This window comes from Girardinichthys multiradiatus, chromosome 15 (assembly GCF_021462225.1).
Source record: "Girardinichthys multiradiatus isolate DD_20200921_A chromosome 15, DD_fGirMul_XY1, whole genome shotgun sequence".
Taxonomy (NCBI): Eukaryota; Metazoa; Chordata; class Actinopteri; order Cyprinodontiformes; family Goodeidae; genus Girardinichthys; species Girardinichthys multiradiatus.
In genome coordinates, this window is record NC_061808.1 from 18038208 (window position 1) to 18180963 (window position 142756).

The window sequence follows — 142756 nt, forward strand, 5'->3', positions numbered from 1 at the left end:
CTCTAAATGGTGCGCTTATAAATTATTTTCGTAACATATTGCAGTGCTGAAGCCTCTCTCTCTCTCTCTCTCTCTCTCTCTCTCTCTCTCTCTCTCTCTCTCTCTCTCTCTCTCTCTCTCATCAGCGCACTGCAGCGCATCCCGTCACTCTGATCAAGTCTCTGCTCTGACTACTTCAACCAACACCTGGATGGACAGCGTGGATGCGATTCTCTCCCCCCCCCCCGCTCCTTTTACGCACCGTCTTAGCGCGTCTTTGTGCCGCAGGACGGGATGTGCTGGATGTATTTTCTCCCGAGATTGTGAAGCACGGAGCAGATCAGCACTCCGAAGCCATGTGGACAGCGGATACGTCCTCTGGAGCGAAAGGCAGACTTTAGACAGAGAGCGTTGCTGCGCTTTCCTGGAAAATAACGCCTTCTAGGAAACCGACAGAGACGAGATGGTAGAGAAGTAAGTAGTCTGCGTTGACATCAAGGTGATTAGAAATTGTCTGCATGAATTATGTCATGTTTGTACCTTTTATTTCGATTGTCTGAGTAGATGTATTGTAAAAGTGCAACATTGTTCCACAGAAACTATGTTAGGATGTTTTCTGTCCATCTGAATCGTGACAACCGTGCTTACCTTAATTATATAGCTTCTTGAATATAATGCTTGCAAAGCCTTAAGAGATATGAAGTGAGTACTGCTTTCTAAAAGCAGTTTTCTTTAAAAACTGGTCAGCACGACTTCTTGGTGGGTGTTATGTAATCACCTAAGGGTAGCAAAGGAGAAACGGAATTGTGACAAATATTGTTAAATATTTAATGAATTATTTTTCTGATGTAACTTCACCCTCCAAACCAACAATAAAAAAAAATACAACCATGCAGAGAAAGTATTCTATTTGCAAAGCCTAAATATAATAATCTAGTGTCACACAATTACATGCTAAAAGATTAGTCTCTGTGTTTGATTCTTATACAAGGTTACAGAAAAGTGTGGCTTTGAGGCTGCTGAGTGATGCAAATCACTGGGGGGTGAAGAAGAGGTGCAGCTCCAGTAATTTCTAATGGTACAACCTAAATAACATGCACCTCATAAATTGTTCAGCAAGATGAAAGAAACAGTCGACTGGCCATAGAAATCTGTACAGGGGGATTCAAAACCTTTGTCCAACACAGCACTTCAAGAATGATATCGACTAAATACCAGGAGCATGGTGCCAGGATAGGAGGAATGGTTCCAGTAAAAGGATGATAGAATAGTTTGGACATTATTCAGTCCATCATTCAAAATGAAAAGAGTATGGGACAACAGCCAAACCTGCCAGGATAGAACCAGCCCCCTAACCTGCCAGGTTAGGGAGCAAAAACATTAATTAGAGAACCAGTCGAAGTCGATGTTAACTCTGGAGGAGCTGCAGAGATTCACAGTTTACATGGGAGAATCTGTTGATAGGACAACTATTAGTAGTGCACTGAACAAATCTGGCCCTAATGGGAGAGTGGCCAGAAGAAAGCAACTCTGGAAATAGACACCGAAGAAGGTCCCTTTGGAATTTGCCATAAACAATAATGAGAAAAGCAAAAAATATGCAAGACGGAGTCATTATCAGATGAGACCAAAATTCAACTTTTTAGTCTACTCTATGTCTGGCCAAAAATAATGTTGGAAATCCTACTAAACACATTATCCCCACTGTTAAACATGCTGGTGGTAGCATCATACTGGTTCTTTTCTTTACCAAAGCATAGCAAGTTTATTTGTGCAGCACTGCTCATACACTGTACATCATTCAAAGTGCTTTATGGGAAATTAAAGAAGATAAGAAGTTAGAGATAAGAGAATCACATTTAAATCATGAAATACATTAAAAGAACAAAACATGCGACCATCACATAGAAAAAAAGAAACTTTAAATTGCTAATTTAAAACAAATACAAAGCTAAGGAATAACAGAAATGAGCAGAGATCGAAACCATTTAGTGCTTTTTTAGACCAGCTGCCAGATTTTTAATTCTATCCTTTTAAAAACTGGGAGCCAGTGCAGTGACTTAAGGACCAGTGTAATGTGATCCAATTTCCTGGTTAGTGGGGACTCTGGCAGCAGCATTGTGTGTGAGTGTCTGCTGCCTGATTGATTTTACAGAGACTTTTATAAAAACCATTATAATAATCAAACTTAAAATAAAAGCATGCACCATCTTTTAGATCATAGCTTACTGATTTAGGAATAGACGTTATATGATTTCTTAATTGTGGCCGAGTGCTAGTCTGTACTGTACCACAGAAAAATAAAGTTGTATGGCAGGAGCATAGATATTTAAGCAATTCTGTAGTACTCCAAGATCTGAGCTAGAGGGACTATGTAGATGTTTAATAAATGTAGCCCGATAATTGAGCCTTGAGGAACTCCACTTATGATTTGTTTGCTGTGATTTATAATTACCAAATGAGATATTGTCATCCTGGTCTGCCAAGTAAGACTTGAACCAGTTTAGCACAGTACAATCCCAGGTACAGAGATGCTGATCAGGTAGAACTGGGAAGATGGAAGGAGCTAAAGATAATCCTGGGAGAAATTATTTTAGAAGCTGGCAAACAGGAGGAACTGGGGTGGAGACTGAACATCCAGCAGGATACGAATCCGACAACCCAACCAGAGCAGCCATGAAATGGTTTAGCAAGCGTGTAAGAAATCTTCATCCAATCTGACTAAGCTTCAATCAAACCTGCAGCTGTAATCGGTGGTTCTACAAAGTAAAGGCTAATGAAAACTAAAATAATTTATAGATTTTTATTTGTAAAACATTTCAAAACCAGGAATCATTTCGCTTCTGCTTCACAGTCATGTGCTACTTTGTTTTGTTTTAAAATACATGTGTTAAAAATAAACGTTGGGGTTTGAAAACTTCAGCAAGCTGCTCTACGCCTTGTTTCTTTGGATCATTTTGTAGTCTATATACAGGTCCTTCTCAAAATATTAGTATATTGTGATAAAGTTCATTACTTTCCATAATGTCATGATGAAAATTTAACATTCATATATTTTAGATTCATTGCACACTAATTGAAATATTTTAGGTCTTTTATTGTCTTAATACGGATTATTTTGGCATACAGCTCATGAAAACAAAAAAATTCCTATCTCAGAAAATTAGCTTATTTCATCCGACCAATAAAAGAAAAGTGTTTTTAATACAAAAAACGTCAACCTTCAAATAATCATGTACAGTTATGCACTCAATACTTGGTCGGGAATCCTTTTGCAGAAATGACTGCTTCAATGCGGCGTGGCATGGAGGCAATCAGCCTGTGGCACTGCTGAGGTCTTATGGAGGCCCAGGATGCTTCGATAGCGGCCTTTAGCTCATCCAGAGTGTTGGGTCTTGAGTCTTTCAACGTTCTCTTCACAATATCCCACAGATTCTCTATGGGGTTCAGGTCAGGAGACTTGGCAGGCCAATTGAGCACAGTGATACCATGGTCAGTAAACCATTTACCAGTGGTTTTGGCACTGTGAGCAGGTGCCAGGTTGTGCTGAAAAATGAAATCTTCATCTCCATAAAGCTTTTCAGCAGATGGAAGCATGAAGTGCTCCAAAATCTCCTGATAGCTAGCTGCATTGACCCTGCCCTTGATAAAACACAGTGGACCAACACCAGCAGCTGACACGGCACCCCAGACCATCACTGACTGTGGGTACTTGACACTGGACTTCTGGCATTTTGGCATTTCCTTCTCCCCAGTCTTCCTCCAGACTCTGGCACCTTGATTTCCGAATGACATGCAGAATTTGCTTTCATCCAAAAAAAGTACTTTGGACCACTGAGCAACAGTCCAGTGCTGCTTCTCTGTAGCCCAGATCAGGCGCTTCTGCCGCTGTTTCTGGTTCAAAAGTGGCTTGACCTGGGGAATGCGGCACATTTCCTGCACACGCCTGTGCACGGTGGCTCTGGATGTTTCTACTCCAGACTCAGTCCACTGCTTCCGCAGGTCCCCTAAGGTCTGGAATCGGCTCTTCTCCACAATCTTCCTCAGGGTCCGGTCACCTCTTCTCGTTGTGCAGCGTTTTCTGCCACACTTTTTCCTTCCCACAGACTTCCCACTGAGGTGCCTTGATACAGCACTCTGGGAACAGCCTATTTGTTCAGAAATTTCTTTCTGTGTCTTACCCTCTTGCTTGAGGGTGTCAATAGTGGCCTTCTGGACAGCAGTCAGGTCGGCAGTCTTACCCATGATTGGGGTTTTGAGTGATGAACCAGGCTGGGAGTTTTCAAGGCCTCAGGAATCTTTTGCAGGTGTTTAGAGTTAACTCGTTGATTTAGATGATTAGGTTCATAGCTCATTTAGAGACCCTTTTAATGATATGCTAATTTTGTGAGATAGAAATTTTGGGTTTTCATGAGCTGTATGCCAAAATCATCCGTATTAAGACAATAAAAGACCTGAAATATTTCAGTTAGTGTGCAATGAATCTAAAATATATGAATGTTAAATTTTCATCATGACATTATGGAAAATAATGAACTTTATCACAATATGCTAATATTTTGAGAAGGACCTGTATGCTAGTCCCTTGTATTAGTTCCATGAAGTTTTGCTTTTGTCATTATGTTAAAGGCTTGACTCAGTTTCTTGAAACTCTTGGAGAAACAAAAACTGAACCTGAAAAATATGTGGAATTTGGGTGGATTATTGAGACAGAAGCTTGAATAATAACTAACAACCATTGTTGGATAATTGCTCCAGCTGGACGCACTGGTAAAACTCTTACTTTTGCAGTTATTAGTGAAACTTTCAGACAGGTGCAGCTTGTGTTGTTAGGGAAATAATTAGTGTATAGCTGTGTAAGGCTGAGAGTTTGCAGTTCATGTCAGTTAAATAAAAGCTGGTAGATGCTAAGCAGCTTCACACATACTCCATGTGCATTTTCCTTAAAAATGAAAAAAATACTCTCTTCATTGCCTCTGTTAAATCTCAATGGATAGGCATAAACAACAGAATTCAAATTTTATCCAAAAAACATTGCCTTATGTTTCTTGCATGGATGTACTAGCTGGCTGTGAGGCACATAAACTTATCCTTAAAAAGCATTTTTTTCTGCAGCCCTGAGAAGTAAGTTGGAGAACTATTTGATACTTCATTTAGAGTGACAAAGTCTTAAACAAGTGTGTTAACTGGAAAGTGTAGTCTAAACCAGTAAGTCCAGTTAAATCCAAATGTAAATGTGTCATGAATTTGATGTTCATAGTGAAAAGCTGCCGTTAGTTAATTTTTGCTGCTGCTGTGATGTTTAAATAAGTGCTTAAGACTTCTGTCCATGTGGTGATATTATGTTAAAACTTACTTGTCATAATAAAGCTCCTTTAAAAACAACTAGGTTGACCAGACAGCTTTACAAGGTAAGAACAAGGAAGAAATTGCATAAGTGAATAAAGGAAGTACAATAAAATGAGAACATCTTCTCTGTGGCGCTGTAATATACAAGCTTTAAATAAATGTCCTGCAGTGGCTATAATGTGATCATTTACTAACACATTGCTGATTAGTGTTAAGTTAAATGTGTTAAGTAAGAGAGAAAACAGAGCAGCACATATTTTTTTATTTAAGTTCTTTTTAACAGAAATGTTCTAAATTTCTTTAGCTCTTCCAGTGTAAAAACTTATAGATAACAATCATCTCCATCCTTCCAGTGGCCGCACCTGACCTCCTTGACCCAAAAGCTGCCGCCCACAACTCGAAGCCTCGCCTGTCGTTCTCTGCAAAACCAGTGGTGCTCACCACTCTTGAGGATGAGTGCGACACCCGGACCACAGTCATGAGGTGGAAAACTGTTTCGGCCATCTTCTTCCTGGTGGTGCTGTATCTAATCATCGGAGCGACAGTGTTCCGGGCCCTGGAGCAGCCTCACGAAAGCTCTCAGAAACTGGCCATTCTGGCCGAAAAACTGGAGTTCTTGGCCATGCACAGCTGCGTAAACTCGACGGAGCTGGAGGATCTTGTCAAGGCAGGTGTAATATTTTTTTTTTTTCTGCTGACTTTTAATGACTGACAAATTGTACTTCTTTTAAGATGTGTACTGTTTTCATATGCACCTTAGATTTGTTCTCATGCTTTATGTGTTTTCTTTGGTAAACTGCTACAAAAAAAAACAAAAGACTTGTTGAAATACTGGCTATATGAAGTGATATTAGAGCACATACAGTACAGGTTCTATTTTGCCACCAAAACAACAATTATCACAGCGCGAGGCCTGTCTTGAAAGGAATCCCCTTGTACACAAAACAAACCTTAAAGAAGATGGTGCTTCTCAATGTTTGATGCAACAAATGTTTTTCAGTTCAAATAATTTTCTGATTTAAGACTGGATCAATGAACATACATGCATTATTTGTATTGTACAGTGGTGTCTGCTTTGATTTTGGGAGAAATGCTGTGGCTTTGCTTTTAAGCTGTGGGTAATGAAAACATACAAATTCAGATGCATTCAAAATGTCTTAGTTCAAGTAAACTGGCAGCTCTATACATAATATTCCTCTAAATTATGTAACTATAATGGGAAAAAGAAAATCTATATTTCTACAATCATCACAGTCATGGCAATTTAGTAAAAATGTGACTTTACATCCTCTACTTGAAATGTATTTTTTTTTAACATGCCTCAACTCCCAATGTGAATACCAAATAAATAATTTAAGTCTGGATTTAAAACATGCTGGTTTGGTGGCAACGACGGGGTGTGATTACATGTGCAGCTCTTTGTGCTCTAAGAGCCTCAGATCATTTTTCTAAACTATTTTAATAAAGAGCACACAAAAAAGTCCACACATTCAAACCCATTACAGCTGTTTACAGTCTCATTGAATGGAAGGGGGGGTCACTCTTTTAGAAATTGATGGCTGCAAACTACAGGCCAGCTTTTATTAAAGCCAATGAATGAGATTAGCATCGGGGATGTGCAGATCACAACTTTCTGTCCCAGATACCAACCTGAGTCATTTAGGATTATTTGTCAATACCAAGACACTTCTATCTGCCCAACAGACTGCTAACATAAGTACATAAATAAGTACATAAATGTTATTAAAGTCAATGACATGTATATGATTAGCACCTCAATAGGTATACATAAGTCTGAAGTGCTACACAACAAAGTTAAGCTAGTGCATGAAGCAGCTCGGGTTTATCATTCACTGTTTTAAAATTTTTTTTTCTTGATGTTCATATTAAATGATGCAGACTCTTTGTCAATTCTCTATTTTCTCGATTGCTTATATGCTCTGGACTACAAGATCCGCTAAGCAGCTGGGTGTTATTATATACAAGGACTTCCTCTCCAATGTATTGTGAGGCTAAGCAGTGACGATGGGAAGTCACATGAGCTAACTTACATAGGGAGCGTTTTCAGCCAGCTCAAGTAGTGCTGTCAGCTATGCTGTGTCGAAAGGGAAGGACTTGCCATGGCTCCTCCAGCTCCAAAAGGTGAAAAACTTTTTCTCCGCTACAGGGAAGGGTTGATCATCCAGAATCATAAATTAATTTACCCTTCTCGTTGTTCTTTGAAAACATTTGTAATCTCTTTAGAGTTTAGTCTGAGGTGTTTTGCTTCATCTGACTCACTTTCATAGTTAGCTGGGTGAACTAGTACTCTGCTGTATTGCCTTTTCACCACCAGAACTCCTGGGTTTAAAAGTGGCAAATCAACCGCCTTTAATTTCTGTTTTGCTTTAAAGGCAAGGAGTTGTGGGCATATAATTGGTCGATTAATTTGTTGTTTGTGTTAACAAGCAATTGAACAGGTGTACCTGGCCTGTGAGTTTACACCATAAGGTGATGGAGATTGAGAGTCGAGTGCAATACCCTGATTGGGACCTTGGTTCATATCATGACATCCCCAATTACTGTGCTCTTTACATAAACTGAAGGGCTTCCTCTAAGTTGCCGGGGCCTATTGGTTTAAATTTAGATAAAAAAATGTATTTATCTTTAAAGCATTGTGTTTTAACAAATAAATCGTTCAAGTCTCCTTTCTTTTTTAATAAAAGTTCATTTTCTTCCTCAAACTTGCTAAACAAAATTTCATATTGGGCAATAACCTTAAATATTAGGTTTGAAGTTTTTTGTTTATGAATTATTGAACTTGCCATTGAACTTATCAGAGTTGATAAAAAGTGAGTCATCTTGGGGAATCCCGCTGCCATATTGCATTTGTGGATGGTGAATACATCCCTCATGATAAAGAGCTGCAAAGTAGGGGGAGGTTTTAGTGCATCTTCCCTTGAGATGCTGCTGCTGATTGTTTTTGTTACTTTATATTGTGACTACATTTCCATGCAACATACAGAATGACAACAATATTCAATATACTAAAACAATGAGTGAAATATCTTGTTCTAAGATTTGCATAGATAGTTATAAATGAGTGCTTATAACTAAATAAACTATGACATTACATGTATATCAAATCATATAACTCTTGATATTGTTAATTGATGTACCTTGTAACTTTTGTCCAGTTTTGACATCATCCGAAAAACATTTACATGATCTCAACCTTGATTCCTTATTGCAAAGCCAAACATGCTTTATGATACAAAAAGATGCTGCTCTAACACCTTCTCTTCTTTTAAAGGGAAGATCTTCATGCATGAAACATTTTTGTTTACCTTCATCTAAAAGAAAATATTAAAAGCAAGCATCATATCAAACAGTCCTCATTTCAACCTCAGTAATGTATGCCTTAAAGATCCTTTACTCTTATAAAATACTCAGACTGACTTTAAAAAAATTGCGATTTTATTCTAACCTTTGTCATAGTAAAGATTTGTTTCCTTACCAGCATCCTGTGACGGCTGTTGGATAAGTTCAACCCAGAATATTAAGGCTGACTTCTGCTGACATGAGCTTATTACTGAACATTGTGTGATTTATTTTGCCAAAGAGAACTGTTTAAATTAGTCTGTTTTTAATGAAGAAGAGTTGGTACCATGTTACATTTTAGTTGTAGTTTTAGTTTGTATTTTAATGTACGGATGATGCTTTCTGTTCTGTGATGATTAATAAACCCAAACACGCCTTCGATAAAGACCTGCTGACAGGGAGAATGGTGCACATGTGCACATGAAACCTGCTGGTTCCTTAATTTCATGCTGCTGTTGTGTCATTTTCACCTGAACAGGAGAATATTGCTAAATCCAACAGATCTGTAAAACTCACATTACAGCCTGAATAACAAGAATTATGCTGAGGCAGAGTTTTCCAGATTTTTTCCTCCAAAGATTCAATTTAGCTTTTGTCCTGTTCAAGATTTCTGTATTGTTGAGTTTGAAAAAGGCAGATAAAAAGAGTTCCTAGTTAAATAAATGAGAAAATTTACAGTAATTAGTAGATTTATTCCTGTTGTTGAAACAAAAAATGTCTTTTTAGGCTCCACTGAGTGGCAGTTTCAGTTTCGTTCAGTGTTTTAATGGATGTTGTAATAGTCAGGTGTTTTCAGGAGCAGGGAGTTGAATATTATTTTAAGGGATCAACATGTCTATCAAAGCATGAGTAAATAAGATTTCTAAGCCCGTGCCAAGAGTTCACGAGGCTGGAAAATGTAAGAGTTTCCCTTCTAAAGAGTTTGGACTCCCTTAACATAGAGTAAAGGTTAATATTTATGAATCCACCACCAGGGGAACATTGAATAGCAGTAATGAGTATGTCCGGGGAGACAGATACTGCATAAGACAAAAAAATATAGCTGCATCTAGTAAACAAGTCCACAATTTAAAACTTTGGATTAGCTTCAGTTTCTCAGAGATCCAGACTAAAATCTACAGAAAACTATAATTACCGTCACAACATGATGTTACTCCTATTCATGTTTCAGGTTATCATGACAAACTCTTCTAAAACAAGTTAAATGTTAGTAAATGGAGCCATTTGTCTATTTGCATGTGAGTCAATCTGGTCTCATCTGCTTTATTTCTGCATGTTTCTCTTCTGTTATCTTTGCTCACATTTTTTCCATATTAAAATGGCTGAATTCCAAAAAAAAAAAGTTGCTTCTTATTTGTTGTTTTGTGTTTTCAAATGAAAAACAACCAAATAAATAAAAAAGTCTCAAATTGTTACTGAAAAGCAGCTCACTAATACAATTTAATTGCAGCCACCTTAAATATCCCTGCAGCGCTTAGGCTGAGCTTTACTGAAATCTAATACCGAGGTACGTTGTGATGTTGCTAAACCTTCACTGAGATGAATTTAGGTCATTGTCTCTGCTGCAATTCTGACAATCTAATACAATTATCTAAGAAAGTGTCAAATTGAGTAAAGATAGGACCTAAATGCAGGCTGGAGGAGGCAGGTGAGGTGCAAAATAATACTTCTAATGAAAGAATAAACTCCAAGACTGCAGAGCAGAAAAGAAAAATCGGAATCTTTTGATAAGACCCCCAAAGAATCAAAACATAGATAACCATCGCTCTGTATTCTTTCTTCTGTCTTTCATGTGGGCAACGTTTCAACTAAATGCCTTCGTCAGCACATTTTAATACAGATTACTAGTTATCTATTTTTTGATGTTCTTCTAAACCGAGAAAAGTTTCTCTAAACACACTGGTGTCTGCATGTCCACCATCACCTTCAGCTTTAAGGTGAAATGCTATACTTCCCTAAATCATTCTTTTTAATCTGGTAAACGGTCAATGCTTATATCTTTGCAAGAGCAGTGAAAAGGAATCATGCACATAACATAAAATGTGTGTCACTAATAACTGTGAGCTGGTGGGAAGGGACCCTAACAAAAAGGACTATCTGTGAAGAACTAATGAAAGCATGAAGCATATCAGTTGGGGAGAGTGATTACTAAACAGGAACTAGATGTGATCACTGATCGGCTGCACTGTGAGAAGAGGACAAGACAACATGATAAGAATACTAATAGGAAACAGAAACAAAGGAATCAAAACAACTGTAAAAAAAAACACCAAACAGCACACAAATCAAGCACAAAGCTCCTCATGACTCTTTACCAAGAGAACATTAAAAATGGCAGAATGTATCAAAATGTTTCAGTTTTGGCTCTTTTACTCTTTACAGAAATCTGGACTTACTTTGTGGCTGGGATCTCACATAATACATGCCGAACCTGGTGCTCAAGCACAACTGGACATAAGCCTTCATTTGTGATGGTTCGTCCAGAAACCATTTATGTTTGTGGTTAAGTGTTGTGTGAAAGGCAGGCATTTTATCAAGAACTTATCCATATTTTTGATGTGACAGTATTTGGACTTCTCTCTGTGTGAATATTCTGGACTCTGTCCTAAATGTCTCCCTGTGTAAAACAGCTATTCCCATCAAAAAGAACAGTATTTCAAATTTGGTCTATTTTATTCTTTATTATTTTCCAAATTGGTATCCACTTATCAGGGCTAATTGTGTTGTTTTTTAATTAGTTTTTCAGATTGCTTAATAGACACATGAAAACACTGTCCTGTACTACAGCTTACATATTCTAGTGTGCTGCTGCCTTCCTTAGCCAGGTCACCCTTGTGAAAGAGGTCTTGATCTAAATGGGTCTTTTATCTGGTTAAATAAAGGTTTAATAACAAAAAATAGGGCTCAGAACAAACATCCAAACCACCCTAGTGAATTATAAGCTCTGCATATTAGCTGAGGAAACTAATTTTCTGTTAGAGGCATCTTTTCTTTTGATACTGTCAGACTAATTGTGAAACAGTTTACACACTTTCATCCAAAGATTACTCTGTCCTTTTGGTGTTTCACAAGATCAACAACAGCATCCGTCAGCTCTGCCTATCATCTATTAGTGAGCAGGGCAGTAGGCGAGTTAAGCAACCTTTCAAGCAACTGCTTTTCCTCTGATGATTTATTGATGCACGGTTTCAACCCAGGTGCCATTTATTCACTTTTTACCTTACACAGACACACAACATTTTCAAAAGCAAGTCAGCAGAGGATGGAGAAATGTTCCCTCAAAGGGAGTAATTAAAATTAATTAAGATTTTTCAAAAAGCTTTGACAATTCAACCAGTGTGATGTCCACATCATTTTGCCTTATTATGTGAAGTTTATGTGCAAATGGCAGAGCAGGGAAGAAATGATGCGCTAACTTGGGTGAGAAACAAAGGGGTTGACTGAGCCATGCCTCACTGATGGTGATTATTATTTGCTGAAGGATGTCTTTGGAGGAACAATGGATGTGAGGTTTTATCTTTTAACCTCATCTGTTTTTAGGATTAGACCAGCTGAAAAATTCATAGTACATATTTTACATTCTCTTATTCAAAAGGATGAATAAAATATGGAGATAACAAAATGAGCATTGAAGCTTACTTCCTTTGCATTCATAGCATAAAACAGCTCTTATCATGATGCAGTCAGTTTCTTTCTGGTCAGTTCAGGTTGTTTGACCAAACTTAGGGTTTAAAGGTATACCTGAGGCCATGGTTCTTAAAGAAAGCATGGCTCCTTCTACGTTGGGCATCAGTCTCTACCTGAATCAGAGGAGTTTGAGTATCTTCGCGTTTTGTTCTTGAGTGATGGAAGCTCCATTATCAGGGGTAGCTGAAGCACCATCACCTTAAAAGGTGTCAATTGAGGTTGTTCTGGTCAGACCCACAACTCACTGTGCAGACTATACATATGTACAGAATGTATTACATAGAACTTCTCTGGGAAGAAAGGTATTTTGATTTCCCTCCTGGACTAGTTACTTTTGTCCAATCTCAGATAAGGGGAAGACTTGTAATACATGGATAAAACTACAGAGGGGAACTGACTCATTGATGAATTGCATCTAAACTGCAGCGAAGGCAATCATCTGCCACTTTATTAGGTTCACCTGTTCAATTGCTTGTGAACACAAATAATGAATCAGCCAATCACATAGCAGCAACTCAATGACCCCAGAATGGGAAGGAAAGGGATTTGAATCTGGTTGTTGGTGCCAGACTGATTTCAGGAACTGCTAATCTACTGGGATTTTCTTGCACAACTTCTCTGTAGTTTACAAATGATGGTCTGAAATCACAACAACACATTGAGCACACCAGGTGCCACTCCTGTTAGCTAAGAACAGAAAACTGAGGCTACAATTTAAAATTTCAGTAACAGATAGGAAAATGTTGCCTGGTCCGGTGAGTCTCTATCCAAGTTGCAACATTCAGGTGGTAAGATCAGGATTTGCTGTAAACAACATGAAAGCATGGATCCATCCTGCCTTTTGTCAATAGCTGAGGCTGTTGCTGTAATAGTGTAGGAAATATTTAACCTACACTTTGGCCCACTAAGTACCAACTGAGCGTCGTTCAAATGCTGGAGTACTCTTGAGTACTGTTACCAACTGTGTCAATCAATTTAGGTGCACACTTTACCATTCTTCTAAAGGCTATTTCCAGCAAATAACGCACCATAGAATAAAGCTCAAATCATATCAAAGTGGTTTCTTGAACATGATAGTGAGTTCATCGTATTCAAACAGCCTTCATAATCAGCAGGTCTCAATCCAACAGAGCACCTTTGAGATATGCTGGTGCGGGAGATTTCCATCATAGAAGTGAAACTGACAAACCTGCTGCAGCTTTGTGATGCAATGATGTCAACAAGGAAGAAAATCTTTGAGGAATGTTTCAGAAAGTCTGAAGCACAGTTCTGAAGCCAAACGGGGGCCAACCCAGTGTAATAATGTAACTGGTGAGCGCAACATTGCACCACTAGTTTTTTTTTTTATCTAGATATCATCCCTCTGACTTATTATTTCTTGAACTGCATAATCACTTTCTTTAATTTGCAACCTTTGATTCATTAATTCCACCTTTGATACTCTCACCTTCACTGCCTTATGCAAGGGCAGCTTCCCTTAAAGAAAGCTCAGTGTAACTAATGATGGTGAATAATATAAACTCTGTGACATTTTAGTGACCCTTAACAATGTGTGTGAACATCATTAATTGAACATTACGGCTCTATTCCAGGAGGTTCATTCATATTAAATTCAATTAATGGAGATTATTCCATGTGCTGCTCTCTGCTGATCAAAGTCACAAAATTATTAAACTGCATCACTGGAGAATTTGATATTTTACCAGCCTTGACCTTAAAAAAAACCCCAGAAATAGACAGGAGATAAATGTTTTAAAATGTTCTCCCAATTTATTAGCATTGGAGCCAAAGCTTTGCCTGCAGCTCTCTTGATGTCTTAAAGGTTTTCTTTTTTTTTGTGTCTGAGTTATTCTGTAAAGATCATTAGACCCACCAAGGTCAACCTTTTGTCTTACCCGCAGTACACTCCACTGTTTCAACCCAAACTCATGGGCATTTGTAAATAACAAAAGGTGAGATCAGGTTCATCCAGCTCTTGAAGCAATTCATTTCTACGTAGGCGTTTTACGCATGTCGGTATACTTTACTGTAAAAATAAGAGTTTTTATATAGTGGAAGAATAACTTTTTTCTGTGATATGGATGCCCTTAAGTTGCAACATATATTCCTTTACATGCAGTTGGACATAAAATATCCAAGGTGGCATGCAGTTAAGAAGAAATTCTTCCAGTTGCTAGTTGAGGATACCCAAAACATATTGAAATATGATTAAATCAGCAAAGTTGTTCTAAAACAGGGGTTCCCAAACATTTCAGCCTGTAACCCCCTAAATAACAGTGCCAGAAAAATAATCCTAACCCTAATATAGATTGTATCATTTCGCTCTATGCAGACCGAAATAATTAATATCTTTTTAAACACATTTATTTTTTTAAGTGACATTTAATTATTATATTTTCATCATTTAAAAGCTGTATTTAATTTTTTAATGGGACATTATTTAATTGTGCATTTTATGATATAATTGTATATTTAATTATACAATAATTTATTAAATAAATAAATGGTACATTTAATTATTTAATGGTAAATTTAATGGTAAACTTATTTACTAAATGGGACATTCACATTTATTTCATGATATTTTCATCTAATTTTGTTCTTTTTGGTCTTGATACACCTCAGGGATCATATTATAATTCTGAAAACCCCTACATGGTGTCTCGCGACCCCCTGGGGGGTCCTGACCCCCGCTTTGGGAACCCCTGCACTAAAATATTGTACAAAGAAAAAGGAGAACATTAAAGCTAGAAATGTACTGGGAAATCTGGAAACTCAAATATCCAAACTTTTTTTTATCAGTAAAGGCACCATACATAATGCTACTGGGTCACACTGACAATTACATTGAATGGGGTGGATGCTGTTACTGTGTAAAGAAGATCGAAAGCAGAAAAGGGGATCGCAGCTTTAGACTCGGTCTGGAGTGGTCGCAAAAACAATGGCCCAAGACTCAAACTCAGACTTGTTAAGAGACTTGGCTTAGTTTTGTGGTCCAAGACACAAGTCTTTTAAATAATCTTCATCTCACGTGATGAGCAGTAAAAGTAAGCGAGTATGTAAGCTACAGACTGCAGCCCTAACAGCTGGTGTGTCTCATCAGCATGTTTAGGTGCATTTGATTACTAGACAGGGACTTTTGCTGAGTTGTAATTGTTTGTAAAAATCTATTAATATTGTTTTAAAACAAAAGAATCTAATCTTACATCTGCCTTTCTATTGCTGTTAAATTGACAGTGTGTCATAAGCTTCCTGTGGTTGGGGTTTTGAGTTTTGAGTACTGTTACTTTATCTGCACTGCCATGTTCTTCATTTGCTTTATTTCAGTTCATTCAAGTTCATTAGAGTAATTCTGGTGTTTAGGTGTTTGTTCCTTCTTGGATTCCTATGTTACATGTTTTAGTTTGCATGTTCTTATAGATCTGTTTTCTCCCCGTAATTTTTGGTAGTCTCATTGTTTAGTTGTGTCTGTTCACTTCGGTGTTTTCTGTTACCTCCCTGCACTCCCTGCTCATTTGTGTTAATTAGTCACTCTCCCTCAGTTGCCTTCAGTCTCCATTCCACCAGCTGTTTCTCATTCTCTTCTGGCACTCTTGGTTCATTGGTCCATTCTCCACTCTTCTCCAGCATTTATACTCTCAGATTGTCATTGTTCCCTACTGGTTCCTCCTGTTCACTACCCTGATGTCTACCTGCTCTGTGCTTTTATTCCAAGCCCGCTTATTGCAAGTTTGCCTTTGAAGATTCTACTCACCATGTCCCAGCAATGCTCTTGTCTGCTCATTAGTCCAGTAAAAACCCCACTTAATATGACAGTGTTATGACAAAGACATGTTCTGTTATCAAAATAAAATCGCTTTGTTTTTATTCAGAAAATCATAATTTTATCTCATTCATTCACTGCATTGTGCCTTGCTTATTGTGTTTGTAGCAAACCTTGGAACATGTTTACTGTAATGACTTTTACAACAAGTGTTTTTCGAATTATATTTAAAATGCCCCATGTCAGATTGAGGATAGAAAACTGTCTAAATCCTGTAATGCTACCTATACTGAAGGTGTCACTATTTCATCTACATCATTGCAAAGATAAAATAAAAAGCAGAAAAATTCAACGTAGACACGTGTTATAGTAGTATTGTTTATCTTTGAACACAAATCCATGATTTAGATTTTTTTAATGGGGTAAATACTTGTTTATTAATTTTAAAAATAAAATAAAGCAGTGTGTAACTCTTTTGTATATTATATCAAATGTTAAAAGATTGTTAAATGACAAAAATATTTGTTAAATGTGTTAAATTAGAGCCAAGGGTGAACATCTAAATTCTTAACCTAAATTTATTGACAAACTAGATTACTTGTTTATTAGTTATTTGAGACCTGACCTGGACTTGCCTCCCAAGGACTTTAGTCATGACTTGAACTTTGGAAAAATGATTAATGAAGATCTCTGATCAAATGAAAGTATTTTCAGGAAAGGGGGAGTTTAAAATGAAGTCAGATGAAACATAAGAGTTTAAAGAACTTAAAAAATCATTTAAAAGTAAACTGATTTTTCAAGGGCTTGTCTGTGGTTTATTCAGACTATGAGAGAGCAAGAGAGATCAAAACTTTCAGCAGAAATCAAAAGGCTAAATGGGGTTCAGCAAGGCTGTTTTGTTTATTTATTTGAGCTTTTAGCAACTGTTCTGGAAATAATTTGGATTTGGAAATGCAGCCTTTTAAGAATCTGATTGAAGGAACTACATTGTTCTGGAAGTACAGATAGTTGGCATGATAATCAGACTAATCTGCTAAAACCTTTGTTAAAGGTTAACTTTGTGACAATTTTATATCAGGTTTTTTTAAAAAAAGCTGAAGTTTGTTTTAGGGACCAAACTAGTCATAATGAATAAATGTCCACTGATAATGTGAAGTTGCAGAATTGCTAAAACATGCTTCATGTGGCAGAGAATGAATGTGTGCAAAAACTAATTCTTAGGTTATGTGTTCTCCATCTTACCTTGTTTACCACCCATGCATTTAGCAGCCTGGGTGCAGAAAGTCACCAATGCACACTGCTTAAAAATGTTCAGTCTTTCACTGAACCACAAAAAGACAAATCATGAATTTTAGTGTGAGGGAGCTCTTTGCATTTTTAATGTTCAGATTGGAGGCTACATGTTGACTAAATGCTTCTTAGAAGGTAAATCTTTACAAGTTGGTGTGAAAGTTGGCTTGGAAAATGTTCAAATGTAAAGAGGAATTCATCTAAACAGAGAACTGTTGTTGTCATATTGAGTTTTACTCCCAGCAGCTTCGACAGTTTCTTTGTGAAGAACACAGCAACTTGAATTGCAGTTATTTTCAAAAGGTGACAGATGCTACTCATCTTTTCTCAACTCTTAATTGGCTTCGATGAATGTTTACCTCAGCTGTCATTGATTTCCCAGGAGAGCCGATGCAGACCACTAATTTTCTATTTAGCTTCTCAGTTTCTGAACCCATATTGTGTTAAACTCCCAACGAGAGACACCATCTTAATGCTGAAGGTTTTCTTCTTTCTTCTGCAGCAAGTGGTTTCAGCAGTTCGAGCAGGAGTGAATCCATCAGGAAATTTATCCAATCAGACGAGCCTGTGGGACCTCAGTTCTTCCTTTTTCTTTGCTGGGACTGTTATCACCACAATCGGTAGGAAGAATGGTTTCTAACTAAAGAGAAAATAACATCTGTTGTTTTCAGAGTCCTGAAAACTAAAAACACACATCTTCCCTTTACAGAGCAGAAGCATGACAGAATAACGGTGCAATTTCAAGGACCATTTTGGCATGAAATTGCACTTGCACACACAAATTACAGTTGCATCAGCTCCTGTCCAAGACTGCACAATGACTGCACTCCAGCAAAAATTGCAAAAACAAAAATCCAAAAAACTCTTTCTGTTACAAGATTGCTCTTCAATTTGCTCTTTCACACCAAACTGAATGGAACCTGTTTAACATCAGTAAGATAAAAAAAAAAAGAATGGATTCAACATTAATGTATAATGAATTGACAAACTACAAGGATAGCAAACTTTTATCTCAATCCAGACCACAGCAATCATCCATTTGTCCAACAGAGGAGGAATTTTCACAGAATAATTTTTATGTTAGCCAGGTTTAAAATGTTATCAGATTTTTTGCAAAATACCTAATACCTGGCTTTTTCATAGGAAGAGAAGTTAAATGCAGGACTCGGATTATAATTATAGAACATTACCCTTTATCTGAATGCCACAGGCTGAAAATCCACCATGCTTCTCTTCTTTTTTTACAACTCTTGTCCCTCCTTTGTGTCATCTGCAGCTGTAAGAGCTTAGTAATCAGGAAAGAAATGCAACAGATCACTCAAGCACCCCCTTTACAGACTCTTGCACATACACACACACATTCTGACAGCTCATCTGGCTTTTCCAATTGGACCTTGACAGATCGCCGTGTCTGTTCAGTGGGTTGTTGGGCTCCATTTCACATATCCAGCACCCTGTCAAAGCTCAGCCTCTAATGAGGAAATTAAATGCACTAAAGTTTGCCTATCAGCTTGGAAAAAAAAACAGTGTGCTTGTTTTTCACATGAGTGACCATAATGTGCAGGCAGAGCATGATCTTGATGAGCATATTTGTGTTAAACTATACGTCACTCATACCCTTCACCTGAAGTATTTCCAGTTTGCCAGTGTTTGGTGCAATGGAGACATCTTTTTTTTCTGTTCAGAAACCAGTTACAACAGGCATACACACATTCGAAGATTATCACCACATCTGTTTGGCTGGTGATTGCAGTTTATTCAGTGTCCCTTACACTCTAAAAGTGTGACTGTGGTAAATTAAAGTTTACAAAACAAATGCTAGTAGCCTATGAATTAATTTTAATTATTTATCAATTGTATTTTACATAACTTTATATACAGGTCCTTCTCAAAATATTAGCATATTGTGATAAAGTTCATTATTTTCCATAATGTAATTATGAAAATTTAACATTCATATATTTTAGATTCATTGCACACTAACTGAAATATTTCAGGTCTTTTATTGTCCTAATATGGATGATTTTGGCATACAGCTCATGAAAACCCAAAATTCCTATCTCACAAAATTAGCATATCATTAAAAGGGTCTCTAAACGAGCTATGAACCTAATCATCTGAATCAATGAGTTAACTCTAAACACCTGCAAAAGATTGCTGAGGCCTTTAAAACTCCCAGCCTGGTTCATCACTCAAAACCCCAATCATGGGTAAGACTGCAGACCTGACTGCTGTCCAGAAGGCCACTATTGACACCCTCAAGCAAGAGGGTAAGACACAGAAAGAAATTTCTGAACGAATAGGCTGTTCCCAGAGTGCTGTATCAAGGCACCTCAGTGGGAAGTCTGTGGGAAAGAAAAAGTGTGGCAGAAAACGCTGCACAACGAGAAGAGGTGACCGGACCCTGAGGAAGATTGTGGAGAAGGGCCGATTCCAGACCTTGGGGGACCTGCGGAAGCAGTGGACTGAGTCTGGAGTAGAAACATCCAGAGCCACCGTGCACAGGCGTGTGCAGGAAATGGGCTACAGGTGCCGCATTCCCCAGGTCAAGCCACTTTTGAACCAGAAACAGCGGCAGAAGCGCCTGACCTGGGCTACAGAGAAGCAGCACTGGACTGTTGCTCAGTGGTCCAAAGTACTTTTTTCGGATGAAAGCAAATTCTGCATGTCCTGCGGAAATCAAGGTGCCAGAGTCTGGAGGAAGACTGGGGAGAAGGAAATGCCAAAATGCCAGAAGTCCAGTGTCAAGTACCCACAGTCGGTGATGGTCTGGGGTGCCGTGTCAGCTGCTGGTGTTGGTCCACTGTGTTTTATCAAGGGCAGGGTCAATGCAGCTAGCTATCAGGAGATTTTGGAGCACTTCATGCTTCCATCTGCTGAAAAGCTTTATGGAGATGAAGATTTCATTTTTCAGCACGACCTGGCACCTGCTCACAGTGCCAAAACCACTGGTAAATGGTTTACTGACCATGGTATCACTGTGCTCAATTGGCCTGCCAACTCTCCTGACCTGAACCCCATAGAGAATCTGTGGGATATTGTGAAGAGAACGTTGAGAGACTCAAGACCCAACACTCTGGATGAGCTAAAGGCCGCTATCGAAGCATCCTGGGCCTCCATAAGAACTCAGCAGTGCCACAGGCTGATTGCCTCCATGCCACGCCGCATTGAAGCAGTCATTTCTGCAAAAGGATTCCCGACCAAGTATTGAGTGCATAACTGTACATGATTATTTGAAGGTTGTCATTTTTTGTATTAAAAACACTTTTCTTTTATTGGTCGGATGAAATATGCTAATTTTGTGAGATAGGAATTTTGGATATGCCAAAATCATCCGTATTAAGACAATAAAAGACTTGAAATATTTCAATTAGTGTGCAATGAATCTAAAATATATGAATGTTAAATTTTCATCATTACATTATGGAAAATAAAGAACTTTATCACAATATGCTAATATTTTGAGAAGGACCTGTAAATAGTATCAGCTGAAATTTACTAAGTAGAATTTAATTATATTTTATGAGTAAGGTCAACAGTATCAACAAAAAAAAAATCTAAAAAGTAAATTCTAACTAATGGGAACTCTTTGGATTTAATCGCTGCGCAATTCCGCCCCAGAAATTGCGCCTCACAAACGTAGAAGTCTGCTACTGCCAGTTGACTGCGAAGCTGAATTTGGCTGCCATTCATTCAAGGTAAGAGGCTTAAATAATAACACTTTATATATCTGTTACTCAGCAGTTGGATATTATTTTGCTTTATCCAGTTTATCAAAATTTAGAGCCTCCACCCCCTCTCCCAATTTAACAAGCTAGCTAACAACTGAGCACAACGGCACAGCAAACACGTTTTCAACCCCCATTTATTGTGTGTTAACGTGTTTTTAGACTTTTGCTTGTAAGTCGTGGTGACAGAATATTACACTGACGCCATTAATGTGAGATGAGGTTAACAGGCATATAAAGGCTTACTGTGCTCAGCGCGGGTGAGATATCCTTGTTTGGCGTACCAATTTCCTACATTTCCCACACTTTCTGCCAGTGGGGGGAAGAAGGGGAATAGATGGTTGCAAGTTTAATGAGCGTCTTGTGCCATTTTTACTCCATATGACACCCCTCCGCACACCTACCCGGTGCATCGTCAGCAGGGCGCAGATAGTGGGTGACGTTGAACGTTTTTGCGGCTGCCTGCTCTGAGCACCTCGGTATAGGCGCTGCATATAAAACCCCGTCGAGCAGTATATTGTGACACCATGTACGTGGTCGTAAAATTGACTGTGTCCAAATGTTATGGCTGCACCCTTCGAAAATAAGAAGACCAGAAAAGAATGGGCTGTGAATTTGGACGGTTTAGCCTTCCCGCCCTTTGCCTCAGAATAACTTCTGTCACCTAGCAACCAGTGAAGTACAGGGCTGTGAACTGGAACAAATGTATGGAGGACCGATCCTGACAAAATTAAAAATAAAAGCAGAAATATATATATATTGTTTTTCCTTTTCCTTACACATGCGTTTTCATCAAGAAATGTAAATGTTTTGTTTTTCCTTTTCCTTACACATGTGTTTTCATCAAGAAATGTAAATGTTTTGTTTTTCCTTTTCCTTACACATGCGTTTTCATCAAGAAATGTAAATGTTTTGTTTTTCCTTTTCCTTACACATGTGTTTTCATCAAGAAATGTAAATGTTTTCTTTTTCCTTTTCCTTACACATGCGTTTTCATCAAGAAATGTAAATGTTTTGTTTTTCCTTTTCCTTACACATGCGTTTTCATCAAGAAATGTAAATGTTTTCTTTTTCCTTTTCCTTACACGTGTTTTCATCAAGAAATGTAAATGTTTTGTTTTTCCTTTTCCTTACACATGTGTTTTCATCAAGAAATGTAAATGTTTTCTTTTTCCTTTTCCTTACACATGTGTTTTCATCAAGAAATGTAAATGTTTTGTTTTTCCTTTTCCTTACACATGCGTTTTCATCAAGAAATGTAAATGTTTTCTTTTTCCTTTTCCTTACACATGCGTTTTCATCAAGAAATGTAAATGTTTTCTTTTTCCTTTTCCTTACACATGCATTTTTTCTTTTGACATTTCCTCGTCTCTCTTTTTCCAAGAATGTTGTTATTGTACCTCCAAGCCACTGTGGCTGAGTTTTTAGCTCCAGTAAAAAGGTGGTCATTCTCACCCCTGAGCTTAATAAACTGACCCGTCTGCTCCTTTGTACCTAAACAAAAACAACAACAAAAAACCCATCTTGCTTAATATCAGTGTAAAACAAGTCTTTTTTATTTTATTTTACATTTGTCTTAATTTGCAGGACATATTAAAATATTTCTATGCAAATGCCTAAAACAAGCTCTTTCAAACTTTTCACTTCTTTACTGAGATTTGCTTGCATTTGAAAGTGTATTTCTCTTCAGCTGTACCTGGAATCACGAATTATAATGCTAGCTGAGTTATAAATATACTTTTAAAAGCATATATAGCATATTTCTTCATCAAAAATGAATATTTAAAAGCTTATTTATTCTCAATCACACTCTTCAGTGATACGGTAGGATTACATAAAATTGTCCATTTATTCAGGTTAACTTTAATATCACCTGTAATGTCAAATCGACTTCCATGAACAAATGACACAATACATTAAAATAATACTAACATAAACTGTTAGAAATCACTTGTGTTTAACGTTGTGTTCACTGTGATGACTGGCAGCAGGAGCTCAGTGCCGATAGTCCGGCCAGATCTCTACCGGGCTAGCTTGCCTCACCGCCGGTAGGGCTGGCGAAGCAAACCGGGAGTTACTACGGTGGGAGCGGAAAACTCCGAAAACGTCGGAGCACGTTTGAAATTAAGCGATGTCTTGATAAATCAAGCAGATTTTTCACGTCTACACAATTATATTCCCGCACTAAAAACATTGTAAAAGTTAATTTGTGTCACAGAAAGTGTAATTTTTCACAGTTTACTCACAGCTTTTGCCAGTGTGGTCCACCATGGCTGCCCCTGTTTGACCAAACCGCTTCAACCCGCAATGAATCATGGGAAAAGATGGCCCGCGAAGGATACTCACAAGTCATCCTTCAAATCGGGCAAAAGATGGACACATTTGTCGGCAGATTCTGACAGACCTTACGCGCCGCGCTGTGACGTAATCAGCCTAAAAGTACGCACTTGGAAGGATCCAGCCCCTGAATTGGGACACACCCTCGGCCTGCACATGGATCCTCCTCTTTCCTGTATATTGACCAATAGGAGAGGAGCTGGAGAGAAGAAGGCAGCCCTCCTCATTTGCATAATGAAGCAGAAATGCATACGGTAAAGGAAAAAGAGACGAGGAAATGTCAAAGAAAAAAGGCATGTGTAAGGAAAAGGAAAAACAAAACATTTACATTTCTTGATGAAAACGCATGTGTAAGGAAAAGGAAAAACAAAACATTTGCATTTCTTGATGAAAACGCATGTGTAAGGAAAAGGAAAAACAAAATATAAATATTTCTGCTTTTATTTTTAATTTTGTCAGTATCGGTCCTCCATACAATGGAGCAGGATGGTTAATTCTGCTGTCTCCACCGTGAATAACGTTTATTTTCTCCTTTACATATTCCTGATGGCTTATGATCTTGTTTTGTTTAAAATGTTTATTATCTTTGTATTCTCATTAAATAATCGGCTATTTAAAAACATCAAAATACAATAACTTTCTGGTCAAGTTACTTTCACAGAAAGTGTAATATATCCAATTTTATTTATTTATTTGTATGGTCTATGCATATTTTAGTAAGGATTCATTTAGCAAAGAAAATTCTGTTTACAATCAGTAAATAATGAATAATGTGTAAAGTAAGTTACAGATGAAAGGAAGGGGGTAGGGTCAAATATGTTTTTACCTCTGCCTACCTCCTTTTAAAACATGGTTATGTAAATGTGTATCATGGTGTATGAATGTGAATATGTTTGAAATAAACAAAATACAATTTTATATACATAAGAGTACAGATAGGTGATGGCTGTGGGACAGTTTATCACACCTGACATAAGTAAAAAGACATTTGAATCTCTTTACAGATCTTGAGGAACAAAAGACAAATGTTATTCAAATAGTTCAGGACCTCACTGTATGTACAAAAGTAAGTGTACACTTTTATTTCTTGTTCAGTTGATATTCAATTTTCCTCTTTGCTGGGTTTGTATTTGAATATTATATATAATAGTTTACAAGTTCATAATCTGTCTTTTAGATCAAGGGTGAGTTTCACAGAATCACAATGGTGCACCTGGAATCAAAGTTCATGTCCAATCTGGACGAATACTCCCCTAGGCTTCTGAACCTTTTCCACGGGTGCCATGGGATTAAGGTTGCAGATTGTCCTACTGAAGGTATCCCAAATTTGGCCATATTATGTTTTTTATTTATATTTGCATTAGATCTGCAAGAGGAAATATTAGCCTGTAACTAATGATAAAATTTGCTAAATAAGTGCATATCTTTTTAATTACAGTAGTTTGTATTCAGTTACATTCAAAATTACTTTATTTAATTCAAAGGGGAATTAAATGTTATTGTTACTCATATTATAGTGATTTCTTCAGTGAGTTGTTGTAGATGCTGATGGCTATAGACAGGAAGGTGTCAAGATGTGGTTTTGGATCAGACCAAAGTGCAGACAAGAGCTCGGCAGGATCATCTTTGTAATTCAAAGATTTATTTTACAAGGTCAAAAACGTAGCAAAATCACTGCAGGTTTCCCAAGGCAAGACGTGGCAAAAAACAAAGCATAATCATGGACGAGAACGAGGTGTGACAAACACAAGGAACCAGCAACAAACAATGACACAAAACCAACTAATATACTGAGGGATAACAAAGGGCAGGTAATCAGAGAAAACAAGGAACAGGTGTGACAAGGAGGCAGGGAAGCAGAAGGAACAGGTGAAACAAATACAAAGGCTGAGGATGGCCAAAGTAACTAATAAACAATAAACAGAAACACAGACCAGGCAAACCTATAGACAAAGATAAATAATTAAATGGGGAATAAGAAAACTAGAATAATCATGACTAAAGTAAACAGAAACTAGAGGGAACATAGGAACAACAATAACAACATGAGAACAAACAAAGAACCCATAAAAAAAACCTGAATACAAAAGATAAACAAACCTAACCACACTGACTGAACTAACTGGAAAGGAAACAGAAAATAAACTAGTAACCAAGAAGAGTGCAAAGGAACAAATAATAAAACACAATTAACCACAAAGATACTAAAGAGAAATAAAACTAGAGAATCCAGGGAAGACCAAGAACAATAATAATTGCAATAATAATAAAAATAATAAACCATACCAAGTAATAAAACAACCATAAAATAACTTAATGAGGGAGGAGAACAACAAAACACCAGGAGGCAGTAGAGGGAGCAAAACAAACTAATAAACTTAATAGAAACATCTAGACAAAATAAACCATCACAAGAAACCATAAAAAGTCCAAAATGTCATTCTGTGACAGAATGATGTCCTGCAGTGACTGTCTCACAGCTGATCTGGAGAACCCTCTGATTGAAGACACTGTCGTTGTACAACAACAGTTATTTGCCGCTTTTATGTAAATCTGTCCAATTTGTAGGGTTAGAAAGACCAGCACAGAGCTGCAGGAGTCGGGAAGATGATCCCGCAGCAATGTTTCAGTGAAACACATAATGCATTCACAATATTTTGGCTTCATTCTTGCTACGGCATGGAATTTTTCCAACTTGTTTTCCAAAAATTACCCATTGCCCATGATTGATGGAAGAGGTGGCTTTTGAATTTCATCCTTTTCTTGTTTCTCCTTGCTCTTGGTCTGCATCCCCAGCACTTTCTTTTTCACTTATCTGGAATTGGGGGATGTAGTTGAAATTTTATGTTAGCTATTGAGGTGTTAATCTTTAGCTCCTGGTTGCAAAAACCAACAGGTTGCTATGGTTATGCATCATAACAAATGTCCCAAAATAAAGACATCAACAAAAATCTTCCAGCTGCACAGCATCCAACACCAGAGGAGAAAAACATTTAAAAAAAAATACTGATCCACAATAAGAGAAATTTTATTTCTGTTAGAAGATATCAGAATATAAGTAACAGAGCTAATCCCAACATGCAGCCAGCTTTTGCAGCACAATTCTAGAATCAGTATATACCTAATGGTCACCAGATTAGATGTTGTTCATCATACATTATCAAAAAAATCTGATGTAATTAGCTCATGCTTTGGCAATATAATGTACATTTTACATTACTCTTCTCTTAGCAGTTTAATTTCTGTATAAATGTAAGCATCTGACACTTCTAATATGTTAGCCTTCATTTGAAGCCTCCGTATTTAGAAAAAGTTAAACATACTGTTTTTTCACTGAAATATCACTGAAACTTTAAAGGTACAATCAATAGCACACCTTATCATAAACATAGAGACAGATAAGCAGCTATTTTGTCCAAAGGTGACAGAACTCACCTACAAGCCAATCCTATGTTCAGTGATAAACATAACATTTAAAATGTTTTGGTTTTATGGAAGTTTTCTTTTTTTTTTTTTTTTCCAGGACCAGTCACTGTTTTTGGAGTAATTGTTGGTCCTCTGAAACCTCAGTTAAGAGAGGAAGTGTTTCATAAGACACTAAGGCACCACATCATTGACAGTGGTTTCCTCAAATCTAAGTCTCTTGTTAAAAAGTGCATCATGACCATTGGAAATATTCATTTGTTATTTTAGGCTCCTAGCAATGCTTCCATTGACTTAACCAGAGAAACTGTCATCAGGTGTCTGATGTTGTATCTTGGCGAATCTGCCGATCAGCTCTTTAGAGAGTATGATGTAAGTTAAAATTCATATCTCGTAATTTTTCTGGATCATCTCCTTTAGCTGTACAGTCTAAAATACATAATGTTCTTTTTTTAGGATGAAGATGAAGACAGTGTGGCACAGGACCTTGCTCTACAAGTGATGAAGGTCTACAGCAGTATATCCGTATTGTGATAGATGGAACAAAGGTCCTGACTGATCTGGGCTGGTTTCCAAGGGCTTGTGCCATGCTCGTGGGTTTGACTTATGCATTGAATTTTGCATACCCCAAAGAGCTCAGGTACACTTTTGAGGCCTTTCAGAAACTTTTCCTCGAGCTAAACTGGTCAAAGCTTTCCCCAAAAGTGAACAGCCTCAAGAGCAAGCTACTGGCTAAAGAAAAGGACCCCTAAATACACTGGAGGCCCTCCATATATTGTGCTGCAACTAAGCCTTCAAGTCTTGCTCAGAAATTTTTTTATCCACACTGATTTGAAATGATGTGATGTTATACATTGGACAGTGAGAGTTGTGTTTTGAAAACACAGAGGTTCTTCAGGATTAGACTATTAGCACTTTCCTGGTTAGGATATATGGATACTAGTGACACAACAAAGTCCACTTTCACAGAGGCCAAACCAGACACTCCTCTTGTTTTTTGTGATTCTTCTGGTTGTTTTTCATCAACTTGCATTTCTAATATAAGATGGACAATATTTTTGCTGAATTTTCATTTCTGTTTTGTGCAGCTGGTGGTTGTGAGCGCTGGTCTAATTCAATCTATGCAATTTGCCTGCCTCAAATAGTAAGAACCTTCATTTGCCTCTAGACGTATTTTAGTACTCTGTTTGCAGGCTTCAAAGTACCTGCCGTTATGTAAAGACAATTTTAAAATATACTTCGGTTTTATCTGATGAACTATTTTGATGTTTCATAGATTGTAGGTGTTTAATCTCAAATGTCTGTGACATGAGTTTCACTGCTGCAGTTAATGTTCAGGTGTGTTCAGAAAAACCCAAATTTTTTGTACTTATTTAGGGGCTTGCTGTTGTGATTCTGTTGTGTACAGCAGGAATATATGTTGCATGTTTTAATAGATTAATCTTAAATTTGCACTAATGATTTATTTGAGCACCACTTTGGTTGGTGAACAACCAAACCAAATGAAATTCTTTTCTTACAGGATTCCTCGTTAGTTCTTTGAATTTTTGGCATTTACACAAAAATGTTTTTGAAAAAGGAAAGCGTGTATGTAAACAATGTTGTACAAATAAATGCTTGTCGTTTTTCTACATTTGTTAACTGACCTTTAATTCAAGCAAACAATTATATTATTGGATTCAACATAGAGAAATTATTGCAACAAAGTGACAATAACATATATTTTAAGCCATGTGGTACCAGTTGAAAGCTGTTTTGAACAATTTACTTATGTAAAAATAACAACTGCAGTTAAAATGTGTTGAATTGACATTGTTCAAAGTTATGAGTTGATGTAACTTATTTGATTTATTGAATCCAAATCATTCTTACCCAGATATTGGAAAAAATAGCATCAATTTCACTCACAAAATTAGTCAGTATAATTCAGATAATTGGTAAAGAAAAATCTATTTCATCCATATAATCAGTTAATCTAAATTAATTTTATCTAAAAAAAAAAAAAAAAGTATCAATTACTTTTTTGCACTTATTTGGTATATCTGAATTATTTTTTTTTCAAATGCATAATAAATATGAATCAGTTTTCAAAAAAACATTATTTGGATTTACTCAACATTTATAACATTATTAGTAAATCCAAAGTATTTTAATCAGTGATTTCATTATTTTGTATTTAAGAGTTTTATTTAGATTTACTTAATTAAATCAATTGTTTTACTTAAAGTTGAGGCTCTTCAATCCTACTTGATTATATTATTTGTTACTTTGTTGCCACAATTTGTTTGAGTAGACAATGGTCAAACTTTTCTGAGTGTAGACTCCGTCAGAGATCATTACGAAGTTGCACATTTTCACATAAAAATTGCATTGCAATAAACAGTCTCTGTGCTCTTTACAAAGGCCACAGTGCCTTGCAAAGTATCCATGCCCCTTTTTCATATTGTCACATTAGTAGCACATATCTAGATGTATTTTATTTGGATTGCATGTGATAGTTCAATACAAAGTACTATATAACAGTCAAGTCAAAGTAAAGTAGTGCATGTTTTTCAACATCCATCCATCCATGCATTTTCTGTACCCGCATCTTCCGAACAGCGGTCTAAGTGAAATAGGCAGGGTACACCCTAGACAGGTCACCAGTCCATCGCAGGGCAACACAGAAACACACAGGACAAAACAACCACACACATTCATTCATATCTAAGGACAATTTAAAGAGACAATTTAACCTAACAGTCATGTTTTTGGACTGTGTTAGGAAGCTGGAGAACCCGGAGATAACCCACGCATGCAAATAAATTACAAATACAAATCTGAAAAGCGTAGCAAGCACATGTATTCAGCCTCCTTTACTCTGACACCCCTAAATAAAGAAGTGTAATGCAGGCTTAGTTAGAAAACAATATCCTAAGCTATGAACATCTAATGAAGAACTATTCAATCCATTATCTAGAAATGGAAAGAGCATGGTACAACTGCAACGCCACAAAGGCATGGCCATCCACCTAAACTGGCAAGGGGAGCATTAATCAGAGAAGCTGCCTAAACTCTGGAGAAACAATAGGGATCCAGAGCTGCGAGAATCTGTTGACTGAACAACTGTTAGTTGTGCACTTCAGAAATGTGGTTTTTACAGAAGAGTGGTAAGAAGAGAGCCAATAGTAAAAAAAAAAAAAAATCCTGTTTGCAGTTTACCACAAACCATGTAGAAGACATAGCATACATACTGAAGGTGTTCTGATCAATTGAGACCAAAACAGAACTTTGTGGCATACTTGCAGATTGCTATGTGCAGCCCTCAACACACCTCTCCTATGGCGAAACATAGTGGTGGCAGTATCATGCTATGTGGGTGCTTTTATATTAAATTTTATATTTTATATTAAATTTTGTGGTTATAAAGTGACCAAATGTGAAAAATTTCAAGTGGTGTTAATATTTTTGCAAGTCACTTTATAGCCAAAAAGTAATGTCTGCACAGTTGCTTTTCTATCTCTTAACTGCGAAGAACTATGAGTTTCTGTCTGATGGATTAGTCATTTGTGGAAACTGTTTTTTTTTTTAGAAACTGTGGGTACTAAGATTTTATTTAAACATTCTGAGGTGTTTCTAATGCAGTGGAATGGAAATTAAACCGCAGATCCAGAGAACAAAGTTCCTTGGCTTTAACTCAGAGAACATAGATCTGTTTTGTTTGCTATTTTTGGAAACATACACCTAAGGCAAAATTGCAGAAATGAAGTAAGGTCTGGTAGCAGAAAGAAAAAGCTTTGATTTTTCTGCAGAAACCTCATTCCCAGGTGGTGTTATGTGTACTTTATCTTTGCAGCCCGTTAGTTTAAACAGCACATAATTGCTGTGCTGTTTGTGGGTAATCATAATTATTTCTGATTGTTCCGTTGACTTTCATGCTGTTATGTAAATAAATCAGACAGAGGAACTGTCTCTGAAGCCACTGTGTCATTTTATGTCAGTGCCCAGACAGAGGAAGCCAAGACAAGTTATTTTTGTTTTGTTTGTTTTGATCCGCTTGAGATTTTTTAACATTTGTTAAAATCTGGGGATTTATTTGTCTTTGCAGATAATTTCCTTGAATTACCCTAACTATTGACAATTCCCTTTCTCTTCCATCCCTGCTTTAAATCCATACAATGAAATATGAATGAGGCATCAGTTGCTGCTCCTGTGATTATCCTCCTTTCTCCTGGAGCTGAATTGGTGATTGATCTTACTGTGTTGGATCCCCTGGGATCCCATCGTTAGATCTATCCAGCTTACAATCCATTTACTTTCCACTCTTTCTGGATCAATACATACCCTCAAAGGAATCCATTTTTGTCTAATTTGTAGAAAAAGGATCATCAGTTTTTACCCGTTTGTCTCCTTTTGATTGCAAAAACAAACAAACATTTTTTTTTCCGTGGTATCAAGAGATTTTTTTTCTCAAAAAGTCTAATTTAGCTAAAACTCCTGATGTGAAACATTATTTGGTGTCTCATCAGTGAAAACGAGTGGGAAACAAAAAAAACTGCATATTCTTCATTAAGTTATTAAAATATCTCATCAGAGTCAGCATGACAGTTACGTTGCATGTATTTACAATATTTACTAAATATTACTGAAGATATTAGGTTAAATGCTGCCCCATTGTTCCTCCAGTATCTCTTTGTGAGTTTAAACAAAAGCACTGGTCTTATACGTCTACTATTTTTTCTCTAACCAGAAATAGTACAAACTCTGGTTTATACATTACTACATGGTGACATGAATGAACGATGCAAACTGCAGCCTTTTTGCAGAGAAAATCTTATTTATTATTGATGGAGGGCATGTAGTAGGTGTGAAACTCAATGAAGAACTCAGATGGACGCCTTTCCTTTCATAGCAAATGATCAAGGCATAGCAAAGTGACTGAAAAAATCCAAATTTTCAGGCAAACAAAGCACAGTGAAACTGACTGATGAGCAGATTTGACCAATTTTACACATGACTGTCCCTGATCTGTTGACTGGTCAAAAACCAGAAATCCAATGTTTTTTCCTGTCAGTAAACGCACCATGCCGAGGTCACGCTGACAACAACACTGTTCAGTTTGGATGTTATTACTGAATGAAGACATTTAGTGAGCTGTTTTTTAGTATAACTGGGATTTTTAAAATGAATCAGGGGAAGTACCATGTAAAGAAACATTTGTTATTTTCCATGAAGCCATGTCAGTTTATTGAGGCTGCTGCAACAGAGATATAAACAGATGACAGGAAGTAACACGTATCACAGCAAATTTGCTCTGTTTTCTCCTTTTGACAAGTCCCGTTCTATCTCTGATTAAAAAAACTAAATTCTTGTTTAGGAAATGTTAGCTATTTTTGAAATTTTGATTGAAATAAAAAAATATACATGTAGTAATTACCATAAGTCATAACTGTGCTAAACTTAAACAGTTTAAGATTATCTACATTGTTTATTTAATATTAAAATGTTAAAATAATTAATTATGAAACACTTCTTAAGGCTCTATTAGAGTTACTTTAAATGAATGAATTGTACACCTCACAATAGTTGAGATGTTTTTCTCTCTAATTTGAAGTTGACCGCTGTTATTTATTTGAATGGATTTTGTGGGGAAAATAATGCAATATGGTTCATTTCTTAATTTTGAGATGTGTAAAAAAGAGAAAAGAAAGAGCTCACTTGTAAAGGCTGTAATTCTGTCATTCATTGTGGTTGAGTTTTATTTGTGCAGATTCTGCTGTCCAATAAAGTGGAGGATTTGACTATATTTGTAGATTTTTCAGTTACTATGCACATTTTGTACTTGGCATCTCAATTCAGTTTACCAGAAAGTTGGGAACCATTTACTGTTTTTAAAGTTAAATCAGACTTTTACAGTCTTTTCCCAGTTCATGCAATCCAGGCTCCTTTTCTGAACTTGTGTTTAGTTTGATACTAAGATTGGAGAAGATTCAATTATGAATTGATTAGTACAAATTCAGGAAAAAAAATGTAACAACGTTTGGAATTAGATGGTCTCCTGTTTATCATTCTGTCATACCTGCTTGTGTTTTTGTTATATTACCTGGTGTAGTCCTTTGTTCTCTTTATTTTATTTTGCTTTTTTAAATTACCTCTGTTGTTTGATTTTATCATTTGATTTGTTTTTCTGTGTCTGTATCTGTGTTGATTTGCTTTGTGATTGTATTGTAATTGTATGTACAGCGCTTTGAGTGTCTCGTTGCTGAAAAGCGCTATATAAATAAACTTACCTTACGTTTGTTTTCTGTCTCCCTACACCCCAAACCCACACCTGTTCTGTGTTTTCCCCGGATTGTCTGGTCACGTTTGTCATTGGTTCCCCCTGCTGTTCAGTTATGTATTTAAGCCCGTTTGTTTCCGTTGTTCCCCGCTGGTTCCTTATGCCATGTGTATGTGCGATCTCGTGTGTTGGCTACCCTGTCTGTGTCCTGCCATGGATAATAAAGACTCATCTTACCTGAAAACCTCGAGCTTCAGGAGTTCTTCCCTGCATTTTGGTCCATCAAAAACCCACTTTATGACACATTCTCCTACACACCTAAAGGTAATAGAAATTAATGTGGCATCCCCTCTCCCCTGGAATTATTCATAAAATTAGTGAGATGTGATTGACAATTTTTCTCACATTAGGTGTCACTATGGTCCGGTCTAAGACTGGAAAGCCATTACAAGGCTCCCTGCAGCTTACATGCATTAATAAAAGAAAGTATTTAGTTCATTAAGCAGAGACTGAATAATGAAACTGACAGTGCACGCTGTCTGATGTCTGGAGTCACGTTTATCAGAGGAAAATCTCTGAAACTACTTTTTAACACGTAATTGTCAAGCTCTACTTGATAATAGATTTGGAGATGAGAAGCAATGAGCAGATCTGTATTTTTGTCTGATATCAAAGCACCAAAAGTCAGCAGCAAGTTCACTTTCTCCTTTCATATTCCATTCATTTTCTTTCATTTCTGAATAATAAATCAGAGTGAGTCAGAGGCCCTTACATGCCTCCATCTCCCACCACTGGAATTTCATCAAGCTGATTTTTCTGCATCTGTCTGACCTCCTAATGCTCCTCGTTCAGGTTTTATGGATCAGTATTCATGTCTACCAAGTTTAGTTTCATTAAGCAGTAACAGAGCTTTCATAATTATTTGTTTTGCATTACTTTTAGATTCTGTAACTGTCTGATCGAATTGACTTAAAAAATCATACACCACTCATTTAGAATGAGTTCCCTGTGCAAACAACTCATGCATGTACAGCCTTTTGAGCTGCTGCAAAGGGGAAGCAACTAGAGATACATTACATTTCCTTCTGCACATTATTTATCTCATTACAATATAGAAATAAATTTACAAAGTTCTTGAATTTGAGCAAAATAAATTTCTTCTGAAGGAAAAAGAGTCTTGCTGCAAAGATATTAATGGCAGACGAACAAAATTCATGTTCATGAACTCTTGTATAATCTTTGGAGATTTTTAGTGTTGATTTTCCATTCTGAACAGCACATCCTGGCAATAAGAGGTGCACACTGAAAAGGCAGCAATAAACTGTGAAAATATCATGAGGTTTTCTTTTCTGACTGGAATTTAAAATGTTTTCGTTAATTTTCCGCCCGTGTCTCTGTTCCATCAGGATTTGGAAACATCTCTCCCCACACAGAAGGAGGGCGGATCTTCTGCATCCTCTATGCTCTGCTGGGCATTCCCCTGTTTGGATTCCTGTTGGCTGGCGTCGGGGACCAGTTGGGAACTATTTTTGGCAAGGGCATCGCCAAAGTCGAAAAGATGATTGTGGTGAGCAACACTGGGGATGTTTGAGGATGATCAGTATAATAGAAGTAGCGTTTTGAGGACAGCAACAGAATCAAACTAGCTATTGGTTGTCTGAGAGGATAAGAAGAGCAAAGGGTTTGAGATGAAGCTTGATTTATTCAAGTGTATGCTATTCCCTGCTGTCCTCGCCTACTCTTCAACAAAAAAAACTAAACCGGCCATATGAGCAGCAGGTGGAGAGGAAACCACTTCCCGGTGTGAATCTTTTATAACCCTCAGCATGCATTTTACTTAAGCACTGAACTCATCCCTGTAAATTCCTGTGGTTTTACTGTAAATGTGTTTTTATTTAAGAAAATAGGATGCTCCTATATTCAACAAGACCAGACCACCATGAGAGAGGCAACAATGTCTGATAAGAGCAACTCTCTGATTGCAGATATGTCACGACTCTTATCCCTAAACTGGTGCTTACTCTTGCAGTGAAAATCAAAGTTTTCATTTTGGTGTTATCACTAAAAACTGGGCCATGGCCAATTAATCTCAGACACTGCTGCAGAGCCATTTAACCAGAGACTGAAGGCAGACTGTACTCCCTCCAATTAAAGCCTAAGCATTTTACTCAATGTAAGGGGCTTTTTTAATAAGTCAACCTGTAATAAATTTGGTTTTGCTGAATATGAACAGTAGATTTTTTATTTATTTATTTTTTGCACCAATACCCAAAGAGACGATTTAAGCTTTCTGTTTGGGAACCAGTGGCAGTGACAATTTTTTTTTCAACACAAAGATACTCGACAGCAGCAGGTCAATTATGTTACTGATTCATTGCACGCTTTGTCACTCCCTGTGGAGAAGGGAAGGTTGGAGGGTCATTCAGACAATAGAAACAGATGGATTACTGTAGTCACTGCTGTAGGGAGGAATGTTTAACAGCAACTCAGCTTTATCAGTCCCCTTAGGAGAAAGCAATGCTTTGTGTTCAGCTAATTTTGGCATTGCACATCATCTTTAAACTTTACTGCATTCCATATTATTGTACAGTGCACCAAAGAAGCGATCAGAAACTCAGTGATCTGAGGTCTGCCTGCTCTGTATGCTTCCCCTTAGACATACTGTTCTAAGGGCTTACATAATTGAGGAAGAAATGGGCATGAAGCTGTCAGCATGAAACCAGCTGAGAGAAGTCACCTCAAGTGGAAAAGCAGCCCAGACCTCAGTTGCACGCAGAATAATTTTCAAGTCACCGCAGGTTTGACAGTAAAGAGACTCTAGAGTGCACATTAAATTTGAGCTTTGGCCCATCATACTTACTGTTGCAATAATGAATTCATTTAGAAATCTACTACTATGAAGGCACCTGAAAAAAACCAACAAGGACCATTGTTTTTCAGTAGATGACAGGCATGAGGAGTCATGTGGTACCTCATCCTGGTTTGGGTGAGTGCTCTATGTTATCACATGAACTCTGCAGTATGAGATTTATACTGCAGTGAAACATAATCTATAATTCTAGAAAGAGGTAAACTAGGTGACAAAAGTAATAGTGAGGAAAAAACAATGCTATTTGATGATTTTAATAAGAGCAAAATAAAGCACCATTTTGTATTTCCTACTGGAACTGCATGGTGACAGATTATGTGAAAACAAATACAGACACTTCCAACTCTCTTCAGATGTAACTTAATAAACCAAGTAAATGCAGTCAACACGTGACTGAAGTACAAATACAGCTGGATAACACTGTGAATAAATCTAAAGAAGGTATTATAAAACAGCATTTCAAGCTTTGGACATCTTAACAAGCACTGCTTAATATATACTCCAAACAAAGGACAAAATAGAGCATAAATGCAAACCTTCCACCTAAACTGACAGGCCAGGCAAGGAGAGCATTAATCATCAAAGCCACCAAGGGTCCCTGTGGAGGAGCTGCAGATGTCCACCGCTCAGATAGGGAAATATTTTGTCAGGTCAGCTATTACTTGTGCATACATTAGGGCTTTATGGAAAAGTGGCAAGAAGACAAATCATAAGAAGTCTCATTTTTAGTTTGCCACAATCCAAGTGGGGGACACAACAAAGATGTTGAAGAAGGAGGACTGAACAGGAGGAAATAAATTAGTAATTTCTGACCTACATGTAAAACTCAGTGACTGAAAACTAACACCGCACATCATTCTGAACACACCATCCACACGGTGAAACATGGTGGTGGCAGCATTGTCCTTTAGCGATGCTTGTCTTCAGCAGGGTCAGAGAAGCCGGTAAGAGGTGATGAAAAGATGAATGGAGATAAATACAGGGCAGTCCTTGAAGAAAATGTCTTAGAGGCTGCAAATGACTTTAATTAAAAGTTCACCTTCTAGTTATGGCTCAATCAAAGTCTAGACTAAAATCAAATTGGGAACCTTTTTCCGTTTCCAGAGGCTCTCCATCAAGTTCGGTTGTAAGGAAAAATACTAATGCTTGTCACAATTTTCAGATTTATTTTCATAAAACATGCTTTTTATCCCACTTCACAATTTCACACTACTTTGTCTTGGTATTTCACACCCAGTTTCAATTAAATACATCTCACTATGTAGTTGTAACGTGACACAACGTGAAAGGTTTCTGCTCTTGTAAAGTTTCCGAACTATCAGTCACCTTGTTGTTCTCACTGAGTTGTTTGAGTGTGAAACTACAAAATCCTATCCCTTTTCTTATTATTTTTTTTTAGAAGTGGAATGTCAGCCAGACAAAGATCCGTGTCATCTCCACCCTGCTGTTCATCTTGTTTGGGTGCCTAATCTTTGTGGCCCTACCAGCTGTCATATTCAAGCATATCGAAGGCTGGAGCACACTCGAGTCCATCTACTTTGTCGTCATCACCCTCACCACCATTGGCTTCGGAGACTTTGTTGCCGGAGAAAAGGGTCATCTGACAGAGGGTACGTGATATAGTTTAATTTGCAGCATATCTTTAATTTGACTGTCTGACACCCTACATTATTATGAGTGTATTTATAGAAAAGTCAGACAGCTTGACTCAGTAGATGGGTTAAGCAGCAATGAATCTACCACCAGCCAGATTTTGCAAACCTTATTATACTTCATCACTAACAGGTTTTCCTAACAAATCTTTGCTATGTTTTCAGCACCCCCATATGTAAAATAAACTCCTTGTGAACATGGTACTCAGTTTATAATAGCACTAAAATTGGTTTTCAGAATTCAATGGAGTGAATATGAACTTGTTAGCATTCAGAAAGCAGAGCCTTCAGATCTTTCTGAAAATTTTATTTTGGTACATTGAGAACCAGCAGCTTTTCTTTTTTCCATTTACACCACCAAAAGGAAGGGGAAGGTGCTGGAACACCTGGTGGATCATGTGAAATCATATGTCCTGTGTCACATATTGGCTCAAAAAGGTTTGGGCTTTGCTGGCAGCCTGCTCAGTGTTCTTTATTGACAGTACTGCCAACCTAAAATACTAAAATTAGCTTTTCTAATTTTATTTTAAAGGTATTGATATTGCCCTCATTATAAAAATGATGTATTAATTGTGTACAAGTATACAGTACACGGGGTTCAGTAAGAAACACTGGCATCACTGTTCTAAAAGAGATGTACTGAGAAAACGTCTGGTGACCATAATCGTCCACTGTTTAGCCTAGGCGTTCCTGATCAGTGACCAGCTGGTTGGTGACTTAACAAGACCATATTTTTAAGTGTAGTGAAAGTGTCATACTAAGTGCTAACAGGTTGCAACAGGACTCTTCAGTGGAGAGAGGCTCAAAGTTAGCGTTCATAAAATGCCGGAGGCCTGACATTACCTCTGCTCATAATATAAATAATTCATGGGTGATTATTGTAGAAAGACCAGAAATAACATGTTCAATACTGTTTATATAACTTTCAATTGCTCTTAAAGAGGAATCTGCTTCAGCTAAAAATGGTATTGGCAGATAAAGATGTTTTTTTTAAAACTGTGAGCGTAAATCTATGGGGGTAAGAACGCTGTCAAAAACATTGTGTATGTAAAGATGGAAACATGTGCATATTAGTCAATAGTTGTGCATAGGTAAAACCCAAAAGAGGTATTGTATATTTTCTCTATAAGAATATAAAATAAAATGTTACAGCTTCAAGAAATTACAAAGGCAAAGTTCAAGTTTACAGTTGTGGTTTATTCTTTATGAATACAATATGCTATAACAGTTTGTGAATACGATTTCTTGTCTATGAAAATACGAATTTACATCAGTGACTTGGCGTCACGTGATCTCAGGCGGTTTAGTGGAGCACAGAGTTAGTCACACTCCTCACCGCCAGTAAACGTAGTGCCGGGATTGGATGACGGAAAAAGGTAATGGGAGATAATTCAGTTTAAAAAGATTATTAGGAACAGAGGGGAGATATGGGGGAAATCAAGAGCATTATAAATAAAGCATTGTTCTTATTTTTATGAAATACAAAACTAAAACATAGAGTATAGTGGGTGGAGTTATACAATAATGTACAGTAGGTGGCGGTATGCACCTCTGAATTTGTTGCGTACCACCAGCAGAAAAGAAGAAGAAGAAGCAGCACTAGCGCCAAGATGACGGAGTTCATGTGATAACATAGACCACTCACCCAGAGTAGTTAGGGTAAAAGTGTTATTCTCTTTTAAAGATTGGATTTCTTCATCCATGGCTTTAATCCATTGCTTTAAGTTAACTGATTCCGCAGCTTCTTTAAATGTGTGTGGAACAACACATTCAGCTCTGTAACAGTAATCTATGGTAGTGTATATCTCATCACTCACTGTTACATGTTACAAAGTCTTTTAGATGACTAGGTTTTCTTCTCTCCCTGGTATGATACCTTCCGCTGTCAGATTCATCACTGGTTACACTTGATTCTTTGTGATTGGGCCCATCAGATGTGGCACTCTGAGTTTTTGTCCTTCACTACTGGCTCTTGAACCTCTTCATTTTTCATGGCTATTTCCTTTGTGGCTCTGTCAGCCATATGTTGTCTTACTCTGTCATAATAATTATTTGGTTCTACCTCATCGGTTTGTGTTTGCCTTTCCATATTTGTTTTGCTCACAAATTTAGCAAGTCTGTGCTTCTGAACCTTATCAGTGTCGGGATGATAGACCAAGTAGGCAGGCCTGTTCTTATCATAGCCCACAAAAAGTCATTGATCACATTTTGAATCAAACTTTCCCTTATTCTGTTTGTATGTGTAACATACAGATCCAAATTTCTGCATTTCTGATAAATCTGGCATTTTATCTGTTAGCATTTGGTAAGGTGTCTTCCCTGTTCTTTTACTGAAGCATCGGTTTCGTACTATGGCTGCCGTTTGAACAGTGTAGTTTAGGTAGCTGACTTTCAATCAGCATGCATCTACCCATCTCAAAGAGAGTACGCCAGCCCCTTTCAGCAGTGCCATTTTGGTGAGGCGAGTAATGGTGCTGACGTTTCATGCTTGATACCCTTTTCTCTTAACATGGTTTGAAAATTTCTACATGTAAACTCTGTGCCATTGTCTGACCGGATACACTTTACCTCCCCATAAGGGGCAACATCAGCAAGAAATTTTTCTGTTGCCCGCAATGTATCATTTTGTGTCTTTAGAAAATACACAAATACTCCATTTGAATAATCATCAGTGAATGACTGCACATATTTGTTCCAATCAATAGACTCTGTAGCTATTGGACCTGCTAAGTCTGTGTGCACCATCTGCAAGGGAGCCTTCGCTCTTGTATCAGGGTTTCTATTTCGGGTTTGTGTAAACGTTCCCTGAATACAACACCTCGCACTTTTGCTCTGGTGTATCTGTTTTACCTTTAATCTGCATACCATTAACCACACTCTGCAAACTTAGAACATCTTCTCTCTTGAATAAAATCTCAACAGAAAAAAAAAAAAACAAATGTGACGACACAACATGTGTCCCTGACCTTTTTAACTTACGCCACACAGCGGTGAAAATTAGGTACTACTCCTCACTTGGTAATAATACACTTCATACACCTTAGCATTAACATGAGTACACGAACTGAAACTCCTAACACGCCCACTTGTACTCAGGTTGCACAAATTTGAACAGAGGTTACACTATAAACCACAATACAGAAGTGGAACTCTTTAACTCCTTTTAAACACCAAACAAAACGTCTGCAAACTTTCTCAGTTTTAGCTTAGAAGCAGGTTTGGTCATGATATCAGCAACCATTTCATCAGTAGTGCAATACAGCAGACAGACTTTCCCTTCATTTACAATAGACCTTACAAAATGATATTTTATATCCACGTGTTTGCACCTCTGTCTGCTCAAAGGGTTTTTGGCCAAAGCGATTGTTCCCTGGTTATCTTCATACACTACCGTCTATGTGTATTTGTCAACATCAATTCCTTCCAATAACTGTTTTAAATATATGCATTCTTGCATTGTAGAGGCTAGAGCCATTGAATCTCCTAACAGTTCCTAATATTCCTTTTAGACTGAATTATCTCCCATTGCCTTTTTCTGTCATCCAATCCCGGCACTACGTTTACTGGCCGTGAGGAGTGTGACAGCGCATGCGCAACACGAATCGACTAACTCTGTGCTCCACTAACCTGCCTGAGATCATGTGACGTCAAGTCGCTGATGTAAATTCGTATTCTCATAGAAAAGAAATTGTATTCACAAACTATTATAGCATATTGTATTTATAAAGAATAAACCACAACTGTAAACATGAACTTTGTGTTTGTAATTTCTTGAACCTGTAACATTTAATTTTGTATTCTTACAGAGAAAATATACAATACCTCTTTTGAATTTTACTTATGCACAACTATTGACTAATATGCACACATTTCCGCCTTTACATACACATTGTTTTTGACAGCGTTCTTACCCCATATAAATCTATCAAAAAGTATTTTCTGGCACATCTCTTCTTTCTTCACTTCTTATACTATATGATTTCATCTCTAGCTATACCATCTGCAACATATTTTTTGGGGCACATCAAAAAAGTGTGTGGCATAAGCTTTACCACTAAGCACAAATTCCATAGATAGGAACTACTGTGACAGAATCTTTACAAATGCAATGCAAATGTCACAGCAATGATCCTATAATAACATTACTTAATCTCCTGCTACTCTATGCAGACACTGTCTGCCCTAATAAAGATTGACTCACCTCAGCATGCCAAATGCTTGAAGTGGCTGAAAGGGCAGCAGAACTAGCCCAAGATGGTTGGGCAAACATTTGGGGGAAGAAAACAAGACATTGACATCACTGCGAAAAAAGGACTTACTCTGTTCATTGTGCTACAACTGTGTTGTAACACAATGTAAACTTTACACCCCTCATCACAGTATACATATAGGAAACACATCACAAATTACTTACACCGTATTTTCAAATATTCTGTGTTTAATATTTTTAAAAGAGGCTTCTATATATTAAGATAGAAAAAAGTGGGATTTTGACACCTTCAAAGGCATTCTCACTTTAAACATTTAGTCTTGCTGTGCAAGTCATTCATCTGACAGGTTGAAGGTTTTGATGACATTTTGAGAATAAATTTGAATATTAATTTCTAGCTGCAAGATCCTATTTATATATTCAATCAGATAAAAACCTTACAACAACTTGATCTGAGGCAATGATTGGTGGATGAAAACATGAATTAATTCAACTGTACCACACATGTATGTGGTCTCCTAATATTAAACCTAAAGATGGTGACGTTCATATTTTAATGAGTTTTTAGAAATCAGAGCTTAAAACTTTTTTAAAAGATCTGAATGAACTGATTCAGCTCATTCTGAATTGCAGTCTAAGTCAGCCTTTTGTACGTCATGAGCCCTATAATTAAACGTCTCCAGCAGTTTATGTCTATTAAATTGAGCTTTTATTTTTAAATATATATGACTTAGACATGTTCACAAATGTATTTATGACCTTATGCTTTTTCATTTTAGCATAGTAAGACAGCTATGGAAAAATCAGACATCTTTTCTGGTAATCAAACATATGTTCCGTCTCTTTTCTTCCTTTTTTCTGTTAAGTTTAAGCTTTTGATTGCTTTCAGCACCAAAGCCCCAAGTAAAACAGTTTTTTAAAATCTTCAGATGAACCAATGCAGATTGTGTGCCTCATTTGATTAGTTTGTTCCCTAGCGCAGTTTGTTTCTTGGGAGATCAACACATCAAGTAAAGGTTCTCAGTCATTGTCATAAATTTGAGGTTGTAACATTTAGATGCAATGCCATGGATAAAACATGTACCCCCTTACTGATGCTGTCTGTTTTTGCTTGGTGGTCACACTAAAATGTTTCAGATCATCAAACAAATTTGAAAATCAAACAAAGATAACCTGAGTAAACAAAAGTTCTCTGAAAAACTGTTTTAATTGAGCCACATCATAGGCTTTTCAACCATAAACTGCCTGCTTATGGTCACTCCACAGCTTCTTAAGTCCAGAGTTTGACTACACATCTCCAAAACCATCATTTTGTTTTCTCTTTTATCGGCCATTCAGGGGTGGAGTTGCTGTGAGATTTGGATCATTGTCCCGAAGCTCTTGACCATCACATTACCAAAAATAACCCTAACCCTACCAAAAAATGCTGTATTTGGTTTTTTTGGTGGCAGGACAAACACTTTGTAAAAAGTTCCACTTTTGTCAGCAGGGTTTTTCTGCCAAAGAACTCTCCCATGATGCCATTGTTGCCAGGTCCAATTGTAATTAATTCATTTTGGCCATGGACTTGGCCTGCAGTGTTTTAGATGATGTTCTGGGTTCTTTTGTGACCTCCTCGATGAGTTTTCGATGTGCTCTTGGAGTGATTTTGGTTGGCTGGCCACTCCCTGTAAGGTTCACCACTGTTTTATATTTTCTCCATCTGGGGATCATGCTTCTCACACTGGTTTACTGGAATCCCAAACCTTTAGAAATGGCTTTATAACTCTTTCCAAACTGATAGACATCGAGGACGTTTATCCATCTGTTCTTAAGTTTCTCTAGATTGAAGCATAATTTGTTGCTTTTCAAGATCTTTAAGCCTCTCTCAGGTTCTGTTTGTATGAGGATGTATTGATTAAGGCTTGCAAAAATTGTTTGTCACCATCAATTCATGATTTTACTAGGATCGCAAATTTGTTTTCTCATGGAATCAGGTTAGTTGGGACAGCATTCTTCCCTTAATAAACGAATTGGTCATTTTTTATAAATTTGATTTTGTTTTCACTCAGATAATTAGTAGCTGATACAAAAATTTGCTGGACAAGCTGAAACATTTAAATTTGGCAAAAACTCCAAAACTGAATGGATGGTTAATACGTTTTCAAAGTACTGTACAGTTAGATGCAGGTTTAGTAAGATTCACAAAATTGAGATAAATTTAAAATTAGAGAGAGAAGATTATAGAGATTTAACTACAAATGGTGACTAACGCAGTAACTGAATCTGGCAAGACTAAAACAGGAGCCAAAACTGGAGCGAATAAAAGACGGACACTAGGCGTGTCTTCATTAATGTGCTTCGTGTGTGTAGCAGGCAGTTAGTTCAACTTGACCTGCTTGGCAGATAACAAGGCAGAGGCAGATGGGAAAAATCACAAACACTTAGCTGCTAGATTAAACTTCCCTGGGCAGGCCTAATGATTATCGATTACATTACAGCACCTGCATCAGCCTGCAGCAGTTACAGTAAACTAATTAGTCATGGCTCCTGTTAGTTAAACATGCTCTGTAATGGGTACCCACACAAGATTGTATTTTTGTGATTTGAATACAGATGCATATGCAAGTATAGACCTTTACTGTTGCTGGTTGGAGCTCAGTCTAAGAAGCCAGCAGATGGTCATTCTAGACTTACCCTGAATGGACAGATTTGTTTGTATAGTTAAAAAATGTAATCTTCCTTAAAGGATGTATGAGTGGTCAATTTCGATTCTGAAAACAACCTTATAGATGGTCTGAGTAATTATTATTTTTAATATTTGTGACATTTGGTCAGTTTTCAAAATTAACCATGTTATTGGAAAAATGTCCACCATATTGTCAGCCACACTGACTTTTTTTGTTATGTGATGTCAAAATTGGATTTCCAAAAAGAGACAAAAGTTGCTGATATTCTGCTTCAATTGTAACAGTTTGTCCATGTTAGTCCACCATTCCCTTATATGTCCTAATGAAGTTACTTTACTAATAACTGAGTTAAGAGAGTGAATGAAAGCTACATACCCACAGAAGATTACTACTCTATAGGACTGACAAACCAAGTCTAATTAGGTTATAAAAGTTAAAAATACACCCACAATTTATTTACCTTGAGTCCTGCTTTGCTTTGTGTTCTGCTTTTCCTCTGAGAATAATAATTCATAAGCAAATCGAAGCGGGTTTTCCATTATAACCCATTTGTTGTGTTGATTGCCTTACAGGTGGTTCAGAGAGTCTTGAGTACCTCGACTACTACAAGCCAGTGGTGTGGTTCTGGATCCTGGTAGGCTTGGCGTACTTTGCAGCAGTGCTCAGCATGATCGGAGACTGGTTCAGGGTCATCTCAAAGAAAACTAAGGAGGAGGTATGTGCTGTCGTACCTCAAATATGGAAAAAAAATATATCTGAAGTTCCAAATCTTGGATTTCCTGTAGAAAAAGTTAAAATTAAAGGGTTTATTGCTAAATAAAGTCCTTTTTCCTTCATTTGACTCAGACTCTGAGAAAAAACTATGCTGGTTCAGTTGATTATCATGGGTAAACATGGAGGGCAAATGTTTGGAGAGCGGCAACGGAGAGGGGCCAAAAGGAGCCAGTGGTCCTGGCCCCCGTTATGGCCTCTGTACTGAAGACATTATACTAAATCGGTTTCTTATGATGATATGGGCTGGAACAGAAACCTTAACTGATTGGTCCCTTGGACCAAAAAAAAGTTTTTACCTTTACAATTTTGTGTGTGTGTGTCTATCTATCTATCTATCTATAGACATGGGTTGGACAATGAAACTGAAACACCTGGTTTTAGACCACAATAATTTATTAGTATGGTGTAGGACCTCCTTTTGCGGCCAATACAGCGTCAATTCGTCTTGGGAATGACATATACAAGTCCTGCACAGTGGTCAGAGGGATGTTAAGCCATTCTTCTTGCAGGATAGTAGCCAGGTCAGTACGTGATACTGGTGGAGGAAAACGTTTCCTGACTCGCTCCTCCAAAACACCCCAAAGTGGCTCAATAATATTTAGATCTGGTGACTGTGCAGGCCATGGGAGATGTTCAACTTCACTTTCATGTTCATCAAACCAATCTTTCACCAGTCTTGCTGTGTGTATTGGTGCATTGTCATCCTGATACACGGCATCGCCTTCAGGATACAATGTTTGAACCATTGGATGCACATGGTCATCAAGAATGGTTCGGTAGTCCTTGGCAGTGACGCGCCCATCTAGCAGAGGTATTGGGCCGAGGGAATGCCATGATATGGCAGCCCAAACCATCACTGATCCACCACCATGCTTCACTCTGGGCATGCAACAGTCTGGGTGGTACGCTTCTTTGGGGCTTCTCCACACCATAACTCTCCCGGATGTGGGGAAAACAGTAAAGGTGGACTCAACAGAGAACAATACATGTTTCACATTGTCCACAGCCCAAGATTTGCGCTCCTTGCACCATTGTAACCGACGTTTGGCATTGGCATGAGTGACCAAAGGTTTGGCTATAGCAGCCCGGCCGTGTATATTGACCCTGTGGAGCTCCCGACGGACAGTTCTGGTGGAAACAGGAGAGTTGAGGTGCACATTTAATTCTGCCGGGATTTGGGCAGCCGTGGTTTTATGTTTTTTGGACACAATCCGGGTTAGCACCCGAACATCCCTTTCAGACAGCTTCCTCTTGCATCCACAGTTAATCCTGTTGGATGTGGTTCGTCCTTCTTGGTGGTTTGCCTCCACATTACCCTGGATACCATGGCTCTTGATACATCACAAAGACTTGCTGTCTTGGTCATAGATGCGCCAGCAAGACGTGCACCAACACTTTCTCCTCTTTTGAACTCTGGTATGTCACCCATAATGTTGTGTGCATTTCAATATTTTGAGCAAAACTGTGCTCTTACCCTGCTAATTGAACCTTCACATTCTGCTCTTACTGGTGCAATGTGCAATCAATGAAGACTGGCTACCAGGCTGGTCCAGTTTAGTCACAAAACCTCCCACACTAAAATGACAGGTGTTTCAGTTTCATTGTCCAACCCCTGTATATATCTACATACAGTACAGACCACCTTCTCATTCAAAGAGTTGTCTTTATTTTCATGACTATGAATATTGTAGCTTCACACTGAAGGCATCAAAACTATGAATTAACACATGTGGAATTATATACTGAACAAAAAAGTGTGAAACAACTGAAAATATGTCTTATATTCTAGGTTCTTCAAAGTAGCCACCTTTTGCTTTGATTACTGCTCCACACACTCTTGGCATTCTGTTGATGAGCTTCAAGAGGTAGTCACCTGAAATGGTTTTCCAACAGTCTTGAAGGAGTTCCCAGAGATGCTTAGCACTTGTTGGCCCTTTTGCCTTCACTCTGCAGTCCAGCTCACCCCAAACCATCTCGATTGGGTTCAGGTCCAGTGACTGTGGAGGCCAGGTCATCTGGTGCAGCACCCCATCACTCTCCATCTTGGTCAAATAGCCCTTACACAGCCTGGAGGTGTGTTTAGGGTCATTGTCCTGTTGAAAAATAAACGATGGTCCAACTAAACGCAAACCGGATGGAATAGCATGCCACTGCAAGATGCTGTGGTAGCCATGCTGGTTCAGTATGCCTTCTATTATGAATAAATCCCCAACAGTGTCACCAGCAAAGCACCCCCACACCATCACACCTCCTCCTCCATGCTTCACGGTGGGAACCAGGCATGTAGAGTCCATCCATTCACCTCTTCTGCGCCGCACAAAGACACGGTGGTTGGAACCAAAGATCTCAAACTTGGACTCATCAGACCAAAGCACAGATTTCCACTGGTCTAATGTCCATTCCTTGTGCTCTTTAGCCCAAACAAGTCTCTTCTGCTTGTTGCCTGTCCTCAGCAGTGGTTTCCTAGCAGCTATTTTAGCATGAAGGCCTGATTCACACAGTCTCCTGTGAACAGTTGTTCTAGAGATGTGTCTGCTGCTAGAACTCTGTGTGGCATTGACCTGTTCTCTAATCTGAGCTGCTGTTAACCTGCGATTTCTGAGGCTGGTGACTCGGATGAACTTATTGTCCGCAGCAGAGGTGACTCTTGGTCTTCCTTTCCTGGGGCGGTCCTCATGTGAGCCAGTTTCTTTGTAGCGCTTGATGGTTTTTGCGACTGCACTTGGGGACACTTTCAAAGTTTTCCCAATTGTTCGGACTGACTGACCTTCATTTCTTAAAGTACAGGTCCTTCTCAAAATATTAGCATATTGTGATAAAGTTCATTATTTTCCATAATGTAATGATGAAAATTTAACATTCATATATTTTAGATTCATTGCACACTAACTGAAATATTTCAGGTCTTTTATTGTCTTAATACGGATGATTTTGGCATACAGCTCATGAAAACCCAAAATTCCTATCTCACAAAATTAGCATATTTCATCCGACCAATAAAAGAAAAGTGTTTTTAATACAAAAAACGTCAACCTTCAAATAATCATGTACAGTTATGCACTCAATACTTGGTCGGGAATCCTTTGGCAGAAATGACTGCTTCAATGCGGCGTGGCATGGAGGCAATCAGCCTGTGGCACTGCTGAGGTCTTATGGAGGCCCAGGATGCTTCGATAGCGGCCTTTAGCTCATCCAGAGTGTTGGGTCTTGAGTCTCTCAACGTTCTCTTCACAATATCCCACAGATTCTCTATGGGGTTCAGGTCAGGAGAGTTGGCAGGCCAATTGAGCACAGTGATACCATGGTCAGTAAACCATTTACCAGTGGTTTTGGCACTGTGAGCAGGTGCCAGGTCGTGCTGAAAAATGAAATCTTCATCTCCATAAAGCTTTTCAGCAGATGGAAGCATGAAGTGCTCCAAAATCTCCTGATAGCTAGCTGCATTGACCCTGCCCTTGATAAAACACAGTGGACCAACACCAGCAGCTGACACGGCACCCCAGACCATCACTGACTGTGGGTACTTGACACTGGACTTCTGGCATTTTGGCATTTCCTTCTCCCCAGTCTTCCTCCAGACTCTGGCACCTTGATTTCTGAATGACATGCAGAATTTGCTTTCATCCGAAAAAAGTACTTTGGACCACTGAGCAACAGTCCAGTGCTGCTTCTCTGTAGCCCAGGTCAGGCGCTTCTGCCGCTGTTTCTGGTTCAAAAGTGGCTTGACCTGGGGAATGTGGCACCTGTAGCCCATTTCCTGCACACGCCTGTGCACGGTGGCTCTGGATGTTTCTACTCCAGACTCAGTCCACTGCTTCCGCAGGTCCCCCAAGGTCTGGAATCGGCCCTTCTCCACAATCTTCCTCAGGGTCCGGTCATCTCTTCTCGTTGTGCAGCGTTTTCTGCCACACTTTTTCCTTCCCACAGACTTCCCACTGAGGTGCCTTGATACAGCACTCTGGGAACAGCCTATTCGTTCAGAAATTTCTTTCTGTGTCTTACCCTCTTGCTTGAGGGTGTCAATAGTGGCCTTCTGGACAGCAGTCAGGTCGGCAGTCTTACCCATGATTGGGGTTTTGAGTGATGAACCAGGCTGGGAGTTTTAAAGGCCTCAGGAATCTTTTGAGGTGTTTAGAGTTAACTCGTTGATTCAGATGATTAGGTTCATAGCTCATTTAGAGACCCTTTTAATGATATGCTAATTTTGTGAAATAGGAATTTTGGGTTTTCATGAGCTGTATGCCAAAATCATCCGTATTAAGACAATAAAAGACCTGAAATATTTCAGTTAGTGTGCAATGAATCTAAAATATATGAATGTTAAATTTTCATCATAACATTATGGAAAATAATGAACTTTATCACAATATGCTAATATTTTGAGAAGGACCTGTAATGATGGGCACTCGTTTTTCTTTACTTAGCTGCTTTTTTCTTGCCATAATACAAATTCTAACAGTCTATTTAGTAGGACTATCAGCTGTGTACTGTATCCACCTCCTGCACAACACAACTGATGGTCCCAACCCCATTTATAAGGCTTGAAATCCCACTTATTAAACCTGACAGTGCACACCTGTGAAGCGAAAACCATTTCAGGTGACTACCTCTTGAAGCTCATCAACAGAATGCCAAGAGTGTGCAGAGCAGTAATCAAAGCAAAAGGTGGCTACTTTGAAGAACCTAGAATATAAGACATACAGGTCCTTCTCAAAAAATTTGCATATTGTGATAAAGTTCATTATTTTCCATAATGTCATGATGAAAATTTAACATTCATATATTTTAGATTCATTGCACACTAACTGAAATATTTCAGGTCTTTTATTGTCTTAATACGGATGATTTTGGCATACAGCTCATGAAAATCCAAAATTCCTATCTCACAAAATTAGCATATCATTAAAAGGGTCTCTAAATGAGCTATGAACCTAATCATCTGAATCAACGAGTTAACTCTAAACACCTGCAAAAGATTCCTGAGGCCTTTAAAACTCCCAGCCTGGTTCATCACTCAAAACCCCAATCATGGGTAAGACTGCCGACCTGACTGCTGTCCAGAAGGCCACTATTGACACCCTCAAGCAAGAGGGTAAGACACAGAAAGAAATTTCTGAACGAATAGGCTGTTCCCAGAGTGCTGTATCAAGGCACCTCAGTGGGAAGTCTGTGGGAAGGAAAAAGTGTGGCAGAAAACGCTGCACAACGAGAAGAGGTGACCGGACCCTGAGGAAGATTGTGGAGAAGGGCCGATTCCAGACCTTGGGGGACCTGCGGAAGCAGTGGACTGAGTCTGGAGTAGAAACATCCAGAGCCACCGTGCACAGGCGTGTGCAGGAAATGGGCTACAGGTGCCGCATTCCCCAGACCTGGGCTACAGAGAAGCAGCACTGGACTGTTGCTCAGTGGTCCAAAGTACTTTTTTCGGATGAAAGCAAATTCTGCATGTCATTCGGAAATCAAGGTGCCAGAGTCTGGAGGAAGACTGGGGAGAAGGAAATGCCAAAATGCCAGAAGTCCAGTGTCAAGTACCCACAGTCAGTGATGGTCTGGGTTGCCGTGTCAGCTGCTGGTGTTGGTCCACTGTGTTTTATCAAGGGCAGGGTCAATGCAGCTAGCTATCAGGAGATTTTGGAGCACTTCATGCTTCCATCAGCTGAAAAGCTTTATGGAGATGAAGATTTCATTTTTCAGCACGACCTGGCACCTGCTCACAGTGCCAAAACCACTGGTAAATGGTTTACTGACCATGGTATCACTGTGCTCAATTTTCCTGCCAAGTCTCCTGACCTGAACCCCATAGAGAATCTGTGGGATATTGTGAAGAGAACGTTGAGAGACTCAAGACCCAACACTCTGGATGAGCTAAAGGCCGCTATCGAAGCATCCTGGGCCTCCATAAGACCTCAGCAGTGCCACAGGCTGATTGCCTCCATGCCACGCTGCATTGAAGCAGTCATTTCTGCAAAAGGATTCCCGACCAAGTATTGAGTGCATAACTGTACATGATTATTTGAAGGTTGACGTTTTTTGTATTAAAAACACTTTTCTTTTATTGGTCGGATGAAATATGCTAATTTTGTCAGATAGGAATTTTGGGTTTTCATGAGCTGTATGCCACAATCATCCGTATTAAGACAATAAAAGACCTGAAATATTTCAGTTAGTGTGCAATGAATCTAAAATATATGAATGTTAAATTTTCATCATTACATTATAGAAAATAATGAACTTTATCACAATATGCTAATATTTTGAGAAGGACCTGTATTTTCAGTTGTTTCACACTTTTTTGTTCAGTTTATAATTCCACATGTGTTAATTCATAGTTTTGATGCCTTCAGTGTGAAGCTACAATATTCATAGTCATGAAAATAAAGACAACTCTTTGAATGTGTCCAAACTTTTGGTCTGTACTGTAGATCTATAGATCGATAGATCGATAGATATATATATCTGATTTACATATATGTTTTGCACTAAACTCTAAACATCTCTTTATCATGTCATAAGCAACATATGTAATATGTCTAGAGATGTTCCAGAAACCTTAAGACCACAGTGACCTCATTGTTTTCTCCCCTCAAGCCATGAATCTGAAAGCGATGGGTATTAATGCTGCCCTCGCTTTGTGAAGTAAATAGTCTCACACTGGACGTCTGCTGGTGCTGAGTAATAGGATACCTTGTTGTTAGGGCAGGTTCATAACTCACATGCAAAAAAAAAAAAAATCCACATACACACGTCTGCTTTCCTCCTGAATCCAAAATCATGCTCATCCTATTTTCTGCGACATAAATAAGACAGAGTGATGGCTATTTGGAAATATCCAGCCTTTCCCATCCTTCCGTTGGCATAATAAGAGTACGTCTGTGGAGGCTGAGAGCTGTGCAGAGAATCAAATCATTGGGAGAGAAGGTTTTCAGTGAGAGGTTGCTGGAAGAGAAGAGGGTTGATGATGAGCAGGCAGAAAAAACAAGTAGACAGAAGGCGCGGTTTTCTTTTTTTCCAATGTGCACACACATAAATTTCAGTTCAAGTGCCTTTTTACCCCCCTCTTCACCTCAAAGGCTGCTAAATAAATACAGAGCCTGGAGAAGGAGGTATGATGCAATATGAAGGTGAAACCTTTCAATAACCATGGATTCACTCTCACAGTCTACAATATACACTGTACACTATACTTTTACAGAGCTGAAACAGAAAACTGCCTTGCCTTATTTAATGATGCATATCGGTCTTTAAAAAAATCTAATGATACTAAAAAGACTTGAGCAAGGGTTGCTCCTGGGTTGGTCTGGGGTGGGCTTGGGGGCTCGGGGTCCCTGGGGCGTATCGCCACCTGGGCTGGGGTTCTGGCTGGGCCTTGGGGGTCCTGGCGGGTATGTCGCCGGGGTTTTGGGCTGGTGCATGCCCGGGCCCCCGGCCCTGGCTAGGGAACCTTTGGTGTATCGGTGGGCATAAGGGACACCAAAACTGGCGGGTAGGTCCCATCTCATTGCAGGTGCTCCTTCCTTCAAGGAGCACGTTCTGCTGGCGGGGAGTAGGTTCTGCGGGAGGGGGTGGGGCGGGGTCAACCTGGGTGTCCAATGTCTTATGTGCTCTGGCAGTTGTTCGAATGTTGGGGTGGGTGTAAGTTTCCTTCTGGGGTGGGGATGGGTGGTTGGCCTTGGATGGTTGGGGGCGTTGTTTGGTCTTGGGTGGTTCTGGCTCGGTTTCTGGTTCCTTGTCTTGGTTCCGGTTAATGAGGCCAGTCCCTTTTCTGTCTGGGGGAGGGGGTTCGGAGGGGTCTGCATGGCTTGAGTGTGCGGGCTGGCCGGGGTTGGTCTTGGGGTGGATTGGTCTCGGCTTCCGGATGGGTTTTGGTTTTGGCTCTGTGGGCTCTCTTGCCTTTTGTGGGCCACGGGGTGGGTCTTCTTGCGGGGCTGCTTCTGGCAGGGGTATGGGTGTCGGGCATGTTCTAGGACCTGGATGCTGCGGGTCTTCTTTTCGTGGGGGTGCACTTTCATGGGGGGCTTTGTTTTTGGGGGGCTGGTGGGGGCACATTTGCGCAGTGTGAGCTCTGTGTGCAGCTTTTGCTTTGGGTGCTCTTTGCTGCATTCTGTCCTCCACTGTGTGGCGTGCTGTGGTGTTGGGGCTGTGGTCCTGTGTGTGGCGGCTCTGACCTCCGGGCATTGCTGCGGCAGGGCGGGCGTCGCTGGGCTCGGAGCTTGCGTCGGGCTTCTCGGCCTCATACTGGGGTGGGGTTTGCTTGTTTGCTGGATGGTTCCTGGTGGGTTCGGTGTGCTTGGGGTTAGTGGTCCTCGCCGTGCCCCTACGAATGCACAGAAGGATGGGTGGTGTTGCTGTGGTGCTGGCTCGGGGGGGATCTGCGGTCTGGGTCGGCTCTATCATTTTTGCTTGGCTGACCTGGATGTAGGTGGGTCTGCATCTCTGGATGGGGGTGTGCCCTCTTTGCTCCGTGTGCTGGGGCCTTTCTGTGGCACCCTTCGGCTTGCTGGGCCGGCGTCTTTCCCTTGGGCATGGTAGTGGGCGGGGTGCTGCATCGTGGGGTCTGCTCCCGGTGGTCTTGGTCCGCCTGTCTATGTGGGGGGTGGGAGGGTGGTGCATGTACCTATCATGGCCTGGAGCTTGCATTTGGGTGGGGCTGCCGTTTGGGTCGGGTGCGGTTTGGTGGCGGCCTTGGCGTTGGAGTGGGATGTGTTTGGTTGCCCTGCTTGCCTGGTTGTGGCTGCTGTCTGGTGCCGGGCTTCGGGGGCTGGGCGCTCTGTTGGCTCTGCCCCTTGGATTCTAGGGTGGCTGGGAGTGCTGGTCATGTTCCCTCCTTTGTGTGGCGTATTTTGGTTGCGCTGGGCTGGCTGGTCTGCTCCTTTGTTTGGAGTGGGGCTGCATTCTTTGCCGCTTGGGCGCTTCTGGTTGGGTCCTTTTTGTTGGGGGTCGGTGGCAAATTTGGGCGGCGGACTGGGTAACAGGGCTGGGAATCGGGGTCTGAGGGGCTGGGTGGTTCCGGGAGGGGCTGGGGTACGTTGGTCCCGGTTTTCAGTTGGTTCTCGGGGCCTGTTACCTGTCCCTAGTTTTTTGCAGAGCAGATGTTCCTATGCCTCCCTCCTTTGTTGGGACTCGGCAAACGGGGGTGCCTTTTGGGCTCTCCCGGGGAGCTGGCTCCCCGGGAGAGCAGTTTGCCCCCCAGTCCTTCCCTCCCCCTCCCCATCCCCAGACACCTCCCTCTGCCAGCTCCATCACAATACCACTCATGGACGGCCTTGGGGTGCGGGTGCGCCATCGGAGTGCCGCAAGGGTTTTCCATCTCTGCGGTCCCATGGCAGCCTGTGCCCCAATTTTATTGTACAACTTAGACACTCAACATTTTCATGACATTCACATGTAGGGTCTTGGGGGTGGGCGCACTCAATGGCATCAGGGGGGAGGATATCCTAGTAGCATAACCTCTGGTGCCTGCGCTCACCTCTAAGGGTATAATTGCATGCAGACATTGAGGGTTCAGAGTGGGGGGGGGGGCAGACCCTCTTCCCCACTGTTTTTTTTTTCTTTTTAAATGCACACTACAACAACACGCATCAACACCACATTTGAGATGGCGGAGGCAGGCTAGGGGTCTTTTCACACCCCCGTTCGCTATTTCCCGTCTGTGGTCGGAGGCTGGGAGAGGGAGTGGGCCCTCTAGTCGGGTCTGGGCTGGGGGTCAAGTCTTGGGGATTGTCTGGTGCTGGGCTGGCGTTTCGGCTCTCTCGGGATCGCTTGGGTTCCCTTGGGTGCCACCCGCACCCCCACATGGCCGTGGTGCGCCGTGCAGGTGGCCGGCGGCCTGGGGCACCCCCGGGGTTTAGGGGTGAGGTTGGCGGGGTGTCCGGTAACTGGGGCCGCCGTGGCCTTTTTTTCCACTGCTTCCTTCTGTGGTCCTGGCCTGGGGTCGGGCGCTAGGCAGCGGTTGGCGGTTGGTCGGGTGGCGGAACATGTCTTGTGACTGCATCGGGGCGGCTGGCGGGTTGTGCTTGGCCTGGAGCGGTTGGCCTGCATGGCCCAAGTCCCCGGCCGGTGCATGTATCCCTCTCTTGGACTGGTGGGCTGGGGCTGCTGGCGCTGTCTGGGGGGGTTGGGCGGGCTTGGAGGTGTGCTGCTCTGCTGGCTGTCTTGTCCGAGGGGGATCGGGTCGGTGGGCTAGGGGGTGGCATGGAGGGGCTGCGGCCAGAGGGGTGGAGGGGTTTTGTCCACTTTTAGGGCATGGGGTCACTGGCGTTTGGATCGGCTGGGCGGCGATGGTGGAGCTGAGCTGGATAGTGTTTCTCCCTGGGCAGTCGTTGCAGTGGCAGTGATGTAGTGATTTTTGTTGCCGAGGGGGGCGTGGTGGGGTCACTGGCCCAGGGTGCCTGCCGCTGGCCGGGGACCTCTTGGTGGATGAGTTTGTCCCATCATGGTGCGGGGTCGGGGGTCCGGTTATGGGTGCGGTACTGGGTGGGGTCTGCCCTGTTGCCCCAGTGGGCGGGGGTGGCGTTGCGCGGGGCCCTTGCCTTGCCGTTGCGGCAGGCTGTGTGGTGGGGAAGCGGGGTGCGGCCGAGGTTCTTAGAGCGGGGCTGTGTGTGAGGCTTGCGCTGTGTGGGTGTGGCTTCATCGACTTCTCGGCCACAGAGTACACCTGTGGGGGTGTGCCCCTGTGGGGGTGGGGATTTGTGGTGTTTGGGTTCGGGGGGATGTGTTCGATATCGGTGTCCTTGTTGGGGGTGGCCCTGTGGGGAGGTTCTTGTTGGGGTTCACTGGGGGTGGGAGATTCATGGGGTTGGGATCGGAGCTCGTTGGGGGGTCGGGACTGCTCCGTTCTGGGGCGGCTCCGGTTGGCGGGTTGCTCTCTTTTGTACATAGCCCCCTCTCCGGAGGTGGATGGGGGTTGTTGGGGACTGGGTTCGGGGCGGGAGCCGGGCCAGGGTCACCCAGGTCTGGGCAGCACCGGTGCTGTCTGCCTGCCTCTGCCCCAGGAGGGAAGGGGACCACCTCCTGGGTCCAGGGGTCCAGGTGCCGGTACCCCCTAGGGGCTGGTTGCCCCTAGGGGGTACCGGCACCTGGACCTGGGAGTATAGAGTATGCATGGGGAGTGTGAGTGAGTGTATGACGTCCATTTTTGTTTATCCTTACGTTGGGTGTGAGTGATTTTATGTGTATGCATGAGGGTGGGAGTGGGTGATTGTGACTGTGTTTTTTCTGGGGGGTTTTTTGCAACAGGTTGGGTATTGGACTGCTCCTTCTCCTGGATCAGCTTCCTCCCCGCCACACCGCCTGCCGGTGGTTGGAGTCTCTGCCCGCTGGTGTACTTGTGGTTCTCGGTGTCCGGGGCCGGGTGCTTTGGTGTGTGCTGGTTCACTCCCGGTGGCTGCTTGCCGGAGCCTGGCCCCCTGGGCTGTCGGGCCTCTGCTTGGGGGGTGGTGTGTCTCGGGGTCTTGGGCCTCTGGGTCTGCTCAGGCGTGGACAGCCTGCATTAGCATTAGCTTTAAAGCATTAGCTGTGATGCTCCGCTTGTGAAAGTAAATCTGTTGGGCAATTTCTTGGCACTCAGACAACAATTCTGAGCGATAGTCTGCCAGACAGGACACAGTAAAAAAATAAAAATAAAAAATAAAAAAATAAAGTGATATATGATATTACATGCTGCTGCTGTGGCTCACTACCAAAAACCAGCTCCAGTTTTGGTAGATGAAAAGGAATCTAAAAGGAACGAGAATGACATCTGGGATGAAAAGAGTTTTAAATAGGAAGAAGAACATTAGGAGATGAAAAGGGTTCTGAAAGAAATAAGAATGACAGATGTAATGAAAAGGGTTCTAAAATGACAACTGGGAAGAAAAGGGTTCTAAAAAAGAATGAGAACGACAAGTGGGATGAAAGAGATTCTAAAATAGATGAGAATGACAAGTCGGATGAAAAGCATTCTGAAAAAATGAGAAATGACAAATGGGATCAAAAAGATTCCAAATGAAATGAGAATTATACATTGAATTAAAATTGTTTTAAATAGAAAAGAGAATGACATGTGGGATAAAACGGTACTTAAATGGCATAAGAATGACAAAAGTAATGAAAATGGTTCTAAAATGAAATGAGAATAATAAATGGAATTAAAACTGTTTTGAAATAAATGAGAATGGCATGGGATCAAAAGGGTTCTTAAATGGAATGAGAATTACAAGTGGGGTGAAGAGGGTTCTAAAATGAACAAGGTGAAACGTGGGATGACAAGGGTTCTTAAAAGAATGAGATTAACAAGTGGATTGAAAAGTGAATGAAAATTATGCTGCTCTAGGTGCCAACTAATAAACTATCTGTGACCTTCAAAAAAAAAAAAAAAAAAAAAGACTTGAGCAAAACTTTACAATCAAGGTATTCTGGGCCTTAAAAACATCACAACTCTGCTAGTATTTTCTGCCTTTTATCACTGCATACCTAATTTACTACCCCGTTTTGAACATTAGTAATATTGCATAAAATCCCTTATAGATTTGTTATGATTTGTATAAAATGGCAAAATGCTTTATTGTGCCAGTCTCAAAAACAACATCCTTGGATATTGATTTCTTTCTTCCTGTTTTTCATAAATCTTCACATCTGCAGCCGACCACTGTGATAACTGAACATTAACGGAGAAAAACAGCATGTAAGGTTATAAAGCTCCTCCATGAGGTTTGCTAATTGGAGCACAGGAAGACATGTGGCTGAATGCTTGAAGGGAGAGCTTTTTCAACAGCTGCCTGAGGAGATTAATGGACATGCCATTTATGATCTCAGAGTGAACCTTTTCATCAACTGGCACATTGAGGTGGAAATATTAAACATGGTCAATCAGTGCAAGACTGTCATTCTTTTAATATATCATAAGGTTAATTTGAGATGCCTCAACATAATATAAAACATGTAATCCATATCTGAGGTACATCCCTAGCCTCAACATTAAGTAGTTTACTTTATTGGGTAAAATTTCATTAAACATTTTCCTAAAACATATATTTTTTTATAGGCAGTCATATTCAGTAAATAAGAATATGCATTCTGATAAAGTTCGTAGGTCAGATTAAAAGTACCTTTAAAAAAAGAATTAAACCTTTAAGCAGCTAATAAACATACATCTAATATGATATTCATCATCATTCATTGTGCTTTCTTTCGCTGCAAGCAGAAAATCATCATAATTAACAGAAATAAAGTTTTGAAAACAGTCTGTGTGTAATTACTCAATATAATCAGGTTCACTTAGTGAAATTAGTTAATAAAATAAATTTCAGTAATGTTCAAATTTATTGAATATAGCAGTGCATCACACAAAACATGAATATATTTGTTAGATGTTTTACCTGTTTCTGTTTTAAAAGTTTGAAAAACTTGAGTGCTGATGTGAAAATTATATTCAAAAAGGTCAGGCTCTACGGAGTTGGCTCGTTTTTAAATGGCTTGTGCAATGAACTCTGAGATACCGACAAAATGTCATTTTTTGGATCTTTGTTTTTTCAACACGGCGCTCCATCATGCTGAAAAATACATACATCATCAATACAATGGGCTCAGATTGCTTGAAGAAATTGCTCTTGCAGGATGTTTTCCTCCTTTATTTCTGCCAGTAATCTTGGTCAAAGATGTGAGTAAGCACTCTTGAAAAGCAACCTTTGCATCAAGCTTGAATTTTAATCGATACAGGACACATACAAGCTCTAATCTTTTGGTTATCCAAATACATATATTTGCAAATGTCTCTTAACTACCTTGAACATCCTGCTGAATTACAGTCTGTCTTTGATGTTTTCTAAGACATGAGGGCTTTTCCACCCTTTCTTGTCAAAAAAAAAAAAAAAGAGTTTTCCAAAAGTCTTCAACCTGCTTTGGTGCACATGCAACAGCATCCACCTGCTGCTTGTTGAGGAAGCTCTGTACTGGTGGCACAACAAATGTGTAGTGCACTCTTCAAAAAGAAACTTTCCTGGAGCTTTTTGAACACCCTAGATTATCCTGAAGCTTTCTGTTTTGCAACAGAACCTCTTGACTAAGGCCCTGTTTACATGGGCAAACAGTAACGTTTGGTTGCATTTCTGCTGTTTGTCTACAAGACAACAGTGTGTTTTTTCTGAAAACAGCATGACTTGAAAACAGGTTCCAGAGTGTAACATTTTGAAAACTACCCAGCCTTCGTTTTCATGTAAACAGGAAAAATGGATTCTTCCTGTATGCTGAAGCCCTGGCACATACAGCATAATGAATGTAGGCTACTTTAAAACACACATTCAAAGAAGTTATCAACAATATCAGATTGCAAAGGATCGTTTGTGCTGCTCACTCTTTTGAATATGACGGTTTTCCTCATTTTGTGCCACTTTGAGGCAGGAAGTGTTGTGTATGTTGTTGAGTCTCAAAGAGCATACTGCCAACTAGTGGCAAGGTGGGGCAATTACACCATGTTCACGTTTCTGCTAGTTTCGTTTTGTCAAAACGTTATCTATGGATGTGGTAACAGAAACATAAAAACAATCCCATAAAAACGATCATTGTCATGTAAACAGACCCCAAGAAAATAGCTGTTTTAGTTGCAATGATCTTAGCTGTTTATATATATGTGAGCCAATTTTGATGCACTTTGATCAAGAGTGGTTACATTTCTTTGAAGGAGACTGTTGCAAACACAAGACAACAATAACTTCAAGCCTATCTGCCCCTTCTATAGCAGTTTATTTTAGATGGAGTCGTTACACCTGCCTCTGTGTTTATGCTATGACTATACTGAAATTAGGTTAGCTGGTGATTTTACATCAAGCAGGATTAATATTAATCTGATAATTGCACAGTCTAAAAAAAAATTTAATTATAACAGAACAGCTTGCAAAACATACTTTATTTGTAGATCTGACGTTTTGGCCTTGTCTTTATGTCAACTTCTTTCTTTCATTTTCTCTGTGCTCACATGTACTGCATTTGAATAGAGCTGAGTTTACAATGAAGTCGTTTCCATTTAAAAGGATTTCTGTTTTTGCTTTTAGAAAGGGAAATTAATCTGAAACTGACTGAAAAACATTTATAACCAGGCTGCTTTTTATATGCCTCAACTAACAAAATGCTGATTTATTTTGGTACAACATGACCTGATGGACAACTTTTATGCTTTGGTTTTGGATAAAGTCAAATTTATAGTAGTAGTAAAAACACATAGTTGGTGAGAATTACTGTAATTTCCAATTCCCTTAGGGATTTTTGAACCAAACTGAACTGAATTAAATTGTCTCACAACCTATAGAATATTTGTGTACAAAAGCCTCAGTTCATAAGCAGTTCCTAAAAATATTTAAACGAGCCCTTCTGGGACCAACACTCATGCCATGTTCAAGGTCGCTAAAATCCCCTTTCTTCCTAACTCTTGTAAGTCCTCTACATGCCTAAATGCATTGAGTTGCTGCCGTGTAAATGGCTAATTTAATATTTGTTTTAAAAAATGTAACTGGTGTATCTAATAAAGTGGCTTGTGAGTGTGATTTCGCTAAACTAGGTGCTTGACTCAATGGACAGCAGTAGATCTGTCCTAAGGGTTAAAATAATTTGTAATGTGTGCAACAAAGTAAGAGACATTCTGACATAAATTTTGATCTTGTCTCTGCAGGTTGGGGAGTTTCGTGCCCACGCAGCTGAGTGGACAGCAAATGTATCAGCGGAGTTCAAAGAGACCCGCAGGCGGCTCAGTGTTGACATCTACGATAGGTTCCAGCGCGCCGCGTCTATCAAGCGAAAGCTGTCATCTGAGCTTGGAATTAATGCCTCCATGAACCAAGAGATGACCCCCGGGAAGAGGACGCTGTCAGCCAATCTGTGCGAGGACAAAGACACGTACACCTCCTTGACGCTCTCTCTAAGTCCCGTCCCGGGGGCTCTTACTAGGAACGGCAGCTTGTTTCTGAATGGCCTTAGTCCAGATTATGCTGATCGGCAGGAAATTGCCATCATTGAAAATCTCAAATGAGAACCAACCTAAAAATGAGATAAAGTGTACGGAGTATTACAGCAGTGAGACTGAAAACAAACCACAGGCTTCAGTGATCACTGACTGATGCAAGACACTGATGAGGTACCTGAATGAAGCAGACTGTGTTCCAGTGATTTAAACACCTAAGAATGGATCAGTCTACATGTATCCATGTTTATCTGTTGCACAGATAAAAAACAGATTACACTGAATAAATAGAAGACGTCAGACTTTACTGAAGCTTTCGTCGTAACTGAGCCAAAAGGAACGAGATTAAATCTGAGGTGCAAACTGAAATGCTTCCTTTGGAAACGCAAAACATAAGAAGCAATACAGGGATGTGCACTCTCCTTGTGATAGCAACCCTAAAACTGGATCAAATCAAGGATCCGAATTTTTTAAAATACCAAATTATCAGCTGTGGATCTATCCTGTTGTTCTTAACAGGCAGAAATCCTGGAAGGAATGCTCTTTTTCTCATCTCTCATCTTCTGTTTAGGACTTTATCTGCCTTGAGTTTGCCACTTAATCAACCCTTTACTGAAGAGACGAATGTTGACATTGTAGTTTCTTCATGAACTCTTGATCCTAAGGAATATTCCACTGGTGCCTTATTGAAAAAAGCACGGGGCATGTGAGGGCAACAAAAAACTCAGTTATGTCCGTGTTAAATTTGATTACATTTTTGGAATGCATCTTGGACATCTATAGAGTTTTTTAAAATTCTTATTAATTATTCTCTAGAATGTTTATAAAATATATAAAAATGGACAACATAGTGTTTGAAAGGTTAATTTGTCTTCTTCATACGCTGAAACTTATTACCGTACAGTGCTTCACTCATCTAAATCCAACCTTCCACTAGACCAAAGTACCATCTGTTTAAGGTCTTTGTTCCAATTAAATCATCAGCAGGGCTGTATGGTTTCTTTTTGTCCTAATCTTCTCCTGCGAGATTTTCCCAATGAATTATCATGTTTTAGCCATAAAACTCAAACACACACTTTGTGTGCCATCACTTTTTTTGTTTTCTAAAGAAACGAATGGATACAGTGCCTTGCAAAAGTATTCACCCGCTTGGCTTTTTACCTATTTTGTTACATTCCAACGTGTAATTTAAATGTTTTTAAACTTCTTTCATATGATGGATCGGCACAAAATAGTCTAAGTTGGTGAAGTAAAATGAGAAATTTATATATATATATATATATATATATATATATATATATAAATAAATAAATAAATAAATAAATAAAAGGAAAAACCAGGAAATTTGCATGTGTATATGTATCCACACTCTTTGCTATAAAGCCCCTAAAACGTTTGAGTGCAAAACCTGTCAGTCTGTCTGTGATTTGAGACTAAAACACAGGTTCACCTTCCAGCGGGACTATGACCCGAAGCATACTGCTAAAGCAACACTCGACTGGTTTAAGGGGAAACATTTTGATGTGTTTGAACGGCCTGGTCAAAGTCCAGACCTCAATCCAATTGAGAATCTGTGGTTAGACTTGAAAATCCTTGTTTACAGGTAATAACTATCCAACACGAAGGAGCTGGAACAGTTTTGCCTTGGGGAATCGGTAAAAAGTACTTTATGGGGGCTGAACAGTTATGCCCCCTGAGGTTTTCTTTTATTTTATCCTATTTGTTGTTTGCTTCACAATAAAAATAATAATGCATCTTTAAAGTTGCAGGCATGTTTTATAAATTTAATGGTTTAAACTCTCACACAATCCATTTTAATTCCATGATATGAGGCAACAAAATATGAAAAATCCCAATGGGGTTCACTTTTGCAAGGTAGTGTATATAGTTCCTTGCAAAAGCACAAGTACGCCTTAAACTTTGTCACATTCCAACTCTGTCTTTGAATTTTCAACAGATTCTCCTACCTGAGCGGTGGATCTCTGAAGCTCTTCTAAAGTTACCAAGGGGTTCTTGACTAGCTGTCTGATAAATGCTTTCCTTGGTTGCAGTGGATTTTATTTGAGGAAAGGGGAAAAAGGGGAATACAAATGCCTGTGATGCATCGTTTTCCTTCAACTTAGTTTTGGTCCATCACATAAAATCCTAACAAAATATTTTGAAGTTTGTGGTTGGAATTTGACAAGATATGCAAAGGGAATTAATACTCGTGCAAGGCACTTTATGGTGCTGTAGCAGTAAAGTCTAGAAACCTTTGTGGCACATACCTTGCTGCTTCGCTTGACTGAATTTGTCTGGGAACATTTCATCAGTTAAAGTAGATTTAATGTTAATTTAAAATTTTGCTAATGCTGAATGTACACCACATGAAATCTATCATTTAGCATGCTGCTTGTTACAGCAACGATTCAATAACCAATAATTTAATGACAAATGAGGTGCAACACTTAGGAATGAATGAACTAACTGAATGATGCCTCTGTGGCTTATTTATTGATGAAATTTCTAAATATGTCTTTCAGGCACCCTCCATGATCATGGCAGCAAACCATTCTTATTCTCTGAGTGTCTTTTGTTTCACAGCTTAGTTTATGTATCTGTCATGTTTGTTGTTTGTTGAGGACTCAATTGACAGCAGGACAAAGTGAAGCCCATGGCTGAGTGAAGGGTGAAATATAAGAAGTGTAATATAAGAATAGAAGAAACTCACAGCAAATGAGGAAACGCAGGAACCAGGGTGAGAGCAACAGTAGTATCCAGTGGCGAATGACAAAAATTCTGGGGTGTGATTACTGGAGTAAACACAGATTGGTCTAATTAGCAGAATGAATATCAGCTGTGAGGGGAATGATAGATGTGGAAAAACTGAGGAAAATAGGAGAAAATGGCAGATAGTACACAGGGAACAAGCCAGAAACAGGGCACAACCTAACATAATTAATCAAGATTCAAGCCAAACTGTAACAAAAACAAAATTCAGAAACAGGAGCAACAGGAAATTTAAATACATAGAGTTCATGGAAACATTTCCAAATAAAACAGGAACTAACATCTACAGAGAAAACCCATAACTATTGACTGCAACTAAAAAGAAGTACAAGTACAAAACAACACATGAGGATTATTAAAACTAAGGAATGAACTGAATAAGGAAAGAAAATAGTGGCACATGCAGAAATAAATCTGAACACAAATCACAGTCCCACAGAAAATGACAGCAAAGTTTAAAGGATCATGTAGAAAAAGTATATGATGTATATGGTGCCTTGTCAAAGTTAATTTTATTTGATACCATGGTTTCATAATAATTCAGTATCTCCTCATTCCCAATTGAACACTTTTCTCAATCTATCTATCTAGCAGAATATGCTGCAATATTTTCCACATACAGGGCAACCCAAGCTATATTTTGTGGCCATGCAGACCACATTTCTAGTCATAAACAAAGAACATGTTCATGATAATCTACCAATTCATGGGGGAAAAATTTAAGTAGTACATCTGTGCTTTTTTTATAGGGTCCAGGAGTGTGAGCAGCAACGAGGTGCTGCTAATCAAATGCAGTTGAATGATTTATTGTCAGCATGTGTGACCACCTCTTTAAAAGCAGAGGTTCTGGGACTTTGCTTGTCTGAAGCATACCGATGTCTGTTAACATAAAGCCAACGCGGAAAGTCATCAGCAATGACCATAGAGAAATAATTGTTGCTCTACATCAATCTAGGAAGGGTTATATTGAGAAGTCCATTTTTCTAAAGTGAAAATGATCATTAAGTTATCAAAGAAATGTAATTCTTAATCCATTCTACATATATTTGTAAAATGCTCATAAATGTCAACATTACTTACTAATATTAACATCCAGTTACTAATAAATAGACTGAACTTGTGGCTTTACAGTAGGTGTGTACAACACAGCCTATTTTAGTTCAAAGATTTGCTCCTCTTTTTTCTTAGGTTGTCCTTAGCAAGAGCACTGATTTATGCAGACTGCAACATGGGTCCTTTAAGGCAGGAACTGTCATGTGTTATCATATCATAGATTCACTAAAGGGCCATACATTATCTGCAAGAACAGAGAAATTAGTTCTTTCTCCCATAATTATTCTGTTCTTGACACGTTATCTGGGCAGAACTTTTTACTTGTGTATTATCCGACAATTATTATATATAAATTATATATAAATGTTGTTGTGAAGCATTAAATGTTCCAACCAGAAATAACTTTGTCAGTGTTCTTGCTACCTCGAGTAAAATAACATATTTCTCTGTTCTTGCACCCATTGTATTGGCCTTAAGACTTAATAAGAAAAATAAGAATTGTTCTATATTTTCAGTACATTTATAGTAAAGATTTGCAGTACACTATGGCAAAGACACTGAGTTGCCTTAAGGAAATCTGTTCTAGTCTTGGTTTTGGGTCAGAATTTGAAGCCTCTTCCAGTCCATTTGCCAGTCGGCTTTCTGATTAAGCTGCCAATGACACAGAAAGTCAAAGCATGTTGATGGTGAATTGTTACATAAATCAGGCCATGTGAGGCCACATTCAAAGAAAGGTGTGGATTATTATGACATGTGCATTAGTAAAGTTATGTATGAATTTGAGAAAGTCTGAAAATTTACCACAGAAGGGTTTTGTTTTAATAATGCATCCTCCTTTCTTAAGGTGACCGTCACATAACAATCCTAACTCAAGCATGTTGAATGTATCTACCTATCCATGAGATAAGCCTCATTCTGAATGTAAACATCTACGTCTTTTAACTGTGAAAACATGCCTTCTTGAAGCCGTCTCACATGCACAATGCCATAGAACATTATTTTCAATCTAGTCATAATGATCTTTCTATAAAGTTCTGAAAATCCGATTACAGGCTAGATTGTTTGCATGAAAATCTTGTAAAGCAATTCTATGCCCTACGTGTGACGCCTCATGTACACACAGTCACATTTTTCAAAACAACATGACTTCACCAATTGCTGCATGCTACTTTCAATGAATCTATAAACACTGGAGGTTTTATGTACTGTGCCAGGCTTTGCTTTGACTCTTATAACAGTATGACTCTTGTTTGTTTCCTGTATGTTAATAAGTTAATGTTGCTATGTCACTTTAAAGTCATAAAACTTTTTAGAATGTTTAGAATAAAATATTTAATATGCAAAACACTGATCATGTTCTGTTTTTAGCTCTAACGAACAAGTATCATTTCTTTAGAGTAAGAAAACCTTGATGTCTTCAAAGTATGAAACAAATAAATTAAGATTAGCCTCTCCATAGTTTTCTTTAAAATAAATATTTTTAAAAAACACTTTTCTGACACAAAAAGCTTTATGGAGTTACACCTCTCTAAAACAAAAAATATACTTGGATATGTGGATCATAACCTCTTGTCTAGACACACAGAAATTAATGACTGGTTGTCATAAACAAAAACACCTTCCTAAAGTGAGAATGACAAATTAATTTGTGGTTGTTATTAGCACCTGAGTTAACACTCTTACCGTTCTCTTACCGATCCTCTAAACAGGAAGAGTGTATGAGTTTTATGAAAATAAACAGTTTAAAGGAAAACTTTCTTCTCACCCACCAAAGACAGTGTTGGAAACACTTTTTGTCCCAGGATTATAAAATAATTAAATCGTTTCTTCAATGTGTGGCTTTGGACTTGCGGCTGTTTCCAAAATGTGGTTTGTAAATATACATCATTGTGTCCACTGTGATGTGTTCCCATCTCCAAGCTGTCTAGTTAGCACATGTATTGACTGTTTGGTCTACTGCTGGAGGAAAAACACCATAACAATGTTCACATCATGACACATAATCACTAATGAACAAAGATTGCCCAGTAGCCCCGCCATTAGCAGCCTGGGTTAAAGGGTCTAAAGACAAACTCACAGATGAAACACTGCTGTAATAACTGAGGAAAATGTACTTTCTGTTGATTACTTTCATTATACAAGATCATGACTGGGGCCAAATGAGTTCACATAGAAGATTATTCTCATGGAATCAGCAAAGTTTATTCTAATTAATCTTTTTTGGTGCAATTTCTGCAAACAAAATTAGCTTAGGGTCCAGAGAGACTACAGAAGGATTTATTGGTTTCCCCTCTTTTAATGTAATAGAAAAGAAAGAAGAAAACAAAACTCAAATCACACAACCATATACAAAATATAATGTAAACAAAGGATGGGTGGATGTTTCTTCTGACTGAACCTAATGTTAACATGTTGAAGTGGCCCGCCAAGAGTCTTGATTTGACTCTTTGGAGTGAGTTAAAGATTAGGGTGATGGCAAGGAAGCCTTCCACACTCAAATATTTGGAGATCATCGCCAAAGATAAATCATCAAAACACAACTGGTCACTGTTCAGCAATTATAGGAAGGACTTAACTGTTATAATAACAATAATTATATATAATAAATATATATATTATTGAGAAAGGTATACATACTTTTCACATATGTTTGAAAGTTACGAGTCTTATTTTCTATCAGAAATGTCTTGGTTGAATAAAAATAGTTTCAGATCTAAATCTGTCAGGGATAACTACATATGCACAAACAATTCCTCATCAGAATACCAACACGAAAAAAAAAAGGATAAAATAAAACTATCCAGATTAGCCCTGAAAAAGAGAATTTAACTTTTTATTGGTTTAAATGAGTGCCACTGCTTTTAAAACAACCTGTGTTTCCATGCAGCTCAACAGCAAAGCACATAATAGACCTAAAACACCATGAGCACAATGACCGGGACTGCAACACAATACATTTGGGCTGAGTCACAAGCAACGAACTGTTCTCCCTGCTTCACAAGCACAGCACAGGCAGAGCGGGTTACCACTGAGTCACAGCCTCAACATCTTTAATTCATTTGTGTTTCTATACGTCACATGGCTGCTATTTTCTTTAAGGAAAGAAAAGCACTTTGATCGACTTTTGTTGATTATTAATTCTGACATTGACCTTGCTGGTGTGCAATTTTCTATCATTTGTTGTTTGATTCCTAGTGTTCTGGGTGCAGAAATGCAGGAAGCAATTTGTAGCATAAAGCAGGAGCGATCTGAACATATTGTAGATAATTTATACAAACTGACAGGTACTTTATGGCTCTAAAGATAGACTGACACTGAACGTCACCTTCGAACGTCATCTTCTAACCCATCATCAGACTGACAGGACCATAAGCACATCCTCAGACATTTAAGAGCTCTTGACTTTAGAAAATACCCAAGCACAGTTCATAATTCTGATTGCAGATTTGCTTTGATTTTTGTTTTAACACATACAGCTTTGTGTATTAAGAATCCCTGCAGATGCCCCAACTTTTTTCTCAGCTTCTTCTGTAATACTGAACAGACATGATACGGCATTATGGATCCATCAAAAAGACAACCCAGTTGGAGATCTGTTGGTTCGTTAGTGATTCTGCCTGCAGTGACATCAGGGACGAACTGTGACTCAGCCACCAAGCACGATATCTCAGGCTGGAGAGGTACATGCCGAGAGCTGCGGGGAAGGTTACCTCAGACCCTCAGAGTGATGGGGAGCTGCATGTGTCTGTGAAGCATTCATTTACCTAACAGATACTCAACAGATTGTCTAGGTTGCCTGAGAATTGCAATGACCCTGTGATGTTGTCTCCTGTTGAGTTTTTAGATTCAGGTTCTTTGCATCCCTGAAGTATCACTGAGCAGAGCTGCTGTGATCACAACATTCCTCTGAATTAATTGAACACTATTGACTGTTGGTGTGCTTTCAGAAGAACACTATACAAGCTTCAGTTGTCTCTTAAATCTAAATACTCTACTGAAGACTAAAGCAGATTTTGCCATGTGTAGATATTTACAATTTAATGTATTTAAAGTTTTATTGTATATTTGAAATCTGAAGGTCATTATCATATAGTTACACAAAAGTCAGAAACATATGAAGAATACAGACTTTCTCTCACTGAGCAATGCATGTACGCCATCAACATAAACCTTTTTTACAGTTGAAGAGAAAGCTGAATTCTAGGTGATTCGATAAAAAGTGATTTGAACAAGTTTTTAATTTAGGGGTAAATCACACACTAACCAGCTGGGTGTGTCACTTAAAATCAGCTGGAGGAGTAATAAAATAGAGACATGTCTTTTAAAATCAATCACTTATTCAGAGAGATATTGCACCATCGGTAAAAATTGGCATGTCTCACACATTATAATGCTTGTGCTTGCAGCCTCTGTTCAATGACTGCATAACTCAAGAAAACATTGAGTCGGTGTGAATCTTGTGCGACACGTTGATGAGTGACAAACATTAGACTAAATACTGTACTAATGGATGAGGGATCTAATGTTGTTTCCGTTCACGTGAAAACCACCTGCATTAGTAGTTTAGTGCTTTTATCAAAAATATATTTTGCAAATCTGGCTTTTATAAGACTGTGGGCATACAGTGCCTTGCAAAAGTGTTCTGCTGACTTCATTTGGCAAACACACTGCTCAAAACAAATAAAGGGAACACTCAAATAACACATCCTAGATCTGAATGAAGGAAATATTCTCATTGAATTCTTTGTTCTGTACAAAGTTGAATGTGCTGACAACAAAATCACACAAAAATCATCAATGGAAATCAAATTTATGAACCAATGGAGGCCTGGATTTGGAGTCACACACAAAATTAAAGTGGAAAAACACACTACAGGCTGATCCAACTTTGATGTAATGTCCTTAAAACAAGTCTAAATGAGGCTCAGTATTGTGTGTGACCTCCACGTGCCTGTATGACCTCCCTACAACGCCTGGGCATGCTCCTGATGAGACGGTGGATGGTCTCCTGAGGGATCTCCTCCCAGACCTGGACTAAGGCATCCGCCAACTCCTGGACAGTCTGTGGTTGGTGGATGGAGCGAGATATGATGTCCCAGATGTGCTCAATCAGATTCAGGTCTGGGGAACGGGCGGGCCAGTCCATAGCTTCAATGTCTTCATCTTGCAGGAACTGCTGACACACTCCAGCCACATGAGGTCTAGCATTGTCCTGCATTAGGAGGAACCCAGGGCCAACCGTACCAGCATATGGTCTCACAAGGGGTCTGAGGATCTCATCTCGGTACTTAATGGCAGTCAGGCTACCTCTGGTGAACACATGGAGGGCAGTGCGGCCCTCCAAAGAAATGCCACCCCACACCATTACTGACCCACTGCCAAACCGGTCATGCTGAAGGATGTTGCAGGCATCAGATTGCTCTCCATGGTGTCTCCAGACTCTGTCACGTCTGTCACATGTGCTCAGTGTGAACCTGCTTTCATCTATGAAGAGCACAGGGCGCCAGGGCCGAATTTGCCAATCCTGGTGTTCTCTGGGCTGTGAGCACAACTCCAATTTGTGGACTTCGGGCCCTCATACCATCCTCATGGAGTCGGTTTCTAACCGTTTGTGCAGACACATGCACATTTGTGGCCTGCTGGAGGTTATCTTGCAGGGCTCTGGCAGTTCTCCTCCTGTTCCTCCTTGCACAAAGGTGGAGGTAGCGGTCCTGCTGCTGTGTTGTTGCCCTCCAACGGCCTCCTCCACGTCTCCTGGTGTACTGGTCTGTCTCCTGGTAGCGCCTCCAGGCTCTGGACACTACGCTGACAGACACAGCAAACCTTCTTGCCACAGCTCGCATTGATGTGCCATCCTGGATGAGCTGCACTACCTGAGCCACTTGTGTGGGTTGTAGAGTCCGTCTCATGCTACCACGAGTGTGAAAGCACCACCAACATTCAAAAGTGACCAAAACATCAGCCAGAAAGCAGAGGTACTGAGAAGTGGTCTGTGGTCCCCACCTGCAGAACCACTCCTTTATTGAGTGTCTTGCTAATCGCCAAAGATTTCCCCCTGTTGTCTTTTTCATTTACACAACAACATGTGAAATTGATTGTCAATCAGTGTTGCTTCCTAAGTGGACGGTTTGATTTCATAGAAGTTTGATTTACTTGGAGTTATAGTGTTGTTTAAGTGTCCCCTTTGTTTTTTTGAGCAGTGTATAAAACCTGTTCTGTGATTGTAATTTACTGTGCAGTTTATATTAGACCTTGTTTTCAGTTGCTTCCTGACAGATTTTGTTGTGTTTCCTGCATACTGTTCTTTTTTTTTCACCCTCATAGGAATTAATGCCAGTCTCCATTACCATCACCTCCTTGCCTCTAGGGGCCTACATTTATGTTCTTACAATTCACTTAGATAATATCTTCATATCTTTTCAATTTTTAAAAATCATTTAAGAAAATAAATTGGTAATTTAGAGATGTTGTCAGCTGAATAACTGGTGCACCCCCAGCATAACTCTGAAAGTTGACACTGGGCTTTGGGATATCTCTTTATTTCTGTGTTACTATTGAGTTTTTACACCAAGTTAAAACTCATCCTTTGGTTTCTGTTCCGTACAACTGACCATCTGACAAATACAGTCTTTGCACATTAAAAGTGCATTTGGAGAAAGCATTATAAGTTGTTGCTTCTATATCAACTTTCCTTGGCAGCTTTGCACTGCAGAACTTCCTGGTTCTCAGACACTAATTGCAGCTTTATTTCATTCAGTTTTCCTGAAATAAAGAAAAAACAACCTTATTCTTCGTTTCCATTCTGAACCAAACAACAAAAAGCTGCTCTGAATGCCAATATTTACACTTTAACCTTTCAGTGATTCTTACTGCATTTTTCCTTTTGTGTCCAGGCCGTAGCAGATAGGATATCCTCTCACACTGGGAGGATAAATGACATCCTGACCTTTACTGCTTTAGTTCTCCCAGCGGTGCATGAAAAGATATATTTAGAAATGGATATCCCTGAACCCAATAAGTTTAACAAAGACTAAACATGTGATATCCATGTTTCAATATTGATTAAAATAAAACATAAAATATGTATTTGTTAAATTTTATATTTTTATCCTTTTTTTTTATATTTAGACTGTTTTTTACACTATATTCTTCTGTGTGTAACTCTGATTAAAAGCTGCAGATGTCAGTGAGACGATCAAACGTATGAGGCGGTGCTCCTTTGCCCAGAGCATTAAATCTGACTTTACAAGCTCTCTCTCTCAAGGATTTCTGCTCTATTTGATAAATCTGTGATTTGACAGCACAGATGTAGAAGTCTCCCTGATATTGCAGTAACTTGAGGCTGAAGGAATATTTTTACCCAGTTATTTCAAAATTTCGATGATATGCAGAAGGAACTTTTTTACTGTGTCTTTGGCAACATTCTTTGTTTTGCTATGTAGGAAGGTTTTCAAGTGTCAGATTATGATTTGTTTTATCACATATTATAACCGCCCCAGTGCATGCTGTAGGTCTTGGCTAGAGGGGGCCAGCAGGACCACGTCATCTGCAAAAAGAAGAGACGAAATCCTCTGGTTCCCAAAACCTTCCGGCTCTTGGCTGCGCTTAGAAATCCTGTCCATAAAAGTTATGAACAGGACCGGTGACAAAGGGCAGTCCTGCAGTCCAACAAGCACCGGGAACAGGTCCGACTTAGTGCCGGCAATGCAAACCAAACTCCTGCTCCGCTCGTACAGGGACCGGATGGCCCCTAGTAAAGGGCCCCCGATTCCATACTCCTGGAGCACCCCCCACAGGGCATCACGAGGGACACAGTCGAATGCTTTCTCCAGGTCCACAAAACACATGTGGACCGGTTGGGCAAACTCCCATGAACCCTCGAGCACCCTGTAGAGGGTATAGATCTGGTCCAGTGTTCCACGGCTGGGACGAAAACCGCACTGCTCCTCCTGAAGCCGAGGTTCGACTATCGGCCGGACTCTCCTCTCCAATACCCTGGCATAGGCCTTACCAGGGAGGCTGAGGAGTGTGATCCCCCTGTAGTTGGAACACACCCTCCGGTCACCCTTCTTATGTAGGGGGACCACCACCCCAGTCTGCCAATCCAAAGGCACTGTCCCCGTCCGCCACGCAATGTTGAAGAGGCGTGTCAACCATGACAGCCCCACAACATCCAAAGACTTGAGGTTCTCAGGGCGGATCTCATCCAAGCCCGAAGCCCTGCCACCGCGGAGCTTTTTAACCACCTCGGTGACTTCAGCCTGGGTGATGAAAGAGTCCAACCCCGAGTCCCCAGCCTCTGTTTCCACCAGGGAATGCGTGATGGCAGGATTGAGGAGATCCTCGAAGTATTCCTTCCACCGGCCGATAATGTCCCCAGTCGAGGTCAGCAGCTCCCCACCCCCACTGTAAACAGTGTTGGCGAAGCACTGCTTCCCCCTCCTGAGACGGTTTACCAGAATTGCTTCGGGGTCAACCGGTAGTCCTTCTCCATGGCCTCACCGAACTCCTCTCAGGTCCGAGTTTTTGCCTCTGCCACCGCCCGGGCCGCGGCACGCTTGGCCCCACGGTACAAGTCAGCCGCCTCAGGAGTCCCACAAGCCAACCACAGCCGATAGGACTCCTTCTTCAGCTTGACAGCATCCCTTACTGCCGGTGTCCACCACCGGGTTCGGGGATTGCCGCCGCGACAGGCACCGCAGGCACCGCGGAGAACATGGTCCACTCGGACATAGAGTCTGAGTGGACCATGTTCTCCGCATCTATGTTGTCCTTTAACAACTTTTACTGCTCAAATCATATTTAAAAAATGGTATGCTCCTGGAGAAGTATGCCTAAACGTCTTGCACTACAACACAGGTTGGTCTTATGAGGATTAGTGGGACTTTATTTTTATTTTTTTTATTTATTTATAAGATAGTAGGTGGCTTGTTATGGTAGAGAAGCTGCATAACAACCTACTAAAGAATCAGCTAACCAAACCAACTGATTGCTTGAGGTTGCACGGAATGTGGTGTGCTTGAAACTGGGCCATCCGTGTGAAGTTCAAACATTTGAGACCTCAACATGGCGCCTGGCAATGATGGAAGCGGTTACTGAAACATCTAACATAACATGTTTAGCTACTTATCCCTTGTTTTGAGAAGTTGTTTATTCCCCTCATGTGGTGGGTTGCTGTAATTGGCTGAAACAAGTAAGCTACCAGATGGGTTGTAGATCATTCCCTGTTAAAAAAAGGCATGAGACAAGTCTGGGTTGAGCCAAGTCAGGGGAGTCTCAAAAATCCACACACTAATTAAGTGAGTTTTACAGACAACAAGCAGTGTGTAAATCAAGATATATTTGTGTGATTAGAAATACATAAGTAAATCTTGTGTACACGTGTGAATCATCCATATTTAAGCTGTTTAGGATGTGCTGTCCTGCACATCTAAATTCACATGCAGGTTAGACTCCCTTGACAAAGGGGCATCGTTAGTGGATTCCAAAGCATTTTTATCCACTCAGGCAGACTTTATTTTGGGAAATGCAACTTGTACAAAGCAAGCATTCCTGCTGCAAGCTGTTCAGCCTTATATGTTTGAGCTACAATAATATTATGGTGATGCATAGGCTATGATGTATACTAACGAGAGGCTGAAAAAAGCATAGCCGAAGATAATGATTGTCTTCAGCGCTTAAATCGGTATGTATCTCTTTGTTATCTATGTTGTTTTTTTTATTTCTTTATTGATTTCTGTGCATGTTTGCCAATCACAAACATGGTTTTCTGCTGCTATTTCCTCAATTAGGTGATATGCAAGCACAGCGGTTATACAGCTGATATAAAAACCCACTAATATATACATTGAACACAAGCGCCAAAACAAGTAGAGGACTTAATTCAGTCACTTGTGCACAATTGAAGCGGGGGCTGTATTCGCTGAAAAGCACTTTGCTCTTCATGCAATGCCTTGAGGAATAACAGAAATCCTAAATTGTCAAGCAGAACTGCTTTTGTTTTCTATTTTAGAACAGTTCAATACAGAATACATATTTAAACATTTCAGTTTTTATTGCAGCTGTGTAACACCATGCCTAACTAAGACTGAAAATATGTCATACTTGTGTAACATGAAGTTTACCTACAAAGTAAAATGCAACCGTAAGTTTCGCATTTTTTTAATTTGATTTGCGGTTTTCTTTGTAACTGGTGGTTTAACTGGAAAAGGTTTACTCTTACAACAAACCAACTTCTGCATTCTCCAGCAGGCAACTCAGAGGTGTTACAGTGTTGGTCTACCGAGCATAGTATTGTTAAGTAGGGCTAATTCACTTGAAGAACAGCCAGTTGGAGTTTCATCTCATTTTTAATGTACAATTATTTTTTTGTGGGATTTATCTGTATTATGTACAGGTTCAAAAAACCCTGAACCATATATTGAGAACCCCTTAGGTTTATGAATAAATCAGCAACAAAACCTACATAAAAGCGTGGTCTTCAAGGGAACCATAAATGTACAGATTTTATTAATTTTAAAGTACCAACTATATATCCTGCCAGGACATGGAAAACAAACATGATCTGCCATGTCTATCAGGAATGTTTATTAAGCAGCCAGACCGATAATGGGTTCATTGTAACCTGCCAGCACCAGCATGACTGCACATGGAACATGATCCAAGGAATGTTTTTACTTACAGCTTTCAGTTCAGGAGTATTCAAACACCTGACTGAATAGAAGAGGCAATCTGGGCATTTTGTCCTTGTTAATAATGTGGAAAATCAACTTAAGAAACAATATGACCATGTTTTCTTTACTGCACTGCTGGCAACTGTGATGTCAAGCATTTACAGAACATTAGTTAAGGCAGAGGTTATAACTTAATTTATTTACAGTAAAAATGTGTGCTGTTAAGACATGCATCTTAATAGAAATACTTCATTTTCAATTACTAAGATTGTGACATTCTCAACTGAACTCAATATTTTGACATACTTAAGCATTCTTTATCAATTGTCCTGTTTTATCTTTACCAAGAAAAACTCAGAAAAGCAGAGAAATATGATTTAAATCATAGAAATGATTTATTGGAGCTCAAACCTATTTGGGAATATTAATCACAATGTTACACCACGATCCTTTGAAATGCTGATGTTGTACAATATCAGTGCAATGCAAAATTGGAAAAACAAAAGTTACATTTCCTGCCTCAAATAGTGAACCCTAATCCTGTGTGGCTATTTCATTATTTCATTTATTGTTTATAGATTTCTTTTTACTTTATTGTGAAATTATTGTCCTACGTGGATGAGAAAATATTAATCATGACGAGAGTCATGTTGAAGCATTTATACTGTAAAACACACAGTTAAATAACAGTCTTGAAATCTTTTAGCAACATCATTGCAAACACCAAAAAGAGGAGCCTTTGATTAGCAGAGGAAAACATTGAAGGAAATCTCGCAGGAAATCTCAGTAATCGACTCGACAGTCTTACCTCTGTAAAAAGAATCAGGACAAAATGGTGTCCGGTCACACGGAAACAATGCAAAGAAGTGAACTCTGAGGGTCAAACGAGCTCCTATAAGTGGTAACACATCAAATTTTAATGTTCGTGTTCTATTTTTGTTTTATTATCTTCCTGCAAATATTCACAAGTATAGAAAGAGGCATCGCTTTGAAGGAAGGGAAATTATTTTTTACAGATGTTCTGTTTACTGCCGTTTAAGCTTTGTCATTTTAAGGAAACAAATCTTTTTCCTCACTTTGTGCCAGCATGAAGGTGATAGAATGTACATAAAATGCCAGGAAATCCTAAGTCTGTGAATAGAAGGCAATTAACCTGCTTTTCCAGTTACATCCACAACAGTTTATTAGCCAGAAACTGCCAATCAAATTGATTATCTAACTTCCCTAAGATAATTAACCATCTGTGTCCTCAAATTGTCATAATGTCATTTGTTTTGTAATTCATTTATTTAATTATTTATTTATTCATTCATTCATTCATTCATGCATGTCTTTCTATTTTAGTCTGGTTTTGAAGGCATTCCTTGTGTAGCACACCCAAGATGTGAGATTATTTCAGGTCACTTGCAGAAATTGCCACAGAATACCTTGAAGTTCTCTACAGACTCAGACAAACAGCATAAAGGTATGGATTATTCTTTCCTCCCAACTGAGAAATTAAGAAGATGCAATCATCCTTCCAGAAGAAAGAGGCTTTTTCTAGCTGACAAGCTTAGAGACAGCATGTTGTCAGAGTTCCTGAGTTCAACAAGAACATGCTGTCTGTGGGACTATCCTATCAGTTGCTACCACTGGTTAGTTTTGATAAAATGTTTGTCAGTTATGTGCCCATTTCATTCCTGCCGTTCTAAAGAAAGACTTTCCCTGTTTTGCCTTCTGATGTGTGAAAGATTTCATCAAAACAACCTTGCCTTTTGCTGATGGTTGCATCAGAGCAAGCACAGCCTGCAGCAATGAACACGTGTGCTGCAAGAGAGAGAAAGCTTTGGCTTGCCCTCCACGAACCGATCCCCATAGCTGACTCAAACACTGTCCCGATATTTTCCAGCCTCCAGAGATGGTGCTAAGGGACTGGAACACACCGCTGCCAGCGTGTGACCCCTGGTTTAGAGGGACCGAAGTATTCAGCAAAACAGGTGGAAATGTTTATGCTACTGGACACTGTGTTTCAATGTCACTGAGAAATCCACAACTGGATGAACTGTACCCCTCTTTCCTCCTTTTTACCCTTTTTACCATCCTTTGAGAGTTAACTATAGCATCGGAAAAATGCAACGACTTTCTACACAGAGTTTAGGAAAAATATAGGAAAGTCTTCCAGCTCTTAGACCTAGAATTGGTTGACTGATGAGTTGCCATTAGTGTGTTCATAATTCTAGCAAAATGTCTTTAATTTTTAATCAGTAGAAGTAGATTATGTTTGACATTGTTTTTGTTATTGTTAGTCTGTTTTGATGTGATTGTTTCTCATCACTTAATACCTTTAAATATAGATTAGTTTGATTAGCAGTTTTTAACCTTTGATTGAAGAAATATATTTTGGTTATTGCTAGATTTCCCTTTATCTGTGACAGAAAAATTATAATGCTAAGAAATAGATAAACTCCTGGTCTTTTTGAATGTATAACTGATCATTCAATGGGAAAGGAAAATAATTATCGTCAGATTGATAAGTATATTGTTTAATTTATGATGAAATATCTGTAGCTGATTTACGTATGAAATTATATTGTCGTCTGGTAAAAGGCTCTGATCTGCACCACATTTGTCAGATATTCTTGCTAATATCACTCCCAGTAACATCAGATGTTGTTTGTGCGTGTCCTTGTCATTTTTGGCTTAGTTTTGCAGCCCAAGTTTCAGATTTATCAGTGTAAAACAGAAAGTTGGTGCTGTTTTTATGTAGTATTTTTTATTTTACATCAAGTCTGCGTTTTTCCGTCCTGCATTTAGGTCCCTGCAATTTCAATCATGTCATAAGTTGTTCTGTCAGATCAATTCTTTTTCTAGCAAGGTTATATCTGACAGTAGATCATCAATGTTCTTAGAAACTTCCACAATTATTCCTAAAATGGAGGGGAGTGTTTGACAAGAGTGACGTACGCATTACGTAATCACATTCAATTTGCAAACTGATGTGGTTGCATGAAAACACTTATGAGAAGCTTATTGCGAAGGTCTACAGTCTCATGTGGTAGAAATTACAATTTGTTTGACATAATTACTGCAACACTGGCAGAGGCACAAACCATTTCTCAGGACCTGCTCACACAGAAATGTCCACTCAGATCAAACAGACGATCTAACAGAGCAGAGAGCAAGCAAAGGGAGATTAAGTAGCTTAAACAAAAGTGCAAACAGTAATTAATCAGCCTAAGTGTTAAAACCCGAGTCCAATTTATTCAGGACCACTCAGCTGAGAAGACCTGACCAAATGGAGATACTCGCATATTAAACCCTGACTCTTTAAACAGTAAAACCAGCATCGAACCCTTGATTGAACTGTTGTTTTCTGCAAACTGTTCAAACCAACTGTTTTAAATGATACTTGTGATAGAGAACAACTCTCCATGCGATACAGAGCAAAGCTTGACATTACATCATAATGTTCTCATTGTCATGTTTAACCTTGTAGGCTACCGTTTGTGAATGAATGCCACTGTTTTCTCTAGTTTGCTCAAGGCAGCAACATTACAACCAGAGCATCTCAGGGGCCACAGAGTGACAAATAACACTGCTGAAAATAGCTCTCTGAACATTTGTAATTACTCCTGGAGACTGGGGAGCAGAATCTTTACTTATAGATAATGCTTTGTCTCTGAAGACCTTCACAAACATGTTTGCGCAACATTGGTTAAGCCTGCAATGCCAGAAAGGTCTTCCTGAATATTAAATCTGGTGTCAGTGGAGGAATCCCATGCACATGCCGTGGTTTATTTATATCATCTTGGCCAGAATCAAAGAGAAGAGCATCTGTAGTCATGGCAACAGAGTAGTCTACAGAGTGTCACCTTCTCACCTTGGCTTTACTTTGAGTCTGCTTGACATTGTTGAATCATCTCTGCTTGCCATCATACACCAGGCTCTGTTCTCAAGCTTTGTTTGGGATTTTATGAAACATTTGTTACCCAAGCTCCAAAATATAGGATATCAGCCCATATCTAAGCTAAATTTTATTTGAAAGCTTTTAGGAAGATAAAAGTGTTGGAATTATTTTTGGATATTAAATATTTAGACTTAAATCAACATAGAAATGGTTAGTCAGACACAAAATCAACCTTTTTACATGGCTGTTTCAGCCCCCAGATTTAAATATTATAGAGAAATCCTATTTCATAAAATTATATTTTGTCCCTCTAGAATAAACGTTTCCAATCAATGTTGTTGTTTTTTTTCAGTGACATTATGCTAATTTAATGAAAGTAGAATTTTGTTTAAGACTCTTCACACGTCTAGCTCTAACCCAGTGGGGTAGGGGCTGTTTGACTTCGATAAACATACACCAGATTGGTTTTGATTCGCACTAAAGTCATTGGGTAGTTTTGTATAACTGATTAGTAAGTTGTTGAGTTTTTGTTGTTTCTAGATTTTTCATGACAAGAAATTTCAGTACCAAAATGTTACCCAAACCTTTGCTCTTGGTGTTTGCTCTGTTACTGTAATGTAACATGTCTTGACCCTACATGCAGAAGAAACTACAGGTAACTGCAGTTCACTGTACAGACAACATCGGTACCAAAATATGCTTCCTCTGGGTCCTTTCTATCATTGCTTTTCATTTAACTTCCACCTCTTAATGTGTTTTTTGCAGGGAGGAAACATCTGCTGATGTGTATTTTCCCACTAGCAGCTATGTTTACTTTCTTCTGAAGTTCTGCTCTCTAATATGGAAAAGTACTCTCAGCAGGCTCGCAACATGCATTAATGGAAGGGAACAGGACGACGCTTTCCTACAAATTTAAAATTGGTGCAATGCTGGACAGCTGCTCACCTTCAGAGCAAAACAATCAGCTGCAGCCATTGTGAAACACACAAGGTAAGCCCTCTAGCAGGCTGTTTCCCCTCCGTGATAACGTCAGGCCATTTTCCTTCCCGCTAACAGCAACAACAATATTTCCGAGATGCTTTGTTCGTAATCACACATTTGATCTGTAAATACTTTACCTGCCCACTCTAGGCTGGGAAGGAGATTTGGTCACAACTTAAAAAATTGTGAGTAGAGTTTCACACTTCAGATTTGACAGTGACAAAATGCAAACACACGGGATTCAAGAACAAAAGTCATTTAGTTTTTGATCAAGATGTGCTTGAACACCTCAATAAAAACATGAAGAAATAAGTCAACAATGGGTAAAAAAAAAAGTTTACAAATATTAAAGTATTTAAAGCTTTAACACGAGCCGAGCTTTATCACGAACTACGTGGACCCAAAGAACAACAAACTTGGAAGATCAATTGTGCTCAAGATATTAGCAGTATGGTATATAAAATAGCAGTAAAGCTCAAAATTCAAATAACTTTTATTTCCAAATCAAACTTAATTAAAATTTGTTATCAGTCGGGGTCTGCTTTTTTTCTTTACAAACTCAAACATTCACTGTGTAAATGAAAAAAATGCTGAAGATTTAGCTTTCCTGTGAACCACTGAATCAATATTTAGTTGAATAACCACTGCTTCTGGGAACTGCAAGTTTTCCAGCCCAGGACAATTGGACCACATTGCACAATTCCTCTTCATTTCTTGATTTTGCCTCCGAAACAACATGCCTGATGTCAACCCACAGGTTCTCCCTAGGATTAAGGTTCTCGGATTGGGCTGGCAGCTTCTTTACGTTATTCTCATTGGTCTGGATCCAATATGTTGCTCGCTCACTGGTGTGTTTTGGGTTATTGTCTTGTTGATTACACGATTACACAATTGCACGAATCAGCTGCAAGTTGTGACTGTTGGGTCTGTTGGGTTTTTATTGCTCTATTACACCTACTAGTAAATTATCTGCCATGTAGAAATATTATTTGTCCCCATACCTATTGATTGATCTGGTTTTTATTTTGAACACAAGTGTATGACATCAGTATTAATCTTATTGTCCTGCTTTGTCAGCAATGACTCCTTATACAAATTTTACCATACGTCTGAAGCACTTGAGCTACTGGCGGTGTTCTTAGCATGATCACTAGAAGGTGTTTTATGGATTTAACACTTATTCATCAGCTACCAAATCTATTTGCACTGAATATGAAAACGCAAAGTCCCAATATCTTGTCTCAACACCTCCTACTTGGCTGAAGAGATGCGTCTGTGTGTGATTCAGCATTGCAACAGAGGAGCTTCAGCACATATTGTCAAAGTGATTCCCTGCAGCTTCACTATAATGAGTGTGAAAATTTGGTAAGAAATGTGTTGAGTGATATGTCGATACCCAGTAGCATTATCTTTGTTTGGCCTCTTGAGTGCAAGGTAAGGTCAGCTGCTTTAATTAGGGTCCTTATTGGGCTGATATGGACAAACCCTCCACCCTTCGATTCTTTAAACTAAAAATGGGAATTAGAAGTCACGGTCCCATCCAGACAACTCCTCCTCTGCTTGTGAGTAGTCCTGAGGAAATTTATCAAAGTTGATGTAGCAGGGACCCTGAAGGAGAACAAAGATTGAAATTAATAGTTACAGATGAGGCTTGGCCAGTTTGAAAAAAATCCTTATGTTAGCAATTTAGTTCCTTCAACCTCTACAATCCCATTGCTGGGCAAAGATTTGAAAATTTTTAGAAATAAATTTTTAAAATGTATAGAAAATTTACATAACATATGCTCAGTATGACTCATGTAACATTGTAATAAAGAAATATGAAAATCCAGCTGCAGACAGGCTCAGCTGTCATGGAGCGTATGCACTTTTCAAAAGATCTAAATAATAGAAGATCAGATCTAAACTGTTTTGTTCTAAAACATGAACCTTTCTGAATACATACACTGATCACTCTTGCCCCAAAAGGTTCAACTGAGAAATCTGATGCTACAACATTCTTATTACCACTGTCACACTGTTGGGGATCTGCCTTGTGCTTGAGTGGCACATCTCCAGCTCAGCTTGGCGGAGCCCCTTTCAGATCATGGCTCCACAATAAACACGCGTCAACATACCCCCCCCATTACAGATCACTTTATCCTTTAACATCATACATGTGTCAGTAGAGATCATGGGCCCTGTGAGCTTACACAGCAAGTTCTGAAATTGTGAAACCCAAGGGGTGTTGTTTACAACTTCAATTCAATTCATTTCAAAAATACTTTATTAATCCCAAAGGGAAATTAAATGTTGTTATAGCTCATATTATGAAGGTTTCCTCAAAGAGCCGTTGTAGATGCTGATGGCTGTGGGCAGGAAGGATCTCCTGTAGCGCTCCGTCTTACAGCAGATCTGAAGAAGCCTCTGACTGAAGACACTCTGTTGCTGTAGGACAGTCTCATGAAGAGGATGCTCAGAGTTCTCCATAATGTTCTTCATTTTATGAAGAATCCGTCTTTCCACAATGATCTCCAGAGGTTCCAGAGGAGTCCCCAGAACAGAGTCAGCCTTTTTTATCAGCAAAGTAACAGAGCTACTTCAACCTGCTGCCACCTTGAGCGGCGCAATTCTAGAAAAAATTGCAGCGTTCATCTGAGCAATGCTGCGAATTTACACTGCAATCTTCATGCAAGTTTTTCGAATGCACTCGGTGCTTGATATAAAAGCAAAGGTGTTCTCAACTGTTATCTGCATCAGATTCTGTTAAGAAACACATTTCTCAGATCAGATATATGACTTCCTCCCAAGGTGGGTCAGGGATGTAATATTGGTGATGACCCCAACCCCTGATTTGATGGTTGGGACCTTGCAGTTGATCATGATACATAAAGAACATGTCTAGATCCTGGAATGAAAGGATAGCATTGCAATACATATTCAATATAATAATGCCTTGTGAGGAAATGCTTGCAAATGCTGTGTAAATTTTGCAGCAAAGGCCCATGAATAAAATCGCTTGATCTCATGCTAAGCTATGCAGAGCCTCTTCACTGACGAAGTCACCCTTTCATGCAAAATGCTTGAAGTGGGCTTTCCAGCATGAGAGACTCTGATCAGTTCAGCTAACGGTCATTTGACCACTTGGGGACACTCAGACTGTGTAGAACTTAAAGCTTATAGGCAGGTGATTTACATCTCTGCTTTATGTGTTCAGACATTAAAGGAACTTATTTAAAAACTCACAGTACTATGTGTACTTCTGGCTTTATTTTAATACAAGCTGCTGGAAGTCCCAATGAATTGTTTATATCTAAAACTTTCCCTATGTTTTACATGAGCACCAGTCAAACTGGACACTGAACTTGAGGCTGTTCTGCAACATCTGACTCTCCCAGTCAGAATTCAAAATTCAGGGGAAAAATTTGTTTAGTTTCCAGCCGGGAAATTAGAAAAGCCAACTTCCAGCTACAATTAGATGCACAGATTAGTCTGTCCTGATGCAGAAGCAGCCCGGGCCATTTTACACCTTTCATCGTACCAGTCAAGCAATCTACAGTACAAAGCTGTGGCGAATCATGAGCAACATGCAAACCTCACAGGACTTGTTTCACATTATGCTCATGTGCACATTATGCATTACAAACAACATTATGTTTCACAAAATGGGTCTCAGCTCTTCACATTCAGAGTGGTGAAGAAATTTGTATTGCCTTGTTTTAAGTGACCTGGTTTATGACCTGATACTCTGCAAAACCTGATAAAAGTATTAACTCCCCCTCCGATACCCCCTGCTGCAGCACTAATTTATGTCAGAGTTCGGGGCAGCGGGCTTGTATAGTCTAAGTGGAGGCCTCCCCGAGATCTGAGTTCTGTCAACATGTCCGGTGGAGAATTACGACACGCCTTACCTCTGTCACTCCTAAGTAAGCCCTGTTCTTCATGCTCATTACCTTGAACACATGTCTGCTGTTATGAAAGGGTTCTCCTACTTTGTCCAGTCAGAACAGATGCGGCGCACCTCTTGAACACGTCTGTAAAACTGTTCAGTACATCAACAAATGTAGCTAGATATAAAATAATGTATTGTGTTTATGTGGAACAGCTATTGCCTCAAATTCACTTTTTGTTTTAAAGGTGCTTTGTTAGATGACAAGTTATATTTTAAAGTGTATATATTCTGTTCTGTTTGATGAAGAGACTAAACCTCTTTAAACTTAAAGTTCATTTTTATAGTACTTTAGAGTACCAAATAGTAGACTGGCTTCATTAGGTTTCATTATGACAAATCCCTGATTGACGTTATGCCAAAAACTACTATAAAGACACAGAGGATTGCTTAGAACCCTTGTACCAACGCACCATGACTGATGCAATATGATCCAAAAGGACAGTACATAAAAATGTTTAGTGAACGAACGTTAATCTAACATCTTGGGTCTTTGTTTCAATTTCTATAAAACTTTGGTTTTACAAAAACAAACAAAACAAAAAAACCTTCTATGATATATGTTTTGACTTGCCTTCCGTATGAGCCATACGGTTGGAGCGTCGAGCTGACCCATACGCAGCTTGTGCCAGTTCATACTGCTGTACCACCTGACATGAAAACAGAAAATTGCTTCACTCAAATTAGGTAGATATTTGAGCAGCCTGTTAAAAACATTATGAGAAGTAATCTAAATGATTTTATTCTGACTCTTGTATGGCCATTACATAAAGAAACAAACATGTTTGCATGTTTTTGCTAATAAACTAGGCAATTATGTAAATGCATGTATTCTAATGCTATTTTGTAATATCCTAATGATTTAACAAATTATATGCATTGACTAAGTGTATATGCAGCCACTGCTCTATGAATAGTGGTGTGAACCCAGACCTTGCATGTACACTGCACTCCCAATTATCAGAAGAATAAACAAAAAATGTCCAATTAAACAGTTCTCAATAATAAAAACAAAAAAACACCATAAAGCTTTACTCAGTGTCTAATACACAGAGTAGGCTGTAGGGGATGACCGATACAGGATTTTTAGACTCTGCCTTATGAGGATGACATGTTGCCATGGTTACCTGTGATGCCGGACATCTTTGATTCCATTCTTAGTGTTTCCTAACCTCTGACCTGGCCGAGGTCTACAAATGATATTCAGAAAGACAGTCAGTAAAGCACTGTATGAGATGCCAATTTCTAAGATTTAAAACAATAAAATAGCCAATTGTAATCTGTAAAACTCCATTAATATGAAGTAAACAGTAAAAAAAAAATAGCACATTTTTAGAATCTAATTGATCTGCCTTCATTTGGTTATTTTCAGCTAACCTGCACAGTTTGCTGATGATTGACTTCGCTGCCTCACTCAGGTAAGGTGGAAACTTGAGCTCTCCATCCAAAATTTTGGAATAAATCTTCTGAGGCTCTGAGCTTGAAAATGGAGGACTGGAGGTTTAAAAGCAGAACAAAGAGTTGTAGATAAACTTTTAGTTCAAGTGGCACTCAAACACTCACACATCAACGCATAAGCTAGATCATTTCCATGTCCCTGCTGCCATCTGCTGGTAAACATTTTTAGACGTCATATTCCACAAACATACCATAGGCAAAAATGTAGCCACCCTCTTTTTGCCAAGTTTTACATATTTCTATTTTTTAAACCTAGAAATAGAAATAAAATGTGGGTTCTTTAAAACTGACAACAAATGTCCTATAGACAATATTTAGCAAAAATTATAGGTTGTGTTTTTTCAAAAGGTTATGTAACATTTGCTCCTCTAAATAAATTTAAATTAAGATCGACAGAGGGCAAATATGGCTCTTTGGCTCTTTGTAAAGGTTGCAGACCCCTGGTCTTCTTTTGCAATGATATATTTCCCATAGTGAAAAATGGTGGTGGCCGCATCATGCTAAGGGGATGCTTTTCTTTAGTAGGGGAAGGGAAGCTGGTCAAAGTTGATGGGAAGATGGATGAATGGAAACTAGAAGAATTACTCGAAGAAAAACCCTTCTAAATTGGAAAAAGATTTCAGTCTGGCACAGAGTTTCACCTTCCGGCAGGACGACCCTAAACATACAGCTAGAGCTACAATGGAATGGTTAGATCAAATGCACACCACACCTTTTTACACAATTTTGAGAACCCTACATCATTTTATTCCAGTTTGCACTACTTTTTCACTTGGTCTATCTTTTAAAATGCCAACAAAACACATTAAAGTTTGTGGCTCTAACATGGAATAGTGTGAAAAAGCTAAGGTGGTACGACTGAGACAATTGGTGAGATATAATTTTTTTGAGGCATGGATCCTGTTAAATATGGTTACCTTCCCACCAAAAGTTCAAAGATTAGGATGCCAAGTGACCAGAAATCAACGGCAAAGTCGTGACCCTGGTTCTTGATGATCTCTGGAGCCATGTACTCAGGAGTGCCAACAAATGAGTAGGTTTTTTCACCACGAATTAGTTCCTTTGCAAAACCAAAGTCAACCTGAAAAGCAAAACCCAGATTAAAACAGAATCTATTCAAAAGCATATATAAAAACAGATCACTACGTTTGCCTAGAAGGAATTTAAGAGACTTTAATGAGCACTAAAGGTTCAAGGACCCACCAGTTTGACATAGCCTCTCATGTCCAGCATCAAGTTCTCAGGCTTGAGGTCTCTGTACATGATGTTCTTGTTGTGGAGGTAAGCATAGGCCTCCACCACGCAGGCAGTGCAGAACACAGCAACATGCTCATCAAATCGCCCTCTGTTGTCAGAGATTTAAAAATAGCTCCACTTCATTAACTTCTTTGGCAGTTTGAACAATCCTTCACTCATATGTATTACCCTCAGTTGTTTTATCGCTCTTTTTTAACATCCTTTACCTACAAACTGCTACGTTTATTGCCATGTCTTTTGGACATGCAATCAATACTAGTTTAAGCCAATTATGTATTCACTATACCGCTTTCCACCTGAGCAGTCCATTTGATTAAGATTTATTTTTGCTTACACTTCCTTCAGTTTGGTCCAGATCTCGCCACCGCTACAGAACTCCATCACCATATAGATGTACCTCGTATCTTTAAATGCTGCATAAAGTCTACAAATAGCAGAGAAAGAAAGGATTTAAGTGTAATTTAGCGGCTGTAGAATGTCATCAAAAGACTGCAAGTAGTGGTTTTGCCAGCAGTTACTTCACAATGAAGTCACACTGGATTGCTTTGAGGATCTTCTTCTCAAACAGCATGTGTTCCTCCTGCCTCTTGGCAACAATTTGCTTTTTGCTGACCCGCTTCATGGCATAGTATTTACCATGATTCACTGTGGTCATCTGAGTTCAACAAAAAGAAAAACTTCACTATTTGCTGTTCGTGGGTGGAAATTTCTGTTGCAAACATAAAGCTGGTAGAAGCCATAGTTTAAATCCAAATTCAACTTTTATAGAAGTTTAAATGCTTTTTAAATTGCAACAAATGCACTATATATGCAATTTCTTAATAGGTTCCTATCAATATTTCAAATACACACGTATAAAGGGAAAGGACTAAACTTACCAGCTGCACACGACCAAATCCCCCAACACCGAGTGTGACAGGATCCCCTTGATAGCGTCCCTCCTGATAAAAAACAGGAACCAGATCCTTAAACTTCAGAGTGGAGGTGGGACTGAAACTGAAAGAAACACATTTATTCATGACTGTGTTATTTTAAGTAAATAATTTGTAAAGTAATTTGTGGTGTTTTTGTTTGATTCTACAATATTTTACAGAGTGACGTCAAGCAAAAGTGTATTTCTTTAACACGTTAAAAAAGTAAAAAAATCAAGAATTACTAAAATGCCATTTAAAAAATTAAAACTTTACATTTCAAGAAGAACATCTTTCTTAGCTAGAAGACAAAGTGGCGAGTCTGCTGCGAGATATACCGATGCAGTGCAACAGTTGGTTACCACGAAGACTAAACGCGAACTTGAGGACTGATGTTGACCAATGAGTCACAGGGATTTCTTTGGCAACCCCTCCTGCTGCTTGTGTATCTAGAGATTTGATCACTTGCATATCTTTTTTTTTTTATTATTCCTGAAGAAAAATAATCTTGTGTTAATGACATCACAAGAGGTACAAGAATGAAGAATGAAGCATTAAATTAAAATTGTGTAAATAAAAAGTAAAAACAAGAAAAATACATTTTTATTTTAAAAAGAGCTTGCATTATGTGATGTCATCAAAAGCGTGCCTTTTGGAGGGTGGATTTTGTCTTGATTAACTAAGGAATTTCAATAAAATATCAAAACAAACAGAAAAAACTAATTATGATGCACTATTCTAACTGTGACAAACTATATGAAAAGTGACCTTGACTGATTTTACAGAAAAGTTTGGCAAGTAGCTTTTGTGTGATGTGAAAAAGCTGTTTGTTCTCCGTTTTAGAACTTTGATTCGTACAAGTGGCGCCACACCATTAATGTTTTTATAAAAACATAAACGCCATTGTGGAGAGGTGTGCAGAGAAGTTTATTTACCAGAACATGGGCAATTACATTTTCTTCCACCCGGCAGGAACATCATTCTGGCTTTTGTTATTTTTCACGGTTACTCACCTTGACATTTCTGGAGCTTTGGCCTCCTGCATCACTTTAGAGCTGAAAGTTAAAAATAAGGATTGTGAGCAGGAAACTAACTGGGACAATATTTTCACGGGACACTTCTGAGTCACATACTCATCAAACAGCTCGAGGTGCTCTACAGGGATCGTCTCTTCAAAAACCCTTTAAAAAAAAAAAAAACAACATTGTCATGACAACAAGTGACAAATCACTATCTAAAAAGGAAACTGGCAAGGTAACAGAATCAAAGAGGAAATCTCCATCCAAAGCATGACTGAATGACAGTTTCCCTGTTAAATCAGACTCACTCCTTGTCAATAGAGAAGCAGGTAACAGGGCCGTCAGCAGTACAAGTGGCAGTTCGCAAGATCTCGCTGTGAAAACAACAAAGCAAAGTAGGATTTGTCTGTGCATTATTGGTGTAATGTCTAAATCAATCTGGTATTGAAAACATACAAACCAAATATTTATACAGCCCATTAACTTAAACAACAAATGCCAAAAAAACACATTTGTCACAAAGGTTGTGGTTAATACAATGCATATTTTTCTGGTTTATTATTTACTTCATGCAACACAATAAAATCCCTATAATAAGGACTAATTGCCATTTAACCTCATAGTGCAATATAGGGAAAACACTGGGTGTCCAACTTCTTTTATGTATGAAGTCTGCAAAACGTAAAAAAAAAAAAAAGCAGATTTTTCCGGCAAAAAGGTAAACAAGGCAGCACCCGAGGCAGGTACACGCATCTTCAAATGTTTTCACAAAATAAAATAAATATCCTTAGGCAGTTGTTGAATTTGCAGGCTTACCGTATGAGGGCCTGCTCCCCAAAGTGTTCTCCTTTACCCATCTTGCGAATCTGCTTCTGGTGTCCATTCACATTCTTGGTCACCAGTACCTAAGAGGACAACACAACTCAGACCAATGAAGAAAATGATTAACTGTATCACTTATATGTTGGTTTACACACATATTTTGACATTAAATTACCTCTCCTTTGAGGATGATGTAGAAAGTGTTTCCTTCTGTTCCTTCTCGAACTATATCATCTTTATCCTGAAACTTCACCTGCAAGAAACAGCATGACGGATACATAAAAAAATCGTGTAGAAGTAGATGTTTTTGTCTAAACTTTCAAAATGCTTTCAATGTGTGACTGTAAAAATACAAACAAAAAAAAATGTCGCTCAGTGTTTAATAAATGCTCTTTAAAGTGTGCATTTGTCAAAAGAAGTTAGTAACATAAATTTACGCACCTCCTCCATGGAGTCAATGATTTTGGACAACTGCGCGTCATTCAGGTCTTTCAGAGTACGAGACCTGTTGCATGTATTTAAAATGGCAGATTTAGACATCATCTAAAAACAAATCAACTGGTTAAGTCTATATTTTTAAAAAAAGGAAAACAGATCAGGAGGATTTTGAAACTCACGTCTTGAGGAAGCCCATGAGCTGTTCTCGTTTCTTCTTGGACTTGTTAGTGACAATTGTTCTGTAGGTCTGTCGCTCCATGCACCACAGATGCACAGGTGTCTTAGCTACTTTATGCAGGGAACACACAAGGTCAAACCTTTAATTGATAACTGGAATCAGGGGCTTTTCTGCTGTTCTTTTACCCTCTCCCCAACTAGTCAGTGGAAGCTTCAGGAGCTGCATCTATAAATGTTTATTCAGCACATTGACTTTCTAGTATTCTTTCACAAGGCTTTTTGCTTGAGTGCTCTAAATGTGTCTAATTTGAAATATTTCTCACATTACCCCAAGTCTGCTTCTGATTGGTTGACCTGCCCCTCATGACGTCTCCTCCTCTTGAAGCTTGGGCTCTTGATGAGCTGCTAAGTCTGGAGACAGAGCCTTAGAACCTATCACCAAGCCTTGTCCAACCGGGTCAGTGAGACTGGATTGTGATAAATGTTTTGTTTGCATCATATGCTACATTACGTCTGAATGTTTTTGTGTAAAGCTGAGCTATATTCTAATTTTTCAAAGTCACTTAGAAACGTCCTTTCAAAGTACTTCCTTTCATATTAAACTCAGTTCGGAAACTTAAGTAAGGAACCACCAAGACATCCAAATACCTAGGCCAGAACTAGCAGCTTTCCAGTTTTAGTTACTTTCTGGTCAAACAGCTATTTCTGCCGAGATGTTTCCTGTCAGCCGAGCCGAGAGTATTGTGGGAACCCCATGACCGCAACTTGGTTGTAGTCAGTTCCAAGAGTGAGACAGCAGCCTGATTTTCCAATTTTGATTAATTAGTGGTTTGGGTCCTGAAAGCTGGTTCCGAGACTTTGAATTGATCCCTTTTATTGATCTCCCCTCTCAGATAACAGTGAAATATCAGAATCAAAATTGAGCCATAAACCTCTTTCTTCTTGATATATACGTTTTGGGGGTGCACCCTACAGTTCCTGCCACAATAATATAGACGAAATAATCATAGATAAAGAGTCCAGTTTAGAGGCTTCGCAATGAATTATCTGCCTCCATTCATTGCTATGCTGGGCCCCAATTAATGTAGTATCTTTGTTTGTGTTTCTTTAGCTTAATTAATCACTAATGAATACAGGTTGATGAGTCATAAATTTAGGATTTGATTCTATTAAAGATAAGCTCTCAAAGATTCTTGTCATTCTTTAATTAATTATTTACTTTTTACATTGAATAAATTAAAATGAGATAAATTCAGAAGATTGCCAGAAGAAAAGTTCATCTTTGTATATTCATTTTAAGATTATGAGGCAGATTGGTTTATAACTTGAATTTTGGCACCTCTATGTAGCTTCTTGAAGTTATGTTAAACTATATTAAAGGTTTCCTTCTTCTACATATTTCATACAAGGTCATGGGATTTTTATTAAAATGTATGAAAGTTTTCTGCATACAAAATATATTTTCCAAAACTGATGACCTTTAGACCTCTGTTACTCTAATATGATGGAGTTATTGTAGCTATTTGTCCTTCACATTCAAACTCGACAACAAAGATGCCAAACAGGGAGCCAACTGGCATTTCATGTGTGTAATATACACTCATACTGTATCAATGTTCAGAGCAGACACAAACTTCTACATTATAAAATCACAAAATGAATGGCTATTACCTGGAATAAAAATCATCACATCCTAATGCATCATTATACTGTACATTGTAGAGTCTAACCTTTGACCGTTGCTGTCCGTTTGCAGTTGTACAGGATGGCTAACTCTCCGAAAACATCTCCTTTTGTCAGAGTCCTCAGGGTCCGGCCTGACTGAGTCACGATGAGATCACCAGCTGAAAGGAGCAAATCCTTCTTACATCGCTTTCTGGGCATGTTAGGGTCAATGTATAATTTTTAATTGAAGGTTTAATGTGATCATGGCACACAGTGGCTCACATCTAGACATGATCCCACCTGCCACTATGTACATGCTATCTCCTTCTAATCCCTCCTTAATGACTTCTTCCCCAGGTTTGAAGTGTGATGACATCAAGAGGTGCACCATCATGGCTATTTGCTCATCATCGAGGCGGCTCAGGAAGTCATTCTTCTGGATGGCTTTAACAATCAGACTTGTCTCACTGTAGAAACAAAAAGTTGGCTTTCATGTAAGATGACAGATCAGTCGCTTCGTGAGATCCCATCACCAAACATGTCAACACAGCATGAGTACTTGGGGTGTGATAAATGCAAAAAACACACATTATTTAATCCTCAGGGGTCAACCCAGAAAAACTCACTCAAACTCTGAGAGGGAAGAGAAGAGGAGGATAAGAGGAACTAAACCCAACAATGTAGATGACCTGCGGGCTGCTGTCAAAGCAACCTGGGCTTTCATTACACGTCATCAGAACTACAGGCTGATGCCACACTGCACTTATGCAGTGATTCATGCAAACAAAGCCCCAACCAAGTATTGAGTGCATAGAAAAATGAACATACTTTTCAGAAGCCTGACATTTCTGTTTACAATATCCTTTTTTGTTGATCTTATGTAATATTCAAATATTTCAAAATTTCTGAGACACTGAATTTTGGGTTTTCATTATCTGTAAGCAATAATCATCAAAATTACAAAAAAAAGGCTTGAAATATTTCATTTTATATGTAATGAATCTATGAAATATATGGCTTTCAATTTCTGAAATCAGTGACAAAATATTGAACTCTTAACAATATTCTTATTTTTGTCGATATACCTGAATCAGAGGCTCAGATTGAAAAGGGGGTCACAGATATTACCTATCATAATAAAATTAAAGTAGATCCCAAACATTTCATTTTAATGCCCATCACTGGAGACGTTTTGGCCGAGGGTCCTATATTTACAGCCTATATGTGACTTTTAAATTAATCAGTCAGTCAATCGTTTTCTACCGCTTCTTCCATAGTGGGTCGCTGGGGAGCTGGTGCCTATCTCCAGCAGTCTAGGGTGAGAGGCGGGGTACACCCTGGACAGGTCGCCAGTTCATCACAGAGCAACACACAAACAACCAAGCACACACTCATTCACACACCTAAGGGCAATTTAGAGAGACCAATTAACCTAACAGTCATGTCTTTGGAATGTGGGAGGATGCCAGAGTACCCGGTGAGAACCCACGCATGCACGGGGAGAACATGCAAACTCCATGCAGAAAGACCCCCGGCCAGGAATTGAACCCAGGACCTTCTTGCTGCAAGGCAACAGTGCTACCAACTGCGCAACCATGCAGCCCGACTTTTAAATTATTACTAAGTAAATAATTACTAAGGTGTGATGTGAGGTGGGAACTTTTATACTTAGTCCAACCATTTACTTTTGGAAACTCTTCTGCCCTTAGCAATAAATAATGCAAAATTAGTGATTAAAAATTAGGAAGTGCTCAAAATAAATCAGATCCTAGGTGCCTTGGAGGGTTAGTTGTCAAATACAGTGAGCATTACTGATTACTGACCTTTCCGACTTCTTGACCTTGTTGCATGAAATCTCCAGCATCTCTGGAATTGGTTCAGGGGCTATAACAGCTGCACGACTCGTCCTGAATTCAGGCTCAGCCTCATTAGGGTCCCGGGAGGGAAACTCTAAGGGGAGCCAATAGACAAAAACAAGCAGAAGATCACTTTAACCATGTGAGCAGGTATAGCAGGTGTGGAGGTGGTACCCATGTGGGTCTCATACCAAGATCTTGGTACTGGCTCTGCAGTTGCTGCAAAAGTTTTTCTTTGTCTTTCAGCCGTTTCTCTGCGAAACAAAAGCAAAGATGTATGTTCAGTGTACAATATATCGTAGAAAACATAATTCATGGTTTTTATGCCACCTTTGCGATGCATCCAACAAATAAGACGTTGAAAAAAAATTTACTATGCAGATAAAATACAGTCTAAGCTCATTTAGCATAATATGCACAAATCCTGTCTTTAAACACACCCACCATTTCTGCTACCTGTATGACCCCCTCTCTTTTCCAATGGTTATGGTCAATCTGACAGAGAGAGGTATCCCAATCGTGGTTTTTAGTATAACAATGGCCATCAGTGGGCTCTAGATGGACAAACTGTCTACTTTTAAGGCTAGGCTTAAAACTTTCCTTTTTCATAAAGCTTATAGTTAGAGTGGCTTAGGCTATCCTGAGATATCTGTGTAGTTATGCTGCTATAGGCTTAGGCTGCTGGAGGACATAATGACCACTTTCACCCTGTTCGCTACATTCTCACACTACTCTCCAATTTTGCATTATTTGCTGTTATTTCAGCTTTTAACTTTGTTCTCTATTTTCTCTTCCTAGAAGCTACACCTGGCCTGACTCTGTGTCTACCTGTGACACCTTTCTGGAGAGGGGAATCGTCCAAGCTTCTGCTGGCAACAACTTAATGCTCACCCTCTACCGATGATCCACATGGACCTGTCTTACAGTGTTTAACCCTTTCTCTCTCCTAGACATAGCAATTGACTGAGCTTTTACTGTGACTAACTCTATGTGCTCTCTTTCAGACTCTAACCTTGAAAACTGGCTCAAAGTTTATCTGTTTTTTCTTTCTAGGTGAAACAACTAAAGGAGCTACATCCATTAACATTTACTTTTCCTTCCCATAGAAAGGACTCCTGGATCAGTGCTTCTTTGTTCTCTTTGTGTCTCTGCTCTGTTCTCTCAAACCCCCAGTTGGTCGTGCCAGATGGCCGCTCACACTGAGCCTGGTTCTGCTGGAGGTTTCTTCCTGTTAAAAGGGAGTTTTTCCTCTCCACTGTCGCTACATGCATGCTCAGTATGAGCGATTGCTGCAAAGTCAACACCAGTGACTGTCCACTGTCTCTACATGCTCATCCAGGAGGAGGGAATGCTGCAAGTCACTGACTGGATGCAATCTGCTGGGTTTCCTTAGATAGAAAAACTTTTTATCCAATTTGAATAAATAACTGAATCTGACTGCACTGTTCAATGGTTAGGATTAATTGGAATGTATGAACTTGACTGTTGTGAAGTGACTTGAGACAACATGTGTTGTGAATTGGCGTTATATAAATAAACTGAATTGAATGGAATTAAAAAAAAAAAAAAACATTTCTGGACAGTTCAAAACGTTTGGCTGAAAATGTTTTTTGTCAGCATGATTTTAATTTTTATGTCTACAACATCCAGTTGCATATGTCTAACAGAGCTGCTTCCCTGGTAGCCTCAGTGTAGAACGATATTTCATAAAATGTAATGTTTGAAGTCACTGCTTATTTATTCTTACTGTAAGCTGTTCGAGCATCTCTTCCACATTCTGTCTAAAATGCTTCATTTTTTGCAATGGTCTCCCAGTGAGTTCTCATCATAAAGGGAGGGTTTCAGAATGTTCTGATTCTAAATATTTGACTGACTTGTTGTTTGTTTAAACATTAGTTACACCGTCACACAGAAAATAATTTTACCAGAGGAAAGTGTGGGCAGAGGGAGCACCAGAGTTCTAGAAGAAAACCTTTCTTTCTATTTTAAGCAACACAAATACCAGGAGTCAGTCCTTAAAAGCCCATTGATGATAACATCCAGTATGAGGTAGCTGTGCTGCAGTGCTCACACAAACTTGTACACACTGACAAAAGTGAAGATGATATTTCAGCTTTATTTTCTATTAACATTCTGTCAGGAATCTAGGGGTTTGTTGTCTCTATCTTTTGGAGTCCCTAGGTTCTCCACTGGAGGGCGAACTTCCACCTGTGCATGGGAGTGTTGGAGGCCTTGGTGCTGCAGGTGTGCTACTGCACTCCTGTTAGAAATCAAGCTCATCTGGAGGAGTATATGAGGAGCTGGCTGCCAGTCCTTTGTCTTTTGACTGTTAACCCGCAGTGGTAACTCAAGCCTCCTCAGTCTCCTTATGTATCAGTTTAGTCTGACTCTCTCCTCTCGTTTGTTCCTTGTTGAAGGTTTCCCTGTGCTGATTCTAGGCTCATACTGGAGAATCACTGGACATCAAGTCTCAAGCCATCTACCTCCTTGCAAGATCTTCTGGATAATATCCACAGCTGGCAACCTCAAGGCTCCCACTTCCCTCTCCTCTGGGCTACCTGTTCGCCCCTTGACACTCAAGTCAAGATCCTCTCACGGCTCCTGTTTCTCCGCCCTCCATCCCACACACACTCGGACACCCGTATTCTGCTCATTTCACTGGTGTCAACATCTGCAGAGACAAGCCAGCCTGCATTAGTCTCCTAACTCTCTCTGATCGTTTTGCTCCTGCTCGCATCTTCTCTTTTCCTCCAGTGACGCAGTTAATTTCCACTGTGAAAAACCCGGTCAGGATCAAGATCTCACTAACCATTTATTCATTGTATTCAATAAACCTTTTTAAAATCTTTCCAGTTTGCTTCCATACTTCTGAGAGTATCGTGCATGTGGGTCAGGCAATTTAACAAAACCATGACACATTCTCCTCTATACCAGAGCCAAATGTAGAAGGATCTCTAAAAATATACATTGTTTTTTGCATTTGCCTAATGCTACTTTCCACTGATGTTGAAATGTAAATTGCCTTCCAAGAGAAGAAAACAACCCATCAAAAACATTTAGGTAACAACTTTAATTACCTACACAAAGAAGTGCACTTGCCTTAAGTAGTTAGAACCACCATGTCCTGGGTGATGAATGACCCAACACCAAAGTCATTTTATGTCACTTTTGTCTCACTTTAAGTGTCAAATTTCTGGTAATTCACAATACCCTTTAATAACCGCAGACTGTGGTTAAGTGGGCTTCAGACCCACCACCACCTTCTTTTCTACTACAGCACCAAACACTCAAACGTAATCTCAACATATTTTGAACAATTCATATCCTATTCTATAGATATAATGTAATCAATCCAATTCATACCCATACAAATTATATAAACCAGGTGCTCTGAAACCTGCTGAAATCCACAACAAAGAAAATCAGAGTTAATAACATGGATACTGCTTGTTAGGTTGTAGAATACAGCATAATAATGTATTTTATTGTTACTGTGAGGATATAACATCCAGGTTTAAAGTGGACAAAAAGGTCCCTATAAGTTGTAATTGCAAGTGGGAAAGTTGAAGGTTTCTCACAACCCTAAAATTCAAAATGGCTGCCTTACATGTAGTAAGCCTCAGGCGTAGTAAAAATAAGCTTATTTGCTCCTAATAAATCTTTCACACAGAGTTTTACTTAGCATACCTTTTACATAGAGTCAAATTAAATTGTTATAATAATACAATTATGTTCAGTTGATTACATAATGGCTACTGGTAAAAAGGCATTAAGTTATTGACTTTGCAGTAATCCCTCATCTTGTGCAAGCATGTGGTGACAGTGGACACGTTATTGCATCGAGTCATTGACTTTAACATGCAGCCATACATTTAATGTCATCCTGCCTAATACACACTCCTGGAAGAGTCAGAGCCCTGTATTATTTTGTACACTAATGGAGAATAAAAGTATGTTGATCTTTAAAGCCATAATTCAAAGCTTTCAAATTTCAGTTCATTGAGCTCATGCCGAATGCTGTTTAATCTAAAGATGAGATAGTGTTTGTTGTACTCACCCAGGTCCTTATTTTGCCTCTCCAGATCTTGGTTGATTAGACATTGTTTTTCTAGCTGCTGCTTCAGCTCTTCTAGCTGTTTCTCCATGGCTACAGTGAGAAAATAAGTCATACAAACATAGTGAACAATCTGAAATAATGACAAAATACACATATAGTGGAGCCAACAAGTATTTAGTCAGCATCTGATTGTGCAAGTTATCCTACTCAGAAAGATGAGAGCAGTCTGTAATTTTCACAATAGGTACAGTTCAACTAATAGAGACAAAATGAGAAAAAAAATCCAGGAAATTGCATTGTAGGATTGTTAAATAATTTATTGGTAAAATTACGGTGGAAAATAAGTATTTGGTCTATAACAAAAGTTCAATTCAACACTTTGTAGCATAACCTTTGTTGGCAATGACAGAGGTCAAACGTTTCCTGTAAGTCTTCACCAGGTTTGCACGCACTGTAGCTGGTATTTTGGCCCGTTCCTCCATACAGATGTCTAGAACAGTGATGTTTTGGGATTGCCGGTGGGCAACACGGACTTTCAACTCCCTCCACAAATTTACTATGGGGTTCAGATCTGGAGACTGGCTGGGTCACTCCAGGACCTTGAAAGGCGTTTTACGGAGCCACTCCTTCATTGCCCGAGCGGTGTGTTTGGGATCATTATCATGCTGGAAGACCCGGCCACGTTCCATCTTCAATGCTCTCACTAATGGAAGGAGGTTTTGGCTTAAAATCTCACGATACATGGCCCCCTTGATTCTTCACTTAACACAGATCAGTTGTCCTGTCCCCTTTACAGAAAAACAGGCCCAAAGCATGATGTTTCCACCCCCATGCTTAACAGTAGGTATGGTGTTCTAGGGATGCAACTCAGCATTCTTCTACCTCCAAACACTATGAATTGAGTTTGTCCCAAAATGTTCTATTTTGGTTTAATCTGACCACATGATATTCTTCCAACCCTCTTCTGGATCATCCATATGCTCTCTGGCAAACTTCAGATGGGCCTGGACATGTACTGGCTTAAGCAGGGGGGCACGCCTGGCACTGCGGGATTTGAGTCCCTCTCGGCGTACTGTGTTACTGATGGTAGCTTTTGTTGCTGTGGTCTCAGCTCTCTGCAGATTATTCATCAGGTCCCTCCATGTAGTTCTGGGATTTTTGCTCACTGTTCTCATGATCATTTTGATCCCACGGGATGAAATCTTGCGTGGAGCCCCAGATTAATGGAGATTATCAGTGGTCTTGTATGTCTTCCATTTTCTTACAATTGCTCCCACAGTTGATTTATTCACACCAACCTGCCTGGTTATGAATAACTTTGTTACCCTACCCCCTAATAGCAAGTATTACCTCCTTTGGTTGAACTAACTTCAGTGAGATGCTTCTTGTAGATATCTACAAATATCTGACATCCGTCTGAGGAAAGCTTGGCCTATTCCTCACTTTCAGCTGTAAGGTATTTCAGGTGTTTCTTCCGTGTCTGTTTCAGCTTACCCCACAGCATCTTAATGATATCAAGATCTGCTTTGACCTGGTGCACGACTTTTCCCAGGCACTCCTTGGTAAATGGGCTGGTATATTGTGGGTCATTGTCATGTTGCAGGGTCTAGTTCTGGTTTAGCTTTAATTTATTTACAGATGGTTTTACATTTTTCTCAAACACCCTACATTACATAGCAGGAAACATGGAGGACTGGCCAGGTCCTGCTGCATTAAAATATCCCGACAGCATGACATTTCCACCTCCATGCTTCACAGCTGGCATGAGGTTCTTTTTACTGGAACGCTGTATGTGGTTTATGCCAAATATGTCCTCTGTTCTGGTGGCAAACAATGAAAGTATATGTTCAAAGAACATTATTCCAGAGGTATTGGTCTTTGTCTATACTCTCTCTGCCAAACTTTAGTCTGGCCTTCACGTTTTCCTTAAGAGCAAATGTTTCCTCCTTGCGCACCTCCCATGAAAGTTAAACTTGACCAGTCTCTTTCTGATTGTAAAGGCCTGCATGTCTCGTGATGACATTTTATGGTTTCAGTGGCGCCTTCTTTTAGCATATTGCTTTCAGGGTGACCTTGCTTGGACAGCCACACCTGGGCATTTTTGCAGTTGCTTTCAATGTCCTCCACTTGTAAACTATTTATTTTCTGAAGGCCTCAGGCACCTCTTTCAATCTGACCATGGTATTCATTCTCAACACCAAAGTAAATGTTGAACGTTTAAATAGCGTAAACCTTCAATAAAATGCTAATGATACATCCATTGTGATTTCAGCCCTTTTAAGGGGGACTAAATCTGTAAGTGTCCTATTTATTCCTCACCAGAGAGAGCATTTTTGTCAACTCCACTGCCTGTGAAACAGCCTGAGGTCTGCTGAATAATGCAAACTAATGATGGACAGTCAGCAGGGAACATCCTGTCTGCTTTTACTGGGGATCCTTTGCAGTTTTTATTAGTGGTAATCATTTCAAAGTAGTAAAAAATTAACAAATTATAACTACGGTTTGCATTCTGGGTAACTACTGTTTGGGTTTTACTTTACTTTTTTAACTGTGGGCTGGTACAGACATATACAACTACAAAGCTCTGCCAATAAAAGTTAGGATTTAGCCAGCAACAAGTGGGAATGTTTAAAAGAAAAAAAAAACACATTGATTATATCCTCTGCTTTTTCTTTCTCTTAACTGAAATCAGATGTTTACACAAGCTCTGTAAATATGGTTTCTTTACAGATATTACACAGATGTTCATGTCACTATTGTCAAGAGTTCCATGAGAATTATTTGAAACACTAAGCGATTGGTTCCCTGGCCAATAAACCAAAGACGGAGCTCAATTAAAATCGACTTGCTTCCTCATGATCACGGCGCGTTCCACGTGACCTCGAATATATTGCTGCCTCACCCTGAACATTGGACGGCTCTGAGATTAGACGAGAAGTTAAAGCAAATCATAAAGTTGTAGGGCAACAGAGCTGCATACTGTGACGGGGAGATTTAAGGTCTCTCAGAAAGTGCCAAGGAGTTAGATAATGCATTTTCAGCTTCAATTCACCAACTGAGGAAGCACAGATATATAATCCTGCAGCTGCAGAGACAACTGACCTGTGCAACAACAAAATAGTCCCTACATTCTGCAAATTAGAAGGATTTGCCTTTAAGCGTTTTATTAACTAGTTTGTATAGCACAGACACATAAGAGACCTGTGCACAAACATGTTTTGTGAGTTTTTCTTCTTTGTTACATTGAGTTTCCTAGGAACTTAATGTAACAAAGAAGTAAAGCCAAGGGACAGATCAGGGCGATAACCTCCAGCGCGCACAAGCCGAGATTAAATGAAAACCACAGGGCAGATGTAATTGAGACAGATTCTACATTAATAGCAAAACAGATTTATTTTTTTGTTTATTCTTTCTATACAATCATAACACTGAAAGACTAAGTGATTGCAATATAATGAATCTTCATGTAGGAAGTCATCTGTGCAGGAAATGATACTTGGAGGTGTGGGAAGGGAAATGTGTTTTTTAGCTGTGCAGCAAGAAGATGATGCCAGCTATCATTATACTGATCCAGCTATTGCACTGTATACTTCCTGCTGCTTACTCAATAATTCATAGGAAAGTAACTACAGCTGGATTCTCAAAAGGCATACTAAAATAGTCTTGTGTGTTTAACATGCCTTCTATATAAGAACTTCTTTGGCCATGTGGCGTCATAGCTGTAAATAAAAACTGGAAGAAAGAAGATACATCTTTTACTGTACATCTAAATCTTAAGATGCTTTAAGGTAGTAAACAACTCCAAGAAGTCACAAAAAGCTGCAGCATGTTTAAACCGACAGCCTTACCTGCAGGAGGTGTAGATAGAAGATGAGCACCTGTCCAGCCTATTTAGGCCACAGGGAACAAAGGAGTCAACCGATCAACCTGGCGTGCTCCCAGTATAACCACTTCAGCTGTGAAGAAGTTTCAACTTCTGAACCTGCTTGACTCCCAGGTGGTCTGCAGTCTGCAGTCCTTCTGGAGTTACAACCTATTCGCTCTTTTTTTTCTACCTTTGCACACTTTTCTGAGCTCACATTGCAAATTCTGTTTCAACTCTCTCCAGCTTCCCCTCAGTCATTCCCTTTCCCCTCTCTTCCCATATCTGTCAATCTCAGCAGCTATGGTGTTGAATCATTAACCCGTAACCTGAGGCTCCACCTATCACACCAGGTAGGTACAGCAATGAGGAGGAGGAGGAGGAAGGCGTGGAGAGAAAGCTGAAGATGGAATGTAAAAATTATGCTGACAAATTATGAATTTGAGGTTTATTTCTGATAGTGTGGTATTTTATTTAAACTAAAAGAACACTGCATTTCCAAAAGAATAACATTTTCTGTTACTATAAAATATAAAAACACAAATGTATTATTTTTGTCACATGTATTGATGATACATTATTTTGCTCGTGCAAAGCATATATAAACAATTCACCTAGGAGGGCAATAAACAATGATATAAGACAAAGCAAAGAAGAAAATGAAGTAATTTAATTGATTTTTATAGTAGGAAAACTTTCCTTCCAACTACTGCAACTTTTATAGTTTCAACCAGATACTAACATATGCAGCATAAAAGACTCATAATCATTTATTTTTGTAGTGTCTGGCTTTAAATAAGACTATATTTGTCCTATTTTAGATCAGTTAGGGTTAACCGAATAATTCATATTCCTAAGAAACCAGAATGATAAGAGAGATATTTTTTATTTAAAAGTTTATCTACATTTCATTAGTATTTAGTAGAACTCTCCTTTTAATTGTAAAACTTGGGTCAAATATTTTGAGTATGACATTTTTTTCCCACTTTGAAACATCTGCCTGGATGCTTTTAGCCTGTCCAGTTGGTGGGGCTTAAAAGACATATACAGGTCCTTCTCAAAATATTAGCATATTGTGATAAAGTTCATTATTTTCCATAATGTCATATGAAAATTTAACATTCATATATTTTAGATTCATTGCACACTAACTGAAATATTTCAGGTATTTTATTGTCTTAATACGGATGATTTTGGCATACAGCTCATGAAAACCCAAAATTCCTATCTCACAAAATTAGCATATCATTAAAAGGGTCTCTAAACGAGCTATGAACCTAATCATCTGAATCAACAAGTTAACTCTAAACACCTGCAAAAGATTCCTGAGGTCTTTAAAACTCCCAGCCTGGTTCATCACTCAAAACCCCAATCATGGGTAAGACTGCCGACCTGACTGCTGTCCAGAAGGCCACTATTGACACCCTCAAGCAAGAAGGTAAGACACAGAAAGACATTTCTGAACGAATAGGCTGTTCCCAGAGTGCTGTATCAAGGCACCTCAGTGGGAAGTCTGTGGGAAGGAAAAAGTGTGGCAGAAAATGCTGCACAACGAGAAGAGGTGACCGGACCCTGAGGAAGATTGTGGAGAAGGGCCGATTCCAGACCTTGGGGGACCTGTGGAAGCAGTGGACTGAGTCTGGAGTAGAAACATCCAGAGCCACCGTGCACAGGTGTGTGCAGGAAATGGGCTACAGGTGCCGCATTCCCCAGGTCAAGCCACTTTTGAACCAGAAACAGCGGCAGAAGCGCCTGACCTGGGCTACAGAGAAGCAGCACTGGACTGTTGCTCAGTGGTCCAAAGTACTTTTTTCGGATGAAAGCAAATTCTTCATGTCATTCGGAAATCAAGGTGCCAGAGTCTGGAGGAAGACTGGGGAGAAGGAAATGCCAAAATGCCAGAAGTCCAGTGTCAAGTACCCACAGTCAGTGATGGTCTGGGGTGCCGTGTCAGCTGCTGGTGTTGGTCCACTGTGTTTTATCAAGGGCAGGGTCAATGCAGCTAGCTATCAGGAGATTTTGGAGCACTTCATGCTTCCATCTGCTGAAAAGCTTTATGGAGATGAAGATTTCATTTTTCAGCACGACCTGGCACCTGCTCACAGTGCCAAAACCACTGGTAAATGGTTTACTGACCATGGTATCACTGTGCTCAATTGGCCTGCCAACTCTCCTGACCTGAACCCCATAGAGAATCTGTGGGATATTGTGAAGAGAACGTTGAGAGAATCAAGACCCAACACTCTGGATGAGCTAAAGGCCGCTATCGAAGCATCCTGGGCCTCCATAAGACCTCAGCAGTGCCACAGGCTGATTCCCTCCATGCCACGCCGCATTGAAGCAGTCATTTCTGCAAAAGGATTCCCGACCAAGTATTGAGTGCATAACTGTACATGATTATTTGAAGGTTGACGTTTTTTGTATTAAAAACACTTTTCTTTTATTGGTCGGATGAAATATGCTAATTTTGTGAGATAGGAATTTTGGGTTTTTATGAGCTGTTTGCCAAAATCATCCGTATTAAGACAATAAAAGACCTGAAATATTTCAGTTAGTGTGCAATGAATCTAAAATATATGAATGTTAAATTTTCATCATGACATTATGGAAAATAATGAACTTTATCACAATATGCTAATTTTTTGAGAAGGACCTGTACAACTGAATGCCGCCTGCATGAATGTCTTAGGAGATGTCTGAGAAAGAATGGCTGATTCCAACTAACGCAAGGATGTAAAAAGAAAGTAGTAAAGGACCCAGAACTGAACCTCATGGAACCTCACAGGATACAGAGGCAGTGGCAGAGAAGATATTGTTTGTCCTGATGGAGAATGTTTCTCCAAATGTAATGCTGGCCATCTTAGTTTTATTATAAAGGACACGTATCCAAAGGTCAAAGTATTTGTGCAGTTTAATGTGGTTTTTTATGTTGCTTTTGTAGTCATGACTTCTTCCACGTTAAGTGGCCTCTAAGCCCATGTCTCTTGCCAGCCTTTATTAACCTATCAGAAGTTGATGATTCCATGACATCATCATCTGAATTTTCCCAAATTGTTTAGAGACGTAATGATCTCAGTGTAGGTAATTTTCAGACTTTGAAGAAAAAAAAATTGTCTCTTCGTCTGGCATTTAGAGAATTTAAAAATTGTGGTAATCCGACCTAAAACAAGGAGTATTTATACAGATTTGATGTCAAACAGTGAGAAATAGTTTCTGTTTTAGCGCATTGTTTTTACTGTACTTATAGAAACTGGCAAAAAACCACCAGTCTTTTCACATTTTGCTCCGATTAAGTTGCTTTGCTCTTTATGCAGTCACAGTAGGAGCTGTGGGCGGTTTTTGGATGTGAATTTAATCTGTGTAACTCTCAGATTACAATCTACAGCAGTTGGAAAGTAGCAATTTGTTTCTATTTGTTCCACAGAGTAAATACCACTTCAGCCCTTTGTTTTCCAGACCACAAATTAATCTAAATGAGGGTTGGAGTGGTTAGGATTGTAACAGAGGGCGTGGGCCGGTTCATAGTAAATTATTAATGTGTTTCTGGTTAATCAGCAACATTAATGACTCCGCCGCACCGAGATAAAAGGCCTGGGATATAAAGAGTTAAACCAGAGGAGGCTAGCTGTCAGGATCAACGTGTGTTGTGACATTTTTACATAAGGACGAACCTCGTGATATGTGGTAATTAAAACCATCTGAATTATTTGTGGATGCAGATCACACTCACTTATCATCTTCTTTTTACACATGAAATCCGTTTCTAGCTGTTATGCAATGACTTAGATCTTTTGCACATTTGGTCAGGTTACAACCTCAAAGTTCTTATTGGGATTTTAAGAGATAGACTAACACAGGAGGATGCATTATTGTGAAGTGGAAAGAAAGAGGTGTGGCCTACATTAGTATTTTAGTACTTTTATACCTCTAAACAAAAGCCAGTGCAAGGTTTTGCCTTCAGAAGTTATTTATGAATACAGTCCAGAGGTTTAGTTTAATGCACCATTGCAACTATGAAACATGCAAACAGAAGTGCAAAAGAATGGTTTAGTTGAGCATATTCATGTTTTAGAGTGACCTAGTCAAAGTCCAGACCTAAATCCGATTAAGAATGTCTGAAAAGTTTTCAAAACTTCTGTTCAGACACTTACTATCCAATTTAACTGTGCTTGATCTAGTCTGCAAAGAAAAATGTGCAACATCTTAAGTCTTTAGATGAGCGAAGCTGGCAGAGATGCCCCAAAAGACTTCTACAAGCATCAACTATGGTGCTGAATGAAGATGCACACCTCAATCTTCAGATTTTTATTTGTAAAATATGCTGAAAACCATGCATCATTTTCCTTGCACTTTAAAATTATCTGCTATATAATGTTGGTCTAACATATAATACCAAATAATGCATTGAAGTTAGTAATTGTGCTGTGAAAAACTTTTATGTAATCCAAAATCACCAGAAACAATGGGAATTCTTTGGATTCTTTATTTGTTTCTACAAGATTTAATACATAACATAGAACCAATTGTTTATATATTTGTGGATGTGTCTCATGTATAGCAAGAAAAATTCTGATTGTGTTTATAGCTCACTGAAAAGTGAAAACAAAGGCAACAATGTCAAGTTACAAATTACAGGGTGGTTAAAATCTAAAAACATGTTTTACACATGTACAAAAAGCTGTCAAAATACACATTTTAAAAGGGCAACAATTAGTAATTTTAGCTGCAATAATTTATTTCTGATCATAAATGATGCATAAAATCTCGTCTCACAAAGAGTCACATAAGATATAAAATAATGGTGGACTCCAACTTCATTTCCACCTTATTTTACAACATTCAAGTAAGGTCCATTCATAATAAGTGCTCCCATCAATACAATCAACATGTCTGTGCTGCCACTGCTAATAAATTCAAAAACAGATCCTGCAAGCACCTTTAGGAACAATCAAGCAGATTTATACAGGCTAAAATCCTTCATATACAGCATTCATCTGTCACGGTTTTACTAAACAATAAATTGATAAACAAATGGCAAATCATAACAAAACAAAACTTTATGACACTTCAAATTGTCCCCTAACAGAAGGTGCTAATATTTTAAGTGCACAGAGAGGTTGAATGTGTATCTTATACACTGTTCACTCTTTTAAGGTTGGCATACTCTGAACTGCAACCAGGCACACAGAACATTATGGGGCTTTAATATGTGAATACTTTAAGGTATTTTAAAGAGAGACAAAGGAGAACATGACAAAACAATGCATCAATATCACATTTCTTTATATTGCCAAAGTAACGAAGGTATAGCAGTTCAGTTTTAAACATTCATTTTTTTTCCTAGGCAATTAGATTTTTTTCTCTGTACCCATTACTATGCTGTGCACCCGGGGCGGATTTTTATGGGAGGAAATAGAAAGCAGTTAACATTCCAACAACCAGACATTTAAAAATATTTCTTCTAAGCTTTTCACATGCTACCGGACTTCGTACTGAAACACTTGAAAAGTGGCTTTCCTGCAATGATTTCAGCATTTAAATTAGCTTGTTTTGCTCCCGTCTGAGGTAGATCAGCAGGGCTGTGGTGCCTTCAAAACAATTGGGGGGATGGTTAACAGCATGCAAGGACAAAAAGCAATGCATTTCAGTGATTTTTATTCTCTCCTTTAAAAATCAGGCTTTACTGATTCCTGCTATCTCGGACTGATTATTCTTCCCTGTCACTCTGGTATTTATTTGGCTCATCTTTGTCGACGCCACAGGCTTTCTTGATGTCCCCCGGATGTTCAAAGACTGCCTGGACAAACTGGCCAAACAGGCACTCCATGTAGCTCTCCCCGCGAGGAAACAGGCCCTGCAAGAAGGCAATGTGTCCACCGTGAGCAGTCAGCAGCAGCGCAACGTTTGGCAGGGCCTGGACTATGGAGACAGGGATCGCTGCAAAGGCCACAGACACATTGGTCTATCACAAAGTTCATAGATCTGTTAGATTGCTAGATGCCTATGCTTCCACCTTCCTGACATCTACTCACCACTCTGTGGAGAGAATGGGTCATCAGCAGCATTGAGACACAAGATAGGTACACTAGTTTGGGGGAGCTTTTTGGCTGGGCTGGCATCACGGTAGTAATCTATACAAGTCTTGTAACCAAACAGATGTGAAGTGAAGCGCTCGTCGAACTCGCGGATAGTCCGTGCCTAGAACAGAGAAAAGATTGAGACTGTGGAGGACAGGAAAATAAACTTCAGATGTGTGAAAAGCCTTAAAATAAATCCCTTTTAATTGCAGTAACATACCGGCGTATTGGAAAATTTTTATATTTTACCCCCCCAAAAAATCCAACGTTCAAATTTAGTACATTTATTCATTGAGGAATCATCCAACCTTAAGAAATTATTTACAAAAATGACTTGGCCCACAATTAAATGCACCTCCCCAGTTATTAGTCTGTACTTAGTCGTCTTCCATAACAATTCATGAGGTTGAGGGATCTCCGCTCAGTCTCTACAGATCTTCCAGTAGCCTGGATCTCCTATGCTTTCTTTTCTTCAGCTCAACACCACAGATTTTCTACAAGATTTAGATTTGGGTACCAAGATCCCCGCCTCCACCTGTCAGTGGATCAACAGCTTCCTGACAGACCGACAGCAGCAGGTGAGACTGGGGAGCATCTTCTCCCGAACCAGATCAATAAGTACTGGTGCCCCCCAGGGGTGTGTTCTATCCCCACTCCTCTTCTCTCTGTACACAAATGACTGCACCTCATCGGACTCGTCTGTGAAACTCCTTAAGTTTGCAGACGACACCACTGTCATTGGACTGATCCAGGACGGTGATGAGTCTGCATACAGACAGCAGGTGGATCGGCTGGTACACTGGTGTAGTCAGAACTACCTTGAACTGAACCCACTCAAGACTGTGGAAATGGTGGTAGACTTTCGGGGAACACCACCCCCATACACCCCCCTCACCATCCTCAACAACACTGTATCGGCCGTGGACCACTTCAAGTTCTTAGGAACCACCATCTCTGAGGACCTGAGATGGTCTTCACACATAGACACTGTTTGAAAGAAGGCCCAACAGAGACTGTACTTCCTGAGGCAACTCAAGAAGTTCAACCTTCCACAGGAGCTGCTGGTCATCTTCTACACTGCCATCATTCAGTCTGTCCTGTCTTCATCCATCTCAGTGTGGTTTGGCTCATCCACAAAACAGGACAGGTCCAGACTGCAACGAATAATCAGGAATGCAGAGAGAATAATCAGGGCTGACCTTCCCTCCATCCAGGACTTATACAGGTCTAGGGTCAGGAAAAGAGCTGCTAAAATCTCTGCAGACCCCACACACCCTGCACATAAACTGTTTAGAGTTTTACCTTCAGGCTGCCGCTACAGAGACAGTTTCTTCCCCCAGGCTGTTTCTCTGTTGAACATTCAATAGAGTACAGAACAACAGCATACAGATGTTGCAAATGCACCTTTTTTATTAGATATGTGTATATTGTACATTGTAAATTGTAAATTTGTATATTCTGTAATGCAAAAACAAAACCAAAGAGCAAAGTGTACCGGAGGCAAATTCCTTGTTTGTATGTACGAACTTGGCAATAAAGCTGATTCTGATTATTACTATAATAGGTTTTATTTTGTGACTAAGTTGAGTCAGCCAAATGATGTCAATACGTGTCTTGTTGAAAAACCCACCGATGATCCATTTTCAGTTTACTGGCAGATTCTACCAGATATTTAACATTTACTGGTCTTCCATTTTTTTTTAAGTTAAGATAAATTGTCATAACAATTTTCAAATCTCAGGCATAATGTGAATCAACTGTGTTACACTCTACTCCCATTTACTTTGGTTCTGTTTTATTTGGACCAACTGACCCATAAAATAAAAGAATGAATATATTTAATATAGACTTTAAATCAATACATCTCAAAGCCGGTACGAAACCTTTGCCTGTGGGGACAAGTGTACACGTGATCAGAACCTAAGGTCCCACAGCAAACAGCACTAGTGCATACCTGACATTTTCAGCCAAAACTGCAAAGGTACAAAATGGTGACCTTTTCCAGGCCCACAGCATCAGATACTTTACCATACTGTGATGCTGTGGGTGGAGTTGGTCCTCTGACACGTGTGGAAGCTCATGAAGCAAATGTATGGAAACACTGGCCTGAGATGTGGTATGATTACTTGACTGCTGATGTCCGAAGCACTCAACTGCTTTAGATGTCAAACGAAACATGTAATCGATTCTGTTTGTCAGGTGAATCGTTTAGTGGGAATGAGGGTACGTTATCCCCATTTCATGGCGTTCATCTCTTCTTTATCCACACGCATGAACCTCTTTATCAATGAACTGTAAAACACGCTGCCAAACTCCATAACACAATGTGTACCTGCATCAGTCCTGCTAGAAAGTAACCCATAGTTCCAGTCAAAGCCTTAGGAGAGTTTAGCACATTGTTAACGGTAGAACAGAATAGGCCTTTTCCTGATGTGCCTCTGACACAACTGCTTGTAGGTGGCGTCTAATGGTTGTTGTGATGACTTGGTGACCCTGAAGGGAGACACACAACGCAGCGCGGCAGTGCACTGCTTCAAGTGTCAAACCTTTTTTTGGTGCATACACTGGACACGTCGTGCTGAAGATGTGCGGAGAAGGAACAGATCACTGGACTTCAGCTGTAAAAGGTCTAGTCAGAGGCGTCCATGTTTCTCAATAAGACGGTTCAAAATAATGGAGCGACGCAACATGTGCAATATGTTGGATTAAAAAGATGAGGGCATATTTTTCGACATCTGATGCCACCAATGTGTGTCTCCCTTAAGATGCCATTCTTTGCAGCAGTTGTCAAACCGTGAGCTTTGGTGATTTTGGTTTTACTTCCTTACCATGCTTCTCTCTGTGCCTTATGGTAAAATGAACATGAATCCAGCCTGGTTTTTCACAGTGGCTTTAAACGGTCATTTTTGCTCTTAGAGTGTCTGAACTAAATTGGGACTGTGTGTCACATCACATTTATACCCCAGGGAAACAAATGTATTACTTTTTAAAAGTTCTGATCAACTTAAAAAGTTGTTCCACTAGGCAAATGTAGTAGAATAAAAAGGTAGGGGTTTTCTACATTGAAGTATAACGTCATGCTACTGTAATATTAGATGAATATATTTTAAGGCGTTCTACACATCTTTACCAGTGGTGCCAAGAACACTGGAGGGGGCTGAACATCAGGTTAAGAGAAGACATTAAAAGAAGCGTTTTGGGGCCATACCTTCAGGACATAGTCGACATCCACCACTTTCTCAAGAATCTTCCTGTGCCTGTAAAAAAAACAAAAAAAAACAAACAGCATTTAGTTTTCTTACTCAGTCGACACACCTAACTGTAGTTTGGTAAACTTGAATGCACAACCTGGTGACTTTTTGCCGCAGGCCGTGGGTGAGGTGTTTGTTGAAGAGAAGCCAGTTGAGAGGCTCCTCCATCGAGTTGGACGACTTCAGCGCATCCCAGGCGACAGAGATGGTGATGCCTGCCACCATTCCTGATTCTGTGCGCTTACGGGCCAGGTAGTTCAATAATATCATACTGCAGAGGAGAAGAAAGGCCGGAAAAATAGGGAAAATAATTAGGAAATTAGGAAGAAGTCAAAGAAATACACTGAAACTGGTTTCCAACCACTCACCCTCCAAGAGATACACCAGCGCCCAGGACAGGAGCCTGGGGAAACAGACCTTTCACATGCTGCACAACTCGTTCCAAATCTGAGGTATTAGCAGCACAGTAGGTGACTGGGGTCTGAAAGGAGCACAGATTTAAAGACGTGTTAGATTCTTCATACCAACAGCTGCACCTCCAGTCACCAGTCTGTCAAGCTTCTGAAGTTTGCGGACGACACCACCCTGATCGGACTCATCTCTGATGGTGACGAGTCTGCGTACAGATGGGAGGTGGACCATCTGTTGGACTGGTGCAGCCAGAACAACCTTGAGCTCAACGCTCCAAAGACAGTGGAGATGGTTGTGGACTTCAGGCAGAACCCAGCCCCACCTGCCCCCATCACCCTCTGTGACTCCACAATTGACACTGTGGAATCTTTCCGCTTCCTGGGAACCATCATCTCCCAGGATCTCAAGTGGGAGCCAAACATCAGCTCCCTCATCAAGAAAGCCCAGCAGAGGATGTTCTTCCTGCGGCCGCTGAAGAAATTCAACCTGCCAAAGACTATGATGGTGCACTTCTACACAGCCATCATTGAGTCCATCCTCACCTCCTCCATCACCATCTGGTACGCCGCTGCTACAGCCAAGGATAAGGGCAGGCTGCAGCGTGTCATTCGGTCTGCTGAGAAGGTGATTGGCTGCAGTCTACTGTCGCTCCAGGAACTGTACACCTCCAGGACCCTGAAGCGGGCAGGGAAGATTCTGGCTGATCCCTCCCACCCCGGTCACAGACTCTTTGAGACTCTCCCCTCTGGCAGGAGGCTGCGGTCCATCCGGACCAAAACCTGACGCCACAAGAACAGTTTTTTCCCATCTGCCACCAGCCTGGTTAACAAAGCCCGGAAACCACCCTGACACTCTCCCTTTCCCCCACACCCCCCCCTTTTTTTGCTGACAGGACACCTGTAACTCTGCGTTACATTAACGCTCAGCTTGGACTCCTGCTTTACTTGCACAATGATCACCTGCACTGTTGTATTGCTCTTGCATCTTATACTGCTCTATATTTACTCTCACTCACTTAAAACTGTGCACATATATTTATATTATATTGTAGATATGTTTATACTGTTTAATTTGTATTGTATTGCACCGACTACGCCAAAACAAATTCCTTGTATGTCCAAAAACGTACTTGGCAATAAAGCTTTTCTGATTCTGATTCTGATTATTGTTACTGGCAACTTCTACACTAGTGTCGCTCTATCAACACTCAGGGGGTCAGTCAATGACATTTCTAGAGCTGACACAGTAAAAAAAACAGGGGCATAAACTAAGAATTTCACTCCTTGAAAAATATGTTTCATTCACTAAAATGGGCAGGAACAACAGCATAGAGTAAGGGTGTTCTTCTGAAGAGACTCGGTGGTGATGTTGGGGAAATTAACAATACTAACATAAACTCATCGTCCTTCATTAAGAAAAAAGTGTTGCATTTAAAATGAAATATTAGATTATGAAGGATTAGAAGGTGTTAATGATCTACGAAACATTCTAAGATCTGCAGTTCTATGCTCTTGCTTCTTCTATGTACTAGGAATTAAACATCTGCTGGATTTGAATGATTATCATCGTAAAGATTTAACATTAAACTGTATTAACCTAACCCACGACTAAACGACCTGTTGTTTTCTTTAATTAAACACATTGTGTCAGATGATGTGAAGGCAGTGAGGGTAAAGGAGGGGATATTTCAACCACCAAAGAGCACTTGGTGTATAATCTAGCTACTGTATATTCTGGACTTTAGCAGCTGAAGGAAGGCTTTTTGATCATATTTTTATCCTTACTACATGCTGAGGGGGGCACTTCAGCCTCCAGGTAGCAGCTGCCTACCGGCTAAAGCTACGCTTACGTTTTCTGTTTGCCATCTTCAGGATGGGTCTGGTTTGTCGTTTTAACTTGTTACCAGCTTGACGCAACAACACTGGAGGTCTGCTAATACTGAGCAGGACAGTAAAAATAGTAATACAAGCCTGAGACAATTTGACAACCATTTAATTATTATTTGAATTGTCCTTGGTTCCGATATATTTTACACAAAAAAAAAATCCAGCTTTTAGGAAACTTTTCTTCTTAATAGATGACAGCAGAACATGTTTTCAGGAATGATAAATCAATTAACAGTAATGATTCAAAATCATTTAAAGAAAACAAATCACTTGTCTTCTACAGAGCAGATATCTAGACATGGTTTTGGTAGAAAAAAAAAAGCAAGTGTAAAATTAAGATACACTAAAGCATCTTTAAATTGTTTTTTATTTTCAAAGAATCTGTTTGAATTAGTTTTTATAAAAGAAAATGGAAAAAACTATTTATATTATGTAATTCAGAAAATGTAAATAATTAATAATAGATCCGGAAAAAAAAAACTGTTTATGTAAGTAGCAGCACTTTATATCATTCACATTTATAAGTTAAAAAAGGGTTAAATCCGCAGAACTAATCAGGCACTAAAGTGTGATTTACAACTAAAGCAGTGTCTGTTGTAATGAGGTTCAGAAACAAGAAATATGTTACATACCAACAGCTCTTCCCCTCCTACTCCTCTGTTGTTGAAGACCACACATCTGGAAAACAATCAATAAAAAGAGCTTCAGTCTCTGTAGGGCACATCTGCCGCCATAGGATACATAACTTTACCTGTTTAACAGTAATGTCTGATCAGAAACTGATTTCTCTCAGCTACTCTTCAAAGCAAGTAAAACAACATTCTATCATTACAATAATACAGACGTGTTGATTTTCATGAGTCAGGAAATGGCTACGAGGAAATAGGTGCTCATATAACGCGTTCATATCTACAGTAAGAACAATGATTAAAAAGAAAAGAGAAGGCTCAGGTTTAAACATGTGGCCAAACGCTACTGGGACTTGATTAAACGAAGACTGGGTTTTCTCCAGGTGGGAAACTAAGAGGCTCTATGATGCTGTGGGCCTGTTTACCTTCCAAGGACTCTGGAAACCTTACAAGAGTTCATAGCATCAAGAAATCTTTAAAAAACAAAGACATTTAAAATAAAAATCTGGTGGATTCAAGGTTGATTTTTAGTAAATGTACTTAAGTACAGATTTTCCTGAGTGAGATTATATTACAATGCAACTATTTTGCGGCTTTTACACATTTTTTTCAAGTATGCCAAGAAGTGTAAGGGGTATATATTTCTTATTTTGGTGATTTTTCTTTTCAGAAAGATGAGGAGCAGAGCTGACCTGTAACCTCGTCTTGTTGCCTGGCTAACAGCATGAAGCACGTAGGACTGCTGGCTGTTCCCCGTCAGACCTGGGAGGATGAGCACAGTAGGACGTGTACAAGATTCAGGGTAGGTCTCGCTGATATGATTGTCCACCCAGTCCAAGGAGATCTGACCTCCATCAACCGTACGAATCAACTCACTGAGAAGTGGAGGCAGAGTAAATGCACCAAAATCACTTTATTACAAATTAAAGTCACAGATCTGGCTGAAAGAATAAACAAAGGGTTTCCTCTTACTTGCGATAAGAGACGAGGGGTCTGGATTTAAGGAACGCACAGACCAGAGTCTGCAGTCGTCCTCCCCAGCACCAGGGAGTGGGACAGAAGCGCTCAGCTACCACAGGACAGTGCTTATGCAGGAATGCACTAAAAGCTTCACTGCATATCAAGGCAGGGGTCTGAAAGGAAAAGAGGCCAAATAAACTCATTATGCAGCACAGATGTTGAGATTACTACCATGTAACAAACAAGAATGTGTGCAGCTACCAAGTGTTACGCAGCTAAGGGACTACGGTGTAAGCAGTTTTTTCTGCCCTTTACACTTGGGAAACTTACCTTGTTGCAGTCTTATTGACAACACATTATAAATGGTAATGGTTCATACATCCAATAAGATTTAAAAACTTCCTTAAAGTATATATTTGCCTTAAATATCACAAGAGATAAAAACAGTAGTAAAAACATAAATAAGGTAATTCTGTAATAGTAGGGCTGTAGTTTGTTCAATTAAACCTTGTCTAAATAATCAATAGCAATAACTGAATTATTTAACCCCAACATTTTGGCTTCAAAAATCTTTTCTAAAGTTATTTTGAAGGTCAGGAGCTGAAATGTTTAAGAGCCGATGTAATCAACCATTTACTGATAGGCAGTTTCTAAATGCCATAATTTAGTAGTCATTTGATGGAGACGTGCAAATAATTATATGCTTTTTCAAATAACCTGAGTTTTAGATTCCAATATTTAGGAATTGAATTACAAATATCAGCATCTTACAGATGGTGAACATTTATAAAGCAGAAACTCGATAAAGGATTAGAAAAAACAAATCAAATTGAGTAAGAAATAGATAAATAAATATAAAAATAAAGTATATTTAGTGATGTAAGAACATAATGAATAATGATAATAACATTATTATTTTTGAAGAAAAAATTACTTAAATAAATTAAAGCATATTTTTAGGTAAAGAAAGAAAGACTACGTTATTGTTTGAATTAAAATAATAAAACGTATTTAGTGATAAAAAATAAAAGATTATTTGTAAAGAATGACTGGAATTAAATATAAAATATATTTTTAAGTATCAATAAATAAATACAAACGTCAAGAAGATCAAAATACATAAATAAAATCAGAATAATTATTAAAGCGTATATAGAATTATAGAATTTATATAATTCTCCTTCTTTTCTTCTTCTGCCTCTCTGCCTGCTCAGACGCTTTTCTCCTAAGCTCCCTGCTTGCTTGCGTTCTTTTACTCCTAACTTTTTATCTCTTAGCCAAAATTACGGAAATGTTGGACTAAAACTACTTCTTGCCAGCGACTCCCAAGGATTATTATTATTATTTTATTTTTTTAAAGGATTTTGATGTTTTTATAATCGAACTCGAAAGCAGGACAAGTTGACACCAGCTATTCCGCACAAAATGCCTCCCTTCACCACAGAGGACTTTGACAAACTTTTACAGAAATTGTCTGTTTTGGAGGTGAAAATCCATCGACTAGAAGTGAATGTGAAGGTGAATAAGGGGTACAACGATGATTCAACTCTGCCTGTGATCCCAAACAATGACAGCCAGCTCAACAACTCAGTCTGGATTCAGAACACTGAGAATAAACCTACCGGCAGACCCCCTGGCATGTTTTAGGGGCATGCCCAAAAATCAAGGTGGACGACTCCACTGGAAGATCTCAGCAGTTAAATAAATTAGAATGGCCAGAATTACAGAGAAATGCCCCCGTTTCCCCTGGGAAAAGGAGACTTCGACAGCGAGCTGCTGTCACAACAACTGATAGGAGTGAGACAGCTGGAAATAATGGAATTCATCCTCCAAAACAGATTTGCTCCACTACAGAATGAAAACCAGGAAAATGATCCATCTTCTGAGAACAATAAAAGGTTTGAGAACAACCTTCATTCTAAACAGTCTTCTCCTAAATTGCCAGAGAAAAAGCGCCTCACCAGACCAAGAACCCTAAACATGGGCAACACAGCTGTGGATGGGATTAAAAACTTCTGCAACAAGAAAAACACAGAAGTTATGATTGGTACCAGTAACATGGTCTCTGATATCTCAGAGAATATTCTTGCAATCACAGAAAAGTGCCCGTCTCTAGAAAACCTTATTATACACTGTGGAGCCATGGATGACGTGGCTAAGAAAAAAATCAGAAAGACTGAAGGAGGATTTCACTTGTCTTCTGAATATTGATATTGTGATACAGTCTGGGCCCCTGCGGTAACTATCAGAAATAGTTGTAAAATCTCCGTACTTATACGTGACAGAAAGAACAAAGCCAAAAGGAAAAGAGAAAGTAATAAACAATCAAAAAAAGCCATAAACTGTCAGGTACAACCAGACACAGAGTTAATATCAGCAACTAAGTCATATAAACTGGCTTTAATGAACATTAGATCTCTGTCAGGAAAATCATTTTTAATCAATGACTTTATTACTGACCACGATCTTGATGTTGTTTTCAACAGAAACATGGTTACATGAATTTAATGAAGCTCCCATTCTGATAGAGACGACGCCTCCAAACTACAATTTTCTTTGTGAGAGCAGACAGCAAAGAAAAGGTGGAGGGGTGGCCACTTTGTTAAAAGATTTATTAGAGTGTAAAGAGTCCGGTCCGAACCATGTTCTTGAATATTTATAGGCCTCCTAAGTCCAAAACAAACTTTTTCAGTGATTTTAATGAGCTTTTATCTGTGATATGTGTTGATTATGACTGTTTAATTATTGTGGGAGACTTCAACATTCACATGAACAATCCTGACAACAGAAGTACAATAGATCTATGTGACACTCTTAGAAATGTTGGTTTGACTCAACATGTTAAAAAGCAAACGCACAAACAGGGACATATTTGGACTTGATCATCACCAAGGGTCTAAACATTTCCAACTGATGTTGCCCTATCTGACCACTTTTCTGTTATTTCTGAAAGCATCATCTGCAATGACTCATTTAGATAAGAAAACGCATCTTTAAGGATGGTGCTGCTGAAACCTTTAACGAGATTTACTCTTCTACCTCCACTTTGCCCTGTAACACTGTAGATGAGCTGGTAGACAACTTTAATTCTAAAATCTCAGACATCATTGATTCAATTGCACCAATTAAAGTGAAAGTCGTTTCTGGGAAGAAAATGTCTCCGTGGAGAAGTGCTCCACCAGTCAGAAGTGAAAAACAGGAGTGTCGAAAAGCTGAACGCAGGCGGCGAAAGACTGGACTCCAGGTTCACTATATTATCTATAAAGAGAGACTATACAGATATAACCTACAACTGAAAAGTGCAAGGGAATCTTTCTTCTCTGAGATCAGCAAAAACATAAACAATGCTCATGCATTATTTGCCACGGTCAACAGGTTAACAAACCCTCCTGTAACTGTAGCATCTGAACTCTACTCTACCAGGACCTGCAATGAATTTGCTAAATTCTTGACTGAAAAAACCCAAAAGATCAGAGGGGCAGTCAGCACATCCACATCAACTCCAGTACCAATGTTGTATCCAACTAGAACTGATTTTGACAAAATTTCCCAATTTCACCAAATAAACTGCAAAAACTTAAAAGAAATCGTACAGCAGCTAAGCTCTTCTTCCTGCTGTCTCGATTTTTTACATTTAACACAAATAATAAACACGTCCCTTTTGTCAGGTGTTTTCCCCCAGGCCCTGAAAACAGCAATTATCAAACTTCTATTGAAAAAGAGCAACTTGGACAAGCTGCTACTACAGAACTACAGGCCTTCAGTAAGATTATTGAAAAAGCTGTGTTTCAGCAGTTAAACAACTTCCTAACAACGACTAACCGCTTCGATGTCTTCCTGTCAGGCTTCCTGCTCACCACAGTACAGAGCCTGCTCTTGTCAAGGTGTTCAATGACATCCGTATAAATGTAGACTGTGAAGAACCACAGTTCTGGTATTATTGGACCTTAGTGCAGCATTCGACACTGTTGATCACTACATTTTATTAGAGCACCTGGAAAACTGGGTCAACCTTTTTGGTACAGCACTCAGTTGGTTTAAATCCTGCTTGAAGGACAGGGACTTTTTTGTGTCAATAGGTAACTTTACATCAGAGAACACAAAAATCACATGTGGCGTTCCCCAAGGGTCCATCTTAGGGCCCCTCCTATTCAATATCTACATGCTCCCCCTAACTCAGATTTTAATAAACAACAACGTAAGTTATCATAACTATGCAGACGACACATAGCTATATGTTACGATGTCACCAGGTGACTATGAACCCATTCAAGCGCTAGGTAAATGCTTAGAAGAAATCAATGCATGGATGGGCCAAACTTTTCTTCAGCTGAATCAAAACAAAACTGAAGTAATAATCTTTGGACCAAAGGAAGAGCGTTTAAAAGTTAGCACACAGCTTCAGTTAATACAGCTAGAAACCAACAATCAGGCTCGAAACCTGAGTGTAGTGATGGACTCAGACCTGAACCTTCAGAGGCACATAAAGACAGTAACTAGGTTGGCCTTCTATCACCTAAAGAACATCTCCAGGATTAAAGGACTAATGTCTCAGTAGGACCTTGAAAAACTAATTCATGCGTTCATCTTTAGTAGAATTGATTACTGCAACGGTGTCTTCACAGGTCTGCCTAAAAAGTCGATCAGACAGCTGCAGTTGATCCAGAACGCTGCTCACTAGAACTAAGAAAGTGGAGAACATCAGCCCGGTTCTAAAGTCCTTACACTGGCTCCCTGTAGCTCAGAGAATAGACTTTAAAATACTTCTGTTAGTCTATAAATCCCTGAATGGCTTAGCACCAAAATACATTACAGACTTGTTGTCAGTGTATCAACCACCCAGACCTCTCAGGTCATCTCATTCAAATCTACTCTGAGTACCCAGAACCAGAACCAAACATGGAGAAGCAGCTCTTAGTTCTTATGCTGCACTAATCTGGAATAAACTGCCAGAAAACTGTAAAAGCACCGAACCCCTAAATTGCTTTAAATCAAGATTAAAAACTTATTTGTTTAGAGTGGCCTTTGAATGTGCCATCTAAACATTATGTTTTTGGATACTTTTCCTTTCGTTTTCTTATCCATCATTCTATTCTCTTTATATTTTTTTTTATTACCTCTGTTGTTTGATTTTCTGTATCATTGTAATGTTTTTCCTTATGTACAGCGCCTTGAATGCCTTGTTGCTGAAAAGCTCTATATAAATAAACTTGACTTGACATAAAGGGTATATAGTGCAGTTGTGTCAGTTAGCCAGGGAGCTGTGACTGACCTGACACTTGCGGCCCCACAGATAGTACAGAGCGGCTGTGAAGGAGCAGATGAACACCGTGTATGGCCTGGAAACACACTCCCAGTATGTTCTCCACAGCTCCACGCTGGACAAATACATGCCCGTGACCTATGGCTTTCCTCCAGCACAAACCTAAACCCGCAGCGCCGACAGCGGACCTGACAGTTAGAAAATTATTAAAACAACCTCCGGAAACCTGCCTTCATCCCCACCAGTTACCGATCAAAAGCCGCTTCCAGATTCTCCTTTACCCCGACAAGACAAGGTTCATCAGATGCGGCAGCAGTGTAATCCACCTGCGGGACTTTACCGGTATGTTCTCCGGGAACTACCGCTTCCGGGCTCTCAGCTCACGACCGAAGATCATGTGTGAGTTTGAACCAACCAGAGTCCGTGTCTGTAGGACCCGCCAGCTATGGCGCTGGGACCCGCCTTCTGCACTTCTTCTATCAACAATAAACCTAGAATGTGCTTTAGCGCCACCTCCTGCAGTGTGGAGCTTTGCTGTAAACGCAGCTACAGTGATTATGATGATTAGAAGATAGATAGATAGATAGATAGATAGATAGATAGATAGATAGATAGATAGATAGATAGATAGATAGATAGATAGATAGATAGATAGATAGATAGATAGATAGATAGATAGATAGATAGATAGATAGATAGATAGATAGATAGATAGATAGATAGATAGATAGATAGATAGATAGATAGATAGATAGATAGATAGATAGATAGATAGATAGATAGATAGATAGATAGATAGATAGATAGATAGATAGATAGATAGATAGATAGATAGATAGATAGATAGATAGATAGATAGATAGATAGATAGATAGATAATCCTTATCCTTAATTATCCTTATTTCTTTTATAAAACAAATTTTTATGTGTAAAGACAAATACATCCTAAAAAAATGTAATGAATGAAGAAAGGGATCATGTTTAATTTTTTGTTTTATTGAGTGCTAAAAAATAAAAGAGAGCTTAATGATGTATATGGATGTAAGGGTCATTCCTGTAATTTATTTTGATACAATAATGTGTGGAAACGACTAAAGAAAATCAGGTTCTAACTCACATTTGTGGCTTTAAATGCTTCAAGTAAAATTGAGTGGAAACACTTTCCAAAATAAATTCAGATTCCTGCTCCAGGCTCTATTATAAAAAAGGCTTCTGTAAATGAACTGTTATCATGTTGTTGTTATAAAATCTTGACATTAGTTTACATATCATGTGGCTTCCGGTCTTGAATTTTACAAAGAAGCTCCAACACATTTTTTAAATGATCTAGTTGAGGGGGATTCCTGCGACCACCTCAGACTCAATTCCACATTCATCATTTCCACGTCTGATTTTGAAGAAACCTGCATACAGAAAACAACATACGAACATTGTTGTCAGCTCTTGCTGTACCAAAGTGTTTTAAACGCTGCATGTTTATCATAGAATATGACTAAGAAACATTGCATGTTCACTTTTACCTTTATCTCCCCAGTCATTGTTCCAGGAGTTTGCAGCCAGCCAGTAGGGGGTGCCATTCTCCTCCCCCCAGCCTAGGAGCTTTATGGCGTGACCCCCAAGCATTTCGCCAGTCACATGTTGATACACGCCTGTTACAGCAACACAGAGCTCAATAATCTTATTTATAATAGTTTATATGTGAAAGATTTCTTTTAATTTTGAAGTTGCACTCAAAATGTGAAATTTAGAAGAAAAAAATCTAATTTGCTTTGCAACTTATTGTTTTGTTCAAAAATATCTTTAGACTTTAAATCCCAAAAATCTAAAGCCTGAAGAGGAAATGATGGTAACTCAGCTTGCTGTAGTATTAAAATTGCTCTCAGACATGACATTGCAGGCAAATACAAAATAAAAACATAAGGTGGGGATCATAAAATAAAGTTAGAAGCCTCAAAAAATTACATATTAAATACAGTTGGCAAAGTGAAAGCCTCACCAGATTTATACTGCAGAAAATCCTCATAGACACTAAAAGATGCCTCCACGGGCCCGTTCTTATACAGCTCTGTCATGATCTGCTCCTGCTGTGATGGGATGCTGTAAGAGTGCCGGCCTAAAGAGGACAGAAATGGGAAAGAGCTTGGAGTCAAACACAAGACAAGCCAATGGCAGAAATGTTGCTTTAAAAATGCCTCTACCAAAGTGTTTGTCCTTCGGGTATGACAGAGAATATCCATCGGTGCATTGCTGCACACATTTAGGGGTCTCTGTTTCGCCCTGGCACGGAGGACGAGTTCCATTTATGTGATGTTCACAGGAGGCAATAGTGTAGGGTCTGCAACCTGTAACACACACACTCAGCAGGTAAGATTTCTGGCGCTCAAAAGCCGCAGAAACTGAACCCAGCTCTAGTTTGGGATGAACTTACCAATGTTGGAGTTATATAGGCCTCCTGTCACAAGACCAGCCTTTGTCCAGAACTCCCAAGCAGCTGAGGTGTAACCACCGAAGCAGCTACAAGAACACGAAGCCACACTATATGTTACTTTTAAAAGTCTTTAAAAAGGGAACGGGATTGCAAGAGTAACAAGGAACCACAAGACGCAGTTTAAATGTATTAGTTCAAATCTTTTCTCCTTAGTCTGGATTAAGCTACTAAACGGTTTACAATGCAACTGAGCAGTCTTCTCCAATAAACCCTTCATTGTTCATATGTTAAAAATGTTCATTTTTAGCAAGATTTTGCTTGCTCATTTGTGCAATTTTATGAATTAATTTATAAGACTGAGCTAAAGTCTGGGCTTTTCAAGGAATTCTGACACAATGACCAAAAAGCTGTGGTTCATTTTTGTGAACCAGCTTGAAACTGTTAAAGGCGGAGGAGATGACAGCTATCACAGCCAAACTCATGAGTCTTACTCTCGGCAATCAGCAACGATTTTAAAAATTAAAGTAACTGAATCCCACAAAACATGCAAGAGATCCTGGCTTTGTAATGAAGTTCACACAGAGAAATAGGGATTAATCTCTATACCCCTCTTTGTCGCCCCAGTTGTACTAATTTGGGACCAATTGTTTACCATTCTGTTATGCACATATCTACAGTTTTACAAAAAGGTAAATTTTTGTCTCCAGGAGTTCAAAATTGGTCTTTTTTAAAGGTAAAAATCAACAGCAACAAGAATGTAGCATTGTTTAAGGTACCATGCTTGTACCCTATCAGGGTAAAGCCGAGGCTCTAAAGCCTTTGTACCAATCTAGGTCCATATTTGTACCTTGATTATCTTGAATAAACAAATACAAGTGTCTGTATGATTGCTTGAACTACCAAAATAAACATGTAGTTGATTGCAAAAGGCCTTTGGAAATCTTTTTACGCTGTGTGCAGGTGGTGCTCTCTTCCTGTGGGCTGCTCTGTTTGCACAAATCTGATCTCTGTGGAAAGGTAATCAAAATAAGACCATTTCCAAACGTTGTCCTCAATTAAACATTTGATCAACGCTTTTTGGAAATAGGTTCTATGGTGCAGATTTCAAGCTATAGTTGGGACAGAAGTTTGACAGTTGTAACCAAACATTGGGTCAAAAATTGAGCCTCAGATTGTCAGGTTAGAGAGGACACAAGAAGGTGTATCATCATTCTTTACAAACCACTATTTTGAACTTTATAACTATATCTGAAATAAGAATTGGTCAGATAGTAAAACAGTCCTTCACAATAATATTAGTGCCAGAGGGTTGTATTTAGGACTTAGGTTCACATTAGAAATCATGTTTGTTCACTTTAGACAACATTAACTTTTCCCTTGCTACATATTCAGCACAAGCTAGCGTTAGCTATTTTCAGTTTTCAGAATTTAATCAAAATATGGGTCATAAAGTCAAGACATACAGGGCTTTTTATATAGTATTATATACTGAGTTGAGATTTCTTTTTAGAAAATTGTCTTATCTTTTTAATTTGACAAAACTAAAATGTAAGAATAAAAATAAATTTTAACCTCAATTGTTACTTCTTTACTACTTTGTTTGAACCCACTCTTAGTAGCCTTAACTTTGGACTACAGTCACTTTATCTTACTTTTAGGGTAAAACCTGTCCCAGTAAGCTGGGTCAAACCTGTAAATCAACCCTGAGCTGAACCAGTCTATATTAGACCCAGGACTGGGTTAGCAAAAGTTGCTTAAAGTGTATTGACCACACTGCATCACAAAACAAGGTGTAAACCTTTGATTTATACCTTTATTATTTTCTTTTATTATTCCTGCAAATAAAAAAAGTATTTTTGCTATAATATTATGGAAACTATTAATATGTAACTTATTTGGCATTTAGAGATTTGAGCCATTGTTGTTGTTTTTCAGGCGTAGTTATCTTCTTGACATTTAAAATTTAAGAAGTGCTCCTTTGTGTGGATAAATTAATTAGTTTTTTTGGTGATTGTGCTCACCCCATTCCACAATCATCACAGCAGGTGAGTAGATCTTCAGCAGAGATCTCCACAGAGACATGACCACCACTTTGGATACACAGCCGGTCAGATATTGCTTCCGCTGCCCCAAAAGCCTGGAGAAAAATCAAGATCGGTAACAAAATGTTGCGGAATAAAATGTTGGTATTATTCTGACTTGTCTGTTGTCTTTACCCAGCAAGATCCACATGAGCCCTGGTCTCTGATCTGTTGGATGGTGGGACAATTGGGCCACTGCTGGCGTGAGTCAAAGCTGTCGGGGATGTTTATGCCTTTGATATTATGAACCCTAAACAAGAGAGGAGATGATCTGTAACACACTGCAGATATTAAACCTGCTGACTGTCACCTGCTTGGTCATGTGAGGGTCTGAACAACCACATCTCAGACGTCAAACATGAAACACTCAAAACAGACCTCTCTGGCAGCTTGGGTCCATTCAGGATGGTCCCACAAAGCCCTCTCACATAGCTGATGTCAACTTTATGGAAGTTGTGTCCGGCCTGAAGCAAGAGAAGTAATACAGAGAAACAGCTGGATTATGACTGCAGTCTGTGGCAGTGACACGTTCATCCTGGAACAAAAAATAAATAAACAGTCTCACCGTCCATGTGGTGTTGGCTTTGTTAATAAAGCTGACCAGTTCTGAGGAGATAGGAGAGAGATGAGGGTGAGCCCAGGCAATGGAGCCCGTCACCGCGATACAGAGCAGGAAGAAAGGATGCATCCTGAATAACAGATGACAGGGTTAGTCAAAGAGAGGAGAATTATTAAAGCATCTCAGATCATATTATTGTATTAATCATAGCTGTGATTATACTTCTCAATATGTCTTTTACTGTTAAACATTATAATGGCTATTATCTTCATAGTCTTTGATTAAAATCAGAAACATTCAGTTCATTTTCTATATAAAACCTTTTCAAAGAAGAAAATTGTTATTGGATAACTTTCCCAGCTTTGGTACATGAATAGACACATAATCATGATAAATAATAATTATTTAAAGATTATATGTTGTTATCACTTGTATGATCTAAAATTAACTTTTCCCCTATTTGATCAGCACACATTTAGAACATCACAGTCACAGGAGCAAAATAACGTCTGAATTGGAAGTTTTCTTACCTGTGTTGTTGTTTCAAAGTTGAAAGCTTTTCTTCACTGCTGTTTTCTTTCCCCTCAAGAAACAATGATTGTTGCAACCCTTTATATGAAACTCAGTCATACAATCACATGTTTGTGTAATAAATGGATCATAGGTGTTCATCTCATGTGACCAGAACAACTCCAAAGGTTTACTGCTGCTCCTAGAGTTAGGATACAGGTGAGAATAAGAACAAAAATATGCAAACTCATGTAAGTAAATCACAGGAGATTTTATGGATGTTGACCTTCTGCTTTAAAATGTAAACACCTGCTAAAAAAATACATAAAATCATTTCTCAGGGAGGACATTGATTTACCTGTGCAGAAAAATCCAATCCAAGGATATCTTAGAAAAAACAAGAAGATATCATTAGTCATTCATCTTCCATAAATCTGAAGCAGCCACAAATACATAACTATAGTTTTACAATTATAGTTACAAAAGGTCGGTTTAAGGTCACAAGGTAGTTTAGCATCACGTTCCACTTTATGCCTAATTGAACATTTAACAACTGGCTAACGGGTACCATGAGGCCAAGCGTGCCGCGGCCCGGGCTGTGGCAGAGCCAAAAACCCGGGCCTGGGAGGAGTTCGGTGAGGCCATGGAGAAGGACTTCCGGTTGGCCTCGAAGCGATTCGGGCAAACCGTCCGGCGCCTCAGGAGGGGGCGATTCCATGCTCCAGGAGTATGGAATCAGGGACACCAACATTGTTTACAGTGGGAGTGGGAGGCTGCTGACCTCGACTGGGGACATTATCGGGCGGTGGAAGGAGTACTTCGAGGATCTCCTCAATCCTGCCATCACGTATTCCCTAGTGGAAACACAGCCTGGGGACTCGGGGTTAGACTCTTTCATCCCCCAGGCTGAAGTCATCGAGGTGGTTAAAAAACTCAGGGGTGGCAGGGCTTCGGTGGTGGATGGGATCCGCCCTGAGTACCTCAAGTTTCTGGATGTTGTGGGGCTGTCATGGTTGACACGCCTCTTCAACATTGCGTGGTGGACGGGGACAGTGCCTCTGGATCACACTCCTCAGCCTCCCTGGTAAGGCCTACGCCAGGGTATTGGAGAGGAGAGTCCGGCCAATAGTCGAACCCTCGGCTTCAGGAGGAGCAGTGTGGTTTTCGTCGCCGTGGAACACTGGACCAGCTCTATACCCACTACAGGGTACTCGAGGGTTCATGGGAGTTTGCCCAACCGGTCCACATGTGTTTTGTGGACCTGGAGAAAGCATTCGACTGTCTCCCTGTGGAGTTGCTCCAGGAGTATGGAATCGGGGGCCCTTTATTAGGGGCCATCCGGTCTCTGTACAAGTGGAGCAGGAGTTTGGTCCGCATTGCTTAGTCAGACCTGCTAACGGTGCATGTTCGACCCCGGCAGGGCTGCCCTTTTTCACCGGTCCTGTTCATAAGGTTAATGGACAGGATTTCTAGGCGCAGCCAAGGGCAGGAGGGCGTCTGGTTTGGGGACCAGAGGATTTCGTCTCCAAGTCCAAGGCCATGGTACTCAACCGGGAAAAGGGTGGCTTGTCCTCTTCAGGTTGGAGGGGAGTCCCTGCCTCAAGTGGAGGAGTTTAAGTATCTCGGGGTCTTGTTCGCAAGTGAGGGAAGAATGGAGCGGGAGATCAACAGACGGATTGTTGCGGCTGCCGCAGTAATGGGGGCGCTGTGCCGGTTCGTTGTGGTGAATAGATTTACTGGTCGGTCTACGTTCCTACCCTCACCTATGGCCATGAACTTTGGGTCATGACCGAAAGAACGAGATCCCGGATACAAGCGGCGGAAATCAGCTTCCTCCATAGGGTGGCCGGGCACTCCCTTAGAGATAGTGAGGAGCTCGGCCATCCGGGAGAGGCTCGGAGTAGAGCCGCTGCTCCTCCACATCGAGAGGAGCCAGTTGAGGTGGCTCGGGCATCTATACCGGATGCCTGGGAACGCCTTGGGCTCCCCCCGGAGGAGCTGGAGGAGGTGTCTGGGGAGAGGGACGTCTGGGCGTCTCTGCTGAGTCTGCTGCGCCCGCGACCCGGTCCAGGATAAAGCGGAAGACACCGAAACGACGACGAGTAGTTACAAAAGATCGGTTTAAGGTCACAAGGGAGTTTAGCATCCCGTTCCACTTTATGCCTAATTGAACATTTAACAACTACTGGAAAAACAGCTAAAACCTTTAATATATTTTACAATGTGAAAAATAATTTTTCCTTTACAGATTTATTCTGTTTTTTGTCACACTTATAAAGTCATATTCAGTAAATTACAATATGTGTTCTGATGAGGCTTATTTACCAGATTAAAAGCTTTAGGCAGGTATTAAACATGCTTCTCATTAAGCCCACATTTCTTTATTAAATAAATATATATTTTATTGGTCTGATGTACAGGGGTTGGACAATGAAACTGAAACACCTGTCATTTTAGTGTGGGAGGTTTCATGGCTAAATTGGACCAGCCTGGTAGCCAGTCTTCATTGATTGCACATTGCACCAGTAAGAGCAGAGTGTGAAGGTTCAATTAGCAGGGTAAGAGCACAGTTTTGCTCAAAATATTGAAATGTACACAACATTATGGGTGACATACCAGAGTTCAAAAGGGGACAAATTGTTGGTGCACATCTTGCTGGCGCATCTGTGACCAAGACAGCAAGTCTTTGTGATGTATCAAGAGCCACGGTATCCAGGGTAATGTCAGCATACCACCAAGAAGGATGAACCACATCCAACAGGATTAACTGTGGACGCAAGAGGAAGCTGTCTGAAAGGGATGTTCGGGTACTAACCCGGATTGTATCCAAAATACATAAAACCACGGCTGCCCAAATCACGATAGAATTAAATGTGCACCTCAACTCTCCTGTTTCCACCAGAACTGTCCGTCGGGAGCTCCACAGGGTCAATATACACGGCCGGGCTGCTATAGCCAAACCTTTGGTCACTCATGCCAATGCCAAACGTCGGTTTCAATGGTGCAAGGAGCACAAATCTTGGGCTGTGGACAATGTGAAACATGTATTGTTCTCTGATGAGTCCACCTTTACTGTTTTCTCCACATCCGGGAGAGTTACGGTGTGGAGAAGCTCCAAAGAAGCGTACCACCCAGACTATTGCATGCCCAGAGTGAAGCATGGGGGTGGATCAGTGATGGTTTGGGCTGCCATATCATGGCTTTCCCTTGGCCCAACACTTGTGCTAGATGGGCGCATCACTGCCAAAGACTACCGAACCATTCTTGAGGACCATGTGCATCCAATGGTTCAAACATTGTATCCTGAAGGCGGTGCCGTGCATCAGGATGACAATGCACCAATACACACAGCAAGACTGGTGAAAGATTGGTTTGATGAACATGAAAGTGAAGTTGAACATCTCCCATGGCCTGCACAGTCACCAGATCTAAATATTATTGAGCCACTTTGGGGTGTTTTGGAGGAGCAAGTCAGGAAATGTTTTCCTCCACCAGTATCACGTAGTGACCTGGCCACTATCCTGCAAGAAGAATGGCTTAAAATCCCTCTGACCACTGTGCAGGACTTGTATATGTCATTCCCAAGACGAATTGACGCTGTATTGGCCGCAAAAGGAGCCCCTACACCATACTAATAAATTATTGTGGTCTAAAACCAGGTGTTTCAGTTTCATTGTCCAACCTCTGTAATATTCTAATATTAAATGTCTTGTTTTTTAGCTGTAAGCAGAAAACCGCCATAATTAACAGGAATAAGGGCTTTAAAACAACAGTCTATGTGTAATTATTCTAATTCTAATCTCAATTAGATTTCAACTCAAACTTTGACTAGGCAACACCAAAATCTTAGTATTTTATATCTTTTAGCCTACTTTTTCTTGTTTGACAGGTTCAATTTAAGTAATTTCTTGATTTAGAGGTCTTTCCATTAAAATGAGAGCCAAGGGCAGACCAGAACTTGCTGAAGGAGCTAAATATCCCTATAGGCCTGAGAATGCCCTAGCATCCTCAAAGGTCTTGAGTGTCACCAGGGAGAGGGTGGTGCTGGTCTTTCTTCTGGAGCAGTTACCCCCATAAACCCATCTCAACTAGGTGGGAGACAATGGATGAATGGCAATGCATCTGGCCACCGCATAACGAGCATTAAAATTGTTTTCAGGAAAAGCAAAGACCAGACCAGCAAACATCTGGATTGTAATCCAATTGCAAATTTATAGAGAAAATTGAAAGAAAAGAAAAAAATACACCAAGATGCAATCAAAGAGTATTAATCTGTTTGATGGAGATTATAGTTTTTCATTAGTTAATTCTACAACTTCATCAAGCAGTGGGAAAACCAGAGGTGGCGAAACAGCGTGGTATTAACATTTTTGGTTCAAGGTGGCATAAATGTGAGTATCTATAAAGAAATGTCATTAGGTGCTTCATCATTAAGTGTTTTAACAAAGCTCTCCATCTTTGACTAAGATCCAGCAAAACAGAAGCTCAAGCTCACTTAAGATCGCATCCTTTAGCTTCTTTATTTCTTCAAATATGTACAAATGAAAATGTCACATTACATAGCAATGATTGTAGCTCTCCTTTGGCTCTGTACAAGGTTATTCTGCGCTAGCCTTTCTACTCACCAAAGCTGTTAAGGACACTTTGCTAACAAATTCCTTATGTTCAAAATATCTTATTTTATTCCATTTATTCAGTTCATATCTGACAAAATTAGTGGACACCTTTCCCACATATTTTTGAAGAAAAGGTAAAATTGAAATATGAAATGTGTTGAATCTGTCATTGGAATCTGTCCATGTGATCAAACAGTGCAAATGTTGACGTACTTTCAAGTGTTTCTCACAGTGAGGATTTAACATGAACACAGAAAACCAAAGTTTCAGACACAATCCAACATAAGCTTCATAAAGGTTGGTGACTGTTCCCTAAAATTCGTCCTTTGCAGAAAACACCAGATAGACAAGAACATTTCAATATCACAGAAACCTTTGAAATCAGGCTGCTACAAGAACCCCACAAAAGTTCAACAAGTCTGTGGTACTTTCACAGCCAATGTGAGACTCCAATGTAGAAAGACATTCCTCATGTTTTGCAAGGAAAAGCAAGACAAAAAGTCCAGAGGGAGAGGGGGGGAGGTTTGTTTTTCCAGTCTGTGAGCTTCAGGGAGAGTGTCACTGCATGTCTCCCGTGCCCTGCGCCTGGGCAGCTGTAGTACTGAGATACTGCCAGCTTAGAGCAGCTAGCAGCATGGCAGCAGACAGGTACATAGGAGACAGGTGGTGGCTCCTGGAGCTCAGGCTGGGTTGCGGAAGGTTGGATTTCTCTTGGATTAAAGCCAGGATGTGCAGTGTCTTGTCCCGTGACGGATCGGTGAGGGAGACCTTTTTTAAAATCTGCACAAGGAAATAAAAAGGTGGTTCAGCAAGTAAGTGTGGTGGTAGCTGGCAGAGAAAGAGAGAGAACCTACAAACCTCCTGGCTGTACTGGGCGATGATGGTCTGCACAGCTCTCATGTTGGTGGCTTCCATCATGAGGGTGACAGCCTGTCCCTTTCGGATCTTCACCACACCCTGAAACACCATCGGGTTGTTGTAGCACGTCGAAAGGGTAGCTATTGCCATCACCTGGTTAACAGAGGAATTACATCTTTTTAGATGAAGAAATCAAAGCATGATGCTTTCTTAAATTATCATCTGACATTAAAATTCTTTTTTTTAAATCCTTTTAATGTAAGCCAAAAAGCCATTTAACATTGATATATTATTAGAACCAGTATGTATTTAGGTGTCTGACATCACCACCAATACAAAACCATTGAGAAAAACAACAACCTCTGCCATTTGTTTCTGGGATTTTTCTACAGTTGAAAATATCCATAAATAAGCTGTGCAGATGTAACTAAAGCCTGTTCCAGACAAGAAATCTGTCAATTCTCAAAAACTTCCAGACATTTTAAAGATTATCTAAATGCTCAGTATAAAATGTCAGTCACGGTGGACGTCCCACTGGATCAACATGGCAACTACTTTTCACTGCAGTGACATAAACAACTAAAAATGCTGGTTATTGGTTTTATTGTACACAAACAAATTTTCAAAGGGCAATTTCAAAACCACAAAAAGTTTTTGTCATACCTTTTCTACACTCTAAAGTCCTCTAAATGAGTATACACCCTCTGTAGCGAAGGGAGTCTAACACATGGACATTAATGAGACCACAATAGAAGAATAAATGGTCTTTACTTGTGGAATGGCACAGAAATTGAAGACGCTTTGGTTGCGCAGCCGGGACAGGTAGGCGATGACGTCGGGGACGTGACGCAGAGCATCGGTGACGAGCAGGTTGAGGCAGGACAGAGCCGACTCTAGCTTCTCGGGCTGCGCCAGATCTTCGAGACGACTTGCAAACTGGCTCCATGCCTGAACAGAAGCACAGAGTACATGTTATTTACAACATTTTCTGCAGACATACCCAATGCAGCAAGCAGATTCACAGTAACTCTGAAAGAGCTGCGGAGATCCACAGCTCAGTCACAGGTCAGAGCTCAATTTTAATTGCGAGTCTGTGGCAAGTCTTGAAAATTGCCATTTACAGATGCTTTTTGCCCCGACATGACTGATCTGACTTTAACAGTATGTCTCTAGATGTTTAATAATACTAACACTTGTTATAAATTAGCATCTTTTGCAAATGACTCACAATTCTGAGAGTCATAAAACTGCCAAACAACTGTGCTGCATAACTATGATCTCAGGCAAACCAAATAAACTCAATCTAACTCAAAGGTTTTTGTTCATACCTCTCTTGGCCAGAAGGCCCGTCCCTCCTGCGTATCTTCCAGATAGTCTCGGATGATGTTGGTTTTCTGGAGGAACAGGCCCATTGAGTTTGCCAGCTCCGTGTCCCGTCCCACTTCTGGATCCTCCAGCTGGGAGGCGGAGAAGAGCCGTGACAGACCGATGCCAACGAGACCGGCAACGTAGTGGCAGTACTGCACAGATCAAAGACGCACAACAAAGCCGTTATCATTGCAAGGTGGCACTAATAACACCATTGTGGCTGAGAGTTTACCACACACTGCCCCTAGATTGGCCAGTAGTAATCAGCTTATTACACATTTGCAAAATATCAAAAAAAAAAATTCTGATATGGAAAAAAACAGATTGTGTCTGAAATTGAAAACATATAAGATACAGGATAAAGCAATGATCAGCCGCCAGCACAAACAATCTGCTGTAATCACTATAAATCATAATAAAGCACAGCCAAAGACATCATTTTTTTATTCATGTCTTATTTATCAGGTTTAACAGGTTTTTTGTAATATGTTACCCTGGAGTTGCCTGTGGATTATACACTCAAAGAAAGTGCAAAAGCTGGGTTCCTAGACAGCCTGGGAATGTCTGGATTTTAATATTTTCCAGGTCTGAATGGGTATGAAAAAAAGTAGTCGTAGTATTCCCTGTCCAACTGTCTGCATGACCTGACCTTTCCATTCACCTGTCCTTCCTTTATATTCTTCCTTGTGTCTTGCCTTTATTCTTTTCTTTGTATGCGTCCTATCTCATTACCTTGCTTCTGCAATCTTCTCTCCTTCCTTTTTTATGTCCTCTGTTCTTTTCATTTTATGTGTCCTACCTACCTACCTACATTTCTTCTTGGTGTTCATCCATTCTTTATTTCTTTCCTTCCTCCCTACAGCTCTGGCATCTTCCTTGCTCCCCTGTTTGCTTCTTTGTCTCCTCCCTCATCTGTGACTTCCTTCCAGTCTCTGTTTTTGCCAGGTTCCACAATTAAAGCCTGCCTGTTGTAGAACTATCTGCCATAATTTCAGGATCAACTTTAGTAGTTTATAGTTTAAAATGAACATACAGGACTGAGAACTCTGGGAAGTGGAGTGTGGAAAACTCTGGAATTCTTATGTGTAAAATTTGTGAGAACCCCGTTAAAGTAATTTATTTTTGCCGTTGTGCCCCTAGCATAACTGACACATGAATAACCCTTACCTGGTCCCATTCCTTCATGGATCCCACCTTCTTCTCCAAAAATTCAGCCATCCCAACTCCCATCCGGTGGCAGATATCCGAGATGACCTCTCTGTATTCCTCAGCAAGGTTTCTAAATTCCAGTGATATCTGGATTCAGACAATGCAGGAGAATCACTCTTAAAGAACCACATTAAGAAAAATGTGCAACAAAGCTCTAATTTAGAAATCACTCTGCAGACGTTTCGGTGCGCATGTATACAGTGCTGCTGACCGTAGGGAAATCCTCCAAAACTTGACGATCCTTCTCATGACTCTCGGTGAAGCACCACTCCTCCTGGTACAGGTACGTGTGGAAATTGTTAAGCATGGGCACCTTCTTCTCCAGAGGGATGGTCATGTCGTCCTCAACTGTGTCCAGTGCACGAAGCACCAGGTAGAAGATGCAAACTGCATGTCTGGATTAAAGACAGAAATGCAATGAAAAGATGTCAGGGGTGGCATGCAAAAGCTGACTGAAAAAGTACAGTGTTCATACTCCGAGAACTTCACATTTTGACAGGTTTTTATTGGAATTTATCTCATAGACCTAAACAAAGTAGTGCCCATGAGTCAATACTTTGCAGAGCTTCTGCAATTACAGTTTTTAGGATAATGTCTCTACTAGCTTTACGCATCTAGAGACTGAATTTCTTGCCCTATTCTTCTTTGCAAAACAGCTCAAGCTCAGTAAGATTGGATGACTTGCCAGAGACTCTCAAATGCCAATTAGGTCTGGACTTCGACTGGACCATTAAAGAAGCAATCCGTTGTAGCTCTGGCTATATTTTTAGGATCATTGTCCTCCTGGAAAATCAACCTCCACCTCAGTCTCAAGCCTTTTGCAGCCTGTGACAGATTTTCTTCCAGCAGTGTCTCATTTAGCATCCCCACAGCAAGATGCTGCCACAGCAATGTTTCACAGTGGGGGGGGGTGCTGTGTGCAGGTTGAGGTGAAGCTTTAGTTTTTCAAAATAAGTTGCTTTTGTTCCCCATGACAAACTGTAACACTGCTTTAAAAGGTCCGCTTTGTGATGTGCACGACTAAGGGAAAGGGGCTGAATACAAATGCATACCGAGCTTTTCCAAATTTTATTTGTAATACACCTTGAAAACCATGTATCATTTTCCTTCCCCTCTCAGTACTGAGTATAAATGTGCAAATTTAAACTTTGAAATTTTACCTTATCAAGTTTTTGGAGCAGATCATAAAAGAGATCTTTTACGTTTTATTTTGTTTCTATCATTAATAATAAAATCTTTGTTGGTTTTCATAACAAACATAAACAGCCTATTGAAAAACAGCAATTTTTGCCTCTAACATTTACAGGATTTTCAATTCAATTTAATTCAGTTTATTTATATAGCGCCAATTCACAACACATGTTGTCTCAAGGAACTTCACAACAGTCAGGTGCATACATTCCAATTAGTCCTTATCATTGAACAGTGCAGTCAAAGTTATTTATTTATTCAAATTGGATAAAAAGTTTTTCTATCTAAGGAAACCCAGCAGATTGCATCCAGTCAGTGACTTGCAGCATTCACTCCTCCTGGATGAGCATGTAGAGACAGTGGACAGTCACTGGTGTTGACTTTGCAGCAATCACTCATACTGAGCATGCATGTAGCGACAGTGGAGAGGACAAACTCCCTTTTAACAGGAAGAAACCTCCAGCAGAACCAGGTTCAGTGTGAGCGGCCATCTGCCACGACCGACTGGGGGTTTGAGAGAACAGAGCAGAGACACAAAGAGAACAAAGAAGCACTGATCCAGGAGTCCTTTCTATGGGAAGGAAAAGTAAATGTTAATGGATGTAGCTCCTTTAGTCGTTTCACCTAGAAAGAAAGAACAGATAAACTCTGAGCCAATTTTCAAGGTTAGAGTCTGAAAGAGAGCACATAGAGTTAGTCACAGTAGAAGCTCAGTCAGTAGCTATGTCTAGGAGAGAGAAAGGGTTAAACACTAAAAGACAGGGCTATGTGGATCATCGGTAGAGGGTGAGCATTAAGTTGTTGCCAGCAGAAGCTCGGACGATTCCCCTCTCCAGAAAGGTGTCACAGGCAGACACAGAGCCAGGCCAGGTGTAGCTTCTAGGAAGTGAAAAGAGAGAACAAGGTTAAAAGCTGAAATAACAGCAAATAATGCAAAATTGGAGAGTAGTGTGAGAATGTAGCAAAGAGGGTGAAAGTGGTCGTTATGTCCTCCAGCAGCCTAAGCCTATAGCAGCATAACTACACAGATAGTTTCAGTTCAGATTATTTAGTTAAACGGCACTTATTTACAACAATGTCGTCACAAGGAACCTCACAAAGGGTCCCACTGATGGTCATTGTTATACTAAAAACCACAAAGATTAGGATACCTCTCTCTGTCAGACTGATTATAACCATTGGAAAAGAGAGAGGGTCATACAGGTAGCAGAAATGGAGGGTGTGTTTGCACCTCAACCATAACTGAGCCAGTTTAAGCTAAACCTGACTCCCCCTTACTCCAATCAACAGGGAGGGAGGAAGGCTCCCTCCCTCCCTGATAACCTAAGCCACTCTAACTATAAGCTTTATCAAAAAGGAAAGTTTTAAGCCTAGCCTTAAAAGTAGACAGGGTGTCTGCCTCATGGACTAAAACTGGGAGCTGGTTTCACAGGAGAGCAGCCTGATAACTAAAGGATCTGCCTCCCATTCTACTTCTAGAGACTCTAGGAACCACCAGTAAACCTTCAGTCTGAGAACAAAGTGCTCTGTTAGGAACATATGGACCAATCAGATCTCTGATGTATGATGGAGCTAAATCATTAAGGGCTTTATATGTGAGGTCTAACAATTTAGAAAATTATTAAACCCTTGACATGCACATTACATTTACTTTTGCATGCATACAAATGGGCGGCAGATGTTTTCACATGTCCGACGTTTCATAATAAAGGACTCAATATAAATGAAATACATGCAGATATTTTTTTGCATCTTTCTTTGCGTGTTTTTTCAGGGGAGGACCCGAGCTGTAGACACGCGAACATGCCTGCAGGCACACCTTTCCTCACCTGCAGCCAGGTCTGCTCTGACTCACCTCAGCTCTCCGTCCAGCGCCTGAATCACGGCCGCAAAGCTCCGGCTGGTCTGGTTCAGATACACGTAGCAGCTCCGCAGGCTGTCGCTCATGGACTCCTGGCAGGAGAGACAAAGAAAGGCTGTTTGTCGATAGAAGCCTGCAGCTCTGATGGCGCTACAGGGTCTGGCGGCCTCCTGCAGGCCCCTCTCCCCGCGCCTCCTCCAGCCCTGCAGGAGCGACCGAGAAGCAGCGGTGCCGCAGCCCCGCGGCGCCACCGAGAAGGAGCGCTTTAACACAGACAGAGAGACCGGACACTTGCAGCAGGCTCCGGCCATGCGAAAACCCCGACGGGAAGAGCCTGAGCCTGCAGTTAGGAGACGACACGGTCCATGTGGACGCCACGCTGCTTGGGGAAGTTTCAAACCCCGAATCCATGTAAAGGACAAGCGGAGAAGGGTCGAGCGTGTTGTAAAATATTTTGGAGGGCGTGAGGTCGCTCCGCAGATCTGGAAGCAGACTGATATCTGCATTAGCAGAGCGGGGCGGGGGCAGAGCGTTTGTAGATCCGTTGTTATGATCAGACACTTCCCCACCCCCTCTACCCAAAACACAAGCAGCTGCAAATAATGTTTCCTAATTCAATTTAAGTAAGGAAATGTAACCGTTTTACACCACTTTGGACACAGCTTTAGTAAAATAAAAATGCAGAGGATGCACTGCTGCATCATACGTTTTTGTTGACTTTTAAAACAAATATGGTCTAAAAATAAACCTTATGCAACCCACTAATATTTCCACAAATAAAACATGAAAACCTGTGCCTAGTTGTAGGGCTGTCGTTAACATGACTGAGAAAAATGACCGTATTGTTATAGTAAACTACATGAACTGCAAAACTAGTGTTTATTTTTTCCCCCAAAAAAATCGTAACAGATCAAAAAGCAGAACTAGGAGAGGTGGCGTTTTGCTGACACCTTGTGGAAGGCCGTGGGAACTACAATAGTATGTATTTTCTTGGAAATAGTGCAGTAAATGAGGTAAAACAGGCCCCAATGAAATGCAGGATTCTCAAATAAATAATAACTGGAATTTTTGTGAGGGGACATAGTTCTGTTGTTATATTTTCAGGTACATGTAAATAAATTCTCTTTGGTTTTAGGTCAGCCAGGTTTGTTTGCCAAATCAGCAGTCATTAAGCAGGTATAAGTAGGTTTGGCAGTAACGGCAGGTTCTAAGCCCTGCTGGAAAATTTAATTGGCATCTCCATATACTTTGTCAACAGAGCAAAGCAATAAGTGCTCTAAAGTTTCCTGGTAAGCAGATGTGCTGACTTTTGACAAAACTTGCTGTAGATGACATGGCTTCCCAAATCATCAGTGACTGGAAACGTCACACTGGACCTCAAGCACCTTGGATTCTGTGCTCTCGTTCCAGACTCTAGGACCTTTTGAATGGGTTTTGCTTCACAATCCTCCCCACCCTTGTGCACGTTTTTCTACCACACTTTTTCCTACCACTTAATTTTCCATTAAAATGCTTGGAAACAGCACTTTGTGATCAGCTAGTTTCTAAAGCAACAACTTTATGTGACTTACTCTGTTTGTGCAGGAGGCTGTCATTGACTAACATGTCAGCAGTCTTGATATTTCTGGGTTGTGGTGGATGCTTCTACCACCACCACAAAGTGTTAGTAATGTTTCATTGTTTTACATTTATTAGTTTCAGATGACACTATACATAAGTTTAAGTTATTTTATTTAGACAGATATTTTCTAATGGGTGCACACTTTAGTTAAGATTTGTCTGAATGGTTTACTTATACTTGGTTTTTTTTCTTTGAGGTTCTGCAAACGCAGACCAGCTGGAGGTGGAAGCCAGGAACATACCATTATTCCAAATGACTGAGGGGGGGACTTAACTTCTTAACTTGTTAAAGTTGTTAGTTATTTTGTCACTTTAGTATTCACTTATTTGTGTTAAGTTAAAGATTAATTTGTGTCATTTATGTTTGTTAATTAGTTTGTATGTACTCGTACTCGTCGTCTTCCGCTTTATCCGGGACCGGGTTGCGGGGGCAGCAGACTCAACATAGACGCCCAGACGTCCCTCCCTCCAGACACCTCCTCCAGTTCCTCCAGGGGGAGCCCAAGGCGTTCCAAGGCCAGCCGAGAGACATAGTCCCTCCAGCGTGTCCTGGGCCGTCCCCTGGGCCTCCTCCTGGTGGGACGTGCCTGGAACACCTCCCAAGGAAGGCGTCCAGGAGGCATCCAGTATAGATGCCCGAGCCACCTCAACTGGCTCCTCTTGATGTGGAGGAGCAGCGGCTCTACTCCGAGCTCCTCCCAGATGGCCGAGCTCCTCACCCTACCTCTAAGGGAGTGCCCGGCCACCCTACGGAGGAAGCTCATTTCAGCCGCTTGTATCCGGGATCTCATTCTTTCGGTCATGACCCAAAGTTCATGTCCATAGGTGAGGGTAGGAACATAGACCGACCAGTAAATTGAGAGCTTTGCTTTTCGGCTCAGCTCTCTCTTCACCACAACGGACCGGCACAACGCCCAATTACTGTGGAAGCCGCACCGATCCGTCTGTCGATCTCCCGCTCCATTCTTCCCTCACTCATGAACAAGACCCCGAGATACTTAAACTCCTCCACTTGAGGCAGGAACTCCCCTCCAACCTGAAGAGGACAAGCCATCCTTTTCCGGTCGAGTACCATGGCCTCGGACTTGGAGGAGCTGATCCTCATCCCAGCCGCTTCACACTCGGCTGCGAACCGCCACAGCGCATGCTGTAGGTCTTGGCTAGAGGGGGCCAGCAGGACCACGTCATCCGCAAAAAGAAGAGACGAAATCCACTGGTCCCCAAACCCGACCCCCTCCGGCCCTTGGCTGCGTCTAGAAATCCTGTCCATAAAAGTTATGAACAGGACTGGTGACAAAGGGCAACCCTGCCGGAGTCCAACATGCACTGGGAACAGGTCCGACTTAGTGCCGGCAATGCGGACCAAACTCCTGCTCCGCTCGTACAGGGACCGGATGGCCCCTAGTAAAGGGCCCCCGATTCCATACTCCTGGAGCACCCCCCACAGGGCATCACGAGGGACACAGTCGAATGCCTTCTCCAGGTCCACAAAACACATGTGAACCGGTTGGGCAAACTCCCATGAACCCTCGAGCACCCTGTAGAGGGTATAGAGCTGGTCCAGTGTTCCACGGCCGGGACGAAAACCACACTGCTCCTCCTGAAGCCGAGGTTCGACTATCGGTCGGACTCTCTTCTCCAATACCCTGGCGTAGGCCTTACCAGGGAGGCTGAGGAGTGTGATCCCCCTGTAGTTGGAACACACCCTCCGGTCACCCTTCTTATGTAGGGGGACCACCACCCCAGTCTGCCAGTCCAGAGGCACTGTCCCCGACCGCCACGCAATGTTGAAGAGACGTGTCAACCATGACAGCCCTACAACATCCAGAGACTTGAGGTACTCAGGGCGGATCTCATCCACCCCCGAAGCCTTGCCACCGCGGAGCTTTTTAACCACCTCGGTGACTTCAGCCTGGGTGATGAAAGAGTCCAACCCTGAGTCCCCAGCCTCTGTTTCCACCACGGAATGCGTGATGGCAGGATTGAGGAGATCCTCGAAGTACTCCTTCCACCGCCCGATAATGTCCTCAGTCGAAGTAGTTAGTTTGTATGTATTTTTCTCATTTGTTCTTATGTTGTGCCTTCCCCATTTGAGTCTAGGTTATTCCACCCCTATTTAAGTAGTCTTTGTTTTTTGGTCTGGATGTCAGTTTTGTTTGAGTTTTGTTGCTGTTCAGTTGACCTCAGCTGAGTTGGGCCCAAACTTATGTCATTTATTATCTGAGTTATTTTTATATTGAACTTGACCTTTTGTTGACTATTTTTGACAGTATTAAATTGAAGTGTTTCCAATTTTTGAACACCTTTTGTCCTTGCTTAAGTCTGGTCCACCACATGGGTTATAAAGTCTTTTTATTGGTCCTATGGACTACTGCATCAATGAACATAAATGAACTTTTGAAATAATTGTGTGTAAGAAATCTTTGAAGTTGACTTTCTAAACTGAATTACTGAAATACATTATCTTTTTACTTATATTCTAATTTATTGAGATGCACCTGAAGTATGCAATGTCAAGATTATCAGAACAAAAGATGCTTTGTACGATTATTTTTACAGCATCCAAAGAAATAACAAGAAATTTGCTGTTGGATTTAAATAAATTAATAAAGCACAACAATTGTTTAAATAAGGAATGCCAAGGTAGTGAGATTTATGCAAACACTTTTGGAAAAAGGTAAATCAGAATTAAGTTTATTGCCAGTCCAATTCTTGAACCAACAAGGGGATTTTTGGATAAAAAGACGCATGTGACGCCTATGCTCCTTATATTTTCAAGGCCTTGATAGTGGAATACTGTTGTTTTGCTTTAAGTCGTCACAAGCTTATCTTTGACGTTGTTAATGAAGGGTGTCAGAGTAACTTATTGCTCTATCTTGATTTAATGTCCGCACAATCTATGCAGTCCCTTTGGTGTGCTCACAGTGCACGCATTTAGATGAAACTAGAGTAACAATCTTTGCAATAGAGTGACATCTATGGAGTGTGAAATGTTAGCAGGACTCTGGTTTGCAGCCTGTTTTCTCTTCAAGTCACATTGGTGTTTAAACTGTGGGATTAGTATCTTCTCTTAGTGGTGAACCCTCCAAGCTCATTATGCAGCAGCTTAAATCCCTTCGTCAGTGGTCACTTCTGCCTGTGCGCAGAGCACAGATCTAATTTGATAAAGTCCAATTAGGAGCCTGTTTCCACACTGAACAGTGCAAGAAATTGCACTGCAAAGTGGCAGACGTACATTCTAACATGCCTATACGATTGTTTGATCATGATTTGCAGATGTCTGTGTTGATGCTCTGAAAAGCAGAACATGATGTACTGCATAATAAATCCAACATCTATAATGCAGTTTCTGTCTCAGCAAAGCTTTTTGGAGAAGGTATTTTACTCACATAATCCAATGTTGGCATAACGGTTCTGCATCCTCCCATCTTAAATTTAAACAGGTTGAATATCTCCTCCGGATGTCCCAGTGATTTCAGGATGTCCATGTTGTCTCAGGTTGTCCCGGTGCTACTCTGCCAGACTGATGCGTATTGCTGAGGAGATGCTCTCCATGCGAGATTTTCGTTGCTGGAAAACAGCTGTCCAAAGGCCACCATTAAGAGAAGGATGTTTTCAGTCTCACACGCGTCATATCGACTGACGCCTACGATTGGCTGGCTCGTTATGGGTTTACGACTCTAGGACCAATGAGCGACCACAGCGTCTGGCGTGATGCCCCGCCCCAATAAAGTGTCATGTGAGCGCACCTTTTGATTGGCCCGTTCGTCATCCGAAAGAAAAGCCATACTTGCCAATTAAAATGATGGTATGGCAAGCCGTTGAAACATATAATCAAACCACAACATTCGTCATAACTCTGGAAAGAATTAAAATATACTATTTAATA

General features: G+C 39.9%; 5 protein-coding genes and 1 long non-coding RNA gene across 12 annotated transcripts; 2 read left to right on the forward strand and 4 right to left on the reverse strand.

The window, feature by feature from the left end:
• Positions 1-212: 212 nt before the first annotated feature.
• Positions 213-64000, forward strand: LOC124881486 (potassium channel subfamily K member 2-like). 2 transcript variants are annotated; one of them, XM_047387061.1, is made up of 7 exons: positions 213-478; positions 5682-5995; positions 17931-18048; positions 34582-34742; positions 37444-37654; positions 45148-45290; positions 60990-64000. In XM_047387061.1, exons 2-7 carry the CDS (start codon positions 5807-5809, stop codon positions 61344-61346), a joined length of 1179 nt encoding a protein of 392 aa, XP_047243017.1. In that variant the 5' UTR covers positions 213-478; positions 5682-5806; the 3' UTR covers positions 61347-64000. The 2 variants fall into 2 exon arrangements, with proteins under 2 accessions (XP_047243017.1, XP_047243016.1); XM_047387060.1 differs by having other exon boundaries at positions 213-453.
• LOC124881487 lies at positions 20901-28547 on the forward strand. 2 transcript variants are annotated; one of them, XR_007041667.1, is made up of 5 exons: positions 20901-21126; positions 24498-24559; positions 24671-24809; positions 27187-27288; positions 27373-28547. It is a non-coding gene; the product is annotated as an uncharacterized LOC124881487 (long non-coding RNA). The 2 variants fall into 2 exon arrangements; XR_007041668.1 differs by lacking the exon at positions 27187-27288.
• Positions 64001-80879: 16879 nt separating the features above from the next.
• prkg3 (protein kinase cGMP-dependent 3) lies at positions 80880-102354 on the reverse strand. 2 transcript variants are annotated; one of them, XM_047388714.1, is made up of 22 exons: positions 102076-102354; positions 98228-98317; positions 94362-94424; positions 94138-94264; positions 92615-92781; positions 92380-92493; positions 90652-90757; positions 90476-90539; positions 90210-90287; positions 90029-90117; positions 89521-89586; positions 89327-89374; positions 89207-89248; positions 88161-88278; positions 87801-87937; positions 87617-87706; positions 87229-87370; positions 86943-87106; positions 85945-86061; positions 85695-85757; positions 85142-85217; positions 80880-82247 (listed from the first exon to the last, which is right to left on the reverse strand). In XM_047388714.1, the coding sequence occupies exons 2-22, from the start codon at positions 98313-98315 to the stop codon at positions 82161-82163; spliced, it is 2046 nt and encodes a 681-aa protein (XP_047244670.1). In that variant the 5' UTR covers positions 98316-98317; positions 102076-102354; the 3' UTR covers positions 80880-82160. The 2 variants fall into 2 exon arrangements, with proteins under 2 accessions (XP_047244670.1, XP_047244669.1); XM_047388713.1 differs by having other exon boundaries at positions 90652-90760.
• Positions 102355-106558: 4204 nt separating this feature from the next.
• LOC124882362 (phospholipase ABHD3-like) lies at positions 106559-121075 on the reverse strand. Of its 3 annotated transcripts, XM_047388704.1 has the most exons (10): positions 120848-121075; positions 120576-120754; positions 115316-115476; positions 115036-115218; positions 114347-114392; positions 111786-111898; positions 111515-111688; positions 111375-111423; positions 108122-108287; positions 106559-108026 (listed from the first exon to the last, which is right to left on the reverse strand). In XM_047388704.1, exons 2-10 carry the CDS (start codon positions 120693-120695, stop codon positions 107797-107799), a joined length of 1242 nt encoding a protein of 413 aa, XP_047244660.1. In that variant the 5' UTR covers positions 120696-120754; positions 120848-121075; the 3' UTR covers positions 106559-107796. The 3 variants fall into 3 exon arrangements, with proteins under 3 accessions (XP_047244660.1, XP_047244659.1, XP_047244661.1); XM_047388703.1 differs by having other exon boundaries at positions 120576-121074; XM_047388705.1 differs by lacking the exon at positions 120576-120754 and having other exon boundaries at positions 120797-121072.
• A 466-nt stretch (positions 121076-121541) lies between these two features.
• Positions 121542-126306, reverse strand: LOC124882363 (cathepsin B-like). The gene is made up of 10 exons (XM_047388707.1): positions 126165-126306; positions 125641-125764; positions 125454-125539; positions 125211-125325; positions 125016-125131; positions 122995-123080; positions 122765-122908; positions 122563-122679; positions 122087-122215; positions 121542-121969 (listed from the first exon to the last, which is right to left on the reverse strand). Exons 2-10 carry the CDS (start codon positions 125761-125763, stop codon positions 121893-121895), a joined length of 993 nt encoding a protein of 330 aa, XP_047244663.1. The 5' UTR covers position 125764; positions 126165-126306; the 3' UTR covers positions 121542-121892.
• Positions 126307-130639: 4333 nt separating this feature from the next.
• Positions 130640-142478, reverse strand: fdft1 (farnesyl-diphosphate farnesyltransferase 1). 2 transcript variants are annotated; one of them, XM_047388942.1, is made up of 8 exons: positions 142257-142478; positions 137242-137339; positions 134407-134590; positions 134154-134282; positions 132947-133138; positions 132390-132566; positions 131619-131771; positions 130640-131540 (listed from the first exon to the last, which is right to left on the reverse strand). In XM_047388942.1, exons 1-8 carry the CDS (start codon positions 142353-142355, stop codon positions 131319-131321), a joined length of 1254 nt encoding a protein of 417 aa, XP_047244898.1. In that variant the 5' UTR covers positions 142356-142478; the 3' UTR covers positions 130640-131318. The 2 variants fall into 2 exon arrangements, with proteins under 2 accessions (XP_047244898.1, XP_047244897.1); XM_047388941.1 differs by lacking the exon at positions 142257-142478 and having other exon boundaries at positions 137242-137825.
• Positions 142479-142756: the final 278 nt, after the last annotated feature.

What these genes read in the sequence shown, in the direction of transcription:
- fdft1 (XM_047388941.1), bottom strand. Translation starts at nt 137,753, where the DNA reads ATGCAGATATCAGTCTGCTTCCAGATCTGCGGAGCGACCTCACGCCCT. An exon ending in GCGCTGGACGGAGAGCTGAG is followed by an intron (nt 134,591 to 137,241) that starts GTGAGTCAGAGC and finishes TCTTTAATCCAG; the next exon opens with ACATGCAGTTTGCATCTTCT. An exon ending in TTTTGGAGGATTTCCCTACG is followed by an intron (nt 134,283 to 134,406) that starts GTCAGCAGCACT and finishes GTCTGAATCCAG; the next exon opens with ATATCACTGGAATTTAGAAA.
- prkg3 (XM_047388713.1), bottom strand. Translation starts at nt 98,315, where the DNA reads ATGGAGAAACAGCTAGAAGAGCTGAAGCAGCAGCTAGAAAAACAATGT. An exon ending in TGCTTCTCTATTGACAAGGA is followed by an intron (nt 89,375 to 89,520) that starts GTGAGTCTGATT and finishes TTTTTTTTAAAG; the next exon opens with GGTTTTTGAAGAGACGATCC. An exon ending in ATCATCAGCAAACTGTGCAG is followed by an intron (nt 85,758 to 85,944) that starts GTTAGCTGAAAA and finishes TATCATTTGTAG; the next exon opens with ACCTCGGCCAGGTCAGAGGT.
- LOC124882362 (XM_047388704.1), bottom strand. Translation starts at nt 120,695, where the DNA reads ATGTATTTGTCCAGCGTGGAGCTGTGGAGAACATACTGGGAGTGTGTT. An exon ending in CCCCTCGTCTCTTATCGCAA is followed by an intron (nt 115,219 to 115,315) that starts GTAAGAGGAAAC and finishes TCCACTTCTCAG; the next exon opens with TGAGTTGATTCGTACGGTTG. An exon ending in GCTGGTGTATCTCTTGGAGG is followed by an intron (nt 111,689 to 111,785) that starts GTGAGTGGTTGG and finishes TCTCCTCTGCAG; the next exon opens with TATGATATTATTGAACTACC.
- LOC124881486 (XM_047387060.1), top strand. An exon ending in AGCTGGAGGATCTTGTCAAG is followed by an intron (nt 5,996 to 17,930) that starts GCAGGTGTAATA and finishes TTTCTTCTGCAG; the next exon opens with CAAGTGGTTTCAGCAGTTCG. An exon ending in GACTGTTATCACCACAATCG is followed by an intron (nt 18,049 to 34,581) that starts GTAGGAAGAATG and finishes CTGTTCCATCAG; the next exon opens with GATTTGGAAACATCTCTCCC.
- LOC124882363 (XM_047388707.1), bottom strand. Translation starts at nt 125,763, where the DNA reads ATGCATCCTTTCTTCCTGCTCTGTATCGCGGTGACGGGCTCCATTGCC. An exon ending in GGACCCAAGCTGCCAGAGAG is followed by an intron (nt 125,326 to 125,453) that starts GTCTGTTTTGAG and finishes TCTCTTGTTTAG; the next exon opens with GGTTCATAATATCAAAGGCA. An exon ending in GCTCATGTGGATCTTGCTGG is followed by an intron (nt 125,132 to 125,210) that starts GTAAAGACAACA and finishes ATTTTTCTCCAG; the next exon opens with GCTTTTGGGGCAGCGGAAGC.